Here is a 144179-nt window from a genome sequence, read left to right as displayed (position 1 = left end):
AACCTTGGCTCACTGCATCCTTGACCTCCTGGGCTCAACCAATCCTCCCACTCCAGCCTCCTGAATAGCTGGGACTACAGGAGCATGCCACCACACCTGGCTAATTTTTGTTGGTTTGTTTTTGTTTTTTGAGACGAAATCTCCTTCTGTCGCCCAGGCTGGAGTGCAGTGGCACGATCTCGGCTCACTGCAACCTCCACCTCCCGAGTTCAAGCGATTCCCCTACCTCAGCCTCCAGGGTAGCTGAGATTACAGGCGCCCGCCTCCACCACGCCCAGCTAATTTTTGTATTTTCACTAGAGGCAGGGTTTCACCATGTTGGCCAGGCTGGTCTCGATTTCCTGACCTCGGGTGATCTGCCCACCTCGGCCTCCCAAAGTGCTGGATTACAGGCATGAGCCACCATGCCTGGCGTTTTTTATATTTTTTGTAGAGACGGGGTTTCTGCATGTTGCCCAGGCTGGGCTCGAACTCCTGGCCCCAAGTGATCCTTCCACTTCAGCCTCCCGGAGTGCTGGGATTACAGGCGTGAGCCCCTGCGCCCGGCCATCATGTTGTTTCAACTTGCACCTCTCTGATTACTGGGAGGTCTGGAATATTTTCCTATGTGTTTATTAAATAGTTCTTTCTGAATAGCCTGCCGGTGTCCTTTCCCAGTTTTCTATTTGTCTGTTGATCTTCATAAAAAAGACAAGACTCCTCTGTATATTAAGAATATTACCTTTGTCCATCAGAAGTCATTGGTATTTTTCCATTTGGACATCTGCCTCTTTATTGCATTCATGGGCTCTTTTGATACATAAATCTATCAAACTTTTCTATTAGGTTTATTCCTTGCTTGTACACACAGAAAGTTCCTCTCCTCCTTATATACTGACCAATATTTCCTTCCAGCACTGATACACACACACAAACATCAAAATTATTGATCATTATAACTTTTTTTTTAAAAATGATCTTGACTATTGTTGTGTGTTGGTTTTTCAAGACAAATTTTAAAATGGTTTTGCTACTCGTTTGTAAAAACCTATTGGGATTTACATTGGATTTGCTTTAATTTGGGGGAGAATCAGTATCTTCATAATCTTCCCATCCAAGAATATGGTTTGTCTCTCCATTTACTTTAAGCTTTATGGTCCGTAGTAAAGCTTTGTGCCTTTCTTTAGGTAGATTATTAATTTCTTCCTAGGAATTCTGTATTTGTAGTTGCTGCGAAGGGAACGTTTTTGTAGCCAGCCTTCTTCCTGGGGACGCCTCGCGGGCCGGGCCTCTCTTCCCGCGGTTGGGGGAACCTGCAGAGGGCAAGAGGCATGTTCGGGGACCGCAGGCCTGGAGGTGGTGGCGCCCAGCTCAGGGCCTTTGAGGCCTCTGGGAGTCCCTGCCGGGCCTCGCTAGGGGCGAAAACCCCTAGAGAAACTGGGTTCCGGCGGCGCCCCCTTGTGGCAGTCTGCAGGGCCGCGCTTCTGCTACTGTTCCGTTCCACCCCGACCTCCCCTCCTCCGCTTTCCTTCCCGGCTGCAAGTTTGAGTCACCGCCCAGAAGGAAGGCAAATGATTTTTAACCACTTTAGACTCAGAAAAAGACAAATACAGTTTGGAAGATTAATATGAAAAAGTCACCTGAGGCCAGGCGCGGTGGCTCAGCACTCTGGGAGGTAATCCCAGCACTTTGGGAGGCTGAGGCGGGCGGATCACTTGAGGTCAGCAGTTCGAGACCAGCCTGGCCAACATGGTGAAACCCCGTCTCCACGAAAAATACAAAAAGTAGCCGGGTGTGGTGGCGCATGCCTGTAATCCCCGCTACTCAGGAGGCTGTGGTGAGAGGATCACTTGAACCTGGGAGGCGGAGGTTGCAATGAGCTGAGATCTCACCACTGCACTCCAGCCTGGGTGGCAAAGTAAGACCCTGTCTCAAAAAAAAAAAAAAAAAAAAAAAAAAAAAAAAAAAAAAAAGAAAGAAAGAAAGAAAAAAGAAAAAGGAAAAAAAAGTCACCTGAAAGTCAAATCTACTCTTAAAAGTGCAGCAGCGTCTTATTCATTCATTCAACGCCTATTGATTGAGCGAGGTGTCTCATGCACCAGGCCTTGGGGTTTCAGACCTGAACCAAGACAGACAAGGGCCCTACTATTCCCTTTCATCTATGCTCTAGTGAAAGGAGACAGGCAATAAGCAAGTAAGTAAGTGTGATTATTTCCAAGAGTAAGTGCTTTGAAGAAAATAAAACAGTGATGTAAGCAGAATGAAGGGTGGGGGGTGGCCAGCATTGGCTAGGGTATTCAGGGTGGGCTTTTCTGGGGAGGCATCGCTGAAGTGATGAGCTGATGAACAGGAGTCAGCCGGGGCAAGATGGGTCAACTAGAGATCACCCACTCTTGTCAAATTCAGAGTCTATTTGTTGTAGAAGTGGAAATTCAATCAGGAAAAATCGTAGCATGTGCCAGGTTGCCTTGTCTGTTCTTTCACATTCATGTTTCACAACGCAGTTGTGTTTCACCCACAAGATTAAAGTTCAGGTTCGTCCACAGGGATAAGGGTATTTGGTTTCTCCTAGCAGTTTGTACTTGTTTAGGGAGTGTGGACCTCTTTGGCCTGGGTATGGGAGGCATTTCTTTTTAGGACTTGAGCTGTCTTTTGGGCTATGCTTAAGGACATAAGGACATAAGGACATAAGGACATAAGGACATAAGGACACTTAAGGACATTTTTTCCTCTGTCAATAAAAAAGTGTAAGTCTAGGAATTGGTGACAGTTTAATGGGCTAAATTGTACCCTATCCTCAATTCATATGTTGAAGTCTTAATCTCCAATACCTTAGAATGGGACTGTATTTGGAGATAGGGTCTTTAAAGAGGTAATTAAATTAAAATGAGGTCATTAGAGTGGGTCCTAATCCAGTGCTGGCCACCCCCCTCCCTTCATTCCTTTTACATCACTGTCCTTATAAGAAGAGGAGATTCGGACACAGACACACACAAAAGGGGGACCATGGGACCCTTTGGGAGAAGATGGCATCTACAAGCCAGGGAGAGAGGCCTCTGGAGAAACCAACCCTGCAGCCCACCTCTGGAGGCTGGGCTGGAGATACAGATTTGGGATTCAGCTTACAGGGAATTGAAAGTCATGAGGCTGAACGAGGCCACTTGGGAATAACCCATAGAAGGAGCAGTCAAAGGCCAGCATGAAGCCTTGGGGCTTGCACACATTTAGAGGTTGAGCAGAAGACGAGAAGAAACCAGCATGGAGATGAGGAGGCCTTCTTCTATCAGGAATGTGTGGTGCACAGAAGCCAAGAGAGGATGATGCTGTAACAGGGGAGGTGTTGTCAACTGTGTTACATGCTGCAGAGAAGCAGGGTGAGATGAGGACAGAGACTGGAATTCTTGGGTGACCGCCTGGCAGCCACGGGGAGAGGTCTGCAGGGACGGTGCCACTCTCCACTGCAAACTGATCACCTTGTGAGATTCCCTAGTATCAGTCAGTCCCTGGTCATCGGGATTCCCGCTCAAGAAATGGGGAATGTTTCTGGGTGTCTGTCTAGACAGCCCCCCAACTGTCAATGCCAGTAGACGTATCCAGAGACCAAAGTACATTGTTAAGGTATTTTCTGTCTTTGAATAGCTAAATTATCTTCTTAGACATGAATGGGAAGGTATAAAACACAATTAAAGATTGGGATGGGGGCCTATGAGCAAACCTTACCTATAGTCTTTCCAGGATGAAGGTAAATACAGAAGGAATAAGTAGATAAAGGTATGCCTGGATGGTCAGATGGCTGGCTGGATAGAGTTTCACAACCTTGGGACCATTGATATTTTAGGCCGAAGAACTCTTGTTGTATGGGCTGTCCTCTGCATTAGTAACATCCCTGGTCTCTAACTACTGGATGCCAGAAGCACCCTGCCCCCCACCACCAATTGTGATAACTAAGAATATCTATCTCTAGGCATTGCTGGAAGTTCCTTGCAAAATTGCCCCTGGTTGATAGATGTTTGAATGGCCACATGGATGGCTGAATGGATGGATGGATGGATGGATGGATGGATGGATGGATGGATGGATAGATGGATGGATGGATGGATGGATGGATGGATGGATGGATAGATGGATGAGGATGACAAGGGCAATAGAAACTAGAGATCCTCCAAGGGAAGGAGGAGGAAACCTTGGATTTCTGTATTCTACCAATACAGTCTGCTTAGCCACTGGGGACCCTCTGCTCTTGGCAGTTCTTCAGTGCTAAACCTTTACATATTAATTGACTTGGTTACTTAGAAAGGAGATTGGACAGGGACAGGTATCTGGAAAGGAGGGTTGAGGAGTCCAGAATTATTAGTGGGTGGGAACAGCGTAGGCACAGAAAATCTACTCATGCTTTCCTCTCAGCAGCTAGGACAGAACTGTTGTGAACGAAGTCTACCAGGAAATGGACTTAAGATGATTTGGTTTCCCAGCATAAAACAGGGCGGACATGGTGAGGAAGGTGGTTCCCCTGAGGTATCTATAGTTATTCATATATCTAAATCTATGTCATCTTGGAAGATAGAGATCTAGAACTATATTAAAAGCAACAGCCACTAACATGTATTGAGTATTTACTACTTTCAATACAGGCATAGTGCTAAGCCCTTTATGTCCATTACTTAATTTCTCCCATCTCTATGAGGTAGTTATTACTATCATTACTATTGTCCCCATTTTATAGACCTGGAAACTGAGGCATTGAAGGTATTTAATTTTTGCAAAGTCACGAAGCTGCTAAGCGGTAGAACCAGGATTTGAACCCAAGCAGGCCACCTCCAGAATCTGTTCTGCCTACCATCAGCATCTTTACTGATTTGTCTGTTCTGCTGTCTATATTCTCAACCTCATCTCCTTTAGCGACTTGGAGCCTTTAAAACAGCAATGCCTGTTACTGATTGCTAGGGGTTCAGCCTAGGTCCTGTTGCTTGCCACACAGAAAGCCAGTCACTGAGACAATGAGTATGGCCAGGGAAAATGGCTTTATTACAGGTGACATCAGCTGGAGGGATGGGAGGGAAGCCTCAAATATGTCTTTCCCTCGCCAACTAAAGTTAGGGGTTTATATTATAGCAGGGGAAGGAAAACAGGTGGGGCAAGGAAGAAGAGTTGCTCAGCAGGCAGCAGCAGGTGGTTAGACGAGGGGTCTCGTGCCTGTCTCATAACCACGTGCAGGAGAACAGGAGTTAGGAAGGGGCGAGGAAGAGGAGCTGGTCAACAGGCAGCAGGTGTGACTCACTGTACAAATGGAAGTTTCTCAAGCTTTGTTCTACGGGCATCTGGCTTGTTGGAAAATTGAGCCTGTCTTTCCTCTGTTACTTCTGCCATAATGGCCTCCTTCTCTTCATGAATGACTGGGTCAGGGGTCTCTTACTGGACCCTGGGGGGAGCAGCTGCTGCTGAACTCTTACTTTATGATATGATGTTCCATTCCATCACATTGCTTATTGTTTTCTCATCTTTCTTCCTTTCTGCACGTAGAGATCCCAGTGACAGCAACCTTGTCTTCGTTATCTTCATACACCCAGTGGTTGTTACAATGCCTAACTCAACAAACAGTTGTTCAGTAACTAATAGGAGGTTATCGTGCTTTATCATCTTTAGTGCTTACTAAATTCAGTTGAATAAAACAGGTAGATACAGCAAGATTTATACGGCAAGTATAAAAATACTTCCAAGTGTTTGACATACTGTTTCTCTTAATTTGAACATATCCCTTATGTAAAGGTACCACTTTAATCACGGTTTTACAGACAAGGAAACTGATGTACAAAAGGTTAAGGTGGCTGGGCAAAGTGGCTCACACCTGTAATCCCAGTACTTTGGGAGGCTGAGGCAGGTGGATCACCCGAGGTCAGGAGTTTGAGCCAACATGGCGAAACCCCATCTCTACTAAAAATACAAAAACTAGCGGGGCATGGTGGCACACACCTGTAATCCCAGCTACTCGGGAGGCTGAGGCATGAGAATCGCTTGAACCCAGGAGGTGGAGGTTGTGTTGAGCTGAGATCATGCCACTGCACTCTAGCTTGGGTGACAGAGTGATACTGTGTCTCAAACACATACACACACACACACACACACACACACATGGTTAAGGTACTTGCTCGAGATTACACATTTAGTATATCAGGCTGTCTGAATGCATAGCCTGGAGCTCTTACTGTGTAGGTGAGGGCTGTGGGAAAGGAGCTGTGGAGGACAATTAGAATGAAGGGAGGTAGAAAGTTGGGCAGAGATGACTGGGCATGGTGGCTCATGCCTGTAATCCCAGCACTTTGGGAGGCCGAGGTGGGCAGATCACCTGAGGTAGGGAGTTCAAGACCAGCCTGACCAAAATGGAGAAACCCCATCTCTACTAAAAATTTTTTTAAAAATTATATATATTTAGCTGAGCGTGGTGGCACATGCCTGTAATCCCAGCTACTCGGGAGGCTGAGGCAGAAGAATCGCTTGAACCTGGGAGGTGGAGGTTGTGGTGAGCTGAGATCCCGCCATTGCACTCTAGCCTGGGCAACAAGAAAACTCCCTCTAAAAGAAAAAGGAAAGAAAGAAAGAAAGAAAGAAAGAAAGAAAGAAAGAAAGAAAGAAAGAAAGAAAGAAAGAAAGAAAGAAAGAAAGAAAGAAAGAAAGAAAGAAAGAAAGTTGGGCAGAGATAACTAAAATCCAAATATGGATAAATCTTTAAAGACAGCTTTAAAAGATAGTTAGATTTTTTTCAATAAAGATCAGAAATAGCCCAGTGCAGTGGCTCACACCTGTAACCCCAGCACTTTGGGAGGCTGAGGCAGGAGAATCGCTTGAGCCCAGGAGTTCGACACCAGCCTGTACCACAGAGCGAGACCCCATCTCTAAATATAATTTTAAAAATTAGCTGGGCATGGTGATGCCCGCCTGTAGTCCCAGCTACTCAGGAGGCTGAGGCAGGAGGACGGCTTGAGCCCAGGAAGTTGAGGCTGCAGTGAGCTATGATTGCACTACAGCACTCTGGCCTGGGTGACAGAACGAGACCCTGTCTCAAAGAATAAAATAATAATGATAATTTGTGTAGTATGAGTCTGTCAAATTTAGCTGGGTGTCCTGTGTTTAACATGGCAGCCCTGCCTGGTGGTTCTCTTGGCCTTGGCCAAATGCCCATTTGGAACATCAGGGTTGCAGGCATATTCTTGAACGCATTAACATTCTTCTCCAATAATTTTTACTAAAGTATAATTTTTCTTAAGTTTCTAAGGCTTTTTTTTTTTTTTTTCATCCAACAGAGCTCTCAGCCCATTATCGTGGGTTTTTTCTCTCACAGGAAATAGGCTAGCTTGAGTAATAGCTTATGATTCTTCTGCATTTTTCTGACAGAATTTGGGCTTGTACTTTATAAGTCTCCAGCATGCTTGATCTTGCCATCTGCTTCGGAAATAGTATCCTCTATCATTAAAGGGCAAATTCTCTCTAAATTGGCTATTTGATGCACATTGATTTCTTTTTCTTGATGCAATTCAGGAAGGACTTGGAGTTCCTGCTGGAGCTGTTGCCTCCCCTTTCTGTGTTTGCCTGACTTCAGTGAGGCTGTCTCAGTTTGTAGACTTTAAATATGAGGGCATCGATCATTTCATCTCCTTCAGCTAATTTAGCGTACATTTGATTTCTTTTAAGGTGTTTTAGCTGGGCTCAGTGGCTTATTGCCATAATCCCAACACTTCGGGAGGCTGAGGCAAGTGGATTACTTGAGCCCAGGAGTTGGAGACCAGCATGGGCAAGCTAAAAAGACCCTGTCTATACAAAAAATACAAAATTAGCTGGGTGTCGTGGTGTGCACCTGTAGTTCCAGCTACTTGGGAGGCTGAGGTGGGAGGATTGCTTGAGCCCAAGAGGTCCAAGCTGCAGTGAGCCATGTTTGTAGCACTGCACTGCAGCCAGGGCGACCCTGTCTCAAAAAAAAAAAAATTAATTAATTAAAAAAATAAAGTATTTTATAAGAATTCTTTGAGTTGTATTCACTTCTTCAAAACTCCTTTTGAATAATCTAGGAGCCGTTGGTTTTCGAATGCAGTTGTTCTACCCAGTTCTGAGCTCCCACCATCCATGCTGCCTTCTCCCAAGAAGGCCATCCAATCACTCCTCTTTAAGCAAGTGGCCACTTAGAGGCTTGATCTGATCTCCTTTAGAGTTTTCTATATTTCATTCTGCTTAATATGCTCACTCACTCCTCCTTCTCTTCTCTGGTTTCTTGCGAAAGCAGCCTCATGCACCCCTGAAGACCACCATGGTCATCCAGGCCATGCTTCATGCTGTCTAAAGGTACTCTGTTTCCTTTGATGTATTTTGAAGGCTGTTTTGGTTGCAGATACTTGATACCGGATATATTTGGTGCATCTTCTAAAGACCGAACGTTTCTTGCAATGCCAGCCGTCAACTCAACTTGTTCTGAATGTTTAGATTTCTCTTTATGTCCTCTTTTAAAAGCCTCTATTTTAAGCCCAAATAAAGAGTTGGCAGTTTCCAACTCTTGATTAATAGCCTCCAGTTTTTATATTTCCATGTGGTTGAGTTTCCAAAAATGTGATGTTTTCCCCCAGAAGGATAGAAATGTCAGTGGCCAATCTGTCTCTACTTGCATAAAGTAGGCTCTCAACTAAACTCTGACTATGACCAAAACCGCCCTCTTGCCCAACAGTCCTTGGGGAGCTGGGCCTGGTCCTGAGCATTGCTCCCACCACCTGGCATGGGATCTCTAGGACCAGTATGACATAGAGCATCATGGCCATAACAGACCCTACATGGCCCTGATGCCACCGTGAAATCCCTCAGGTTGTCAGGACCCTGCCAGCTACAACAAACTGAGGAAATCACAAAGACTGAACCAAACCAGCCTTGGCAACCAGGGCAGACTCCAGTGGAGATGGGGCAGGGGACAAGTTAGTGGATCTGGTTAAAGTTCTTTCTTCTCGTGAATAAACTTTTCATTCTGAGGCCCTGAAGGCGTCATCTTGTCCATAAAAAGTTACACAAAACTCCTGATGCTCAGTCCCTCCTTGGTCTGGGTCTGGCCACCCTTGAATGTGTGTAGGGAGGGGTTCAGGAGAGGTTACCGGGGGTCCTACAATGAGGTTTGGCTTACTTCACTAACTTCATCTTTAAACTCTGAAAGTAAGTGGGATTTTTTGTCCTAATAGTATAACTGCCCAAGGGGTTCACCTTGCTTGCTGCCTAGACAGAGCCAATTTATCAAGACAGGGAATTGCAGTAGAGAAAGGGTAATTCACATAGAGCTGGCTGTGCAGGAGACCAGAGTTTTATCATCTCAAATCAGTCTCCCCCAGCACTGGGGAGCAGAGATTTTAAGGACAACTTGGTGGGTGGGGGGAAGCCAGTGAGCCAGGAGTGCTGATTGGTCAGAGATGAAATCATAGGGAGTCGGAGCTGTCTTCTTGCATGGAGTCTGTTCCTAGGTGGGGGCTGCAAGATCAGATGAGTCAGTTTATCATTCTGGGTGGGAGCAGCTGATCCATCAAGTGCAGGGTCTGCAAAATATCTCAAGCACTGATCTTTGGAGCAGTTTCGGGAGGGACAGAATCTTGTGGCCTCCAGCTGCATAACTCCTAAACCATAATTTCTAATCTCGTGGCTAATGTTAGTCCTACAAGGCAATTTCGTCCCCAGGGAAGAAGGAGGTCTGCTTTGGGAAAAGGCTGTTATCGTCCTTGTTTTAAGCTATAAACTATAAGTGAAGTTTCTCTCAAAGTTAGTTCAGCCTACGCCCAGGAATGAACAAGGATAGCTTGGAGGTTAGAAGTAAGATGAAGTCTATGAAGTTAGATCTCTTTCACTGTCTCAGTTATAATTTTGCAAAGGTGGTTTCAATCGTTCAGGAAATGAGCCGGCCAACATGAGCAAAGAAGGCATGACATTCAGCTCTTCTTATAGGAGTGAAGTGTTTGATGAGTCAGAAGCCCTTAGAAGGTATTAGATGCTGGATGGAATGTGTGGCAAGAGGTTTGGGCCACCTGAACACTTCTGCAATGTAGAATCTGGTCCCTGGGCTATGGGGGAGCCCAGCCTTATCTAGCTTAATGAGCAGCTGGGTGTTGATGATGAGGCTGCAGGTCAGCTGGAGGTTGGCTGATTTGGCCTGGGCATGGCTGGGAAGTTTGCTGACCTCAGTTGAGCTCACTCCAGTGTCTCAGGGTCAGCTGAAGGTTGGCTGAGCTTGACAGTCCTCTGCCTGACTTGCTCATATGTCTCAGGGGCTGCTGGGGGTTGACCAATTCTGAGATTGAACTGTGGGGACACTGGTGATCTTGGCTGGGCACACTCATGTGTCTCAGGGTTGGCTGTCTGTCTGTTGACGTAGGCTGGGCTTAGTGGGGTGCTCAGCTCTGCCCCACGTGTGTCTTTCCTTGGAGACGCCAGCGATTGTTTTGATGACCGTTTCCTTTCTCTTCCTGAAGTCATCCTTGTCAGGAAGGCTGTAGGTTTCCACAACCAGGATCTAGAATAGGAGCAGGTGTAGTCATCCATTGCTTATTTTGTTTCTACGGCTCGCTTCACCTCACCAGCCACTGAATAATAGAAAATGTATGGAAAAAATCTCAAGTCTGGTAGGGCCCCATTTAGTGTGGACGGTGCATGCTTGGCAGAGCTGATGGAGCTAGCTTTCGACCTCTGTAGGGTTTTCATGAAAGAATAAGCCAGAATCCATGTTGTATGGATGCACCAAGTTATTTCTCCTATGGCCTTGTTCAAAGGCCATGAGCTTTTAATTCTTGGTCTGGAAGAACAGCTGCAACCAAGAGCTCCAGAATCTCAGTCAACCTGGCATTTTGGTCTTCATCTCTCCTTTCCACCTCTGAGAGCCACTGGCCCTCCTGCTCCTTGGGGACTTCCATGACCGACTTCCTTGGGCTGGGCAGTGGCAGCAAAATGTAGGGGGGTATCCAGAGGAAGCTGCTGTCTTCACTGGATTTTGTCTGCTTATTCCATCAATGATAGAGAAAGCCATGTTTCATTGATAGATTGCTGCATAGCAAACCACCCCAAAACTTCATGGCTTAAAACAATTGATTATTCCCCATGAGTCTGTGAGTCCACTGGGTCATTCGGCTTGCTGAGGTCTCAGCTGGTATCATTTAAACGGCTGCAACCATCCAGAAGCTCAGCTACTGCTAGCTTCACTTACATGTTGGGGCCTTGGCTTGGATGCATCAGTTCTAGTCCCTGTGGATTCTCTGTCTCCATGTGATCTCCCAATTCTCAATAGTCTAGTCCAAGGTATTCTCCATGGAAACTGGCTTCCAAAAGAGTGAAAGAGAATCTTCCAGCCTCTTAAGGGCCAGGCTGGAACTGGCCCAGAATCATTTCTGCTACATTCTGTTAGTCAAAGCAAGTCATAAGGACCATGCTGATTTAAAGAGCAGGAAAATACAGCCGGGTGTGGTGGCTCATACCTGTAATCCCAACACTTTGGGAGGCCAAGACGGGTGGATCACTTGAGGTCAGGAGCTCGAGACCACCCTGGCCAATGTAGTGAAACCCCATCTCTACTGAAAATACAGAAATTAGCCAAGTGTGGTGGCACATGCCTGTAGTCCCAGCTACTCAGGAGGCTGAGGCAGGAGAGTCGCTTGAACCCAGGAGGCAGAGGTTGCAGTGAACCAAGATCACACCACTGCACTCCAGTCTGGGCGACAGAGCAAGACTCTGTCTCAAAAACAAATAATAATAAAAATAGGTTAAATAAATAAAGAGTAGGAAAATAACTCTTGTTGGGAGGTGTAGTGCGTGATGGGATGATGGTGGCATTGCTGGTGGCCATCTTTGGAGACAACGTGACAATGATTACAGAGTCATCTATTTCTCTGTTGAGTTCTGTCAATTTTTGTTTCATGTATTTTCAAACTGTCATTAGATACAGACACATTTAGGGTTGTTATCTTCTTGATAAATTGACTTGATTATCATTAAGAACTATCTCTCTTTATCTTTGGTAATGCCTCTTGCCTCAAAGTCTATTGATATTAATATGGTTAGGCCAGCTTTCTTGTGATTAGTGTTTGCATGTTTTTCTTAATCCTTGTACTTTTTATCTTTGTATCTGTATCTTTATATTTAAAGTACATCTTTTGTAAACAGTATGTAGTCGGGGCTTGTTTTTTATTCAGTTCAACAAGTGTTTTTTGTTTTTTCCTCTTGTTTTTGCTGTCATCTTAACAGTTTTTGTCTTTTAAATGGAGTGGTTACCCTGTTTACATTTAACGTAAGTATTGATATGGTTGAGTTTTAAGTCCATCATTTTGCTATTTGTTTTCAATTTATCCTATCTGTTATTTGTTTGTGGCTTCTGATTTTCTGTCTTGTTGAGGATTGACCAGGTACGTTGCGATATTTTATCTTATCTCCTCTGCTGGTTTTTCAGATACATATTTTTGTTTCCTTTTATTTGATTTTTTAAAAGTGGTTGCTTCAGGCAGTCAATAAAGCATGTATCCTTAATTTATCACAATTAAACCACTTCTGTATAATACAAGAACCTTACATTAGTATAATTAGTCCTCTGTTGTCTTTGATCTATCTGTGTCATAGACTTTGTTTCACATTTGTTATAAACTCCGTAATATATTTTTGCCTTTTAAAGCAATGAAGAAAAGAGATAAAATCGTCTTTTATATTTACCCATAGATTTGAATTTCTGGCTCTCTTTATGCCTTCCTGTTTTCATCTGGATCTTTTCTCTTCAGCTAATGAGCTCCCTGCAACATCTCTTGTCTGGTGAGTCTACAGGCTATGAGGTTATAGTTATTATGAATAACACTGCTCTGAACATTCAGGTGGTGATTCTACCACCTCAGCCTCCCAAATACCTGGGACTATAGACATGCACTACCATGCCTTGCTAATGTTTTGTATTTTTAGCAGAGACAGGGTTTCGCCATGTTGCCCAGGCTGGTCTCAAACTCCTAGGCTCAAACGATCCATCTGCTTCGGCCTCCCAACATGCTGGGATTACAGGAATGGGCCACCGTGTCTAGCCTGGAAATTATTCTTTATTTCCATATTATAATGATATTTTACCACTACTTTGTGCTAAGAAAAATGCATTAGCAATTATTACTTTATTTATCAATAGATTATATTTATTCAATAAAAAGATACAAACTTTTTTTTTTTTAACAATAAAGTGTTTCTAAACTTTAAGATAGCTGGGGCCAGGCACGGTGGCTCATGCCTGTAATCCCAGCACTTCGGGAGGCCGAGGCGGGCAGATCACTTGAGATCAGGAGTTTGAGACCAGCCTGGCCAACATATAATGAAACCCTGTCTCTACTAAAAATATAAAAATTAGCCGGGCATGGTGGCGCACACCTGTAGTCCCAGCTACCTGGGAGACTGAGGCAGGATAATCACTTGAACCTGGGAGGCAAAGGTTGCAGCGAGCCGAGATGGCGCCACTGTGCTCCAGCCTGGGTGACAGAGCGAGACTCTGTCTCAAAAAAAAAAAAAAAAAAAAAAGATAACTGGATAGAAATAAAACATTGTCAATTTTTTTTTGGTTAAATTATACTTTTTTCATCATTTTGGTTAACTGCTACTTTTTCATTATTTTGGTTAATTGCTAATTTTTTCAATTCAATAATTTTTAGTAAATTTATGGAATTCAGCAACTATCTTTATAATCTGGTGTTTGTTAGGACATTTTAGTCACCCCAAAGTGTTCCCTCATGTCCATTTGGAATTAGTTTCTGCCCCATCCTCAGCCCTAAACAACCACAGATCTGCTTTCTGTTCTCATAAACTTGGCACAGTTCATGTAAATGGGATCATATAATAGGAAGTCTTTTGTGCCTGCATTCTTTCGGCTGGCATAATGCTTTTCCGGTTCACCCACGTTGTAGTGTGGACCAGTAGTCTCTTCTTTTCAATTGTTGAATGGTATTCCACCATATGAATCTATCAGGCTTTGTTTTACAGTAGCCTGTTGGACATTGGATAGTTTTAAGGTTATAGTTATTATGAATAACACTGCTCTGAACATTCAGATACTGGCTCTGTGTGGCATAAGTTTTCACTTTTCTTGGGAAGATTCCTTAGAATGAAATTGCTAAGTCATACGGTAAGGTTTTTTTGGGTTTTTTGTTTTGGCTTTTTTTTTTTTTGAGACAGAGTCTTACTCTGTCACCAGGCTGGAGTGCAGTGGTAAGATCTCGGCTCACTGCAGCCTCCACCTCCCAGGTTCAAGCGATTCTCCTGCCTCAGCCTCCTGAGTAGCTGGGACTACAGGTGTGCACCACCATGCCCAGCTGATTTTTTTTTTTGTATTTTTAGTAGAGATGGGGTTTCACCATGTTGGCCAGGCTGGTCTTGAACTCCTGACCTGTGAGCCGCCTGCCTCGGCCTCCCAAAGTGCTGGGATTACAGGCGTGAGCCACCACACTCAGTGCTATTATTATCATTGATAGTAAATCTATATATTATAGACATAACACTACAGCTATACTTATTGCTTTATACAAACTTATGTCTTTTGGAAGTTAAAAGAAGAAATAAAAGCAAAACATGCTTATCTGTTATATGAATGTATATATGTATGATTTCTAGTACTATTTACTTGGATTTACCCTGTGGATTCAGCTTAACCTCTGGTGTCCTCTCCTTTCACCCTAAAGGACTTTCTCTAGTATTTCTTTTGAGTCAGACCAACTAGCAATCAAGTCTCTCGGTCTTCATTTATCTGAAAATATCTTTATTCAGCCTTCATTTCTAAAGTGCGGTTTTGCTGGATATAGAATAGTTGATTGACAGTTTTTTCCTTAGCACTCAAAATATGCCATTCCACTGCCTTCTGGCTTCTATAGTTGCAGATGAGAGAAGCCAGCCAGTAATTGTATTATTGTTCCTCTGACGGATGGGTCGTTTTTCTCTTGCTGCTTTCAAGATTTCCTCTGTTAAAAGAAAAACTTTGGCCGAATTCAATTGAAAGGAATTGAATTGAATAATGAATGATTCATGAATTGAGCAGCCCCCAGAGTCACAGCAGATTCAGAGACTCCAGGGGTATCTCGTGGTCAGAACAAATTTATAGACCCAAAAAAAAGTAAAGTGACATACAGAAATCGGAAGTGAGGTACAGAAACAACTGCAGCTCAGCATTTGCCTTATTTCAACACAATCCGAACACGCAGCCCTGTATGAGTGGTTGAAGTAGGGCCATTGGGATTGGCCAAGACTCAGCTATTGTTACAGGTGCATACTCCTAAGTTAGGTTTTCAATCTTGTCTACCTGTTAAGTTAGGTTGCAGTTCATCCACAAGGACTCAAACATGGAAGCACGGAGTCCTTCTCAGGCCATAGTTAGTTTGCTTTAACAATTCTTGGTATGGCCAGCACGGTTGCTCACGCCTGTAATCCCAGCACTTTGGGAGGCTGAGGCGGGCAGAACACGAGGTCAAGAGTTCAAGACCAGCCTGGCCAACGTGGTGAAACCCCGTCTCTACTAAAAATACAAAAATTAGTTGGGTGTGGTGGCACGCGCCTGTAATCCCAGCTACTTGTGAAGCCAAGGCAGAAGAATCGCTTAAACCTGGGAGGCGGAGGTTGCAACGAGCCAAGATCGTGCCATTGCATTCCAGCCTGGGCAACAAGAGCAAAACTCCATCTCCAAAACAACAACAACAACAACTCTTGGTAGGTTCAACATATTTGAGGACCTACCATGTGGATCTCTTTGCATTGATCGTACTTGGGGTTCGTTGAGTTTCTTGGATGTGTGGGATAATGTTATTTCACGTACAATCATATTGTTGATGGTAAGTCTTTCCCTCCATCTGGTGCAGGGATGGATCTTTCAGATTCCTTCTAGGACAAGATGAGTTTGACTGGGCTGCAGCTTTAATCAGATGCATTATCTATGGGGAGCGTAGTCCCCAGTCTCCTGAGCCACTGCCTTTTGATCTTATAGACAGGGAGCTGATTGTCTTCAATTTCAGTTATTTTTGGTTCACCTTTGGATTCAAGGCTGGCAGAGCCCCAGGATCCAATCACTGCAAGAATGTTTCAGATTACACAGTTTCTATCTAGTTATCATCCTCTGTCCTATTGCTGTTTTCTTAGCAAAACTCAGAGGAGGATATTTCTGGCCAAGTGACCTGTTCTTGTGTTTGAGGCTCATCCAGACTCCAGTCTGTCCCACAACCCTGTTTTCCAAGATCTGACTGATTTCCCCTAAAAGTCACTCCATCCTCAGCAGGACTGCTCTCACCCAGAGGAGGCATCACCTCCAGGTATGGAAGCTGCCTCAGCTTCCCATTCACCGACAACAGACTCAGAATGCTCCGGAATTTACTTCTTCCAGATTCCTTGTTGCTACCACTTTTTGCTAGCTTCATAAGAAGCAAGTTGTTTCTTATTTTGCTTGTTTTCTTCTTGTCACCACAAGACTGAAGTCTCTTGTGACCTAAATCCTAGCTGGAAGCAGAGGCCAAATCGGGAGTGCTTTCTTGGGTGCCCTGAACTTCAGGGTGACTGCTCTTGAAATCACCATTACAAAATTATCACTGAGACACGGAAAGAGATCCGACCTGACCAACTCCATCTTGCTTCTAACCTCCAAGCTGTCCTTGTTCATTCCTGGGTGTAGGTGGAACTAACTTTGGGAGGAACTTAGTTTATAGTTTATAGTTTAAAACCAAGATGGTAACAGCCCTTTCCCAACAAACGCCTTTCTTGCCTGGGGACTAGACTGCCAAAAGAATAGAAATTATGGTTTAGGAGTTATGTAGCTGGAGGCTACAAGATTCTGACCCTCCCCAAATCGCTCCTGGGGATAACATCACTATTGTGAAACCTAAGATCAGTGCTAGAGCTATCTTGCAGACCCTGCACCTGATGGATCAGCTGGCACCACACAGGATAAGCTGGCTCATCTGATCTTGTGGCCACCATCCAGGAACTGACTCAGGGCAAGAGGATGGCTTCGACTCCCCATGATTTCATCTCCTACCCAACCAATCAACACTCTCGACTCACTAACTCCCCACCCACCACATTATCCTTAGAAACTCTGATCCCAGAATGCTCGGGGATACTGATTTGAGTAATAATAAAACTCTGGCTTTGGGTGAATTTACTCTTTCTCTGTTGCAATTCCCCTGTCTTGGTAAATCGGCTCTCTCTAGGCAGTGGACAGAGTGAACCCATTGGGCTCTTACCCACTGTGCTTCACTGTCCTGGCAGTCCTGACCTCACTATGTGAGGGCGGAAGGACCGAGACACAGCCACACTCAGCACCCCTGGGCTGGTAGCAGGGTTCAGCAGGCACTAGCTGTAACAGTGGCTACAAAGCACGGTGGCACAAGCAGGGAAGGTACCAGGATGTTTCTAGCACTGTAAATGCCAGTGAGTGGCTGTGCTTTCATCCATCAAACAGGGTGATGAGTCAAGGCAAGCAGTGTCCTGAAGGTCATGTTACACATGTGACACCCAGTGGTTTTTCCAAGCAAGCATGTGTTAAGCCAGGCACTCTCCAAGGTTCTCACAAACCCTGGCTTATTTAGTGCTCACAGAAGGCCTAGGAGGTAGCTCTTACTCTCTCCCGCCTGCACAGAGACAAGGAAAGCAGGCTGGGGAGAGGGGGAAGCACATGTCCTGCCATTGCACTTGGCTTCAATGCCTGCATGAACTTGACATTTCATCTCTCACATTTTCAAAATGTAGTAATATTTAAATTGACAGGTTCTTTCACTGAGACAGTCTTAAAGCTTTGTCCTTCACAACTGCAGGTCTGGGTCAAAGACCCAACTCTTACATGAGGAATAAAGGATTTGCTGTCTTCCTGGCCTCAGTGACATTCCCATGTATGTCAGGGAGAAACCATCCGTGGTGTCCATAGGGATAGCCACTCGCCCAGGCTTCCTCCCTCGCACCTAGGGTGGTCTCAGGGACCCTTTCCTCAGGAACTGTGACTGGATGCAGGTGACAGAAGCCATGTGGCAGTGGCATGGGGTTCTCCTCACTTCACAAACGCTCCCAAGTGGTGAGTCCAAGCCTGGGCTGGGCTGTGTCCAGGTTGGTACCAAGCCTCTAGGACGCTTTCACCTGCACTCAGCAACCCCAGAGCCCAGCAGTTGTCCTCCTGGTCCTGTCTCCATGCCTGGCTGGTGGTGGTCTGGGGCGGACTGAGCAGGGTGACACCATGTGTATTGCTTCTTCCCTTCACTCTCTCCGGGGGGGGCGGCGCCACCAGTCCCTGTACTGGTGTCCCTTAGAGTCGCCCAGTGAAGTGGGAGGAGTGCGTTCTCATCACCACCTCTCTGGGCACCAGGCTCAGCCAGTAGCTGCCTCTTGCAGAAGCACCTCCCATTCTTTCCAGGGCTCAAGGAGTGCCTCCCTTTGCGATGCACCCCAAGGCAGGAAGACCTGAGTCCTGCACTCAGTGAGGGAGACAGAGGCTGCCACCGCCATAGGAACAGAACAGCTTTCAGGCAGAGGGACCCCCAAACATCACCTAGGGACTCTTGAGTGTCCACTTTCCAGGCTGAGGCCCTGCGGAGGGGACAGGCCCTAGGGGCAGCAAGGACAGGCCCTCTGACTGGCAGACAGGGCCTCAAGTCCTGCACAGGCCTTGGACACAGCAGGGACAGGCTCTGGGGCAGCAAGGGACAGGCTCTCACGGCCGGGCCGCAGGGACAGGACCTGAGGGCAGCAGGGACAGGCTCTGAGGCCGCAGGGACAGGCCCCCTTGGGAGGTCTGAGGAGGGCTGGGCCACAGTCTTGGCCGTGGGCAGGCGCCTGCTCTCAGGACTCCCCAGGGACCCCTGGTTGCTTTCCCAGGCTCCAAGACCGCAGCCCTGGGGCGCCCCCGCCTGGCTCCCGGAGAGTCCGAGGCTCTGGGCCGCTGGGGGTCTCCTTTGGGTAGGGACAGCCTGGGGCGGTCGCGGGCCGTAAGGAAAGGGCGGCCTCCTCCCCAGCCGCCGGGGCCCTCTGCAGGGACGCGGCCCAGTGAAAGCCGCAGACCTGGGAGCCCGGGCCCGCCGCTGCGCTGGGCTGAGCCCTGGGTGGGGCCGTGGGTGAAAGGCGCCCTACGCCGTCTTCCAACCTGGCCACGCCCTACCTCGGGGTGCGGGGACGCGTGGACAGGCCGCGGGGATGCAGGCGAAGCCCACAGCCCAGGCTCCACGCGGGTGACCATCGGCGTGGCCTCGGTGAGCTCCGCGGGACCTGGCAACCCAGCGACGCCGCCGTCCGTCCGGGCGCGCCCGGGAGAGGCCCACTTCGGCCCGGGCACACCTCGGGGCTGCGCGCCCCGGCCCCGTTACCCTCCAGGAGCGCGCGCTTGGCCCTTCTCCACCCCAGCGGCTGGGGTCGCCCGCCCCGCAGGGCGCCTCCCGGTGTGGTCCCTACGGCAGCCCCATCTGGAGTCTCGGGCCCCACCCTAGACCGCCGGACCCCCGATGGGTGGCGTGGACCCTGCAGTTTGAGAAGCCTGCTCCGAGCCTGGCCCTGGGCCCAGCAGGGAGGAACGTTCCGGTTCTAACCTGTCAGGGGACAGTGGCAAATCGCCAATCTGCGGTCCTGTGACTGCTGATCAGAGCAGATGGGATTCCGGGACCCTTGGCACTGCTCCTCGGGCCCCAACAACGTGCTCTGGAGGTTCTGGAGGAAGCCATGCATTTGGAAGAGGGCGCAGAGGGCTGCACTAATGAAAAGAGATGTCGGCTGGGCGAGGTGGCTCACGCCTGTACTCCCAGCACTTTGGGAGGCCGAGGAGGGGCGGATCACCTGAGGCAGGGAGTTCGAGACCAGCCTGGCCAACATGGAGAAACCCCATCTCTACTAAAAATACAAAATTTAGCCGGGCGTGGTGATGTACGCCTGAAATCCCAGCTACTCGGGAGGCTGAGGCAGGAGTGAACCCAGGAGGCGGATGTTGCGGTGAGCTGAGATCCCGCCATTGCACTCCAGCCTGGGCAACAAGAGCGAAACTCAGTCTCAAAAAGAAAAGAAAGAACAGAACAGAACAGAACAGAACAGAAAAGAAAAGAAAAGAAGGAAGAAAGAAAACAAAAAGGAAGGAAAAGAGATGTTGCAGCCATCTCTCTGCTACCTACTGCTGTGTGGTCTTGGCTTAATCTCTCTGTGCCTCTGTTTCCTCCTCTGCAAAATCAGAATAGAGTACTTGTGCTTCTGAGTGTCCTGAGGACTGAGTGAATTATCCCTCGCGAAGCCTTGGTAATCACTCACCAAGCATTAATGAAGATTTTTGACTGTTAATGAAGAACTTGAATGAATGGGGAATGTGCTGTCATGGGTGCTTTAGGAAGATGTAGTTGGATTTCTCAGATGAATAAGGACAAGGTTAGCAAAGATTTACCTATCAGTTACCAGAACACTTAAATGAAATCTGTACGTATTCTGCATGGTTTCCTCAGAAAATTGCATTTCTGTTTCCTAAGAAGGGAAACGAGCTTTCTTGTAATTTTAGAAGGCTTGCTCTAATAGTTTCAAGGATGTTTGACTTGCAACCTTGAAACTAGAGTGTTTTAAGGCAGAACATGATTTGCTTTCGATTGGATGGGGGAGGAGCCCAGATAAGGGTGATTCTCACATTGCTGGCTTAAAAAACCAGGAGGCAGTGGCACCCTGAGCTTTGGGGTCCTGATGGGTGGGCCTCCATCTAGTTCTGTTTTGGACACAGTGCAGGTGAGATTGTTGTTGACATCTGTGTGCTGTGGCCACTGGGCAGTTGGTGTATTAGTCTGTTCTCATGCTGCTAATAAAGACATACCTGAGACTGGGTAATTTATAAAGGAAAAGAGATTTAGTGGACTCACAGATCCACATGGCTGGGGAGGCCTCACAATCATGGCCAAAGGCAAAAGGCATGTCTTACATGGTGGCAGACAAGAGAGAACTTGTGTAAGGGAACTCCCTTTTATAAAACCATCAGATCTTGTGAGACTTACTCACTATAGGAGAATAGCATGGGAAAGACCCACCCTCATGATTCAATTACCCCCCACTGGGTCTCTCTCACAACATGTGGGAATTATGGGAGCTACAATTCAAGATGAGATTTGGGTGAGGACATAGTCAAACCATAACAGTTGGGAAGTGAATTCTGGAGAAGGTGCCGCGTGTGCTGCTGCATCCCCAGATGGCCCTGAAACCCCCGTGCCCTTGTACTTGGTAGCATGAGCAGGGTGTATATCATCGCCCCCACCCCAGCCATTTTTTCCCACCTTTTCATTATGAAACATTTCAAGCATACAGAGAATTGAAAGAATTTTACAGGAAAAAAAAATATAATGGAAAAGAGCAAATCTTCATGAAGAAAAATTGTAAATAATTTATGTAGGTACTCCATTCTCAGGAAGGTGGAGGATACCTCCCTACTTGGTAGGTGTGGGCTGCGTAGAGTGACTTCCTTCCTTACAGAACTGAAAGAGGGAAAATAAAAAGTAATTGTGGAGAAACCTGACCAACATAACCTCAGCCGGGCGATCAAGGTCAACATCAACAGGGAGAAGTCATGTCCATAGCGTGTACCCTTGATATGACGTGATAAAAACAGCACTTTAGGCCGGGTGCGGTGTATCACGCCTATAATCCCAGCACTTTGGGAAACTGAGGCGGGTGGATCGCTTGAGCTCAAGAGTTTGAGACCAGCCTGGGCAACATGGCGAAATCCTGTCTCTACCAAAAGTACAAATAAGCCTGGAGTGGTAGCACGTGTCTGTGGTCCCAGCTATTCAAGAGGCTGAGGTGGGAGGATTGCTTGAGCCTGGGAGGCGGAGGTTGCAGTGCGCTGAGATCACACCACTGCACTGCAGCCTTGGTGACAGAGTGAGGCCCCATCTCAAAAAAAAAAAAAAAAAAAAAAGCACTTTATCTGTATGGTCTTCCTCCCAAACCCCATAATCTTATCCTAATCATGAGAAAAACAGCAGACAAATCCGAGTCGAGGGAGATTCCACAAATACCTGACCAGTACTTTTGAAAACTGTCAGCAAAAACCAAAGTCTGAGAAACTCTCAACTAAATAGAACGTAGGACCTGGATGGGATCTGGGAACAGGAAAAGGACATCAGGGAAAACATAAGGAGCTCAGAATAAAGTATGGACTCTACCTAATAATAGTGTATCCATATTGGTTCCTTAATTTTAACAAATATACCACAGTCCTGTGAGATGTTAATAACAGGGAAGATGGGGTGCAGAGTATATGGGATCTTTCTGTGTCATCTTTGCAACGTTTTCTGTAAATCTAAAACTCTTCCAAAAACTGAAGTTTATTAGCAACCAAAACAACCATATACCTACCACCTAAACTCTACCTTTCACATGTTACTCTCACACATCTGTCCCGCCCTGTGTCACTCTTTTCTTCTTCTTTTTTTTTTTTCTTTTTTCTTTTTTTTGAGATGAAGTTTTGCTTTTGTTTCCCAGGCCGGAGTGCAAAGGCACAATCCCAGCTCACTGCAACCTCTGCCTCCCAGGTTTAAGCGTATCTCCTGCCTCAGCCCCCCAAGTAGCTGGGATTACAGGCATGCGCCACCACGCTCGGCTAATTTTTTGTATTTTTAGTAGAGACGGGGTTTCTCCATGTTGGTCAGGCTGGTCTTGAACTCCCGATCTCAGGTGATATGCCCGCCTCACCTGCCCAAAGTGCTGGCATTACAGGCTTGAACCACTGCGCCCGGCCTCTGTCATTCTTTTCATAACCCCCTTAGACTACCGCTGCCTTTTTGCTCAAAACGGCATCCAGGAAGCTCAGGGCAGTTGGGTTCACGACATCCCAGGGTCTCTGTTGTTGCCCAGATTTGCCCTAGGAATGCTCCATTCCCTCCAGCTAGCTCAGTGCCTGCTAAAAACAAGGAGCTCTACTGCCACCCAGTGGACTTTTAAAAAAATGAAAGCAAGTTGACTGCAGGAAAAGCTGAAGGGGACCCGGCAAGGCAGAGGGGCCGCTTCAGGTGTCTTTGAGCTGCTTCAGCACCATTAGGTGGGCTCTGCCTCCACACAGACCCTCGCCCTCTCTCCACTGTCCCCATCCAAATTCTTATCTCAACCAGGACGTTTCATAAAATTCTGGCACCAATTCCCAATTGTGCAATCATTTTGTTGGGCTAGACTATACCTTTCAAGTCTTTTTTTTTTTTTTAAGGGGGCAAAACGTGAGAAAATCTGGAGTTTTCCAGTTTTGCTAGCACGTTTATGACCATGAAGAACTATCTGGGAGCAGATGGTGTGTCTTATCCGGCTGCTTTTGAAAGGATACAAGTCAGGGGGCATTGGCTGACTGGGGAACAGCAAGCCTATGTCGAGGGTCTCAGAACAGCTTCTTCAGGCAGCAGGAGCTGTGGTCAAGAGTGGCTCTGCTGAGCTGGGCTTCTCCCTACCTGGTGTCAGGCTTTGATGCATACTTGGGGACCAGCCTCTCTTAAATATTGAGGCGAGAGACAAGAAGGATGCTTCCAGAAGGGCAGGCAGCCCTGTGTGCTGTCCCCCTGGCCTCCTCTTTCAGGAGACAGGCCTCTCACCTGGCTGACCACGGGAATGGCTGTGAGTTAGAAGAAACAAAACGAGCATGTCTTCGTTTGGGTTACCCCAGAAGCACACCCTCAGATAAGGGTTCCAATGTTGGTTATTATTTTGGACACGATTCCAGGAGACACTACAGAGTGGGATGTGAGCTTGGGATGGAAATAATCTGACGAAAGGTTTCTAACAAGTTGGTTAATGCAGTGGGTGTCAGAGCTCAGCCCTGCTTCGGGCGCTGGAAGGCAGGAGTGCAGCTGTCCCAGCTGGGGGCCAAGGACACTGGGGTATTTATCCACCAGCCATTGTCATCTTCATCAGCTAAGGGCTGCTTCTGGGGACAGTCACTCCTTTATTTGGGGCCAGAGGAGAGCGCTGAGGCAGGGTCACAGGTATTCATAATAAGCAGAAGCGAGTGTCAAGGACAGGGTGTGGGGCCCTGACAGGGCCCTCTTAGTGTTTAGATGACACAGGTTGGCACCCAACCCTACCTCATGCCCCGGATCTTCAAAGGAGCGAGATCCCAGAAACCAGCAGGTCCTCAATGTCTTAGATTGAGCCCAGGACCACACAGAGATTCAGCTAATCGTGAAAAGGTGCTCCTTGGATTAGGAGGGGACTTGGTGCAGAGGGACCCTCACTTCCTTTTTCTCCACACAGGTGAGGACTTAGTTAAGATGATGGGGATATATGCAAAGGTCCCCATGAATGTGTGTAAGCAGTGTTTCCGGGGAGGGGTATTTGTTCCCTGGGACTGGTTTAGGCTAGAGGGGACTTGAGGTCTTCAAGCTGCAGCCCATGGGGAAGAAGGAGGGAGTCACCAGTGGTGCAATCTTGCCTGGAAACTTCCTCTGGGCAGAAGCCTCTCCAGCTGGCCTGCGGCTCTTCCTGCCTTTGCACGCCCGTTGCATTTCAAAGAAACAAGACTCAGCTACCAAAACTTAGAGCTAGACCACGCGGTTTCCACGGAACACCAAGATTTAGGTGATAATCAATTATTACCAAGGGAAAGGGGTTCTTATGAGCTAAAGCTCATCTGTAAAACCTGTCAAATCTTGTGCAGAATGTTGAAAAAATGTCAATCTTTCCCAGAAATCTCTGGGGTCTTACTACTGAAGTGCTACCTAGAAAAAATAAAAAAAGTTTTAACAAATTGCAAAGGATGAAGTCCTCTGCATAGCAACCAGGGGGTCACCGTCCTTGGAGATTTAGCTCCAGGTGAACGGGCCATCAGGTGGAACCTGCCCCACCTGCCAGCCACAGTGGGGACGGGCACTTGGCTGCCAGTTCTCAGACATGAGCAAGGTACACTGTAAGGGCACACACAGCATGAAGCCCTAATACAGCTGTGCAGTGACACAGCCTTGTGCAACCACCACCATCCTCTTCAGTGTGAATGCTGGCGGCAGGATTCCTGGAGGTTCAAAAGCTTAAGGTCCTTATTAGGCACTTCTTGGGTCTTCAGTGCTTGGTGGCAAAGGTGTGTTGGTTGACCGCAAGCGGACTGTCAGCGGGTGAAAGCGTACGGTATTAGTAGTGAAAAGCTCCAGTGGGTCTTTCTGCAGGACTGAGATTGCTGAGTGGGGAGAATCTTACCGTCCTTCATGTCTTCTGGAAACCAGCTGGTCAGTGAGGACACAGCCATGGCCAGGGAGAAGACTCCTGACACATCCCAGAGCACCTGAAGGGCGGTGTGTCCTGGGCCGCCCGCCCAGGACACACTTTGGCTCATCGGCAGGTGGGCTTTCTTCGTGACCTCGAGCGGCTCTAGCCTCCAGCATGAACAATGTATTGGATACTGACTGCAGCCTCAGAGCACTCCCCGATCAGGACCTTGCTGGAGCCTAACCAGGAAGGCTGCGTGAGAACTGCACTACTCCTGAACTGCCTGAAGCGCAATGTTCTGGGGCTTCCTTGGCAAGGGGAGGAGGGCATTTGATTGGTGATTGTGGTAGGAAGTGGAATTTGAGCTGAAGCATGAATCCAGTCCTCAGCCTGGTGATCCTTGGAAGTGGCCAAGTCACAAGTTATGACTTAATGGGCCCTTGTCACCTTTGGGGAACTACAACATACAAGTAGACCAAACTACTTAGCAGAAATAACAAATAGGACACTGTTACTTAGATGAAGTGTTTTTGGCAAGAGCATGTCCCTTGCCTTCACTCCAGAGAATAAAGATTTCATTTACGGACAGGGGTTAAAGTTGAGGGCAGGGTTGTACACTACGGATTACGAGCCACCCTGGCAGACAGACGAGGGACATTCTTTACAGTGCCAGAGTTCTTGTTCCTGCTTCCATTGTCCCCTCGCCTTCATGATCATTTCACATCAGTAACCTGTGAATACTCCAGGTCGAGTGTTCTAGTTTAGCCTTGCAGTGTTGATAACAGCGGGACACAGAATCAAAGAGAGGATCCACTCCTCAAAACGTTAGGGTCTAAGAAACGGTGCCATTAAAGGGTATAATTTTACTCAGGAAGGGTAAGGAAAACATGAGCATGAAGGTGGTTGGGGGGCGGGGGCGGCGGCGGAGTGAAGCCCCTGAACAGGGAAAAAGGCAGACAGGAATGGGTGTTGACTGTCCCTCCGCTTTCAGTTGGTGACAAAATTCGGGCTTGTGTGTCTCCTGATGAAGCTGTTCACAGTAACACAAATGCAACTGTCTACAATACATCATAAAGACAGACAATGCTGTTTCTTCAAAATTTTATTTTAATTTAAATTACAGGGCCAGCCAGATATTCTGATAAGAAATTCACTTTTCCTTAGGAGAAAGAAAATGCTTTCATGGCATTGTTAACAAATGTATACATCTCCACTTTTTTAAGGGTTAAAAATCACATTAAGTAACTGCCTTATGTAAAATTAAACCTTTATAACACAAAAAGAAACCACTTCCAGTATAATAGTCTTGGTAATATGAATATATTAAACGATCATAACTTCAAATGCAACATTTCAACCTTAAATGTTTTCACATTGTTTTGCTTAAAAACAAAACCCAAGAAGTCTGAACTACCTTCAGATTCCAATGCAAGAGTAACACATTAATGTTGTCTCTGACACACTGCACCCCTCACTGTCTTCCACCTAAAAGGCTACAACATCATTGCCAAAGTGGAAGCTGTTTTACTGTGTAAGTTCTACGAATGAGCTTGGCAAGAAGGCATTTCTTCCACTTGGTGTCGCCATGTTTTTACACTAGCTCCACACACAGCACCACACCACAAAAGCCAGGACACCGCATCACGGCCACGTCTGCCCTCCTAATCATCTAAGAGATTTTCTTTCCGAGGAGACTAGATTGCCTTATTTCACAGATTCTGGTAAAGACAGTCTCAGGAAACGCCAATTATGATGCAGACTGCCATTTTAATAAAAATAAAATATATCTGTATTTTCTGGAGCTATTTTCCTAACTGATGTTCTTGAAGGTTTTAAAACCTGCTGAAACAGCAATTGGGAGGCCCATTTTACTGGCCAATATATAATTCCATTAGTAAGAGAGGCTAGCAAAGAATAATCATATCAATTTCTTCAGCTGCAGCCATGCTGAATTTGAACTGGCAAACTCTGATTTGTAAGTTGTTAGTTGTGATCTTCGTATCACTAAAATGAACAGATACCATTCTAATAACTTTACATAGATATAGTCTAGAAGACATTGTTCTGCCATGGTCACAGTAACAAAAAAGTGGTGCAAAATCAGTTACTTTATAAATACTGATAATTTGCAGCATTAAGGAACAGGACATAAAAAAAATAAATTTCCCCATAGGACACCTATGACTAGGAAGTCTTCTTTTCCTAAGAGAAGCCAAAGTTTTAATTATTCAGTTCACAACTATTGTACTGGATTACTTAGTCTAAGAAAGAAAAGGTGCTCTACAGAGGTTTCCCACACACACAAAGAATCAGCATTAATTTAGCATAATCTCTATCATTCACAGATCTGGCGGATTCATTAACTCATTTTAAATGAATAAGGCCAATAGGATGCAGGAAGGTGTGGCTGACTGAGCTCCAGGGCTGTATCGCAGCTTACTGATGGCACCCCATTAGGTAACTGAATACAAAGGATTGGTTTACTTTTTTTTTCTTTTAATGCTGTGATACTTAAATGTTAAATCAGCATTTTCATGTGATCTGAAGTATTTCAATTACATATGAGCATTCATTGTTTTTTTGCAAAAACTCAGTATTAGGTAATAGTTACATACTACTACAATGACATTCCTCTGCTGTACAAATTAAACCATTTAAAAGAAATGAGCATTCTAAGAATTATATACAAAAGAAACCTGTAAGCAGTGTTGAAATGAAATGCAAGGTGTCATTGCTAGCTCTACTTTTTAAAATATCTTCGAAAAGTAAAATTAACAAATACCCTTCAACATATCCAGGTTTACAAGTCTCAAGAAAATCAAATGTCAAAAAATTCTAGAAAGCTGTGAAAAGCATATATACATTTTCCTTATGATCTTATGAGGCTTCTTTACACTTTTGAGAAGTTGCTAAGTTTCAGTATCAATTTATTCGCATGTCAACTTTATCTGCCCCCAAACTCCCATTTTGGATACAGTTCCCCTCTGATTTCAGATAAAGCTCTGCGTCATTTTCCTTCAGCGAAGGGGTACGATCTGACGCAGGGATGCCAGGTGTGCACTTGCCACACTGCACTCAGATCGCCAACAAAGATGGGTGCAAACACATAGGTCTAATCTGGTATCAATGCCCTCTTTCCTAAACCACACTCTCATCCATACATTTGCCTTCATGAACCCAGCCATGTTCAGAACTCCCGTAGTACTTCGAATTCTGAAATGACACAAAGATCAAGAGAAAGCCCACATGTGCCCTAGTGTGCAAGCAGCAGCAGCTACGATTTCCAACCTGGACTGAAAAACAAAAGGGTAAAATGAAAAACCGTTCACTTAACAGCAGATTAGCAGTAATGTTCCTCATGAATCAGTAAGAGTGCCTGATGCTGAATAGCTAACAGCAAACGCTGAATTTGGATTTAACATAGATGTTTATTGGAGATTAAGCTTCTTGCTGAGCTGGTCTCTTCAAATCCCTGATCTGTTTAACTAAATAGGTCTTCTCGTCGTTAAACTGCTCATCCTCCGTCCTGTCATTCTGAAACTTGCTGAGGAACTCTATGAGTTTGGTCTGGTTCTTGAGAAGGATGTCTAGGATGGGCTGTGTCTTGTTAGGATTGGCTACAAACACCTGCATGGGGAGAAATGCACATGAGGCATAGAGAAAGAAGAAAACGCAGCCACAGCGCAGGAAAGCACAGAGCTACGCTCTCCTGGGGTGGCGCTGAGGTCAGGGTCGTTAGGTTTTGCTGCAGAAGACCTTATTTTACAACTGAGAGAAATAATTACATGTTTTAACACTAATACGACTGATAAACTCATTCTGCCAGCCCTGCAACACAGTGTGCAGTATTAAATACAGACTCTGATTTTAGAATAAAACGGGCAGAAATTATTTCTCCGCACAAGAGGTCAGACTGGATTTTAAGAATGACACCTCCACAGCAAGCATTAAGAAATGCTTTTGTTTTGCAGTTAATAATCTTCTAGGCCAAAGATAAATGACACTCCTCTATAAATAAACTTTCTTGTTCCCAAATCCAAATAGTAACCCCTGTTTCCAGGTCTACCTTTCTGTTTAAAAGTCATAGCACACAAATATGAAAAGTGACTGAATTTAATTAAGTCACCTGGATTACCAAAGTGAGGCTAATAATTTCCGTCATTTGCAAATGAAAGACGACGATCAATTCTAGTGGACAGTGTCACTGGTGGTTCTATACTCTACCTTAAAAACGTGAAAGGCCTCAAACTGGATGTTGCGACTTTTGTCTCGCAGCAGGTTCATCATTAATTTGAGGTTCTCAGGTTTACTGATGTATTTTGTCATAATTGTGAAGTTGTGTCTATCTAGTAGTAGTTCACCGAGAAGCTGAGAAGACATTTAAATAATTACTCTTACATTGTTATTAAAATTTAAGGAAAAATCAAAGTTTAAAAAAATAATTTATTTCATAATCATCATTAAGTATAGCATATTAGTAGGCACTCAAAAGACTGAAGAACTGAACTGAATTACAAACTAAAAGCTACCAAGGGCCTTCTCTCTGCCACCTGAATGCCTTCCTACCTTTCCCTGAGGAGATGAAATCTACAGGAGGCCTGACGCTGCTCTCTGCAGAGGATGTTCAAGATGTCCCCTCAGCCCTGAGCTGGAGACTCTCAGAGCCTCCCCTTTAAGCGTGCATTTGTGTTAGAAACTATTCAGAAAATGGTCAAAAGCTATTGATTATTCCTGTTAACTAACCACAAACCTTAGCTTAATTTAAAATAACTATTTTAAAATTTTATTTAGCGGGACTTTCCAGGATGAAGGGTTTTGTGTCCCAAGTTTTCCATACATGAACCCTGCACTTGCCACAGGTACCATTTTATCACAGCTAATTCAGAAAGGTTTACACAAGTGAGTATTTTTCTGCTCCTTCTTAAGTCTCCTGAAGATGATCCAGGGTTTTCTTACCGACCCTCATTATCACTAGTTATACCAATTACGCTGAAAAACATCTGTTTACTTCAGGGTTTACTAATTTCTGGAAAGTTGGTTGTATCATGTAAACTCACAACTTTTAAACTGTCATTGCTTACTCTTTCCTAAAACCAGCAGTCACTTCTTCAGGTTGTCAACATGCCAACAACCTGGCCAAAGCTGAGTGTGCAGAGCCAGCAGTGGGGCTGCCCAAGCTGCGGACCTTGTGGGCAGAGGCAGAGCAGTGAAGAGCTTGGTCCCTGGTGCCAGCCTGCCTGGGTTCCAATCCTGGCTCCCTACTTCTTGTGAGCTCTGTAATCTTGAGCACATTTTATTGAACTCCTCTGTGCCTCGGTTCCATCATCTGTACAATGAGGGTGGGCAACAGTGCCTCTATCTCAGGAGAGTGCAGTGAGAAACGAGCGTCAGTATGGGCAAAGCACCCATCAGGCCTGCATCTGCAGAGATGTGACTGAGGGCTAAGGGAAGAAAAAGGTGGGAACAGCGCCGCTGTGTTTTTGCTTTAATTGCTTTTGTTGCTTCCTTTCTGGGTTTCTGGCTATGTTCTATATACTTGAAGTTTCCAGATAACTGATCTCTGGATAAGTAACTTGTCATTATATTAAATAAAAAATAAGCTGATGTGCAAGAAAACAAATCTATTTTACTTAGGCTTTATAAGGAACTCATAGGAAGAACTCAAAAGATTAGGTTTCATATCCATGTGAATCACAAAATCTATTCTTACGGTGAGAAGCAACCAGCATCTACTCTTACAAAGACTGAAAAGTCAGGATTACGTGATTTATAGTTTTCGTGTTCTTTTTCTATCACAGAAACCAAAGAAAATCTGAAGGAAGATGACTTCAAACACGTAATTCTTTTATTTTTTGAGATAGTCTCACTCTGTCACGCAGGCTGGAGTGCAGTGGCACAATCTTGGCTCACTGCAACCTCCACCTCCCAAGCTCTAGTGATTCTCGTGCCTCAGTCTCCCAAGTAGCTGGGAATACAGGCTTGTGCCACCACAACTGGCTAATTAATTTTTGGGGGTATTTTTAGTAGAGACAGGGTTTCACCATGTTGGCCAGGCTGGTCTCGAACTCCTGACCTCCATCCATCCACCTGCCTCGGCCTCCCAAAGTGCTGGGATTACAGGCGTGAGCTACCGTACTCCGCCCAAAGATGTAATTCTTTACTAAAAAACTTGGAGTCTTGCATAGGGAATATAAATTTGCTGGCAACATAAATATGGGAATAAATAAATGCCAATGTGGCTACAAAAAAGAGAGTATTAATTAAAATCCATCTTTAAAGTATGGCTGGTGCTGAAGCTGCTCCATGTGTTCATGGGGCACTCACTGGCCCACCGCTAACATCAACTGCAGGAACCAGCGACTTGCTTTTACATTCATTCCTAGGGGCTTGGAAATGGCGGTCTCAGCCTTTTATGTTGGTAATTCTGAATGGCAGAAGGGTCTTGAAGGCCGTTCTCCTTACTTATCCAAACAGCCCAAGAATCCAACATTTGGTCAAAGTTTATGGATTTGCCAATAATCTCCCCAATACCCCCGCTTCCTCCCACAACGGCCTTAGAAGCTACTAACCAAGGCTATCCTGTCTGGCCTTTGTGGCCTTAGAAGATACTGACTCCAGTGAACTGTGCGCATCTGTGTAACCGCTGGCAAGAGCAGTACACCTCAGCCCTTTTGAGAATCACAGAGCAGGAGAGGCCCCAGAAACCTCCACTCTCTCACACTGATGTCCAGGGAAGAGAAACTCCTCCCACAGCTGCCAAGAAGTTCTGTCCACCCCCTAAAGATAGCAAATGATCCTCTAGCCAGGGGAGGCGGGGAAAAGAATCATTAGGGATCCCTAACACTAGATGAAGAGGATGGCTGGGCCCAAGCAACAGCAATGAATGGAAAGCAAGGGGCCTGGCTGGACGGTGCCCATTCCCCAGCTGTGGCTGTCACAGATGCCCTGCTGTAGGAATTACAGCCTTACACGGAAAGAAGGAATATGCTGGTCTGAAAGAAAGTGCTGATTGAAAATGCGGATGCTGGAGTGTTCCTATCAAAGGACACAAAGTATTCCAGATGCTCCTGGGGTCCTTTAGTCTTTCCACAGAAAGGTAAGGTCTTCAAGGGAGACTTCCCCACGGTAGGAAGGGGATGACTGGATAGAGTCTTGGTCATTATTGGTCCAGACACGTATGAGGGGAAGAACTCTGGGCAGAGTCAAATTTTAAATGGACCTGGCAAAAAACTGAATGGAATTATGATTTTTCCCCTCAAATCCTTTGTGATTTCATCTCCAGTTCCTGTCGGGACTGCTTACTGACAGAATGGAGGGTATGCACTTATTAACTGCTGTAAGAATTTTCTTCAGCAGGGGTCAGCAAACTATCAAGGGCCAAACAGTGAATATTTTAGACTTTGCAGGCCATAGGGTCTCTGGGGCATCTATTTAATTCTGTTGCTGAAGCTCAAAATAGCCACAGACAATATGTAAATAAATAAGCATGTCTTTATTCCAGGCTGGATTTAGCCCATGGATTGTAGTTCGCCAACCCTTGGTCTAGAATTTAAATCTTAAATTTAACATTCTAAACTCGCAAAGGATATACTACTTTGATACAAAGCAGCCAAGCCTGTCTGTGGTCCACAGCCTCACATGCACATCGCCTCCCTCCACCCTCACACACCTGCCTGTGCCACCCAGGCCACGGCCCAGGAGCACAGCACCTGGGTGCCTTCATCTAGCTGGTATGACTACGGCCCAAAATCTCAAAGAAGGCACTGCTAGGAGATGAAGTCTTCTTCAAACTCCTGTTTATTCCCTTTCCGTGTCTCCACCTTACTCGGAAGCTGGAAGGTACTCCACATGGATCACTGTCCAACTCCATCCCTTTCCTCGGCAAAGGTATTTATTTCCCCCAAAGGTCTATGACCCATCCTGCATATCTCCCTTTCCCCACAGCCACATTTCAAACACAAGGTGCAGAGAAATAAGCTATATAAAATGGTATGTCATACCTTCAGTGACTGTCTTTTTGTCACGTAATTTTCTGAATGAAGTAACTTCTCATATTCACTGAAAAACTAAGATAAGAAAACATGTATCAGGGTTATTGCAAGAAAAAAAAAGACTGGTAGGTAACATTGTAAATTAGCTTAAGGACACACTTCTCACACCATGAAGGCCAACAGCTGCCCTGGCTCCCCTGCCATTCTCTTTCACGTCTTCCTCTGACATGTTTGCTCTAAGACCCTCAGGTGACCCCACCAATCCCCTCCATGAAGAGGGCTCCTGGTACTGAGCCCCTTCCCAGTTCCAGCCAGGCCCGCAGAGAGAGCTGAAATCCAGGCCTCTCTGTCACCCCAAGCTCCCTATGCACAAAACCTAACTTCCTTACCCCTCACACTTCTGCTTGTTGAGTCTGCTCTCATATCTTGATGTCAGATTGAAAAAGTTGTATTTTATATAAACAAGAACTCAATTTGTTTAAAGCACAACCATAAACAGAAAAGTTACCTGCTCTTTCAATGTATCAGGCAGAGAGAGAAAATAATTCAGAACAGAAATTAAGGGAGGAGAAATTCAGCATTGTGTTAACCAGGGCAACACTGAAGGTGGGGCTTAGGCTCAGACCCGGTGGATGGGAGGGATTTCACTCAGAAATGGAGGGGAGAACAGATTCCGGGCAGATAAAAAAGGAAGGGCATAGCATGAATGAAGCCCTGGGGAGAACAAAATGCCGCAAATTTAACTGACAGGTCCACTAGATCTTCAAAACAGCGGTCACTGGCAAGAGTGGCACTGCTGGCATGGTAAGGGCTAGAAGCCCATTAAAGCAGAGAGTTAGAAAACCAAAATGACGGGAACTCAGGGGCCAAGGCTATCCTTCAAAAAACATAGTAGACAAGGCCAGCTAGCCTTAAGATTTTATTTTTTGCCTGTCTGTTTAAACCACATATAGGTTTAAAACATTCTAAAAGTCTGCAGCACTAGTATGACTGTTGGATCTTGGTGCTTTCCTGAGACTTTCCTTTGGTCATGGCGAGTGCCAGGGGATGCCTGCTTTGTCATCTGTCCAAGAGAGAACTACTGGTGTCCATGCTTTATGATGGGTCCTTATTAGCCATATACCTGTGGTCTAGAGCAGGAGATAGCAAACTATGGCCTGCTGCCTGTTTGTGGAAAGTTTTTCTGGAACACATCCATGCTCATTTGTTTACTGAACATGAATTCATTGAAAAGTTTATGTATTATTTGCAGCTGCTTTCACAGAACAATAGACAGGAGATCAACAGAGACCACATGGCTTACAAAGCCTCAAAAATTTGCTTTCTGGCCTTCTTGGTTTAGAGCTAACACAGAATTATACATTATTTCTTTTGCCTACCTCTTGGCAGAGGTGAGCTGGGCATCTATTTAGTAAGTATTTGAGTTAGATTTCTCTCTTTTCAGAAACAGCTGTTAACTCTACCTTCTCAAATGATGATCAAACTGATGACCAAAACAACTGGACCTGCTTTTAATCAGTAACAAAATAGACACATCTCAAGTTCTTGATAGAAAATGCAAGTTGATTTTCTGCTGCATCTTTGGATAAGTTTGGTTGCAAAAAATTTTTCATGGAGAACTGCCTGAAGAGTATGTATGTGGCCCCTGTTTCCTTCAGATTATGTTAGTTTTTTTTTTCTCTGAATTAGGACAGACAAAGGATAAGTAACAAATCTAGATACCTGTCCTCCCACCCACTTCTGGGCTCCTCAAAGACTTGCTTTCAGGGAACTGCATCGGAGTTGAGCATTTTCTTTACTGCAGTGCCATGGCAATGACAGTCCACTACATGACACTGTAACTTGACTCTCCTTTAAGAATGCCAAGGAGAGAAATCTGTTTCAGGTCCCAGTGCTAGGAAAGCTATGTTTCTTTTGAGCAGCCAGTATATATTTTACTCTACAAATACTGTCATCTTTTAATTGCTTTTCTTTCTACGCTTTGGTTATTAGAAAGCTCAGAGCCAAATTGCACCAGAATTTAGAGCATGCATTTTGGTGTAATAACCTCACCTGTGGCTTTGAATTACCCACATCCCCCACGGTTTCTCCCTCTGTAAGATCTGATTGCTTTCTATATATTTATAAATTGCCTCACATACATTTTTCTAAAATCCTGCTAACTGATGTCATCTATTAACAACATGTAGGAAGCTATTTTACTGCAAGATTAAATAGATTTCACTGTAGCAAATGTCTTGGAAATTAGCTGGTCTGTGTCTCTGGTAGGCCTTAAATTACTAGTATGTTGAAAAATCTTTGTGGTGATGATAAATGAGCTAACGTTTACTAAATGCTTCCTGTGTTCCAGACACTATGCCATGCATGTCACATATGCATTCTTATCTAATCCTCATGATGATCCCAGTAGACAGGTACTATGAAGAACCTTCTTCAGGGTGGAAGACCCTGAAGGCACAGAGGGTGCAGGAAGGCAGTTGCTGAAGTCTTATTAGCCCATGGTAGGGCTGAGACTTGCAGCCAGAATCCAGGCAGTCCAAGGCTCAAGTCCATGCTTCTGTCTACTGTAAAAACACCCTGATGATGACAGGGCTGCCATTTTAAAGCAATGAACATACAAGAAGAAACACACCCATATCGAAATATACATGAGCTGAAATAAAAATAAAGGACCAGCAATTTTTAAGCCATTTATGAGGCTACTTATGAAGGACTTGTGTGATCAGTGTTGTGTTATGTTCTTACTGGGAGTGGAGGGCAGGGGAAAAAGACAGGAAAAAAAAAAAAAAAAAAACAAAAGAATGAGAAAGCATAGATTTTTGCCTCTAAGAATCTCATAATGTATTTGAACAGCAAAGTGAATAATGAAGTATTAATAATACTTAGGATTTCAAAAATTTAAACTAGTAGAAAAATTAAAATCTAAACCAAATCTTGCAGGATAGACAGGAATTTTAAGTGGACTGTCATTCTTCCAACCTCTCTAAGGGCACCTATCAGAATCTTCAGCGATGTGTAGTTAAACCAGTACATCACAACAGTGCTTGTGGGTATTGCGGAAGATCCTCCCAAGGCTGACAGAACTGGCAGTAGCGGAAGACATCATTTCACACGGCAGCCCTAGAGGCAGTTGTGGGGGTCTAGGGAAATCAAGCTATCAAGCACTCTGGAAATCATTGACAAATCTCTGGAGGACACTATTACCAGGAACATCTGACATTGACTCAGTGCTGGAAGGGACCTTACCGACAAGCTAGTCCAATGTCCTCATTTTACAATAAGGACGGACTTCTAAGTCCCCAAGCGGTTAACTGCCTTGGCCATGGCCACAAAGGAGTGAGCAGTAGAGCAGGAGCAGAGCCGGGCTCCCGTCCCCTCTGGCCAGTGCTGCTCTCATCCTATCAGCTGCTGCCTCCCTTTCTCTCTATTTGTATGCAGCAGAAATGTGGGGCAACTGATGGAAAAGGAAGGAAAAGTTAAAAAGTCAGATAATGTTCCCACTATCTTTACTATCATTTTAGCAGCAAAATGCTTTCTTTTCCTCTTTTAAAGCAATAAAAGCTTCAAAGGGCAGTATGTCAATCAAAAATATCTACTTCTGACCAAGTAATATTCTATAAGCTGTTTAAGAAGAGAAATAACTACAGCACCATTTATAAACATTACATATGCAAAATAAATATTCTAGTACAAAAACCTAATTTAAGTCTTTCTGGTAACAAGTTACAATTTATTATTTAAAAATAATATTTCATATACTTACTCTATCATAATGCTGTTCCAAAAATTCTGCACTGAGCAATTTATGTCTTGTAAGTAAATCCTAAAAAAAGAAAGTTTACAGTTGTTTTCCAAGTTTTCAAGAAAGAGAATCCTAAAACATTCCACACCATTTTATCTAATAAAAACTATTGTTAAAAATCACCATACTTAACATTTCAGCATGAATTGTATTAAAAACGTTGATTCTATAAAAGCAAAATAAAATCATTAATTATTTGGAACTGCAATTTTAGTGATTATGATGAGTCATCATGGATCTATAGCTCTTAGAAGGAAAAAATGATAAAGGCAATGGAAATATACGCTAAAGAAAAAGAATAAGGAATTGTAGTTAAATTAAAGTTAACACTCCCCAAGTGGGCTGGTTATTTAAAAACAAACACACAAAAACAAAGCTAACAGTAGTGGTCAAGTATCAAACAATTCCACGCCCACCTAGCGCTCCTAGTGGAGAAAGAGGAAATTTCTTTTATTAGAAAAAGGATTAGAGGCTCTATTTTCTTCCTCCTAAGTTCAATCACATTCAGGTTCATAGCTAATGCAAATTTTTCAGAGGCAGAATGTGTTTTAGGTAAGCAGAATGTTGGCATGATAATGTAGAATTAACAATGACTGTGAACCTCCAGTCTGATTTTGTATTACCATGAAATAGAACCTATGCCTCACTCTACAGCTTTCCCAAGGAACAATCATTCAGAAATACTTACTATGTGCCAGGTAAAATTCTAGGTGCTAGGGCTTCAAAGACAAAAAGATATGATCCCTGCCTTCCAGGACCTAGACGTTAACAAAGGACTAGCCTTGGTCTCACTGGGTAGGAAAGAGAATGGGAACGAGTGACAGCAGGAAGGCCTGGCTAGTAGCTGGTAAACTAATGGATCAAGGTCCTTCATACCACTGCTACAGATAGTGTCAATCATCGCCTTTCTCCCAACCAACTTTCCTAGTTTTCGTTCCTGTTTATGTTTGAAGGTTGCCCAAGTTACTACAAAGAACTAGTGTTTCCTGAAGTATGCTGAAATGAAACATTGGTTCTGAGAAATGCTTTTAAGAATGCCCCATGGTCAAGCAAACGAGGGAAGTGCCATAGCTCACTCCAGATGTCAGGTCCCAGACTCCACAGGGAGCTCTTTTGTCACCTACTTTCTGTGAAAGTCCTTCCCGAAAGGGCCTCTGTACAGGCTTTCCCCACTGCCTGGTAACCTAATGTTCATTCTTCGGCCCTCGATTCCTCTTGATTGGTCACCAGCACAAAAGCACCAGACATAGCTGTGACTTTACACTGGTTGTGGGATTATTTGATTCAAGTCTCTCTTATACTACACTGTAAGTTCCGTAAATATCAGGATCATGTCTATTTTTATTAATCTTTGAATCTCCAGCACCTATGCAGTGCCCAGCGCATAGTAAGAGCTTAATATTTAATAAATCAACGAATGAACCAATGAAATCAGGGAACATGTCTGGAAAAACATCACATTCAGCAATCTTCAAAGTATGCTTTTGAGAAGGTTTCTAACCCCACCCCAAATATTTACAGTTGCTCAAACTGCTGGATAGGGTATGTGTTATATTTCCTGATTATAACAGGGATGCCCAGGAAGGACCTACCCAATTTTTCCCAAATTCTCCTTGAGGATTCAACAGGACATATTAGAAAACGTGGAGTTTATTCTGAGTACCCTTGAGTTTGGCAGGAAGTGCTACAACGTTTCCCCTCCAGGTGAAGGAGAAGAGGAAAGTGGTAAGAGAATTTCTGTTATCTTCCTACTGTGGTCCATGGGGTCACAGATGCAAAGGAGAGAGGAACATGAGGAGAATGTATCAAGTACGGACAGCACCATTTAACATACTATTGTGGTGTGTTTATGGCTGGTGTCCTGCTTGTGGAGGTGCCACAAGGCAATGCCTGTCTGTAGGGTTCACTGCTGAATCTCCCACACCTAAAGAATAGTGCACCTGGCTGAGGTGGGTGGATCACCTGAGGTCAGGAGTTCGACACCAGCCTAACATGGTGAAACCCCATCTCTACTAAATACAAAAACATAGTTGGGTGTGGTGGCGCATGCCTGCAATCCCAGCTACTCAGGAGGCTGAGGCAGGAAAATCGCTCAAACCCAGGAGGCAGAAGCTGCAGTGAGCCGAGATCGCACCCCTGCAGTCCAGCCTGGGCAACAAGAGTGAAACTTTCATCTCAAATAACATAACATAACATAACATAACATAACATAACATAACATAACATATAACGTAACATAAGTGCCTGGCACAGAGCAGGCACTGACAATCTTGGTGAATAACAAATGAGTATGTTAACTTAGGAATTCATGTGTCAGGATCCCTGTCAGACAGTGTTGCTTCTACCTTTTTGCGACTAAATCGTTCTGGAGGCCAGTGTGAGGAAGTATAGCAGAAGGAACCTGCTGCTCACTGTTCTGTCATAACATAATGAAGGGAATGCCAAGCAGGAGGGTCCTGAGAGACACTGGCTCTCAACTGGGGTTGGATTCTTAGAAACAAGTAGGAAGACAGTATCTACTTTATAAAGCAAAGGCCCTCTAGGTGTTAACATGTTGCACAACAGATTTTTACTGAAAGTTTGAGTGAAGCGAGTATTCACTCTGCAAGGTATTTCAAAAGGAGCCAGAGGCTCACAGATGGGCCATGCAAAGGGGGACCTCTAACATCTTCCCATATAGGGGAGATTCTATGTGTTATCATCTGGAAACTCAGGAAACTGCTGCCAACCAGAAATCAAATCTCAATGGCTTTGGGGTAGGAGAGATTGAAAGGGGGCACTCAGAGTCTGCCCAAGGAGCAGTTGGACCCAGTACATAACAGGATGAAAACCCTTTGTTAAAAAGGGTCATTCAAAGGCCTGGGGAGGGGGTTGGGGGGGGTAAAACACTAGTAGGAAAAGAGCAACTGTTAACAGCCAGCACAGAGAAAAAGGTGAATACTAAGCTGGGAAAAGGAGGAGATGAGGACAATCAGCAGTGCCTCTATCTACCGACAGATAAGGAACCTTAGCCTAGTGACTGCAGCCAAAAACTTTGGACGGCTCAAACTGGTGTGAGTGTGGGTGGGAGGGGCTGCGTGTAGACCAACAGAATAGAACATAATGGGCAAAGGGCATGCAGACCTGCAAAGTTTAAGGTGCATGTGACCCCAGAACAGCAGAGTTGCAAGGTCAGTCAGCAGAGGTGAGAATAAAAGGATTCCTGATCTTCCATCTATCTGAATTCCAGTCTATGGCAGGCCCTTGTATAATGGAAGAAAGACTAGGGATCATTTCCCAAGTCCAGCAGACTGAGCAGCCAACTTTTAGGGTGGGCTGAATTTAAAAGCTTCCTAAAAGCTTGAGTTTGGGCCGAAACATCATGTGACTAAGACAGCCCTGGGATCCCTGAAGAAATCCTGCTAACCCAGGGGGCTTATTTTCACATTCATCTTGGCAAACCATTTGGCCCCATTTCCTACTTGATGTTTGATTATGTCTAAGGACAAGGAACTCAATTCTCCCAGTTGTGTGGTTCACCTCTGGAGCTCTTACAGTGAGAAAGTTCTTCCTGTGCTAGGGTCAGACCTATCCCCAAGTACTTTCCAGGAACCATCAGAGCCGACAGATGCATGTTTTGTCCATTTTCTATGGGACCCCACTTCAAATACAAGTAGCGCTCTCATGGCAGGTCCCTACCGAGTCTTCTCTTCTCCAGGCTAAATACGTCCAGTTCCTGTTATTAACCACTCCTCGAATGACAGGGTTCTGAGTCTCCCTCACCAACTACTGTCTTCTGAAAGTCATCTATTTGTCTATGTGCCTCTTAAAGTGTAGCGCCTGGAATGGAACACATTTATGTGTTGTTACCTGATAAGCTCATAGCAAAGTGAGACTATCAGTTAGCTCCTTAGGTTACATACTACCTGGTCACATGGAGCTCTGGGGGATGCATTACCATACTGCTTAATTGTATTGGAGGTATTCAAAATTGTTTACTCAAAGTGGGCTCTGGTAGCCTGCCTGCCTGGGTCCAAAGTCTGACTTCCCCATTTATTGTCTGATTTCAGTCAAAATCTCTAGGCTTCACTTTCCTCATCTGTAAAGTCAGTAATAACAACACTTCCTTCCTAGGGTTGAGTATGATATGAAATTATCTACATTCTAGTAATTATTATACGAGTATCTCATTTCCTATTAATTATTGTTATTCCTCCATCCCATATTTTATACAGTTGAGTCCTCCAGTGGAAGACCTCAGTTACTGCATTTAACTTCATCCTGCTATATTCTGATCTCTCTAACCTTTCTAAGTTTTGGGGTCCTCTGTTATCTGCTCTCCTTACCTTCATGGCTAACATCTACACATTTGATAATTATGCCGTGTCACCCTTTATTTCAGTCACTAATAAAAACGTTCAGCTGGGTGGGGAAAGCCCCGTGGAAATTCACTAGAAGTTTCTCTGCAGGGTGACGGCAATTTACTTGCAAGTAGTGTATGGATATAACATACAACTGGTTGTGAATCACTATACCGAAACTCCATCTAGCTCAGCCTTTTTACTGTTTCTATGAAAACAGATTTGTAGAATTATACAACATCTAGCATATCCTTTATTGTGATGAAGGAGTAATTCTAACAGCTAATGTTTATTGCACAGACACTGTGTGAAGGTAACAACTGATATGGTCATGTTATTACCTGCATCTTAACAGATGAAGAGACTGGAGGTTAAATCAGCAGCAGAGCTGGTGTGAACGCAGGCAGCCATGCTCTTTTACTCCCCCAATCCACCAGTACCTATGAGATCAATATGACTGAACTTCCTCTTAGTGAATCCACGATGGCTGTGGGTACAGTTTCCAAAATGCTCAGAAGCCATCTTTTTTTCTTTTTTTTTTTTGATTATACTTTAAGTTCTAGGGTACATGTGCACAACTCGCAGGTTTGTTACATATGTATACATGTGTCGTGTTGATTTGCTGCACCCATTAACTCATCATTTACGTTAGGTATTTCTCCTAATGCCCCACCCCACGACAGGCCCTGGTGTGTGATGTTCCCCGCCCTGTGTCCAAGGGTTCTCATTGTTCAATTTGCACCTGTGAGTGAGAACATGTGGTGTTTGGTTTTCTGTCCTTGCAATAATTTGCTCAGAATGATGGTTTCAAGCTTCATGCATGTCACTACAAAGGACACGAACGCATCCTTTTTTATGGCTGCATAGTATTCCACGGTGTATATGTGCCATATTTTCTTAATCCAGTCTATCATTGATGGACATTTGGGTTGGTTCCAAGCCTTTGCTATTGTGAATAGTGCCACAAGAAACATACGTGTGCATGTGTCTTTATAGTAGCATGATTTATAATCCCTTGGGTATATACCCAGTAATGGGATCACTGGGTCAAATGGTACTTCTATTTCTAGAGCCTTGAGGAATCGCCACACTGTCTTCCACAATGGCTGAACTAGTTTACACTCCCACCAACAGTGTAAAAGTGTTCCTATTTCGCCACATCCTCTCCAGCACCTGTGGTTTCCTGACTTTTTAATGACTGCCTTTCTAACTGGTATGAGATGGTATCTCATTGTGGTTTTGGTTTGCATTTCTCTGATGACCAGAGATGAGCATTTTTTCATGTGTCTGTTGGGTCCCAGAATCGCTGGGACACATTTATCATTTGCCCACTTTTTGAAAGTGGGCAATTCATATCATTTGCCCACTTTTTGATGGGGTTGTTTGATTTTTTTCTTGTAAATGTGTTTAAGTTCTTTGTAGATTCTGGATATTAGCCTTTTGTCAAATGGATAGATTGCAAACATTTTCTCCCATTCTGTAGGTTGCCTGTTCACTCTGATGGTAGTTTCTTTTCCTGTGCAGAAGCTCTTTAGTTTAGATCCCATTTGTCTATTTTGGCTTTTGTTGCCATTGCTTTTGGTGTTTTAGTCATGAAGTCCTTGCCCATGCCTATGTCCTGAATGGTATTGCCTAGGTTGTCTTCTAGGGTTTTTATGGTTTTAGGTCTAACATTTAAGTCTTAATCCATCTTGAATTAATTTTTGTATGAGGTGTAAGGAAGCGATCCAGTTTCCGCTTTCTACACATGGCTAGCCAGTTTTCCCAGCACCATTTATTAAATAGGGAATCCTTTCCCCCATTTCTTGTTTTTGTCAGGTTTGTCAAAGATCAGATGGTTGTAGGTGTGTGGTAGTATTTGAGGCCTCTGCTCTGTTCCATTGGTCTATATCTCTGTTTTGGTATCAGTGCCATGCTGTTTTGGTTACTGCAGCCTTGTAGTATAGTTTGAAGTCAGGTAGCATGATGCCCCCAACTTTGTTCTTTGTGCTTAGGATTGTCTTGGCAATGCAGGCTCTTTTTTGGTTCCATATGAACTTTAAAGTAGTTTTTTCCAATTCTGTGAAGAAAGTCATTGGCAGCTTCATGGGGATGGCACTGAATCGATAAATTACCTTGGGCAGTATGGCCATTTTCATGATATTGATTTTTCCTATCCATGAGCATGGAATGTTCTTCCCTTTGTGTCCTCTTTTATTTGACTGAGCAGTGGTTTGTAGTTCTCCTTAAAGAGGTCCTTCACATCCCTTTAAGTTGGATTCTTAGGTATTTTATTCTCTTTGTATCAATTGTAAATGGGAGTTCCATTGGCTGTTTGTCTGTCACTGGTGTATAAGAATGCTTGTGATTTCTGCACATTGATTTTGTATCCTGAGACTCTGCTGAAGTTGCTTATCAGCTTAAGGAGATTTTGGGCTGCGATGATGGGGTTTTCTAAATATGTCATCTGCAAACAGGGACAATTTGACTTCCTCTTTTCCTAACTGAATATCCTTTATTTCTTTCTCTTGCCTGACTGCCCTGGCCAGAACTTCCAACACTATGTCGAACAGGAGTGGTGAGACAGAGCATCCCTGTCTTGTGCCACTTTTCAAAGGAAATGCTTCCAGTTTTTGCCCATTCAGTATGATACTGGCTGTGGGTTTGTCATAAATAGCTCTTATTATTTTGAGATACATTCCATCAATACCTAGTTTATTGAGAGTTTTTAGCATGAAAAGCTGCTGAATTTTGTCAAAGGTCTTTTCTGCATCTATTGAGATAATCATGTGTTTTTTGTCTTTGGTTCTGTTTATGTGATGGATTACATTTATTGATTTGTGTATGTTGAACCAGCCTTGCATCCCAGGGATGAAGCCAACTCGATCTTGGTGGATAAGCTTTTTGATGTGCTGCTGGATTCAGTTTGCCAGTATTTCATTGAGAATTTTCGCATCAATGTTCACGAGGGATATTGGTTTAAATTCTCTTTTTGTTGTCTCTCTACCAGGCTTTGTTATCAGGTGGCCTCATAAAATGAGTTAGGGAAGATTCCCTCTTTTTCTATTGATAGGACAGTTTCAGAAGGAAGGGTATCAGCTCCTCTTTGTACCTCTGGTAAAATTTGGCTGTGAATCCGTCTGGTCCTGAACTTTTTTGGTTGATAGGCTATTAATTATTGCCTCACTTTCAGAGCCTGTTATTGGTCTATTCAGTGATTCAACTTCTTCCTGGTTTAGTCTTGGGAGGGTGTATGTGTCCAGGAATTTATCCATTTCTTCTAGATTTTCTAGTTTATTTGTGTAGAGGTGTTTATAGTATTCTCTGATGGTAGTTTGTATTTCTGTGGGATCAGTGGGTGATCTCCCTTTTATCATTTTTTATTGTGTTTATTTGATTCTTCTCTCTTTTCTTCTTTATTAGTCTTGCTAGCGGTCTATCCATTTTGTTGATCTTTTCAAAAAACCAGCTCCCTGGATTCACTGGTTTTTTGAAGGGTTTTCTGTGTCTCTATCTCCTTCAGTGCTGCTCTGATCTTAGTTATGTCTTGCCTTCTGCTAGCTTTTGAATGTGTTTACTCTTGCTTCTTTAGTTCTTTTAATTGTGATGTTACAGTGTCAATTTTAGATCTTTCCTGCTTTCTCTTGTGGGCATTTAGTGCTATAAATTTCCCTCTACACACTGCTTTAAATGTGTCCCAGCGATTCTGGTACCGTTGTGTCTTTGTTCTCATTGGTTTCAAAGAACATCTTTATTTCTGCCTTCATTTCATTATTTACCCAGCAGTCACTCAGGATCAGGTTGTTCAGTTTCCATGTAGTTGTGCGGTTTTGAGTGGCAGAAACCATCTCTTTAGAAATACTTTCTAGAACGTTATACAGGCGCAGTTTGGGGAAGCTACCTTCATTTATTCTAGAACATTGGAAACATATTTTTGGCTTTCTAATGCCCCTCCCCATCTCCTTAATTCCTCAAAAAAGAAAAAAAATTAACAAATATTTGGCCATCTGGTTTACTGAGTATCCATTTATTCAAGCTATGCATTTTGGACATATTTAGAGCATTTTTTTTTAACAGAGTCTCACTCTGTCGCTCAGGGTGGAATGCAGTGGCGTGATCTCGGCTCACTGCAACCTCTGCCTCCTGGGCTCAAGGGATTCTTACGCCTCAGCCTCCTGACTAGCTGAGACTATAGGCACACGCCACCACAACTAATTTTTGTATTTTTAGTAGAGATGGGGTTTCATCATGTTGGCCAGGCTGGTCTTGAACTCCTGACCTCAGGTGATCCACCCACCTCAGCCTCCCAAAGTGCTGGCATTACAGGTGTTAGCCACCGTGCCTGGCCTAGAGCAGTTTTAATTTCCTTTTAAGACTCAGCACCTGTTCCAGAGCTATGGGTGAGCCACATGTATTTGGAAATTTTTGTGTGTAGAGCACATTTTCCGGGAGTGCGCTCTTGCCACATTCTCAAAGGAAAGCATGAACCATAGATCTATTCTCCTTTTCCATTATAAAAATATTCTCTGCAAAGAGGAGACTAGCAGCAAGGCAGGAGAGGAGCAGCTCCGCGTCCCTCCTTGTCAGTGCCTCCGGTGTACAGCTGTGAGGCTGTTCCTGCTGGTCTTCCTTTCTTCCCTGACTGGAATTTCTTTCAGGGAGGAGTAGGAAGGTGACTTTCACCTGTCTGCTAGTTTAGCCACCCTGAGATTACAATAGGAGGTCTGTCCTCTCTCTCATGTGTTGTGTTGGCTGTAGACTCTGCTTAATCTTGTTTCTTGGAGAACCCTCTTCTTGGGGGCCTCTCCTCTCAGCTCCTTCCTTTCCATGCCATCAAGAGCACCTGAGATGCACAGTCCAGGCCGGCTCCCCAGTGCTTTCTCTTCCAGAGCTCACCCTTAGGACACTACCTTGTTTTATGAAGCTTCCTCTTTATCAAGTAGGGGTGACCTGCCTGGCTGCCCAGTCTCCCTCTCTGGCTACCATGACCTGAGAGGGCTGCTTTACCCATAGTGATCCCTCACTGTCATTTTCTCCTTGGTGAGAATTATCAAAAGAAGTAGCTCTAACTGAAATGAAATTATCAGCCAGGCCAGACAAGACTCACTGCAAATCCCATTTCCAGCACGTAGTCAGAACATCTCTCTCACCTCTGAGCCACCTTTGCCATCTGTGCCAGAAGCATGTCATTCACATCCTGACAGGGTCAGGCGTCTTGCTGCATTCTCCCACACCACTGCTGCTCAATCCTCTTTCCTCACTTTCATGTGCCCAGAGTGCTGCCGCCCTCAGGCTCCTGGCTGTCCTTCCACACAGGGGTCTCTCTGCTTGACACCTGGTGCTGCTACACTGCCCTTCATGGTGGGTCTGCTGCTTCTGAATGAGGCATAACCTTCCACTGATGTATTATAAGCATGAGTCCTAGCCCACCAACTGTGGTGACACCTAAGACATCATATTGACCACTCTATGTTATAATCTCAAATTCATTTTGTTTTGCTTTGTACACTTACATACAAGTATCTGGGGCCTCACCTGAGACTTTTGATTCCCTCTTTTAAGAGTTTTGGGAAATAAATTCCTGGGGGCCTCTCACACTATCACCTGATTCTCATTCAATAAATCCCTGGGGGCCTCTCATACTATGACCTGATTCTCATTCAAGGTAAAACCCTAATGATCAATGATCAGGTCCCCAGGTTTCATCCTATCTTTAGGGCATTCATTCACTGAGGTGGGACATATTTCACCCAGAGACCAAAGTGTGTTCTCATTATTTCAGGGGCTCTTCAAAATCATGAAACTGAACCCTCCAAGAAAGGTGGCCACTTCTCACTGTGATAGTGTTCATGGTTTCTGAGCATGGTTGTCTGCATATCAGTATGCTAAATACTGGTGTGTGTGTGTGTGTGTGTGTATTCTTTGGTGTATGTATATATATATACACACGCATATATATATATATGTATTTTTGTTGTTGTTGTTTTCGAGACGGAGTTTCACTGTTGTTGCTCAGGCAGGAGTGTAATGGCGTGATTCTTGGCTCACCACAACCTCCGCCTCCAAGTGATTCCGCCTCCACTTGAAACCTCTGCCTTTCAAGTGATTCTCCTGCCTCAGCCTCCCGAGTAGCTGGGATTATAGACATGCGATACCACGCCCGGCTAATTTTGTCTTTTTAGTATAGACGGGGTTTCTCCATGTTGGTCAGACTGGTCTCGAACTCCCGACCTCAGGTGATCCCCCTGCCTCAGCCTCTTGAAGTGCTGGGATTACAGGCATGACCCACTGCGCCTGGCAAGTACTGGTTTATATTAAAATAGCTCTAAATATTTACTCATAAGGTTAGGCAACTTATATAAGGGAATGTAATCTACAAAGGCTTGCTCTCATTGTAAAAGACTCCTGCTTTATTCATAGATTGTAAACAGCACAGAACCTTGTAACTCAAAACAAGAATCTACACGTTGTACAGTGATATCACATCATGTATGTATTTAATTTATACAAATATACACCAAGGGAGGAAAGGCAGATGGGGGAGCAGGGAAGATACATTATGATGTGAATAGTGTAGGTGATTCTGTCCACGTACTACATTTAATAGACATGATCCAGTGTGAGCAAGAGATGGGAGAGGTGAATCCACTGTTTCCTCAGGCCTATTTACAATGTATCTCTGTCCTGAATGTGGTCCTAATATTTCATGAAGTGTATATTCCAAATTAACATAAACCTGAACAGAAGCCAACTACTTCATCTGGTGCTTAACCAAAGAAACTGCTACACAATGTTTCAACACAGGAGAAAACCTGGTTGTTACACATGCTGTACAGTACATCATACTTAATTATAATTTAACAGCAAAGTAAAATGTTGACCACACAGGACTTTTGTCTTTTAGATATATTTTAGAATCTAACTTTTCCACCCTTTTAAAGCTGTGACTTTACTGCATATACCTCTTTCACACAGACACATATAAAATGTATCTTTCTCTTCCCACTAGAGGGCAGCCACGTGTAGATTTAGGAGGGCAACGAAGGTTTAGAAAAATAGCACACCTGTTAATCTGACTTTCAAGCATATTTAGAATTCTACAGTTTTTATGTTACCTTGAATGTGGCAAATGCATCTGAAGCTATGTCAAATGTTGACATTTCGACATATCTGAAGAAATCATAAAACTGTTCCGACCACAAAATGATTTTTGCAAGTGGTTCATGTCTGATGCATTCTCTTAACATTATTCCACAATTTAGAGCTATTTCTGGAGATTCATACCTGCAAAAACAAAAAACCAAACAAATAAAAAAAACAAACAAATATGATTGCTCTTTCAAAACTCCAACACTGAACAGTTCAAACTTTTAGGGCAGAAAGTTTTCGGACATGTATCCTAACTAAATGACCATCGCAGATTACAGAAGGTATTTCTGTAGAGCATGTGCTCAGGTAAACTGATTCCAGAGTGCAAACACACACTAGTTGGTGATGACCACCTTAAACCAAAGAAAAATAGCCATACGAGTGACTGTGTGACTAAAGGTTCATTATTTAAGCTGAAAGATTTCAAGAGAGGTATTTCGGGTCATACCATAACTCTATACAGGGGTTAGCTTTTACAGATGGTGCTCTTGACACTCAGAAAAACCAAAAGCTAAATCAAAACACAGAAGACAAACTATTTCCCCAAATTCAGAGTCTCTAAATAGGTCTATAAATATATAGAATTTATACCTTGTTGTTTTAATTCAATACTTAAGATAGTACTTGGAGTCTCTCAGCCACATGTAAACACCACCAAGCTGATAAGCCTCCTCCTGAGGACTTCACTAAGGGTCCCCATCAGAGAGCCCAGGGGCGACGAAGCAGGCGGCCCCCCCTCGTCAGCTCTCCACACATAGCCTTCCCTATGCTCATCCCCATGTCTCTGGCTTCTCCTCCCCTGCCATTAGAGAGACACCTCTCAGCCAAGCAAGAGGCATTTCCCCTTCGGATGTGCACAAGCCCTCTGACTGGCCTCTTCCGCCCCCTCCAACACATCGCTCTCTTCTACTTCCTCTCAAGCTGCATGCACTGGCTTTCTTTCCACCTCACATTCTCCTCTAGTTTCTTGTAGTCATATTCCATTTCCCAACACACTAGCGAAATAAATAACGGGCCAGCAAAGATTCCCTCTTGGCTAAATAGAGTCTTCTACTCAAGTGTCCTGACAGGCTGTAAAAAACCAAATGAAAATAAAACATTTCACGGTTCTCTCCTTTCTATCTCTCTGACTGTTCCTATTTCTTGCCTGGCTGAGGTCTTTACCTGTATCCCACAACCTGCTAATGAAAGCCCATACAATCTCATGGCTCCCACCACGACTACTAACCCCACCTCCATGTCTACTCCTGAATTAGGCACTTTCTGTTGCCTGTGGACAACTTCCGTTAAAGCGCTACCATAAACTCAACGTGTCTCAAATCAAATCTCATCCCCCTCCATAAAATCACCCCCATCCCGCTTGCTTCCTCATTTCTATAATTTGGCATCATTATTTTGTTTCAGTCATCCAGTTCTAAACCAGGTTTAACAGAAATTTCCATGTTCTGTATCTGTGCTGTTCATTATGGAGAGATTGGCCATATACAGCTACTGACCACCTGAAATTTGTCTAGTGTGACTGTGGGGTTGAATCGTAAATATTATTTAATTTCAATTAATTACATGTGGTTAGAAGCTACTATATTGGACAGCCCAGTTCTAAACCTTTCCTTCTTTACTCCAAATCTTCCCACCTTCAATGTTAGGCTTTGAAAGCCTTCAAAGGCTTTAAAAAATGTTTCTCTGATTATCTTAGTTTCATTTGCTTTTATCCATTCCCACTGCTACATTTATTCATACCCGGACAATTGCAAATGCTTCCTAGCCAGCATCTTTGTTCAAGCTCTGTCATAATAAATCTACCCAACACACAAGTGTATCAACAGCATTTCCAGCTTGGGAGCTTAAAATGATTTCTTCTAGCTAATCAAATAAACACAAACTTCTGGACTTAACTGTCCAGTCTTCCCCTCATTAGATCTCCTGTTATAGCACAATGTCACCTCCCACCCTGCCATACAACTTTCAAATTTTCTCCTTACTGCTGCCAATCATGTTATGTTCATTCCTGCCCCTATACCTTTGTTCCCAGTCATATGCCATTAGGATGCCTTCTCTCTCTTTTCTGCCTATGTAAATTCTAAACTAGTAGGAACTCCCATCTTAAGTCCTATCCTTTTATCAATCCTTGCCTTATTAACTCAAACCACATTTTATCCTCTGAAATCCTGTAGTACTCATTTGTTATCTAGTAGTGGTGTCCTCTTACACATCATAGATCCTCAACAAGATAAAACCACACTCCTTGGCATCAGTGGAGGCATGCAGCTAGAATGCTGACTGGCTCTTACTTGATGGAAATATCTGCTCACAAAATGGCTGATCATACAATTCATCTTTGCTGAACTTTAGTAGGCAGGAAGGACAAGGGTAAGACAGTTTGGTACAACAAGTTGAGCAGGTTTTGATGGAGGCTTGTCAAGCTTGTCTAAATGATTAAACCATAAACAAGTACAAGGCAAACAGTTATGCTGTATAACCTGTGAGCACTAAAGTGAACAGCATATTAACATGTAAACTGCCAGTAAAAAAAATCGCCTCCAAATGCAGTCTAACACCAGCAATAAGACTTCAAATGCATGCTAATATTAGCAACATGGCCCCCCAAATAAACATCTACCATAGAAGTACTTACAGCCTAAGAAGATAATCACACTGTATGGAAGCAGTTTAAATTAATCAACAAAGGTACAAAAATCTTAAAATGCAGTTCACAGTGCTCCTTGAAGAAATGGCTGTTTCCAGGTCTGGCAGGACTCATACAAAATGAGCAAGATGGTCATCCTACGCCAGAAAGCAAGGAAGCTATCACAGACTGATGGGGTCTTGCCAAAAGAACGCAGAAGCCAACTTGAAGGAGCTCCCAAGGGCCAAAGATGGGGCAATTTGGACACAAGAAAGTAATGACTGGAATCGACTGAGACATATCAAATGTAATTTTTAAAAAGACAAAAACTTGAGTGTATAATGATCCTTAAAACAACTCAATACTTATCTAAGGAAGTGGCCAGGTCACCAACTGATTATACTAAAAAATAATACCTGATTATACTAAAAAATGAGACTATTTTGGGATAACTAAGTCATCAAGGAGGAAAGGTTCTTCTTTATAAAAACAATTTAATTATATGAAGAAGAAATAACAGAATCAGGAAACTGCCATTCTGAATCTAGGCAATGATTCTCAATGGAAACTAAAACCAGGAGGCGAAAGGTCAATGAGAATTCTGTAATGGGCGGATCACAGACTGAGAACACCTGCATCCACTGGTCAATCCCAACATCACCAGCAGTGGGATAACCAGTGCCACCCAATATGAAGCACATAGCACCATCCATGAACTTCTGTCCCCCTCAAAGTGAATCTGAATCTAATTTAAAAAAAGCCAGATCTAACTATCCACCACTTAAATCAATAGTGGATAGTGGAACATGTTACAGAAGCAACAGGAATGCCAAGTCTAAAATACATGATTTTTCTACAAAACCACCAATCCAGGCTTCAACAAAGAAATGGCATAATATTAACTATTACAGATTAAAAGAGAGCTCAGAGTTACATTAACCAAATTCAGTTTGTGGACCTTGTTTGTAACTTTTTTTTTTTTTGGAGACGAAGTCTTGCTCTGTCACCCAGGCTAAAGCACAGTGTTGCAATCTCGGCTCACCGCAACCTCCACCTCCTGGGTTCAAGCTATTCTTGTGCCTCAGCCTCCCGAGTAGCTGGGATTACAGGTGTGCGCCACCACACCAGGCTAATTTTTGTATTTTTAGTAGAGGTGGGGTTTTCACCATGTTGCCCAGGCTGGTCTCAAATTCCTGGACTCAAGTGATCCACCTGCCTTGGCCTCCCAAATGCTGGTATTACAGGCGTGAGCCACCATGTCCGGCCTGGAAGTAATATGAAATAAACTAACTGTAAAATGCCATTTTTGTGAAAATTGAGGAAATCTGCAAATCAGGCATTCGACATTAGGTTGGCAAATGGTATCGTAACTGTGTTATACTGTGTTTTGTATTGTGTACTAGGGATGCATACTGAGGTGATGTCATGTGTCAGAGGAAAAAGGGGGCAAGGACTAGAGGAACAAGAATGACAGAACTTTAACTGTTGAAGCTGGGTTTAGGGTAGGAACTGGTAAGTGGTTTTTTTTTTTGTTTTTTTTTTGAGACAGAGTCTTGCTCTGTCACCCAGGCTGGGGTGCAGTGGCCGGATCTCAGCTCACTGCAAGCTCCGCCTCCCAGGTTTTAGGCCATTCTCCTGCCTCAGCCTCCCGAGTAGCTGGGACTACAGGCGCCCGCCACCTCGCCCGGCTAGTTTTTTGTATTTTTTAGTAGAGATGGGGTTTCACCGTGTTAGCCAGGATGGTCTCGATCTCCTGACCTCATGATCCGCCCGTCTCGGCCTCCCAAAGTGCTGGGATTACAGGCTTGAGCCACCGCTCCCGGCGGAACTGGTAAGTGTTGTATGTACATTCTTCACAACAAAGGAGGCGCACAGGAGCTTCTGGTGGATCCACCAGTTGCATTCTCCATGGTACTTCCTGGCTGGAAGTGTCCGCTCTGGCCAGCAGAGGTGAGAGCTCTAAACTATAAATTGTATCTCAAAAGTCTTTCTTTACAGGCCATTTAACAATATTCATATCATGCCTCTGATTACTCTGAAGTGAAAAATGTCGGCAGAGTTAACTAATGTATTGATTTTAATAATCCTTGGTTTCTACGGAAAAGGAAATATGGGCTTTAAAAACACACAAAGGCACCTGAAGGCTGCTCTAAGATCACCAAAATTTCACACTACTCACTGCATGTTTATACATACAACTCTGAATTGATACAACAAAAAATCAGATGCCAAAAGTTCTGTATCCCAAAATCTGAAGAAGTAACACAGATGGTTAGAAATAGAAAGAGGGAAACAGAATGCTGGCGTGCAACACAGGCACTGACTCACACTTTGTCTAAACAAGTTTGAACTTGGGGGAAGTGTTAAACCGCAGAGATGTGAATCAGACTGAGGCAAGCTATAAAGCCAGGAGGAGTAGAGCAAGCTGATTCACACCAACAGCCATGCCAGGAACATGCCTGCCCACCAACTTAATAGAACAGACCACCACCAAAGCTGGGACAAACAGATGCACACCATACCCTGGGCTGGCACACAATTCTGGTGTGAAACAGCAGGACATTACCTTGCCAGTCAATGAGGCTCAGGGATGAGGGAGAAGGGCATTTGGTTCTATGGTTCGGTTTTTAGGCTTTTTTTTTTTTTTTGCTTTTAAACTGACAAGACTACCCCCAAACATTAATGCCTGCTTAGACCAGTAGTAATTTCAGGAAGATGCACTGTGAAATACCAAATTATATGGATTAGTAAGTGGACACAGAGAGGTAAAGATCAAAGGGCACTACTTCATAAACATGTACTTTGCTGACTCAACAAAGTAAAGCTGTAGATAATCCATGCTCCATTTAAGAGGCAGCTTTTACTGCCTTATGGCGTGCATATTATGTCCAAAGGAGATGTCTTTCAATATATAACTTAACTGATACTTCAATGAAATCCAACTTTTTTAAGTCCTAGAGAACAGAAATAAGACCACAGAGAATTACTATTTTTTCCTTCAGTCATGCTGGATTTGTGAATTTAAAAGCTCAGAATTCACCTAATTTTAAACTCCCACCTGTAGGGCATTTTCAAATTCAATTTTGCTCACAGGTTGGATTTCAAGGAGGGAGAGGTGTTCAAAATCTATGAAAAAATAATCTTAACTACAGAGAAAATGCCTCCCACATTCAGCATCCTGTTTTTTTTCCCAAGGCAACCTTTCCTTTATGTTCAACTGAGAATACAAATTTTATTACATTGTACATACCCTTTCAATAACATGAACAAAATATTCTGTTGGGTGCAGATGTATTCAACAGTAGGAGTTCTTGTACCAATTTGTCTTCTGAGAATATTGTTGAAAATTTGAGCCACGTCTTTTTTGCCCTATTAGGAATACAATCATTAACATATTGTCCTGACTAAACATCAAAATGCCCATTCACCCTCCCAAATGAACTCGAATAAGGCCATTGTACTTATTGTTACGACTGAGTATCTGACTTTAACACATTCATAGACATTAAATTATCTCTTCATTTGTAATTCTATATTCTAAGTTTACTAGTGTACTATTTTTAACATGAACAATGTGTTGACAAAAACAACAATGGGTTGACTATATTCCACATATAATTTCAACGATTTCTAAGTCTCAGGATCATGCTGACTCTGATATGAGAAACAAAACCCTGCAATATGTTAACAATCTAAGGGATCTGAATTCCACCCAAATGGAACAAGCAGCTACAAATAAGATGCTTACATTGGGAACACTATATGTGCTTTCCTTTTATAGTGATGGAAGGAGAGGAAAATATACTCTGCCACTACATTAAAAATGGAAGAATTCTGTATGAAACTGGGCTTTAATGGAAAGTAGACCTATCTTCTAATTAAATGAGGCCTATTTAGGGAAGACTTTATATAGATTAACAATGAAGGTACTAAGAATCACATGATACAGTAGTTCAGAGATCAGAACTTCATTACACTACTGTACAAAACAGATGGATCCTTCCAGTGAATCTTACAATCAGAAAGCTGCACAAGAAATCAACAAATGGAGAACTGGACTCCAAGCAGCATTTCTGAACAGTCACTTGTTACAAGGCTAACAAGCCCACAGGAGAGTGAGTGAAATGCTAGCTTTCCAGGATATATCTAAAGCCAAACAGAGAGATAATCCTGGGCCCTGCACTAGCTCAGAAGCAGTAAAGGCAACCTCTAAGAACCAGCCTTTCTTTAAGAACCAGCCTTAAGGGCACAATTTTCTTTTAAGCTGATGTCTTTAAAGTTCCACATAAATATTAAATTCAGTGTCCAGGTCAGGTGGAGGCAGACAAAGGAGAAGGAACCTAGATGTTCCACTACATCCCCAACTTTGCAGAGGAAATAAAAATTGCTGCTGTTGGAATTTGATATATTATTAAAAACAGATGAAATCAGCTATAAAATGGAAACACTGCAGTTCTATCCGCTCTACAGTAGGACAGAAATAAAATTTTACTTTATTATCAGTATTATACTCAACTTATGAACCATACCTTCGCATCCTTTTCCAAAATTTAATCTGACTATATGTCTGTCATTTTCTCCTCTGAAACATGTACCTGTCTTTCAAGCACCTGTACAGACATCCACTCATTCAGGCTGACAAACACTGGGGCTTAAAACAAAGCACACTGATGACAAAGAGCCACGGCGCTTCATTAGCTTCATTACCATATATACATCGCGACTATTCAGATGGTCTCCAGGATCATTATTCTCACTGTTAAATTCACTAAATATTTAACATAGCATGATCCAACTGTATTAACTTGGGCAACAATGTCAAATGCCTACCAGGGCTGGGCAGGAGATGCAAATGGGCCTGAGACAGGAGAAGCAAACCCAGGTGTGGATGCCCTGTGATGCTACTGTGCCCTAGCTGAAGGGTCAAGTAGGACTATATACCCAATATTGCTAGAATCAAATTTTTCAAGAGAAGCCAGAAATTCAGACTGTGTATAAATGTCCTGTCACTTAAATGTTATACTAATTTAAAATTTAAAAGCAGTGCTAAGCAAACAAAACACATATGGTCTCTGGCTGTAATGAATTAACAGGTAACAAAGAGACATAACTGGATAGTTCTCTATGATTGTATTTTCCTCTGAAATTCTAACATTCTATAGTTGTCTTTAGATTGTTTATTCTTTGAAAGTCAAGGGCCAGTGAATTATTAGAGTACTACAGTGCTCTAATGAGCAGTTGTTTTTTAAAACAACCTAAATGAAAGGGCATAATGAGCATCTAAGAAACTACACGTCCAATGTGATGAAACAGGGAAGAATCCTGTCCCAAGCCTGAAACACCCCTAGGTTCCTGCCTTTGCTCTGCTAATCAGGTAGGCAGCCCAGGCATGCTGACAGAGGTCAGTAACCCTGAGTCAGGAGCCCAAGAATAATCTTACAATGTTCCAAAAGAGAGAACGTATGGAGATGAATTATGTGTAGGGTACTGTTTTTTAAAAATAAGAAACTAATTTCTTACCTCAAAGTCAATGAGCTGTAAATCAGCTACCAGGGTGCTAAGGAGCCCACTATTATAGAGTTCTTGAGCAAGTTGAGCTACTGCTTCTGTCTGAGGCTCTTTTTCGTTTGTGCCATACAGAATTTCTTTCATGGCAACCAGATTTTTGGAAACTTCTTCTGTAGCCTAATTTTAGAGAGAGGAGTTGGGGAAGAGGAGAAAAAAAAATTCATTTTAACAAACATATAACACATCAAAATTTGTCAAATCACCTCTCTATATTACAGACCCACGGACCTATGAACAAGAAGCAAAGTGGGCAAGCTCCATCCTCGCCCTCAGGAGCTGGGCGCTATGTATGCATGCACATGGGAACCAACATGCACACTCCACAGGAGCCAGCATGTGCACAACAGACACCCACACACTGAAAACCATGTTTATGTATGGCAGAAACAAAACAGGGAAAAGGTTCACTTCCTCAAGTGGGAGGGAAACATCACCAAAGAGGCAACTGGGCTGATTCCCAAGAATGAAGAGATTCTGTCAAGCAAGTATGGAGAATAAGGAATGGCATGAGCTAGGGATGAGGGAGAAGGGAAAGTACAAGTCCTATCGCAGAAAAGGTGTGGAGGAAATAAGGGAGAGAGCAGAAAATGGCTGAGTGCAAAGCTCAGGTGTTAGTGATAGATTAAAAAGTCACTAAAGACCTTCTACTTCCGCTCAAGAGACAGGAGGGCGAGATTTACCTTTTCCCATGAAAAAGACTAATAAAAATAACTTTTTTTGTTTTTTTGAGACAGGGTCTCGTGCTGTCACCCAGGCCTGGAGTGCAGTGGTGTGATCACAGCTCACTGCAGTCTCAACTTCCTGGATTTACGCAATCCTCCTGCCTCAGCCTCCTGAGTAACTGGGACCACAGGTATGTGCCACCATGCCAGGCCAATTTTTGTATTTTTAGTAGAGATGAGGTTTTGCCATCTTGCTCAGGCTGGTCTCAAACTCCTGGGCTCAAGTGATCTGCCCAACTTGTGCTGGGATTACAGGTGTGAGCCACCGTGCCTGGCCAAAACAATGACTTTCAAACACTGGACTTCAGGCAGTACAGGACAGTGATCCCTGAAAGAAGGAAAACAAATGAGGGGTACTTCATAACTACCCTACTTTTTTGCTAGGCCACAGCACAGGGAGGGGGAAGCCAGTCAGAAGAGGTGGTAGTCTCCATGGGCAGAACTGGCAACCCAGGGAGGCCAAGAAGACTAGAGTTTACAGGGCAGAGAGGAGACAGCTGCCCAGACAGAGCATGGCAGAGCCCTGCAGAGCCCACTCCTGTCTTCAACTGAGTCCTGATAACCACATGTGGGTAAGGAAAGTAGCCAAGGCTAGGAACCAGAACCTTGGAGCTCACATGGGGCTGGAAATAGCTTTTGTTTCCTACCAGCCTAATGGAAAACCTCATATTCACTAGTCATCAAGCAAAGTACTCAGGAGATTTTGCCTCAGTAGGCATACAAAATTAATCCTAGGCCAAACTCTGATCTGGTCCTGCCCAACAAAGCTTAACAGAAATCCTGGAAAGGACCAAAATTGGAAAACACGACTAATAATAACTAATCAACAGAAACAGCTGTGGAAATGGCACAGATGGCAGAATTACTCAACAAGGACATTAAAATAGTTACTACAACCGTATTCAATATATTTAAGAAAAATGTACCATGATAAGTAGAGGAATGAAAGGCATAAAAAACACCTGAAACACTGAGAAATAAAACTACAAGGTCTAAGACAAAAATTATACCAGATGGGATTAACGGCAGATTAGACAGTAGATAATAGGTTAGTAAACACAAACATAGAGCCTAAAATCTATCTAAAATGAAACTTAGGGGAAAGAAGGGACATCTCATTAGTGAGCCAGGGGATAACTTTAAGCAATCTCACAGATGTGTAACTGCAGCCCTCAAAGGAGGTGGAAGGGCAGATAAAATATTTGAAAACATAATGGACGAATGTTTTCCAAATTTAATGAAAACTGAATTCCATAGAGCCAAAACATTAAAAAATCCCAAGCATGAGAAACAGGAAGACAATACCAAGGCATAGAATAATCAAACTGCTTAAATTCAGTGCTAAAGAAAGAATCTTAAAAGTAGCCAGAGGGAAAAAATATTATGGACAAAGAATCAAAGAATGACAACAGACTTCCTGACAGGAATGATGCAAGTCAAAAGATAGTGGAGGAACACTGTTAAAATACTGAAAAACACAACCAAATTGTCATCCTAAAATTTTATACCCCAGCAAAAATATTTTTCAAAAACAAAGGCAGAATAAAGAGTTTTTGAGACATAGAAAACTAGAACTATTTCATCACCAGAGACTTGTACTTTGTGAAATATTTAAGGAAGTTCTACTGGCTGAAGAAAAATGATTCTTCACAAAGGAACGAAAACAATGAAGATAGTAACGTGAGTAAATATTAAACAAAAATTTCCCTTTTATTTAAAAGAGAATTAACTTTTTTTCTTTTTGAATCAGAGTCTTGTTCTGTCAACCAGGCTGGAGTGCAGTGGCGCAATCTCACCTCATTGCAACCTCCGCCTCTCAGGTTCAAGCGATTCTCCTGCTTCAGCCTCCTGAGTAGCTGGGACTACAGGCGCATGCCACCATGCCCAGCTAATTTTTGTATTTTTAGTAAAGACGGGGTATCACCATGTTGGCCAGGATGGTCTCAATCTCATGACCTTGTGATCCACCTGACTCGGCCTCCCAAAGTGCTGGGATTACAGGCGAGAGCCACTGCGTCCAGCGAGAACTGGCTCTTTAAAGCAAAAATAACAATGTATTCTGGGGTTATGTATATGTAGAATAAAAATGGCAACAACAGCTCAAAGAGGTGTAATGGAGGTACATAGGTATACTGTTGTCAGGTTTTTTTTTTTTTTTTTTTTGAGACGGAGTCTTGCTCTGTCGCCCAAGCTGGAGTGCAGTGGCGCGATCTTGGCTCACTGCAAGCTCCGCCTCCCGGGTTCACGCCATTCTCCTGCCCCAGCCTCCCAAGTAGCTGGGACTACAGGCGCCCGCCACCTCGCCCGGCTCATTTTTTGTATTTTTAGTAGAGACAGGGTTTCACCGTGGTCTCGATCTCCTGACCTTGTGATTCGCCTGCCTCGGCCTCCCAAAGTGCTGGGATGAGGTTCTTATAACAACTGAAGCAGTATATTTCCTGAAGATAGACTATAGTAAGTTAAAGGTGTATACTATAAGCCCTAAAGCAACCAGTTTAAAAAAAAAAAAAAACCCAAAAACAAAATAAAAGATTTATAGTTAATAAACCAGCAAAGGAGATCCAAGTAGAGTATTAAAGAGACATAACATAAAGGCTATAAAAACTTATATAAACTGAAGCATTTATGATCAGAAATACACTTCAAGGAGATTACTTTGCACAGATTCACAAAACCTCAACGTTCAACAGTACTTAGAGGATCATATAGTCTCATGGTACTCAGTTATGTAACCTTCTAACCTTCCTACCAAATCACATGACTTTACCTTAAATATTTCCAGTGTCCAGTAATGCAGGATTAGCAGAATTCAGAATCAGATATCTGTTAGACAAATTTATGAGACAAACATTGCTTCATTACACTGTCTGCTGGCCCTGGGTTTATACTGCAGATCAGGCAATATTTTAACTTCTCTTCCACATAAATCTCTTGAGGGCAGCCTGCCTATGTTCCCTAAATTGTCATCTTCTCCAGAAAACCTCCCCTCAGGTTCTTTGATTAGCCTAAGAAAGGCAGAGCTAACATTCAGCCCTATCCAGAACGGTACAATGTGGAAGACACCAGACCACCACTCCTCCATTACAAACGTTAGTGCAGCCCAAGGCTACTTTTTAAGAATTTTTGCAATTATGTTGTATAACTGACTCAGAGAGAGCTTACAGTGAACAAAACGGCTTTGGTTTTCACAGGTACTGCTTGATAAAGACAGGTCTTTCCAAATGTTAGTCTTAAACTGGGGTGAATTACACTGCGATGAAGACTTTAACTTTTCTATTTAATTTAATCTCATCAGCCCATCATTCAAGATTATGGCAGTAACTCTGGATTCTGATGGACATCCAATGTATTAGCTACCCGCTTTCCCACTTGTATCGTATGAAAATCTCATATGCATGTCTCCCATGACCTGCCTCAATCATTGACCAAAATGCTGGAAAGGAATGATGCATGAATAGAGCCCCTCATGTCTCTGAATCATCATGCTCCTTTCAGTAATGATCTACTACAAATCTTGGGGCAGGGTTGCTCAGTCATGTATATATGCAACTATTTCCAAGTCACATTCAAAAGGTTTTTTCTGTCAAATACCTTGATAAAATTAAATTATACTATTTCTTCCCTATTTCCTGACCATAAGAAAATGAAGTTATTTGGTCTGACCTTTTTACTATGCCTACACTAATATCTACTAACTAACTTTTCTAAATGTTTGTAAGCCATCCTCCTAATAATCCCATTATGAAACCATACTCAGTATCAATGCTAAGCCGAGTCTACCTTTTCCAGCCTGCTGTTACTACTTCATTCTCGGGAATGCCTTGGAAATCTCAAATTCAGTAACCCAGAATGTAATTTTTCCGGGCCAAGAGAAAAATCATTTAGCAATAGTAGGTGTTCTCTTACAATCTATCTGCATGCATTGCGTTTTCCACTCCATTTTACTATCTCTATTCTTCAGACAATTCTCTTTGACAGGAAGAATCTGATACCTAATAGGTTTTGTGAATGCATTATCTATTGATTCTACGTCAGTGACCCTAAGTAGGAGGCCTCAGCCTCCTTTGCTTCTCTGGTTAGATCAAAGTTTTAAAGCGCTTAACAATTCTTCATGTACCTCAGTTTATACTTTTCTTTGAAATCATTGTATGATTTTTAAATCTGAATTCAGACCATATTCTATTCTGACAGCAAAAGATGAATAAGAAAGAAGGGAGGTGAATAACTAAAGGGTACAGGTTTGTGAGGTGACAAAATGACCTAAGATTGACTTGTGGTTATGGTTACACATACCTGTGAATAAACTAAAAACCAGTGAATTGTACCCTTCAAATGGGTGAACTATATGGCATGTAAGTTATATCTCAATAAAGCTGTTCCCCCCTATGCCCCACCCCCCCAAAAAAATAAGGAAGGAAGGAGAGAGGCAGGAACACAATTAGAAAGCTATTTACGGCTGGGTGTGGGGGCTCACGCCTGTGATCCTAGCACTCTGGGAGGCTGCAGCAGGTGGATCACTTGAGCCCAGGAGTTTGAGACCAGCCTGGGCAACATGGTGAGACTCCATCTCTTAAAAAAAAAAAAAACAAAAGTTAGTTAGCTGAGTGTATGGTGGCATGCACCTATAGTCTCAGCTACTCAGGAGGCTGAGGCTGAGGTCAGGAGGTTGAGGCTGCAGTGAGCTATCATTGCACCACTGCACTCCAGTCTGGGTGACAGAGCGAGATCCTGTCTCAAAAAAAAAAAAAAAAAAAAAAAAAAGAGGAGAAAGCTATATATTATACTTCTGAGTTGAATGGCATTGTGGACTGTGTATAAAGCCCCATTCCCTTTCAGAAGGAATTCCCTCACCAGCTGATACTGCACCCGCCACCTACATTAATCCTCACCTGCTTTTGGATCTCCCCACCCCCATGCCTTCTTAGGAACTCACCCTGCCTGTTACCTCATCTCCTCCTCACAGAGTCAATCTCCCCTCACCTAATTTCTTCCTATCCGTTTTAAACCTGATTAAGACTCCACTTGACAAAATCAAATAGGTCCTCCTTAGATTCCACAATCACCCGCCGCCCCCCTGCCCCTGCCCAGCACCTCATAATGAAACCTCTCAAAACATTTGCCTGTATTTACTATAGTCCAAGTCTTTTTTTCTTACTCACTCTTGAGCCCAATTCTTTTGGCTAGTTACTGACCTGCATGTCATTAAATACAATTTTGTGTCTTTATTACTGTAAGAAATGGGAAAGTTCTTCTTCAAAGATTATGAAGTCACAATTTCTTACTATAAGATTGCTATCCACTATTAGTGTGTGTGTGTGTGTATATATATGTATTCCAAATCAGCTCTCCTAGCTTGCTCCAGCATGCCTGGACAGAACTAGGCACACCGGAGCCCACAGTGCATGCCATTCCTTATTTGGAGATGCTTCCTTAACTAGCCCTGGGCAACTTCCTTTTCTTTGTTCTGTTCCCCTTACCTAATTAAGAAAGTTTTAAACTAATAGCCAATAGGATAAAGTGTAAAATGTGAGGTCCTATCCCAGCCAAAGGAAACTGGACACAGCAGTAGGGTAAACACGTCAGGTTCTAAGTAACTCTGTCTACTTTGTTTGGTGTGCTCTCGTGGCCAGACAACTATTGAGTAGCACCCTTTCTGCAGAAAGTAAAGCTCTCCTTGTTGAGAGATCATGTGTTCCTGTGTTCTTTTTTTTTTTTTTCCTCGACACCAAAAACTTCATTCCCAACAATTACACCTGAACTTTCCACAGGATTCGGAACTGCTGATTACACTCTCCTCTGAAAACTGTTCTTCGGGTCCTCTGTGACTCACCAACATCCGTATTTTCCCTCCTAACTCTCTGGTTGCTCCTCCTCTGTCTCCTTTTTGCCTCATTCACTTTGGCTAGGCCATTTAAACACGGAATCCCTCAAGGCAGGGTACTAGGGCTTCCTCTTCTTATCCCCTAGACTCTTAAGTGATCTCATCCACACCCACTGCTTTAATTAACAGTTAAATGCAGATGCCTCATAGATTCCTATCTCTAATCCAGTTCTTTTCTCCCAGGCCTTATCAGTACCACTGGGCAGTCTTCTCAAAATGCCTCCACTTGTAATGTCTCAAGGTAGCTCAAATTGAATACATCTAAAATAGAACTCAAGATCTTGCCCTAGTGCCTGATATCCCCCCTTGTTCCCTGTTTCATGTAACGACACCACTGATGAGGTTATTACATTTCAGAAACTCAGGAGTCATCTTCGACTCTCCCCTCTTCTTCACCTTGCCCCAATATCTAACTCATCACCGACTCCCAAATCCATCCACTTATCCCCGTCTACCATCACCACACAAATCAAAGTTCCCCATAACGCTTGCCTACATTAATACATCATGTACTGACTGGTTTCTGTGGATTGTAGGGGGCCTAATGGGGATGCATTCTCCACATCACACCTAGAATTATCTTTTCATAACATAAATATGATTAAGACTTTGCTGTTGCTTAAAATGCTTCAGACATTATTGATGAATGGCTGAACATCAGCATTCCTGATAACAGGGTTATAAAATCCAGATTACAACTGGATGTACAGAAATGTGATGTTATCATACCATAAAGTCAAGGGATTCCTTAAAAATGCTGAATTGAGGCAGACCACAGTGGCTCATGCCTGTAATCCCAGCACTTTGGGAGGCCAAGGCAGGTGGATGGCTTGAGCTTAGGAGTGCGAGACCAGCGTGGAAAACATGGTGAGACCCTATCTCTACTAAAAATACAAAAAATTCGCCGGGCATGGTGGTGCGTGCCTATGGTCCCAGCTACTTGGGAGGCTGAGGTGGGAGGATAGATTGAGCCTGGGGGGTGGGGGTGGGGAGTGGTGCAGAGGTTGCACTGAGCCGAGATGGTGCTATTGCACTCCATCCACTGCCTGGATGGCAGAGCGAGAGCAAGACCCTGTCGCAAAACAAACAAACAAAACAACAACAACAAAAATTGGACAAGAACAGACTTCCCTCTAAGAACGGGCAAAGAAATAAATCACCTGAGTTGTGAAAAAATAACAGCAGTTCAAAGGAAGGAAGCCAGCTAAATAATTACAAGCAGATGTCTTCCTAACAAAGAGTTACAGCAGTGAGCAAGGAAAGAGACTAGCTGAGTGACTCAATGCTGGCCATTTCACTTAATGAGCATATGCCCCGAGCTTGGGTCTCAGTGTGCACGCACAGCTCAGAGTGTGGACATGTTCCCAAGCTGAGCCCAGTGAAAGCCAACTACTGCATCTGGTGCTCCGCTAAAGAAAGAGCAGTCTGGGCCAGGCACGGTGGCTCACGCCTGTAATCCCAACACTTTGGGAGGCCGAGGTGGGGGGATCACGAGGTCAAGAGATGTAGACCATCCTGGCTAACACGGTGAAACCCTGTCTCTACTAAAAAAAAAAAATTAGCCGGGCATGGAGGTGGGCGCCTGTAGTCCCAGCAACTCAGAAGGCTAAGACAGGAGAATGGTGTGAACCTGGGAGGCAGAGCTTGCAGTGAGCTGAGATCACGCCACTGCACTCCAGCCTGGGCGACAGAGTGAGACTCCATCTCAAAAAAAAAAAAAAAAAAAAAAAAAAAGCAATCTGTTTCAATGTTGGAGGAAACACAGTGTTGGAAATCTTGAGTTACACTACGCCCACACTGTTTACTGCTCTATATGGACAATTAAGGGGTTTTCTTTTTTGAGACAGAGTCTCGCTCTGTCCCCCAGGCTGGAATGCAGTGGCGCGATCTCGGCTCACTGCAAGCTCCGCCTCCCGGGTTCACGCCATTCTCCTGCCTCAGCCTCCCGAGTAGCTGGGACTACAGGCGCCTGCCACCATGCCCCGCTAATTTTTTGTATTTTTAGTAGAGACGGGGTTTCACCGTGGTCTCGATCTCCTGACCTTGCGATCCGCCCGCCTCGGCCTCCCAAAGTGCTAGGATTACAGGCGTGAGCCACCACGCCCGGCCCAATTAAGGGGTTTTCAAAGGTAAATTTGGTTGTCATTTGCCTTGTGCTCAATTTACAACGTAACTCCCTATGGTCTCACAGAGAAAATACTTTGGGAGAAGACACACCAAACAGTATTGTCATCTACCTGTGGGGTGGAGTAAGAAGAGTATTTTCACTTGCTCCATTTCAGATTTGTCTGAATATTTTTTCTTATAATTCACATTCTACTTTTATTTAAAAAAAAAAAGATGAGACAAATTACACAGATCAAAATGATCATTATGTTGGTACTCATTGATTGATTTCTTCTTCCATTTCTCTTTTTTCAGCCCTCCCCATGAGACATCCCCCTTCCAACATTTTAAAGATTTATTTCTAACAAATAACCAAATAACCATGGACAATTATAAGCTGATTAAACAAAAAGCTTGAAAAATATATCCAAATACTACCAAAAGATGATCAGAAAATTTTAATAAGTGTTTCACAAGAGAAGGCAATTCAGCAAGTATTTACTAACTGAAGATGCCACACACAGAACAAATAAAACTTGGTTGTGGCCAGGCGTGGTGGTTCAGGTCTGTAATCCCAGCACTTTGAGAGGCCGAGGCGGGCAGATCACCTGAGGTCAGGAGTTCGCGACCAACCTGGCCAACTTGGCAAAACCCCGTCTCTACTAAAAAATACAAAAATTAGGTGGGTGCAGCGGTGTGCGCCTGTAGCCTGTAGCCCCGGCTACTTGGGAGGCTGAATATCTTGAACCTCAGAGGCAGAGGTTGCAGTGAGCCGAGATTGAGCCATTGCACTCCAGCCTGGGTGACAGAGCGAGACTGTGTTTCAAGAAAACAAAACAAAACAAAACAAAAAAACACAAAACCTTGGTTGTTCTTGTTTAGTTTTGACTTGGTTCCCTTCATAGGAGCTCGCATTAGGGACTATGCCTAGGGCCCCATCTCTGGCCTGCAGGCATTATGTCAATATGTTCTCTGCCCTTCTAACCACATCCTTCTAGCATCTCCCACCTCCCCGTCTGTCCCCTCACACCAACTGAGTAACGTATTCACACTTACAGCTCCTCCAAACACTGTATCCTTTTCAAGCTGCTGAATCATCACGTCACCTAATCCACTGACCCCTTAATGACCACATTCCCGGTCCTGCCAAGCCTGCACATTTCAGTGCCACTCATGCTAGCAGTTCAAGGTCTCTTGGCTCTCCTACACACTCTTAAATGTGCTTTATTCAAAACTTTCTCTACTTGAGCTCCCAAATTTCTGAGCACTGTAGAAAAAGTGATGGAACTTGTGCACATTCGGTTAACCAATACACCATGCCATTTGACTTCAAAGCAGCTCAGAAACAATCCTTTAAACCGGGCTGATTTCCAACCAGTAACTCCCAGCAGCACGTATTTCAAGACGGCTCCACTTCCCTCAAGAGCTATTAGTCTCTCTTTACTCCTTTATCTGAACATCTAGCTTCACTCCTCCTGTATTACCATAAGACTTTCTAATTAAAACATTCTCAACTTCTTCACTCCATCTTGATGTATTTCTGCATCTTATCTCGAACTTGTCAACACACTCAGAATCACTTGAGAAACTCAGAAGAGATGCTCAGTTCCCCCAAGATACTTTTTTTTTTTTTTTTTGCGATCAGGCCCAGCTCTGTTGCCCAGGCGGAATGCAGTGGTGCAATTATGTCTCACTGCAGCCTTAACCTCCCAGGCTCAAGTGATCCTCCCACCTCAGCCTCCTGAGTTACTGGGACTATAGGTACGCACCACCATGTCTGGCCAAGTTTGAAATTTTCTGCAGCAATGGGCTCTCACCATGTTGGTCAGGCTGGTCTCAAACTCCTGAGCTTGAGTTATCAGCCCACGTCAGCCTCTGAAAGTGTTGGGATTACAGGCATGAGCCACTACGCCTGGCTCCAAGATACTTATTAATGACAAAAGGAAAAACAGTAATTTTCCAGTAGACACCACCTTAACCAAATGATGTTACTGAACATCATCAGTAATGAGACTACTGACATCACTGCCTCCTGAAACGATACAATGAAAAGGGTACTTCACTTCTGTGGTATTCTTCCAAAGGCATAATCGACACTGAATCATGAAGAAACATCAGCCAAACCTAAATTAAGGGACATTCTACAAAATAGCTGGCTAGTATTTCTCAGAAGTACCAAGGTCATAAAAGTCATAAGAAAGACTGAGGAACTGTTTCAGATTAAAGGAGACCTAGGGAGATGTTACGACTCCTTAAATGTAATGTGTGATCCTGAATTAAGATTTTGGTTCAGAAAAAGGACATGAGTAGGACAACTGATGAAACTTGAAAGAGGCCTGTGCATTAGTTAATATTATTATACCAATGTTATTTTTTGGATTTTGATCACTGCCCTGTGGTTATAAGAGATGTTAACATTTAGGGAGGCTGGGTGAAAGGTACCCTTCCAAACCATTTTGTAAGTCTGGTAAGTTCATCAATAATCTTTATGCCTTTTCTTCACAGGTAAGGGGCATCCTACTTCGTTCCAAGGCTGATGGCTCTCTCTCTGTGCACTACAGAAAGGGCTTCCAAACAAAAAGGAGGTTAGCTTTGACTCATGTACCCCTGTGCAATTGTGCCAGTGTGTGGCCTCATGGAAACCTGTTGGGTCTTACTGGACCATCCAATAATTAAAGGAACTGGACCAGAAGACCCCTGAGACCCATTCCATTTCTTTAAGATCTCAAATTCCAAATAAACGTCTCTTCAATTCTCTCTTGCCCTGTCATCTACATTTCTTCTCTCACCCTGGACATCTCTGTCTCTACTCAAGCTAACATAAAAGCCTGAATGCTCACATTCCTTCTCTCCACTCTAAGAGCTCCTGCATCCAGGAAGACTTTCCTCCCTCGCATGGCTCTCTCCTCCTCTGATGCCTACAGCAGCTGTGACCTTATTTTGGTTGCTGACCTTGTAGTGCTATAATCTCTCACATGTACCTCTCATCTCCCTAACACATTCAAGGGCTTTGGAAAGCACTTATGATGGCAATTTACACATGGAATGACTTGATGATTTTGTTAACTGACTGAATTGTCTGGGAAGTTTCCTCAGTTGAACAAAACACGGATGCTACATTTCTATAGACCACTTAGCATTATATTACTTTTCATGGGCAGACTGCTTTATTAAAAGCAGCCAACTGTTTTATAGATCATGGTCAAGAAGAAAGACGTGAGAGAAAAGCCCCCCTTTACAATAAGCCCATTCACTTGCCTAGAAAGAGATGTGGATCATCCCTTACTGCTGACTCCTCTGGGAGGGAGGTACAGAGTTTTGTTTCAATTCTTAGTTGTTTCTTGTGGCTTCTGAGAAGTGCTTCATCCTGTGTGGCTGTACAGAGCTGCCGTAAGTGGTGGCAGTGTGGAGGCTCCAAAAGAGCACAGCACAGAGGAAAGAGTCTGGGGCTTGGCAGAGCTTCTCAGATCAAGGCTATGAGTTGAGAGGTGAAGTCCCTATGTCCGACGGGGCCAGGCATATTAATTCTAAACTATGGAGCCTGACTTCCACATATGACCAAATGATAACAACTTCATCTTTAATTACATTTAATACATTTTTAAAATTAAAATATTTAAGTGTTAGGATCAACTTCAGTAGTAACCAACATCCCAAAGTTCACACCTAATGCTCACCTCGCTAGTAACAGTATCAGAAACTAAACTCCTTTCCCTCCCAGGGTGAGGACATAGTTAACTATAGTCACGTGCCGCATAACGTCTTGGTCAACAGCAGACCACACAGACAACTGTGGTCCCATAGATATAATACCATATTTTTGCTGTACCTTTTCTATGTTTAGACAAACAAATATTTGCCATTGTGCTCCAACTGCCTACAGTATTCAGTATAGTAACATGCTATACATATTTGTAGCCCAGGAGCAAGAGGCTGGAAGAAATCGCCTAATGATGCAATGTTTTGGAATGTATCCCAGTTAAATAACATGTAACAGGACTTTAAATTTTTAAGGATAGAGTCCATAATAACCTCTTCAAGTAGCACTAACGCTATGAGATTTTTCACTGCCTGCTTTCCCACTGAAAAACAGAACAGGATGGGAAAATAAGCAATTAGTAATCGAAACATTAGTACAAATGGCCTTTTTAGAGATCACCAAAAGCTCAGGAGGTTTCGTATGAACTCTCTTGACTTAAATTCAACATTCCCACGGTACCTATCAGTGCACTATTTTACTGTCACTAGAGGCAACTGCTGATAAAAAGTAGTGATACTGAAGTACAACTTCAGAAGACTTGACAAGAGAGCTCACATACCCATTAGTGCTTCTATGCCATGTCCCTGAAGTACTCAACAGCCCTTACGAACACTCCTCCTCTGGACCCAAGCACTCAGTAGATCCAAACTGGCTTTACATTAGGAAACAAGGTGACAAGAAGGCTACTCCCAGATGAAGGGACAGGACTGTACCTGATGAGATACAAGGCTAGGCTACCCTCTTCACTGTCCCCAATTTTTAGTAGTTAGTAGCAAGACTAACCTCAATATAGAAAGCACACTTAAAGACAAACACAGTAACATGCTGAAGTATATAAATGGCTAAGTCAGACATTAAAAACCTCACAAAAGATTCTATTTCATAGTAATAGTAATAATCTTAAAAGGATAAAATATTCTTCCTTCTTATCAGAGGCAAAGGCTTTTACATACACTGCTGGTAGGAAAATAAATTGGTACAACTTTACTGGACGGCAATTTGGCAAAATGTTACTGAAGAGCTTTAAAAGGTGCAAGGTCTCTGACTCATTTCTGCAACTTCCTGTGATTACACTTTCAGGAATTTACCCTATGGAAACAGACAAGTACACAAAGGTAAGTACATGCAGTGTTACTTACAACAGCAAAGAATCAGAAGTTATCCCACTGAACTAGTTTAATCATGATGTACCCATGAAATGGAAGGCTTTAAAAATAATTCAGGGCCAGGTGTGGTGGCTCACACCTGTAATCCCAGCACTTTGGGAGGTCAAGGTGGTGGATCACTTGAGGTCAGGAGTTCAAGACCAGCCTGGCCTACATGGTGAAACTCCATCTCTACTAAAAATATGAAAATCAGCCAGGTAGCTGTAATCCCAGTTACTTGGGAGGCTGAGGCACAAGAATTGCTTGAACCTGGAAGGCAGAAGTTGCAGTGAGCTGAGATTATGCCACTGCACTCCAGGCTGGGTGACATAGTAAGGCTCTGTATTTAAAAAAAAAAAAAAATGGAGATCTACATTAACATGAAAGGATGTTAAAATTTAAAAAACAAAAAACAAAACAAAACAAAAAACAACCAATAGGTTACAGAGTAGCATGACCCCATACTCATTTACTTATCTGCCCCAAAGAGAGGGAGACAGCAACCTAGAATATGAATGAGAATTCCCACCAAGTTAACAGTAGTCATTTCACCTGGCATTGAATTAAGGATAAATTTTATTTTTTCTTTATAGTCTTGTATTTTCTGCTTTTTTGGGGAATGAACATATATCATTAGAACATGACTTTCTATAGATATAGAAATAAATTAGAATCTATGAAGGAAACAAAGATCTTTCTTGCACACACTCATATACACTTCCCCACTACCCAATGCAGAATTCCAATATACTAGTTAGAATAAAGTAAAACTAAAAAAGTGGATGAAGAGCCGGGCGCGGTGACTCACGCCTGTAATCCCAGCACTTTCAGAGGCCAAGGCAGGTGGATCACAAGGTCAGGTGATCAAGACCATCCTGGCTAATACGGTGAAACCCCGTCTCAACTAAAAATACAAGAAATTAGGTGGGCACAGTGGCGGGCGCCTGTAGTCCCAGCTACTCGGGAGGCAGAGCTTGCAGCGAGCTGAGATTGTGTCACTGCACTCTAGCCCGGGTGACAGAGCGAGACTCCATCTCAAAAAAAAAAAAAAAAAAAAGGGGTGTGTGTGTGTGTGAAGGGAGAGAAAGAGCACCTGGAACCATGACCTACTTGTTTCTCCAGAGCAATGAACTAGTGACACTCATAACCACTTGTGTGGATCTCATGGGAATGATGCTGAGTGGAAGAAAGCCCATCTCAAAAGTTTACACACTATATGATTCTATTTATTTAACATTCCTGAAGTAATAAAATGTATAGACTTGGAGAGCAGATTAGTGGTTGACAGCAGGGGTTAGGAATAGGGGGGATGGGTCTGGCTATAAAGGGGTAGCAATAGAGATGCTGATGAAACAGTTCTCTATCATAAGTGTTAATGTTGGCTACAAAAGTGTGATGCAATTGCATACAGCTATATGCACATCCACACAAATTGTAAAACCGGTGAAATCTGAACAAGCCCTGTGGATTATACCAATGTCAATGTTCTGGTTTTGATACTATATATAGTTACGTGAGGGGTTACCACTGGGGATATGGTGAGAGGTACACGGGTTCTCCTGTACTCATTTCTGCAACTTCCTGCGAATTGATTAATTCCAAAATAAAACAAAGCAAGGCAACATAAGACTTCCATAGCGTAAGACCTCTTGCACTCCCCCCTCAGTATACCCTTAGGTTGTCTATAAGGCCCTTTTCATTCCACCAAAGCTTGTTTCTCTAGTCTTACTTCCTACCATTCCTCTTTATCTCCACCTCTTAAAGTCACACTGAACTTGTCGCTGTTTTCTGAACATGCCATAGTTTAGGTTGTTTCAAATTCTGTTCCCTTTTACACTTTGCCTGCCAAAAACCTTAAAAATCAGCTTAAATGTCACTTCAAACCTGTCATCTCTGTATCTGTCTCTGACAGATGTAGGAACTGCTTTATCCTCTTGGTTCCCACAGAATTTTATCTGCACCCCCAAGTCCTTCTATATTACTTACGTGTGTATTTCCTCTACTAGATTGTATACTCTTTAAGAACGGGGACAAGGTTTGACTCCTATGCCTATCTGCCCACACAGAGAGGCACTAAAATGTCTGTGGATTCAATCAAACTGGGGATCTCTTGCAACAGATACTGATGCAAGTAAAGACAGCAGACGACAACAAAGGCCTCCATGCATGAGGGAAACGTTAATTCCGATGCACACTACTGTTAAGTCATCTTTTTAGAAAGAATTTTGAAGGGATCTGTTTAGCAAAATTTTCCATGCCTGTGTTCATTAGTTTACATAACTGAATTGATTCTAACTTACATAAAACTAGTTATTATTAAGAAATGCCTCAAAGAGGCCAGGTGTGGCGGCTCATGCCTGTAACCCCAGTACTTTGGGAGGCCAAGGTGGGGGGATCACCAGATCAGGAGATCAATACCATCCTGGCCAACATGGTGAAACTCCGTCTCTACTAAAAACAAAAAAATTAGCTGGACATGGCAACGCATGCCTGCAATCCCAGCTACTCAGGAGGCTGAGGCAGGAGAATCATTTGAACCCAGGAGTGGAGGTTGCAATGAGCCGAGATCGCACCACTGCACTCCAGCCTTGCAACAGAGCTAGAGTCTGTCTCCAAAAAAAAAAAAAAAAAAAAAAAAGAAAAGCCTCAAAGAGCTCAGATTTGGGGGGAATGGTGAGGCTTAAATTATTTTTTTTGTTTTTTTGAGTTTCTTTAAACCCAATCTTTAGCAAAAGAATCATTTTAAACAAGAGTCCTCTATTTACCCATTTATATTTACTGCCTGAAATATCATTCATTCTAAAAGAAGAGATTAAATGACCTTGTTGAAAAAAGAAAGTTCTGTATCAAAGTAAATAAAGACCAAGATGTGAAATGGAATCTAAAGGTGAACTGACAGATACCTGTTGGTGCCAAGTATTTGATAATAAGAACAATTCTATTATCACATTAATTCCAGTGATAAATGCTTTCTACCTCCCCCCACCCCCACCTCTTTACTAAAGAAAATGTCTGCGTATTCTTAAGCTGAATGATCACGGACTAAGAAAAGTCTATTAATAACCTTCTGGTGTCCAAGATTACTGTAAACAAGTTTAGTAACCATGAGTCACTGTTAAATGGCCATGCTATGAAGAGGCTACTCCCTTTCCCCCTCTTAAAATATGTCAGCAAACTTACTCCTCTCATGAAATAAGTGAATATAGCTATTCAACCCTGTGAACACAAGCATTCATCGTGAGGAAGGGAACCCACCTATAAGCTAAGTGAGGCAGCCATACCTCCTTTATACAGCATGTGGTGGGCAAAGAGTGTGTAAACAGTCATCACACACACCACATCTGTTTTGTTGTTGGCAGTGAAAGACTAAGTCCCACCCCACCCCTGTCCCCTAGTTACCTAAAAATAAAGACGGTAAGATTAACCGCTTTTTTAAAATGTAAGAAAATTAGTTTTGTATGAATTCTTTAAAAAGAATTAGTCTCCTAAGAGACTAATCTGTTTGTATCACACGTAATTCTTAATGTGGTAACTGTGTACCATATAAAACAAATACAAATACCAACATACAACAAATAAAGGAATAAACACTCGAATGTTATATTTATCATTTTGTCTATGTGATCACAAGAAATGAATGGAAAAAGCCCAGGGATATAATGAATAAAGTGGAAAAAGGCATAACTTTACCACGGATTTGGCAGAGCTAGGTGTGAATTCTGTATGTGACTCGAATATAATGAGTCAAAGTAATGAGCCTAGTAAACAACAGCTTTCTTTATCTGGATCACGAGAAACCGGAACCAATTTTATCTCAAAATAAGATGGGGGACTCTACACAAAGACGCTTTGCAAAGTATGGCGGTATATCGATGTAAGGATGTGTCAAAGGTGCAAAGCTTGAATTGCTTCTAGAACACTTAACTAAGTGGTCACCTAGCCCATGCCAATACCTCTCCAGAAACAAAAAACTTGCTATCTTCTAAAAAAGTCAACTTCCACTTGCTGTTTTTCCTAATATCAAGACAAAGTTGGACTTCCTGTTTTATTTCCACTCATGGGTCTGAATTCTACCTCCTGCCAAAATCAGTTCTAATCCTTTCGTTACGTTATATGGTCTCCCAAATACATTTTACTAAGAGCTACTCCGCCCTACAACATTACTCTGCTCAAATCTTCTCCCTAGGCTGCACCTCACATCTTCAGGTCATTCAACTGTTCCTCACGGTAGAGTTTTGAATTTCTTTTTCGGCCTGGTCACCCCTCTCTCAGCACACTGCAGCTTCTCTAACATCCTCAAGTGTGGACTTGCCCACACAGAGTAGAAGATAATCACTGAATTTCAATAGTGTATTTTAAGTATTGCAATCTAGCCTTCCAATGGGCTTTCTGGGTGCTTTATGGTTTCTAAGCCACATCTGCCCCAGTTGGTACATGAACAGTCTTCTCTTATTCACCACTGAGTTATAAATGACATACAATGAACGCCACATATTTAAAGTACCTAATGTAACACACACATATATATATACACACCCACAAAACCATCAAAATAGTGAACATATCCTTCACCATCAAAACCGAAACCACCAAAAGCTTCTTTACGCCCCTTTGTGGTCCCCTCCCTCTACCCCGCCACCATTCCCCTTCGTATCTTTAACAACTCTAAAGCAACCACTGATCTGCTTTCTGTAATTATGGATTAGCTTTGTTTTCTAGAGTTTTGTGCAAATAGAATCATATACTGCATGCTCTTTATAGTCTGGCTTCTTTTGCTCAACATAATCACTTTGAGATTCAACCATGCTGTTGTGTACAGCAATAGTTTTTTTTTTTTTTTTAAATTGCTGAGTAGTATGCTGTTACATGGATGTACTACAATTTGTTTATCCACACATCTGAGCTATTTACAGATAAGGCCGCTATGAACATTTAGGCAAAAGTATTTTCACAAACATACATTTCTTGTTCTCTTGGGTAAATATTTAAATGGCTAGATCATACAGTTGGTTCGAGTTTGGTTTAAAAAGCTGCCAAACTAGGCCAGGTGCGGGGTCTCATGCCTGTAATCCCAGCACTTTGGGAGGCCGAGGCGGGCAGATCACGAGGTCAGGAGATCGAGACCATCCTGGCTAACACGGTGAAACCCCATCTCTACTAAAAAATGCAAAAAATTAGCCAGGTGTGCTGGCAGGAACCTGCAGTCCCAGCTACTTGGGAGGCTGAGGCAGGAGAATGGTGTGAACCAGGGAGGTGGAGCTTACAGTGAGCTGAGATTGCACCACTGCACTCCAGCCTGGGCAACAGAGTGAGACTTTGCCTCCCACCCCCCAATACACACAACCAAACTATTTTCCAAAGTGGTTGTACCATCTTATATTCCCACCAGCAGTTCCAGCTGCTCTGTATCCTCGCCAACATTTGGTATAGTCAATACTTTCCATTTTAGCCACTCTAACAGCTGTGTAGTGGAATCTCCTTATGGTTTTACTACGCAATTTCCTAATGATTAACATCTGTTCAAGGGCTTATTTGACATCTGCCTATCTCCTTTGGTGAAATGCATATATGAATATCTTGCCCACTCTTAACTGGATTGTTTCTTACTGTTAAATGCTGAAAATTCTTCATATATTCTAGATGCAGTCTTTTATCAGATAAATGCTTTGCAGACTTTCTTCCAGTTTGTGGTTTGCCTTTTTCATTCTTCTAACAGTGTCTTCTGAAGAGCAGGTTTTAATTTTTATGAACTCCAATTTATCAACTTTTTAAATGAATTGTGCTTTGGCATAACATCCAAAAATTATTTGCCTAATCCAAGGTCACAAAGATTTTCTTCTGGCAACTTTATAATTTTAGGTCTTACATTTGCCTATGTGATCCATTTTGACTTAATTTTTAAATATGGTATGAGGTCTGAGTCCTATCTCTCTGCCCTACTAAATAGTTTCAGCAACAATTGCTGAAACAACCTTCTTTCTGCACAACTGCATTTATGCCTTTGTCAAAAATTAATGCTCCACATATGTGTAGGTCTATTTCTGCACTCTGCAATCTGTTCCATTAATATCTGTCTATCTATGCACTGACACCACACTGTTTTAACAACTGTAGCTTTTTAAGTCTTGAAATCAGACAGTGTGAGCCCTCCAACATTGTTTTAATTAGTTACTTTGATTACTCCAGGTCTTTTGCACTTCAATTCAAATTTTAGAACAAACTCTTTGATTTAAAAATCCTGCTGGAATTGCACAGAATCTCTAGATACATCTGGAGAGAAGTGACATTTTAACAATACTGGGTTTTCCAACCCATGAACAACATGAATCTCCCGCTTATTTGGGTCAATTTCTCTTAGTATCTTGCAGGTTTCAGTGTACAACTCTTTCACTTTGTCAGATTTATCCCTATTTCATGTTTTTAATGCTATTCTAAAAGGTATTTAGCATTTCATATTTTTTGATGCTATTCTAAATGCTAGTTTTTCTTTTTTTCCATTCTTTTTTCCCAATTACACCTAATACTCTCGAATACAAAGTATTTTTAAATTTCAATTTTGGACTGTTTATTGCTACTATACAGAAATAAAACTGATTTTTGTATATTGACCTTATAACCTGTGACCTGCTAAACTCACTTACTAGTCTACTAGTTTTGTAGATTCCTTCAGTTTTTCTATGTAGATGATCATGTCATTTACAAATTACAAGTTTTACTGCTTTCTTTCCAATCTGAATGCCTTTAATTTAGTTTTGTTGTCTGATTGCATAGGCTCTAGAACCTCCAAGTACAAAGTTGAATAGTTGTGGTGAAAGTAGATATCCCTGTTGTCTTCTTGATCTCAGAGATAACATGATTTAGCCTTTCACCATACGTATAATGCTAGCTGTAGGATTTTTGCAGATGCCCTTTATCAGCTGAGAAAGTTCCCTTCCCCTATTTCTAGTTTGCTGAGATTTTTTTTTTTTTATCAGGAATAGATGCTGGGTTTTTTCCCCTTTTCATCATCCGACATGTACTTTTTCAATATAGTGAATTATATTGATTAACTTTGTAATGTTATACCAGCTCTGCATTCTAGGAATAAACCCCACTTGGTCTATTATTCAATTTGCTAAAACAGAGAAATTCTGCATATATGTTCGTGAGACATATTAGTCTGTGGGTTTTATTTTATTGTAATACCTTTGTCTGATTTGGCGATATTATAATTCTGACCTCATAGAATGAGTTAAGAATGATTTCTCTTAACTTTTCTGGAAAAGTTTACATAGAAATTGTATTATTTCTTCCTTAAACATTTGGTAGAAATCTCTAACGATGCCATCTGGGCCTAGAGTTTTCACTGTGGTAAGGAAGGGTATTAACTATATAGGGCTATCAGGTTATCTATTTTTTCTTGAGTTAGCTTTGGCAATTTGTATCTTTGGAGTTTGTCCATTTCATCTAAGCTGTTGAGTTTAATGGCATGAAGTTTATTCCCTATTAACTTGTACAATCTGTGGTACTGTCACTACAAGAATCTCTCCCTCGATATAATGGGAAGTTGTGTTTTCTTCCGCCTCGTCAGTCTTAGCTAGAGTTTAAACAATTTTATTGATCTTTTAATTTATTTTTCTATTTAACTGATTTGTTTTGATAGCTGTTTCCTTTTTCCTGCTTACTTTGTATTTAATTTGCTCTTCTTTTTCTAATTTTTAGGGTAGAAACTCAGACATTTCTTCTTTTTAAATATATTTTAACATAGATATTTAGTGCTAGAAATTTCCCTGAGTAAAGCTTAGCAGCATCCCACTAATTCTGAGATGTGTTTTTGCTTTTATTCCACTCCAACTACCTTCTTTTTTTTGAGACAGGGTCTCACTCTGTCAGCCAGGCTGGAGTGCAGTGGTGTGATCTCAGTTCACTGCAGCTTCCACCCCCAGGGCTCAAGTGATCCTGCCACCTCAGCCTCCCGAGTAGCTGGGACTACAGGCGCACACTACCATGCCCAGCTTTTATTTTATTTTATTTTTTAGTAGAGACAGGGTTTTGCCATGTTGGCCAGGCTGGTCTCTAACTCCTGAGCTCAAGTGATTTGCCCGCCTCAGTCTCCCAAATTGCTAGGATTACAGGCATGAGCCACCATGTCCAGCCTCAAACTACTTTCTAATATCTTCTTTGATCCATGAGTTATCTAGAAGAATGATATTTAGCTCCTAAATATTTTGGGATTTTCCAAGGATTTTTCTGTTATTCATTTCTAATTTAATTCTATTGCAGTCTTGGAACATCCATTGTATAACTTTATCCTTTAAAATATACTAAGACCTTTTTATTTGACCCAGAATATGGTCTACCTTGGTAGATCTTCCATGTGAACTTCAAAAGAATGTGTAGGTGTGTTCCACAGTTGTTGAGTGTTCTATAAATGTCAATCAGGTCAAGTTGGTTGACAGTATCATTCTAGTCTACCTAGAAAATCCTTGCTGATTTTCTGCTTGCTTGTTTTATCAATTATTGATAGCAGGGTACTGAAATCTCCAACTATTAATTGTGTATTTGACTATTTCTTGCAGTTCTAACAGGTTTTATTTTGCTTTAATTTGAAACTCTGTTATTAAGTGCATAAATGTTTAGAGTTATTGTATCTGTTGGAACATTTCACCCCTACTTTATCATAAAATGACTTTCTTTACCCCGGTAATATTCTTTACTCTGAAGTCCATTTTGTCTGCTATTAGTAGAGCCACTCCAGCTTTCTTTTGATGAGTATTAACAAAGTTCATGTTTTTCCATTCTTCTTTTAACCTGTTTAAGTTGCTAGCTGTACATTTTTTAATAGGCACCATATAGTAGGGATTCTTTCACCCAATCTGACAATTGCTGTTTTTTAAATGGGTTATTCAGACTATTTATATGTAATGTGATTACTGATACAGTATATCTGAGTCTATCATCTTACTACTTGTTTTCTATACCCCAACTGTTATTTAATTCCCTTCATCTTTTTTCTGCCTTCTTCTAAATTAATCAAGCGTTTTTAATGATTCTACTTTCTTTTTGATGCATGGTCTTTTTTTTTTTTTTTTTTTTTTTAACAAAGAGTATAGAGTCATACTTGTATTTATACTGTGTTTTGTCAATTGGTATCAACCATTCCCTCTAACCATTAACGCTTTTTTGGTGCTTAATTCAGTCACCCATAGAATGTGCTCTTCTCCTCCAATTTTTGTCTTTCACAAACTTGGCTAATTAAACCCTTTAATTCTCTTCATGTAAGTTAATCACAATGAATGTCAGCTTACACTTGAGAACTGTTATCTTATAGATCACCAAAACCCTGCCAACAAGCTCACAGTGATTCAATCATTACATCCATTAGGTATGTTTATTTATCTAATTGGGAAAAATGTCCCCGGATCATCCTTAACTACAGGGAACATGATGAATATAAACCTACACGGACAATACCAGGACCACCAGTAAAGATCTCTTGAGAAAGGACATTTATCTTACTACTTCTGTGGGCAGTAGCACTGAAAAATATAATACAGTAGTCGGCCAACATCACAGAATCCAGAGAGAACATATCTAGCTATGGTACTCTCTCCTCAGTCACAATTTCAATATATAAACTGTTATAACAGTCTTAGCAATATTTAACTAATTCAGATAAGATTAAGAATTCAGAAGAGAACAAGATGACTGTGTTTTGTGTTATTAGTAACCCTGTTTTTTATTCCATTTTCAACAAATACAACTATTTGTTGAGCTCTATCTTTGAAAGGCTGACGGTCTAACATGGGGAAAATAGCATGTATCATTAAGTATAGCGCACAGGAAAACAGAGCAAGATAAGGGGGAAGAGGAATGCCATAGGGTAGGGCTGCATTTTAAATAGAGGGCTGGGTGAAAAATGGCACTTGAGCAAAGACTTGAAAAAGATAGGAGGTAAGCCAAATAGAGCACTAGGCAAAGAACCTTCCAGGCAAAGGAAAAAGCCAAATGCAAAGGTCTACAACAGGTGGGAGTATGACTGGAGTGCATGAGGAAAGGAGACCAATGTGGTGAAGAATATTAGGAGACAAGATCACTAAAGGTCATGGGCCTCACTGTTCAGGGCAGGAGTTGGCATTTATTCTTCTGCAAAGGAACAGACAGTAAATATTTTAGGCTTTGCAGGCCATATAAGGTCTCTGCCTCATATACTTTGCTTTTTTAACCAACTCTGTAAATGTAAAAACCATTCTTAGCTCACGAGATTGATAAAAATAGGTCTTACAAGATTTGCCTGCAGAACTAATTTTAGGCCCCTGTAAGGACTTTGACTTTTACTCTAAGGAATATATTATTTGACTAATGTTTTGAAAGAATCACTATGGTCGTAGGGAAACCAAGGGAGACCAGTGAGACAGTGAGCAGGACACTACAGTAATCCAGGGCAGAGAAAAGGACAGCTCAGGGGAAACAAGGAAAATGGGGAGATGGGATTAGATTCTGGACCTTTTTTTTTTCCCCCCCAGATAAAATGGATAGATCTGGGGAGTGAGAAAGTAGTCGTGGGTGACCCCTTAAGATTTTGACCTGAAAAACTGAAAGGACAGTTCTGCTAATGATGAGCGTGAAGAATGTGAGTGGAATAGGTTTTGAAGTATGCATTTTGCTTCAAAACAGAGTAGAACTTGTATTTGTAAAGTTTCAAAATGATTCTGCTGTGATCTGAATAGAATTGCTTTAAGCATGATTTGGGAAGAAATGGCATTTTAGCTATATTCCATATTTACATCTGATAACAGACCAGGTAATTCTTGTACCTGTGAACAAGGTCCTTGAGCTTTCTTCATACAAGTTCAGAGTATTTCCTGATGAAAATGTTCCTGGACATCTTATACCTTTTTTTTTTTTTTTTTTTTTTTTTGCTGCTATAGTGAAAGAGCTACTTTTTTGTAAAATTACATTTTCTAGATATGGTTGGTGATATGATTGGGGTATCTGTCCCCTCCAAATCTCATGCTGAATGAAATGTAACCCCCAGGCCAGGCATGGCAGCTCATACCTGCAATCCCAGCAATTTGGGAGGCCAATTTGGGTGAAGCTTAAACCCAGGAGTTCAAGGCTAGCCTGGGCAACATTGAGACTCAGTCTCTACAAAAAATAGAAAAATATGCCAAACATGGTGGCACATGCTTGTAGTCCCAGCTACTTGGCAGGCTGAGGACTGACTGAGCCCGGGAGGTGGAGGCTGCAGTAAGCTATGATTGTGCCACCACACTCCAGTCTAAGTGACAGAGTGAGACCCTGTCCCAAGAAAACACATAACCCTAGTGCTGGAGGTAGGGCCTGGTGGGAGGTGTTTGGATCATGGAGGTGGATCCCTCATGAATGGCTTGGTGCCCTCCCCATGGTAATGACAGAGTTCTCGCTGTGAGTTCATGCAAGATCTGGTTGTTTTAAAGACTGTAGCACTTCCTAGCCTCTTTCTCTCTCTCCTAATAAACTCTCATCTTCCCATTAATTATCTTGTATTTTGTAAATGTTTATAAATATCTCTACACTAATTTCCCTCTTTATTTGCAATAGGTGTATTCTTTATTTCTAAACCACGTCTTTATGCATTGATTAGAATTTCCACAACAACGCTGAACAAGTCGCAAGCACCTGGGTTTAAAGTCATCAGATTTTCAGTATGACATCAGTTGTTTTTCACTGTTTTCAATTTAGTGATTCAATTTTCACCTTTCCATTGTTTTCAGGTCTTGGTACCCTCTTCGTCATTTGCCTTAGTACCCTCTTCATCATTTGCATTAGTTGCTACTTCCTTTTGAATCCTGATAAGAAAGTGAACTGGAAATTCCAGGGTTTTTCCCTCCTAAGCTATTTCAGCATAAGTAATTTGCATGGATTGCTCTTCAGAAATGCCTCCTTCCTTTGAACTAAAATTTATTTTTAATAAATTCAAATGTTTGTCTTTGTTTTGTTTATCCTAATAGTGCAAAGTCGATTCTTGTTCAATGCTGGTTTAGGGCAGGAGTTCTCAATCTCGGCACTGTTAACATTTTTGGCTGGATAACCCTTTGTTGTGGGGGGCTATTCATTCCATGTTTAGCAGCATCTCTAGCCTGTACTAAGTAGATGCCAGTAGCAGTATTCCCCTAGTGTTACAACTTGTAATGTCTCCTGACATTACAAGAGTCCCCTTCAGGGCAAAATTGCCCCTGGTTGAAAATCACTCATTTAGTCAAGCAGATGATATGGATTCCATCAGCCACTAAACCTGCCTTCTATCATTGAAGACTCATTTTCAATGTCACCTTCTCAACAAGACTTTCCCTACATAACCGACCTAAATTAGGACATTCTCTCTACCTGCAGCCACTCTCAAATACAGTCTTTTAACTATCATAGTACCTTTCAAAGTGCGGACGCCTGACGTCCTCAAGACCCTTTCAAAGGGTCTGTAAGGTCAAGGCTGTTTTCATATAAGACATGAGCTTCCTCCCTCTGTATTGCTATTTATACTGATGGTGCTGACACCTTGGCATGAACCAAGGCAGTGACACCAAACTATAATGGCAGTTATTGCAGTCTTCATCACCGTGCACTCAGTTAAAAAAATGTCAGTCCAGTGGGAGGCTGAGGTGGGTGGATCACCAGGTCAGGAGATTGAGACCATCCTGGCCAACATGGTGAAACCCTGTCTCTACTAAAAATAAAAAATAAAAAAACTAGCTGAATATGGTGGTGCACGCCTGTAATCCCACCTACTTCGGAGGCTGAGGCAGGAGAATCTCTTGAACCCAGGAGGTGGCGGTTGCAGTGAGCCAAGATTGTGCCACGGCACACCAGCCTGGCAACAGAGCGAGACTCCGTCTCAACAAAGAAACAAAAAAAAAGTCCAAGTTAAGAATGCTCATGAAGCAGTAAAAAATTAATTTTATTAAATCTTGACCTTTGAATATACACACAGTATTTTTAACACTTGAGTTAACAAATGGGATGTACATATAAAGTACTTTTGGCTCCTTATAGAATGACTGGTTATCTTAAAGAAAAGTCCTTGTGTGATTATTTCAACTGTAAGTTCAACTAACTGCTTTTGTTATTGGAAGAAAGACAAATTATTCAGACTTGAATTATTTGGCAGATATTTTCTCTAAAATGAATAAAATGAACCCGTCATTTCAAGGAAAACGACGAACTGTTATTTGTTGCCAAATCTGAATTCTGAATAGATCATGAATAAGCTTGACCACATCCCAATATTCAAGACTCTTCTAATGAGATCAGTGGTGTTTTTTTTTTTTTTTTTTTTGGAGACAGAGTCTCGCTTTGTCGCCCAGGCTGGAGTACAGTGGCACGATTTTGGCTCATTACAAGCTCTGCCTCCTGGGTTCACGCCATTCTCCTGCCTCAGCCTCCCAAGTAGCTGGGACTACAGGGGCCCGCCACCACGCCCGGCTGATTTTTTGTATTTTTAGTAGAGACAAGGTTTCACTGTGTGAGCCAAGATGGTCTCAATCTCCTGACGTCGTGATCCGCCCGCCTCAGCCTCCCAAAGTGCTGGGATTACAGGCGTGAGCCACTGCGCCCGGCTAGATCAGTAGTGTTATTTAAAAATGTTAATCTTAATAATAATCTTAATAATCTGTATAATGTGTCAACATCTGGGAGATCTGTATTATGTCAGTGATCCAACACAGATGCTCTTCATTAACTGATGATGGAGCTACACGCAGATATACCCATCAAAAGTTGAAAATACTGTTAAGTCAAAAGTGCATGTACTACACACCCAATTCACAGAACATCACAGCTTAGCATGGCTTACCTGAAATGTGCTTGGAATACAATAGCCTATCATTGGGCAAAGTCCTCTTACACAAAGCCTATTTTATAATAAAGTGTGGAATAGCTCATGTAATTTATTGAATATTGTTATGAAAGTGAAAAAGAGAATGGTTGTATGGGTACTCAAAGTATGGTTTCTACTGAATGTACACCTATTTTGCAACATTGTAAAGTTGAAAAATCTTAAGTGGGGGACCATTTGTACTTTCTTTTTTTTTTTTGAGACAGAGTCTTACTCTGTCACCCAGGCTGGAGTACAGTGACACGATCTTGGCTCCCTGCAACCTCTGCTTCCCCCGTTCAAGCAATTCTTATGCCTCAGCCTCCTGAGCATCTGGGACTATAGAAGCACGCCACCACGCCCGGCTAATTTTTGTATTTTTAGTAGAGAAGGGGTTTCACTATGTTGATTATGCTAGTCTCGAACTCCTGAACTCCAGCGATCCACTCGACTCGGCCTCCCAAAGTGCTGGGATTACAGGCATGAGCCATCATGCCCAGCCACCATTTGTACCTTCTAAATGACCAAAACATGTTATAAAATCATGTACTGGTAAAAGTTTCTTTCAAAGTACCGAGTATAAAAAGTTCATTCATATAGTTTAATGTTCTGTAACCAATCAAGAAACCACCTATTGTGTGGTATTAAATATGTTACAGTATCTGAAAGGCTATTAAAATACTGCTCTTTTTTCTAACTACACAGCTATGAGACCAGGTTTTCTTTTTCTTTTCTTTTTTTGAGACAGAATCTCACCTGTCATCCATGCTGGAGTGCAGCGGCACCATCTCAGCTCACTGCAACCTCTGCCTCCCAGGTTTAAGAAGTTCCTGTGCCTCAGGCTCTTGAGTAGCTGGGACTACAGGCGTGTGCCACCGTGCCCGGCTAATTTTTGTATTTCTAGTAGAGACAAGGTTTTGCCATGTTGGCCAGGCTGGTCTTGAACTCCTGGCCTCAAGTGATCCACCCATCTCGGCCTCCCAGGTGTTAAAGTTACAGGTGTGAGCCACCAAGTCCAACTTTAGGTATACATTTTCTTTATATGCTTAAAGCAAGATAATGTTTGAGCAGTTTGACTACAAACGTAGCTAAGATAATCCAGCTGTTTTCTATTAAGCCAGACACTGAGATTTTAAAAACTTAAAACAATGCTAATACTTCTCACTAAATTTTTTGTTTTGGACAGTATGGTTATTTTTCATAAAAATACATTATTATAACTTATAATGAGCTTATTACTTTTAAATGTATTAATAAATATTTTTAAGTTTTTCAGTTTTAATTTATAATAGCGTAGCATCAATAGATAACACACCTATACTTACACAAATCACTTGGGTCTTCAATAATTTAAGAGTATAAAGGGGGTCCTGAGACCCAAAAGTTTAAGGAATGTCTCTATCATCACATCAGTACATTCGATTGCTTTTGTGGCACTTGCTGCCAACTGAAATTCTTACTCAGTTATGTTTACTTATTTACTGTTCAGCTTTCCTTAATTAGAACGGAAGCTACGAAAGAGCAGAGACCTTGTCCATCTTATCGAGTATTATATCCCCAGTGACTAAAATCTGACCCAGCATTTAGTAAGTGTTCAGTATGATTCTGATGAATAGAACGAATGTAATGAGTAGACAACATATTTAGTCACAGACAAAAGATGAACCATTTTAAATTTATAGGACATACACATTACCCTTTCATCAATTTGCAGTTTTAGGATAAGGATTAAGGAATAGGCACTGAGGGCAGTTCCAGCAGACATGTATCATGTCTACTCTGTGGGGTCTGCTCTCTCCCGACTGCCTCTAGAGCCTAGTCATGGGTAACACCTCTGCTCTCTGCTGGCTGTAGCTGCCTCCAACTTGTGCAAAGCCCGTAGGCTATCAGGACTGCTGAGTGCTTCCTGAAGTTGAAGATGTCCAGCCATGAGAGGGAGGCCAAGTTATGTGCTATTACCCTCTGAGTGAGTAGATGTTAATGTGGTTCAGTCAAAAGTCCCCTCTAACTTCTTGAGGTCACTTTGTTTCTAGTTTCTGGAGCTAAACTTTTCGTATTTTTATATCCCATTGACTGATAAAATGAGAAATGTACTTGAATCCTGTGCTTACAATACCACTTGCCAGCAGGGCACGGTGGTTCACACCTGTAAACCCAGCACTTTGGGAGGCTGAGGTGGGTGGAACACCTGAGATGAGGAGTTCGAGAACCCCGTCTCTACTAAAACTACAAAAATTAGCCAGACATGGTGGCAGGTACCTGTAGTCCCCAGCTACTCTGGAGGCTGAGACAAGAGAATTGCTTGAACCTGGAGGTAGAGGTTGCAGTGAGTTGAGATCGTGCCAATACACTCCAGCCTGGCCGACAGAGTGAGACTCCATCTCAGAAAACAACAACAACAACAAAAACAACAAAAACAAAAAAGAAAAAACAAAAAACAGTATCACTTACCTTACTCAAGGAAGTTATCTTAGAATCTATATTCTCTTATTATAAATTGTTTCAATTAATCTAGTTTCCTAGTTCAAAGGGCATTAGAAACATTGAACAGAATGAGAAAATGAAAGGAAGCTGGGTAAGCTTAAGATCAGCCAGCAGCACATACCAAAAGGTAATAATAAGCAATAAAGGAAAATACAGACAGAACAGAAATGATAACTCATAGGTACCGAAGCTAGGACCATTTAGAGCAGGAATAATTAGTTGTATACTCCTCCAACTCACCTGAAAGCATCCATTCTACACTGCAAGTATAATCCTTATAACAGAAATCCCAAATCAAATAATGATTATGACATTCTATCTAAGAGGTTAGAACAGATACAAGTGATACAACTACTATGCTGCTTAGTTACCCTGAACTAAGGTACCACCTTAGTTCCAGTACCATTGCACTCCAGCCTGGTATTATTAATGGTATGTCATATTTTTTACTGTTAAGTACTTACATGTGAATAAGTGTAAGAAAATGGCTGCTTATTGGTAGCATATAAATTCAGAGTCAGGAATGATGATGATGCCACAGAACCAGAGATTGTGACATTGGTGGCTGAGAGAGCAACATCTGTGCCTTTTGATACTTCAATGTACACAAACTTCATTTAATGCAAATTTTAAATACTGTACAAAATTACCTTCAGTCTATGTATATAAGGTGTATATAAAACATAAATGAATTTCATACTTAGACATGGGTCCCATCCCCAAGATCTCATTATGTACATGCAAATATTCCTTAAAAAAAAAAAAAATCCAAACTCTGAAACACTTCTGATCCCAAGCATTTTGGGTAAGTGACACTAAACCTCTACAATTTACTCAGAGAAACAAAGACCAGATCACGAAGGTCCTGTGTGTTACAAGAAGAATCTACACTGAAGATGTAAAGTAGAGATGATTTTTAGAAGGTGCAGTAAGAAGGCTACTGCTAAAATCACAAAGAGTATGAACATCTTCTTCTAGAAGGAATGGAAGTCAGAATTGATTCATAAACAATTTAGGGAGTTGAACAAGATTTAGTGAACAATTATGTTTTAGGGAAGAGAGGGCAAGACACAAGTGGGATGAAAGCTGGGTTTTGGACTGGGGTGACTGGGTAGCTGGAGGCACTTGGCACGGATACAGTAAATATAGGAAGAAAACCAGGAGGGGTGTGCTCCCAGGAAGATTGTGGGGGAACCACTGATTTCAAGAATCAGGTAACTGTGGCACTTATATCTCTCAAGTTGCCTGCTTGGCCTTCTTTCAAGTGTACTTTACTTCCTTCTGTTCTTGCTCTAAAACTTTTACAAACAAACAAACCAAGCAGATAACTGATAACTATAATTCTAGCACTTTGGGAGGCAGAGGTGGAAAGACCGCTTGAGGCTAGGTGTTTGAGACTAGCCTGGGCAACATAGCTCAACCCTGTCTCTACAAAAGTAATTAGTAATAATAAATAAATAAGAATCAAACACTTCAAGAATGAAATAAACACAATTTAAATAAACTTGAAAACCTGAGAGAACAGTTAGAAATCTATTTGTTAGATGAAGGTACAGAATTTTAGTATGTTGCAACAGCAGGATATGCTGCTTTTCGATGTTATTTTTAAAATCCAAAATAAACCCAAATTAGGACTTACTGATTTCTCACGTAAGGTGTCTTGCATTTGTTAATTAAGAGATTTCAAATATAAATAAAGCCAAATCCATACCTTTTCTGCTTTTTTATCAGAAATGTCTTGCTTTTCCAGAACAGCCATGCTCTCCTTCAGATTCTTCACAATGTCTGCTGGAGATTTGTGAGACTTTCCGAACGGGAACGGCATGACGGCAGCGGGAGGGGCCTCCGCTGCACTCCACCTGTGCTACCTAGAACACAGCACAAGGTTCATGTGAGCAAACACTGGGATCAATGGAAGACAGACTTTCTAAATCCTAATCTGGGAAGAAAACCCGTGTTTAGGAAAGTCATTTTACATAACTTTCAAAATCAGTAGGAACAGGGAAATCCACAAATATATGCAAGAAATGATAATACACAGATGTCTTAGAATTACAGAACACTGTATTTTTCAAAACACTTTGTTTTTCTTTCCTTCAAATCAACTGCTCTCCTAACCACCCAAATGGGGATGAATACACTGCCTGATGCTACTGAGGTAGAGAGCAGCAGCTCCCACTCACAGGGCAACTGTTACTGCCAGGCCTGATGCTGAGCACTAGAATTCATCATTTCATGAAACCCTTTCTAACAATCTCCTGCTCCTGCTTACTGGTGAAATTTAGCAAGGTTGAGAGTCAGGCTCAAGGTACTAAGTGGTCGAACAAGCTCAGATCTGTCTTGATCCAAAGTATCCTTAATCACTACACTGTACATCAAAATGACAGCTATCTATTTTATAGCTGAGGCAACTGAGGCAAAAACTTAGGTAGTGTGTTTAGCCAAACAGCACTACCAACAGCCTACTATCTAGGTCTCTCCAGACGCTCTTTTCCCGGTGTTCATGCTGCTCCTCCTAAGCACCCAGTGGGTTGCCCCGAATATGACACACACTTCCTTGGCATACCCATCCTCTTATTCAGGCAGTCACAGGGTCTCAGAGCTAGAGAGAAGGCTGGATGGGGGAAAAAATCTCCCATTAAATCTTCTAATCCCCTATGTGACAGTTGTCAACATGTATTTGCCTGGATTTGACCATCTCCTATGAAAGAACTCGCTGGATAAAACCCTGGGGATGATGAACTTCTAGAAGTTCTTAATTTGGGGGGTGTAGTAGAAAACAACATTTCAACCACATAAACCACAGTATTACATCATCCAAAAGGAGGACATGAAACTATTCCAAGAAGGCACTACGAAGAAACAAAGTTAACAAGACAAACAATGGAAGTGACTGGGGAACATGTTGGAAGTTAACCATTTTTCAGTAAAAAAAAAAAAAAAACTAGAAGTTAAACTCATAGGCACTAAACAGGTTCGTATCAGACACCAAAAGATGACACTTTTTAGAAAAACCTTATGGATCATTTAGATCAGTGGTTTTCTAAGTTTCAAAATCCTATATTTAACTGCCCAAGGTGCTCCCCACACACACCCAAGTAAGAAAAGGTGGCTCTCAGACACCCCAACCCTACGGTTTTCCTTCTATATAAACACAAAAATACGTCCATTGCATAGTGTAACACTTCTTTTGAGCTTTGCCTAATATTTCATTTGATGAACAAACTTGCGTGCTTTTCCCTTAAGTTTGAAATAGAGTGACTTACATATTTGTTTATAAAGAATGTTTAAAACATGCAAATGAATGCTAATGTCAAGCCTACAACTAAATCATAAACGAGTATGTTATTTCTCAACATGTTCTGATGTGAACTATTCCGACCCATCTCTAACCCCAAATATTGCCTATCTCACCTTCTGTCACCTTGTAAATACTTTTTTGATAAAATTAAAACCACATTTTCATTAACCAAAGAGAAACAGTTTAATGCATGTCCTTTGTCATAGGTTCTTAAATATCCAAGAATTTTTTTTTTTTTTTTGAGAGTCTCGCTGTGTCATCCAGGTTGGAGTACAGTAGCACAATCTTGGCTCACTGTAACCTCCATCTCCCAGGTTCAAGCGATTTTTGGGCTTCAGCGTTAGCCTCCCAAGTAGCTGGGACTATAGGTGTGAGCCACCAACCCAGCTAATTTTTGTATTTTTAGTAGAGATGGGTTTTCACCATGTTGGCTACACTGGTCTCAACTCCTGGCCTCAAGGTATCCACCCACCTTGGCCTCCCAAAGTGCTGGGATTACAGGTGTGAGCCACCATGCCCAGCCATAAAATCCAAAGATGTTTAAGTCCACTTCTAAATAACTTTTCCATGCCTAAAAGTTTGAACTGATGTTAGGGGAGTCACTCTCAACTAGCTGTCATATGATTGCTCTACAAGCTAGACGGGACAAAAAGCCTGGGTCATTCTTTTCCTTTTCCTGGATCATTACTTTTTCCTTTGGGCAGGGGAGTGGGCGTGGGGGGGGGGGGGGCATGCAGGTTGCTTCTCCATAAACAGTGTATCACACTCACAATATGTCCTCTGAAAATATTCTCTTTCCTATCTGTAACTCTGCAAATAATAGCAGTGATGTGGAGGGTGGGAATGTTCAAACGGTATTTGCAGGAAGTGTTACGATGCTATGCAACAGAGATATTTTCAGCTCTGGCTCAACAGTGAAAGATGTGACTTTCCAGGGTAACAGAGGTTTACAAGTCCTACCACACATCAAAAGTTGGTTATAGCAGAAAGAGTACAGCCACCAAAAAGAACACATATATAAAATATTTCTGTGGGGGCAAGGGGAGGCACGACACAATTATTTCTGTTAATTAATATACCAGGCAGCTAAGATTTTACAGAACATATGAACAAGTAAGACTGTATTCTATAGAAATACAGGCCAGGTGAGGTGGCTCGCACCTGTAATCTCAGCACTTTGGGAGTCTGAGGTGGAGGGACTGCTTGAGGTCAGGAGTTCGAGACCAGCCTAGGCAACATAGCGAGACTCTGTCTCTACAAAAAATTTAAAAATTAGCTGGGCATGGTGGTGCATACGTGTGAGCCCAGCCAGCTAACTAGAAGGCTGAGGTTGGAGCATCACTTGAGCCTAAGAGGTGGTGACCGTACCACTGCACTCCAGCCTGAGTGACAGAGTAAGACCCTAACTTAAATTTAAATAAGAAGGAAAAGAAACACAGTAACAACTACCCAAAAGAAGAAGTGACATTCCTCAGTAGGATCCAAATACATTGGTAAATAAATCATTTTTCATGATTTAGTTTTAAAAATACAGTTAAAGGCCGGGCGTGGTGGTTCACACCTGTAATCCTAGCACTTTGGGAGGACGAGGCCAGCAGATCACGATGTCAGGAGTTCAAGACCACCCTGACCAACATAGTGAAACCCCATCTCTACTAAAAATATAAAAATCAGCTGGGCGTGGTGGCGTGCGCCTGTAATCCCAGCTACTCACGAGGCTGAGGCAGGAGAATCGCTTGAACCGGGAGGGGGAGGTTGCAGTGAGTTGAGATCACGCCACTGCACTCCAGCCTGGGTGACAGAGCAAAACTCTATCTCAAAAATAAATAATAAATAAATAAATAATACAGTTAAAAACTATCCTCTTTAAAGTATGAGTGTAATAATTCTCAAAAATCATGTATGTCCTTAGGCTCATCAACTCTTAATATAATTACCCAAGATTTTGGTAGGCAAAAAACAGGAAATAACACTCCCCAAAACTTCTGCATTACAGAATTTGTTTCTTATGTTCAGGTTTGCTAAGTATCAAGCTTAATTATCTTACACAGTCATGTAGCTGCCTGATAAGGTTTCAGTCAATGACTGACTGCATTACATGACAGTGGTCCCATAAGATTACAATGGAGCTGAAAAGTTCCTATCACTTAGTGCTTTGTGCTACAAATACCTACTGTATTCAACACAGTAACATGCTGTACAGGTTTACAGCCTAGGAGCAACAGGCTATATCACATAGATTACTAGGTAGTTGACTATACCATCTAGGTTTATGTAAGTACTGTACACTCTATGACATTTGCACAACGACGAAACTGCCTGATGCATTTCTCAGAATCCATCCCAGTTGTTAAGTAACACAGGAGTTAATTCCTTCACAGGCTCGTGTGTGACCTTCAGACAATGCTCAAGTGATAGCAAAGGCACCTTTAAGAGTGGACTCCAGTTGGTACTGCTTTATCCCGGGGGGGACGCTGCCTTCCAAAGGGGCCTGGTCCACCATCAAGCCATTTGGAGCGTTCTGTGACCTTGAAGGATGTGAAGCACATGGGCACATGTCTTGAGTTTTGAAACTGACAATCCCTAGAGTATGGAGATGCCCAAGTTGGAAGTAGCAATGGTTCGAGAAGGGTCCCAGCAGTTTAAAGATACATTTCACCATAACAATCCACCTACCTTTCTCATCTCCCCTTTATCATCAGTAATATTTCCTTTAATACATATTTGGAGGAATTTAAGGGAATAACACGAATCCACTGGTTAAGATCTTCAATAATTTTTCACTGCCCTTAGAATAAAATCCAAATTCCATGACAAAAAACCCAAAAGCAAATGTAATAAAAGCAAAGATAAATAGCTGGAGCTTAAAGTGCTTTTGCATGGCAAAAGAACAGTTAGCAGAGTAAATAGACAACCCAGAGTGGGAGAAAATCTTCACAATATACATCTGACAAAGGACTAATACCCAGAATCTACAACAAACTCAAACAAATCAGTAAGAAAAAAATAAACAATCCCATCAAAAAGTGGGCTAAGGACATAAATAGACAATTCTCAAAAGAAGATATACAAATGGCCAATGAACACACAAAAAAATGCTCAGCATCACTAATGATAAGGAAATGCAAACCAAAACCACAATACAATATCACCTCACTCCTGCAAGAATGGCCATAATCAAAAAATCAATAAACAAATACATGTTGGCATGGATGTGGTAATCAGAGAACACCTCTACACTCCTGGTGGGAATGTAAACTAGTACAGCCACTATGGAAAACAATGTGGAGATTCCTTAAAGAACTAAAAGTAGAACTACCACTTAATCCAGCAATCCCACTATTGGGCATCTACCCAGAGGAAAATCATGGAACCAATCCAAATGCCCATCAATCAACGAGTGGATAAAGAAACTGTGGGGTGTGTGTGTGTATGTGTATGCGTATATATATATGATGGACTACTAAGCCATAAACAGGAATGAATTAACAGCATTTGCAGCAATCTAGATGAGACTGGAGACTATTATTCTAAGTGAAGTAACTCAAGAATGGAAAACCAAACATGTTCTCACTGATATGTGGGAGCTAAGCTTTGACAACACAAAGGCATTAGGAATGATACAATGGACTTTGGGGACTTGTGGGGAAGGGGGTGAGGGATAGAAGACTATGAACAGGCCGGATGCGGCGGCTCACGCCTGTAATCCCACCATTTTGGAGGCCAAGGCAGGTGGATCACCTGAGGTCAGGAGTTTGAGACCAGCCTGGCCAACATGGCAAAACCCCGTCTCTACTAAAAATACAAAACTTAGCCGGGCATGGTGGCGCGTGCCTGTAATCCCAGCTACTAGGGGGACTGAGGCAGGAGGATTGCTTGAACCTGGGAGGCATAGGTTGCAGTGAGCTGAAATCATGCCACTGCACTCCAGCCTGAGCAACAGAGTGAGAAGGAGGAGGAGGGGAAGGAGAAGGAGGGGAAGGAGAAGGAGGGGAAAGCGAAGGAGGAGGAGGGGAAGGAGGACGAGGGGGAGGGGAAGGAGGAGGGGGAGGAGGAGGGGGAGGGGAAAGGGAAGGAAGAGGGAAAGGGGAAGAAGGAGGGAAAGGGGAAGAAGGAGGGAAAGGGGAAGAAGAGGAAAGGGAAAAGGAAGAGGAAGAAGAGGAGGAAGAAGACGATGACTACAAATATGGTACAGTCTATACTGCTTGGATGATGGCTGCACCAAAACCTCACAAACCACTTATGTAACCAAATACTACCTGTATCCCAATAACCTATGGGAAAAAAATTTAAAAATAAATAAAATCCAAATTCCTTACCACGGCCCTCTAGGTTTTACCTATCTGCAACTCACAGCACAGCCTCTAGCCTTGATCCTAGAGGTCCAGACACACTGAAGTCCTTTCTGCTCCCCAAACTACTTCTAAGCCAGAGTACCAAATTTGCAAATATAGTAAAATTGCAATTTTAAAATTTAGATGGTTGGTGGGTGTGTGGGTTTTCATTGTTAGTTAACTTTTCTGTATGTTCTATGTTTTTCTTAACATTGCTTTAAAACAGCCTTAACTATGTTTTGGACATAACTGAAGTTCATGAAGAAAATGAACAGAAACAGATTTTTAATTAAAAAATTCATTTGGCTTTCAAATACAATTCTCTTGTCCATTAAATTTTTTTTTGAGATGGAGTCTTGCTCTGTTGCCCAGGATGGAGTGCAGCTGCCCAGGATGGAGTGCAGTGGCGCAATCTCGGCTCACTATAACTTTCACCTACTGGGTTCAAGCAATTCTGCCTCAGTCTCCCCAGTAGCTGGGACAAGAGGCTCGTGCCACCACGCCTGGCTAATTTTTGTATTTAGTAGAGACGGGTTTTCACCATGTTGGCCGGGCTGGTCTAGAACTCCTGATGTCGTGATACACCCACCTCGGCCTCCCAAAGTGCTGGGATTACAGGCGTGAGCCACCGCGCCCGGCCAAAAAATGGTTTATAATAAACCTCAGCAGGATTCTGTGGGCTAAGCCAAAATTATTAATGTGACTGGGACAAAGCCGGACACTGACAGGATTCTAAAGTGGGCTGTGGCAATCCATACCTACTATGGGGATAGGCTTCCTTCTGATGGTAACTATTGGTATATGCTTGAATCCCAAAGTGGTGGTGTCGGGGACTGTTAACATATTACTTTCATATAAAATGAACACTTACGACACTGCAAGCTGAATCCGCATGGACATTTAGCTTCCCCCTTTCGCATTCATGCACTGCTCTCCGCTAATTGTTTTCTTCTCTCTCCCGATGCCCTTTCCTTTCCTGCATCCATCCATCCATCCATCCATTTATTTATTTTCCTTTCTGCATTTAATTCAATGACTCATCTCTACTCCAATATTGTTGTCCTTTAAGGTTCCACTCTTGGCTGTCACCTTACCCTATATTCTCTCTGGGTGATCTCATCTATGGTTTCAACAATCTGAAATCCATTTCCGACCAGACCAATGGCCTACCTTTCCAACTGCTGCTCCTTATAGATGTCCTCCAAATCTCATCTAAGTCCTTCTTCTTTTTCAATGTTCCCCTTCAGAGTGAATGGATCCACTGTTCACCCCATCACTAAACTTGGTTGTCATAGCAAACTCTACTCAACTCTTCCATGTATATTCAGTTCATGATTTCAGTCAATTCTGTTTTCTAAATCTATCTTTACAGACACCAAGGGTAGACTCTCGCCATTCTCCACAAAGGCCAGGAGTTGTCAATAGGGTCAGTATCACCTCTAGGGGATACTGTGGTCTGAATATACCTCAAAATTCATGGGTTGGAAATTTAATTCCCAATGCAAGTGTTGGCAAGTGGAAACTAATGGGAGGTGTTTAGGTCATGAGGACTCTGCCCTCCTGTCACTATAACAAAGGCTTACAGGAGTGGATTGCTCTCTTCTGTCATTGTGAAGACATGGCACTTGTCCCTATTTTGACCTTTTGCCTTTCGTCATGTAAGATGCAGCCCTCCTCAGACTCCAAATGCCAGCACCTTGATCTTGGACTTAGCCTTCAGAACTGTGAGAAATAAATTTCTGTTCTTTACAAATTACCCAGACTCGTGTATTTTGTTACAGCAGCACAAATGGACTAAGACAGAGATGTTGCAGGAGATCTGGTTGTCCGTGCTTGGGACATTTACTGACCATTGAAATTTTTTTTTTTTTGTAAATATGTAACGTTTCACAAGTTTGTGTGTCATCCTTGTGCAGGGGCCATGCTAATCTTCTCTGTATCGTTCCAATTTTAGGGTATGTGCCACCAAAGCGAGCACTGAAATCACTTTTAAAAAGGCATTGCTTTTTAAAAGCACATAAGCAAATCCTTCTGCTAGTTTCCATATCCTTTGAGGTTGGGGGTGTGTGTGGGGGGGTCAGAATATGAAAGTCTTTCCATCTACTCCTGCATCTCAGTCCATCACAGAGAGTTAAAATTCTAGCTTTTAGAAAACAGTTATACTGCTCATTATGCAAAATTCAAACATTACAGGATTACATAAGGTAGAAAGTGAAAGTCACCTGAAAAGCCTGTAAGAGACAGTCATTATTAGTAGTTTGATATATATTCTCCTTTTTATTATTTGCTTTGTATTTGTGGAGGTTTTTGGTACCGAAGTCTACTCTCTTTTCCAAAACAGATGGAGACCAGATGACACTAGAAATGGCCACTTCTATCTTACGAAGAACAAAGACACCAAATCACTGCTCTATTACATTAATATTCTCAAGAATATTTTCAAGAGTACAAAGCAACATCCCAAGAAAGTGCTAGAGAATATACAGGATACCCATTAGGAAAACAAAAGCCCACACCATTAAAGTTAGGCCTGTTGGGTACTGCACATCTTTGGAGATCTGACTGCTTTTGGGTTATGTGACACACTCCTATTCACCTATGTATTGACAAATACTGAAAAGAACTCAAAAGGTCCATAAGCCAGTCAGTAGAACATTCATTCACTCCAATACTGTGTAATTACTATATGCCACAAACTTAAGGCATCAAGAGTGCCTGCTCTCAAGACAACATTCTGGTGTGTATGGATGTGGGCGTATGTGTTTAGAGACAATAATGAAAAGCTGCTGAATGACAACACATTCCTAGACAGCTGAGCTCACAAGACTCTACACTAACATATGTGTTAGATCTGACTCACGAACTTCGTGGTCAAATACAAAAAGCACAAAGAAAAAATCCCACACACCATAAGATAGTTGCCTACAAGGATTATTAAGGTTCTTACGCAGTCATGGAGAGTGAAATGCAGTACATGCATGAACACATTCTTTTTAGACAGCTGGCTCTAAGCCTTAAACCCCTGCTTCCAGTGTTAATGTTACTTAGTTAAAACAGTAACTATTTACAGATACTGTGTTAGATGCTAGACTTACCTATCTGGTAGTACAGAACAATTATTTAAAGCACAGTAGTTAATTACACGGGCTTTAAAGACAGCCTGGGTTCAAATCCTGACTTTGTTATGCCTCAACTAGTTGACTTAGACATTTCTAAGCCCCTTTTTCCTTATCTCTAAAATGGGAAAAGCAATAGCTACTTCACAATATGGTATAAGAATTAAAAAGTGCTTAGCAACTGTATCTGCATATCTATTATATAAACTGGATAGCAATATAAAATGGAATAAAATGAATGACCTTACTGTTCTATTTAAGCCTACATCTAAAAGTCTTGATTTAGCTTTTGGATGAATGGGAAGCAAGCCTTTCTTAGCTGCAACTAAGTTGTGATAACTAAAAATTTTTTAAATAAAAATAAAATTGAGAACTACATACGGAGAAGTAAAAAAAAAAAAAAAAGGTGGTAACTTAGGTTCCATTAAAATAAATCGAGAGTAGCTTTAAGAAGCAGTTGAAATTTGGGGTAATTTATAAAGGAAAGAGATTTATTTAGCTCACAATTCTAGAGGCTGAGAGGTACAAGATCAGGTGGCAGCGTCTGGTCAGCTTCTGGTGAGGGTTTTGTGCTACATCTTAACATGGTGGAGAAGAAGAGGTGGACATATGTGAAGTGACCAAACAGCAGAGGTGGCCTCACTTTATTAAAACCTGCTTTGGCATTAACTAATCCAGTCCCAAAACACTGAGAACTCAATCACGGGAGAAAGGCATTAATTCCTCTTAATGACCGAATCACCTCTTAAAGATATCTCCTCCCAACACTGCCACATTAGGGACCAAGCCTCAGCATAAGTTTTGATGGAAACAAACAACACTGAAACCACAGAAGGCACATATTTGTAGAATATCTGTAGCATGAACTATTATTTATTTTGATCCTGAAAGTAACCGTGGGATTTTCCATTCGTTCATTCCTACAAGAAGTTCTATTATTTCTGTTCTACAGATAAGTAAACTAAGTCTTAAAATTATTGGCTAGTTTGTTCAAGTATCATGAAGCTAGCTAGTAAAGCGAAAAAGCTGGGACTTCAAAGCAGGTTTTTACCAACTCTTATGCAGTGTCTGTCAGGTTGTCCAGTATCTTTCACACTATAATCAATATATTCATATGTATCAGTAACCTTAAAAATGTTTCTAAGCCCGCAATTACACTTCTACGAGTGTATCCTCATAATCTATTACTTCTTTAAGATTTATATACAAAGATGGCCACTGAATAGTTATTTAATACAGTAGGAAAAGGAAAACCAACCAGAATTCTCAGTGAACAGAACTGAACATTCAGAAGTAATTTAAAATCAATGCTTCTGAGGATTTCTATTGACATGAAAAAATGTCTACAACTCCTCTTAAGTGAAAACACTTTGAATATAAGTTTGCATACATATAATTCCATCTTTATATATGCAGAGGGATATGCTAAGAGAAAAAATATCAAAGGTTAATAACGGGTAGTGAGAACATGACTTGATATTTATATTTTTCTTAAGGTTAAGCATTTACAATGTGCATTTTTTTTTCTAATATAAAAGTGTATTTTTTAAAAATCAGCACATGATCATTTCCTACTAAAAGAAACCAAGATTTCATGAAAGAGTAGGAAATACTCAAGATGAGCCAGGGATATGTTACTCCAGAGAGCAAATACTGTACTTATGAGGTCATGCTAAAAAAAGCACAGGAGCTAAGTTGAAAAGTGCTGCAAAGGCCTAAGATGGTAGAATTTGAGCATAAAAAAATAATTACTACAATGCATTAATGTGGAAATCAAGAATTTGCATACATTAAAATATTGTATATTTAATAGTAACATGTATATATAAGAATATATGTAAAACATTAGAGCCCATTACAATTATAATAATACTAGAAATAATTTTCATTGGTTACCTTGGAGGTTGTGAAGGCAACAATGCAATACTCAAAAAAAAGAGGGAGGGATGCACATTTATCCTGCCTTTTTCTGTACAGACTATATTTCAGGATAACCAAATAGATGACAAGGGAAAGTTCTTCATAGGAGATTCATAACTAGTAAGTGTGGAAAGAAAAAAATTACCATTTTGTTATATATATATAATTTTCTTTCTTTCTTTTTGGAAACAGTCTCACTCTACTGCCCAGGCTGGAGCACAGTAGCATGATCTCAGCTCACTGCAAACTCTGTCTCTCAGGTTCAAACGATTCTTGTGCCTCAGCCTCCCTATGTAGCTGGGACTACAAGTGTGTGTCACCATGCCCAGCTAATTTTTGTATTTTTAGTAGAGACGGGGTTTCGCCATGCTGGCCAGGCTGGTCTCGAACTCCTGGCCTCAAGTGATCGACCTGCCTTGGCCTCCCAAAGTGCTGGGATTACAGGTGTGAGCCACCGCACCAAGCCCATTTTGTAATTCTTGATGAAATAATGGAACTAGGCAACAATCACCAATGGCCTTAACCATTAGGTGAAAGGATGATGGGGAATTTCATAGAGGATACACAGGCTAAGTACATGGACAACACTAATCTATTAGGACAACCACACACCAGTGTGACTCATGATACGACACAATAGGAAGTACAAAAAGCATCATCTATTAAAATCTGATTCTCCCCTCCCACCCCAGCCCAACTACAATTCTGAATCAAATCAAGCTTCTAGATCTAGTGGTCAGTCTACAGGCAACAAGAGGAAGGAACAAGTTTAACATCACCACAGGGAAGCAGTAAATTAAACCCAGAAAATGGGACACTTCACAAGACAGACGTTCAGTTTCTCCAAAAAAGCAAACAACGTGAGAAAAAGGAAAAAAAAAAAAAAAAAAAAAAAAAAAGACAGGAGAGACTTAAATAATAAGAGCCTCATATAGTCAAATACAATGCATGGGCCCTCCCTGGATCCTGATTCAAATAAACCAACTGAAAAATAGATACGTTGGCAATCAGAGAAATTATACACTGGGTATGACAATTAAGGAATTACTGTTAATTTTGTTAGGTATTATGATGAAACATAGTAATGTATGTAAAAAATATCCTTATCAATTAGACATACATGTGGGAGTATGAGTGATTTGCGATTTCCTTTAAAATACTTTAGTTCCACCTCTCTGAGAGAACAAAGCAGGGGAGAGATGAAACAGCAAGCAAAGTATTAACTGTTGAAGCTGGAAATTCATTATACTGCAGCCTATATGTATATACTTACATATTTCATAATTTAAAAAATAGTAATTAGGCAAAAGTTTCTATTTGAAGAACTGGTAGGTATCAAATCACTGGAAGGTAAACTGTATCATCCATTGTATTATGCGCAAATTTTCCCCCTTATTTGCCAAGAAGTTCAAAGTTAGATTTATGCCTAACTACAAAATGACCACTGTAATCCATGCTTCAGACATAAACACTACCTTTTCCTTCTACAGGGTCTCAAAGCTTTCTTACTTAACTGTTCCAATCTACATGTGTTTTCATTTTGTCCACTGCAATTCAATTAAACTCACCTTGTTGATGGCAGGTAAGAGGAAGAATATCTATAGAGGACACAGTTCCATGGGCAATGCCATCAACAAGTGGTTCATAGTGCTCCTCTCCCCTTCGCTCCCTGAAGTAATTTTTGGAAACTACAGCAATGCCAATGTGGGTAATCCCTCCTCAGAAATGCCCTCACTCCTCTACTTGTCAAAATGCTGCCCATATCTAGACCACTTTTTCTTTTTCTTTTTGAGACAGAGTCTCACTGTTGCCCACGCTGGAGTGCAGTGACGTGATCTCGGCTCACTGCAACTTCTATCTCCCAGATTTAAGCGATTCTCCTGCATCTGCCTCGGCCTCCCCAAAGTGCTGGGATTACAGGTATGAGCTACCACGCCAGGCCTCTAGACCACTTTCAAACACCAGCTTCTCCATAAAGATCTCCACAGTAAAAGTGTAAGACCCTCCTTATACCTGTAAGATTTTTAAAACCTTGATTATGTGTTGTTATGTTATGTATGTATCACTCCCAATTAATCTGGAAGCCTCTTGATAGCAAAGTTGTATATTAACAGTCATTTTATATTCTTATAACATTTGGCATGCTGCTTTGCATAAGACCCCAGATACATTTGCAGAGTGGGACTGAATAACATTTCTCAAAACAAAAATCACACCAACCAAAAAAAAAAAAAAACCCACAGAAATGATACATAAATAACCAAGAGTTAACTAGAAAAATTTCACCTGAAACCCATGCAGAAAGGAGTTAGAGGCCAGAACCAAGATGCTCTTGGAGGGTAAGTGAGCAGGAAATCTAGCAAAGTGCCTATAATTTCTCTATTGCTACTCCAAAGCTGGACTCACAACCTTTGCTGAGCAACTCTAATTTGTCTGCCTGAATATTGTTTATGCCATGAATATAAACCTGGTAATATTGTGACTAAAGTGTGATGGCTTCATGTAATACCCAAGATGGAATATTTAAAGGCTTGATCTGGGTTCCTAAGAGTGCAACACTATTTATAGAGCCATCCTGCTATGGAGCGTCACAGCTTTTTTGGATTGACTGCTTTTATCAGTGTTAAACTGGAATGAGTAACTGTCTAAGGCATGTTATATACTGTGATGTGCACTCCCTAACCCAATGTCTGTGAACACTTTCCATCCGTGAAACCACCCTGCACCCTTTCTCTAGCTCCCATGGTAACTAATTGCTGTATACCTTTAAAGCCACATAAAAGGCTGGCCGTGACATTACACACTGAATGTAGGTGTCAGGATTCAAGGCAAGTCTTCTGATTCCAGATTCTACTTTTTGTACTTACTTGTTCCGTCATCTTACACATAAATCGAGTATTACAAAAAAAAAAGTAAAACATAAAAATATAATTTTAAACAGTAATCACAAATAAATGTTTGCTGAATGATTTTGTTAAATCCTGACCAAATAGGCATAGGGCAATTTCTAAGATTATGAGTCAATAAATATGAAAAGGGTACCCCTGAATGCCCCTATCCTTAAGAAAAAAAGTTTTTTTTTTTTTTTTTTTTTTTTTTAAAGATTTTGGTCTGGCACAGTGGCTCATGCCTGTAATCCCAGCACTTTGGGGGAGGCCGAAGTAGGCGGATCACAAGGTCAGGAGATCGAGAATATCTTGGCCAACATAGTGAAACCCTGTCTCTACTAAAAATACAAAAATTAGCCAGGTGTGCTGGCATGCACCTGTAGTACCAGCTACTCTGGAGGCTGAGGCAGGAGAATCGCTTGAACCCAGCAGGTTGCAGTGAGCCCAGATGGCACCACTGCACTCCAGCCTGGGCAACAAGAGTGAAACTCTGTCCCACCACCACCACTCCCCGCCAAAAGAAAACAGAAAAAGAAAAAAGAAAAAAATTTTAAAAAGCTTGGCCCATACCCCAGCTTCATCTGCTTTTAAGAGGATTATTGCTCATCATTGATAAAGTTCCTTTTCTATTAAAGTTCCTATTCTATAAAATAATCATTGATAAAGTTCCTTTTCTATTAAATCTCAGATATATGCTGCATAGAGAGTACCTTCCAGTCCCAACCAAGTCTCCGGAGTGCAAGCATAGCTCTGAGGACCATGAGCTTCTCTACATACTCATCGTCCTTTGGGAAAATAGCATCTTAACTAAAACAAGGTTCCTTTAGGCACATGTCTACATTTTTCTCAGAACGCTTAAAAAGATTTTTCAAAGAGTTCAAATTTTTTTAACCTTTCTAGAATAGAGAAGCAAGGGTAAAGGTAGACCATTGTTAGCAAAACATTCTCTATGATCCTAAAGCTAGATATACCTATTACATATGTCAAGTAGACCATTAATTCCATTTTGGTAATCTAAAGTATTAAATAATTCTTGTGCTAACCTATCTTTAATGAATGAATGAATTATAGAATGAGTACTTAATGAAATGGGCTTAGTGAATGTATTGTTTAAAAATACTTACGTTCCTCTTAAAAAAGGCTTTCTGTTAATCCTTAAAAATTTCCTTTATAGTAAACGAGAAATGTCAAATTATGAATGTTTATGAAATATGCTGTAACGGTAAGGTTCATTCTTCATTGGAGCAACAAAATATATTTGCTTAGAGAAAACAGAGGGCTTTGTTTTAGTAGCTCATTTTTTAGAGAAAAATCATTTTACAAAGTAGCAACACCTCTTGCAGAAAGCTATGTATTAATTTTACAAACAGGAACTTCATGTTAAACCTCAAATACTTACTAAGAGACTCATACTACTATTATCAAATTTTACTGTGGTGATTTCAGTGTACCATGCAGTTGTTACAGATTTCAAAAACCAAAGTTATGATAAATACAACAGACTGTTACAAGCTCCCTTACATTCTTTCTGGAACAAGGTAGGACATGTATAAACATCCACTGTAACATCTAAACACAGTTATAGAATACACTTCAAAATATGGTTGGAGGCCAGGTGTGGTGGCTCACGCCTGTAATCCTAGCACTGTGGAAGGCTGAGGCGAGTGGATCACGAGGTCAAAGATCAAGACCAACCTGGCCAACATGGTGAAACCCCATCTCTACTAAAGATACAAAAATTAGCGAGGCATGGTGGTGCGTGCTTGTAGTCCCAGTTACTCAGGAGGCTGCAGGAGGTTTGCTTGAACCTGGGAGGTGGAGGCTGCAGTGAGCCGAGATCATGCCACTGCACTCCAGCCTGGGCGACACAGTAAGACTCTGTCCCCAAAAAACAAAAAGTATATATAATACGGCTGGAAGTTTAACCAAACTGACTACAACTAAGTAGCCCTTTGAAGTTAAGAATGTATCATGGGGCTAGGCACTGCGGCTCATGCCTGTAATCCCAGCACTTTGGGAGGCTAAGGCAGGTGGATCACTTGAGGTCAGGAGTTCCAGATCAGCCTGGTCAAAATGGTGAACCCCGTTTCTACTAAAAATTAAAAAATTAGCCGGGCATGGTGGCAGATGCCTGTAATCCCAGCTACTAGGGAGACTGAGGCAGGAGAATCACTTGAACCCAGGAGGCGAAGTTTGCAGTGAGCTGAGATCGTGCCATTGCACTCCAGCCTAGGTGATAGAGCGAGACTCCGCCTCAAAAAAAAAAAGTATCATGTAGCAGAGCTCTGTGACTTTATTCTTCTAAGTTCTAATAACCATATATATATATACACACACACACACCCCTGATTTTTGCAGACAAAAGGTTTCTTTTTTATATTAATATTTATTTTTTGCCCTAACTTAATACTGGCCCCAATTAGCAGTTTTCAAATGTCTTTTATTGTTTACAAGAAAGGCAGTTTGCTCAGTACTGAAACAAGCTGCCATCAAAGTGAGTACTCTTCTAAATGAGTTTCTTCTAGTTGTGACTAAATGATTATCAAGTTCTAAAGTAGCTTAATAACATCACAAAGAAAAACAAGTTTAAAAATTAAGGTCTACAGCCCTATGTTTAAATTTTCTATATTAATGTAGCTTGACAAAACTTCCAATATTTTTATCAATAACTCCACACAAAACTATCTTTAATAATGTCCTTTAATTATAAAAGTAAATACATATTTTCTTCACACTTGAAACTGTCAGACGAACACAACTCTTTCTAGAGTCAGTAGGGGGTCATCACAGCATTTTTCCAAACGACAGGTTGCTTTGTAACTATTTCAGCAAAAACATTCGTCTTTGGGGGTCTTATTTTTAATGAGTTACTCTATCTGTTCCTTCCTTTCTGTGCAGATGTAGCCAGCCTTACTGTGTCTTAGTGCCAGCCTAGTTGTCTGTGGAAGTCCTATAGAGTGAGAGAAGGGAAAGAAACCGCAACTCCTTGTCTTCCTCTCTACTAACCAGACCCAGGACAGTCACTGAGCTCAAATGCCAGTTTCCTCATCGTTATAAAGCTTGAGGTAATTAGACCTGTCCTGCCCACCTTAGAAAGCTATTCATAAGGACTAGCTAAACAAAGGGCTAACCCGGCCACAAAAAGACCACACAATATTCTGTGCAGTTATGTACACCAGATATGAGAGTAAAATGCAGCCAAGGAAGATTCTGAGTGACTCAGATAAGGCAGCAGCAGTCTGAGAGTCAAAACACAAAGATTCTTAACTCATACCAAAAACTTAGGCCAGTTTACACAGTCATCAAAAGTCCATGATGGCAGCCATTTCTTTGCCAGCTAATCAACACTAGGACCTATTAACCTTTTCAAGCTGCCAGATTAAAAATGCTATCTTCTTGACTTCCTCTTCTTTCCACCCCTCTGATCAATTCTTTAATTTGAATTGCCAATCATTAATGACAATGAACATACTTCCATTTCTATTTTCTTACTGAAATTGTACATCTCTATTGCCCAATTTGGAATCCTTTTCTTATTGACTTGTAGGATATTGAATAATTATGAACATTATCCCTTTGGCTGTTTACATTTTTTTTTTTTTTTTCAAATATGTTCTCCTAGTTTGCCATTTGCATTTCAACTTTGTCACTTAATATAAGAAGTTTTATTTTCTTATAAGATTTACCTGTAAATCTTTTTATTTAGAAATTTTGGGCCGGGCGCAGTGGCTCAAGTAATCCCAGCACTTTGGGAGGCCAAGACGGGCAGATCATGAGGTCAGGAGATCGAGACCATCCTGGCTAACATGGTGAAACCCCGTCTCTACTAAAAAATACAAAAAAACTAGCCGGGCGAGGTGGCGGGCGCCTGTAATCCCAGCTACTCGGGAGGCTGAGGCAGGAGAATGGCGTGAACCCGGGAGGCGGAGCTTGTAGTGAGCTGAGATCTGGCCACTGCACTCCATCCAGCCTGGGCGACAGAGCGAGACTCTGTCTCAAAAAAAAAAAAAAAAAAAAAAAGAAATTTTGGATTTCCTACTAGGTTTGGAACTGCATCCTGAATATGAATCCAAAATTTCATATTTATAGATATCAAACATTTATGGTCAAGCAATGGTATCTTTCTGAAAAAAGCCATTCTAGTAGAGTCTCATTTAATGAATCTCACTATACTATCCAGTTTGAGAAAGGATGGCTGCTTTCATTATGGTACTGCTTAGTTATAGACAAAAAAGTAAATCAAGAAATCACTGTAAGAATTTGTGACTTTTCTCCACTTAGCCAGCAACTAATTAAGTTAATCTGGGGGAGGCAAAACATATTCTTTATATGGTAAGTATATCTAAATACATGTTGAATAAGTATAACATTACATAAACTTATTTAAATTTGATATATTGTTCAAAATTATAGCCTTATGATTTGAAGATATTTTAAGAACTGAATGTATACACATACCTTTTAGAATTAGATTCCAACTCATGATGTGATCAAATTCCCATTCCTAGAGTTGGGCATGGACGCCTGTAATCCCAGCTACTTGGGAGACTGAGGCAGGAGGACTGCTTGAGGCTAGGAATTAGAGACCAGCCTGGGCAAAAAATGAGACTCCATCTTTTAAGGAAAAAGATAAATTCCCATTCCTAGACCTTATCCCAGTCCAAGTCAAGCCAGAGGCAAATATAGAAGTAAACTGACAAAATATCAAATCTGAGCAACCATTTCCATGGGTATCAGGTAGGAATATTCTGAAGTAGACCTGTATCCTTGTGTCTTAAGCATGGTGGCATCCAGAATTGGGATAAAATGAAAGAGATGTCATGAAGAAAGAGCTGAAAGCATTTTCAACAGTCTAATAAGACATGTTAATATGTAATTAACCATCTCAAAACTATCCTGTGAGCTGTCTGGGAACGAGAACCACATATTCACATTGAATCTGCACCACCATTAGCATAGTCAGCAAACCAAATTCCCGTAAAATTTGTCCAGCTGTGGTTTTGTTACAGAGGGAGATAAACCTTGGGGGAATTAACTCAATCGGGGGACCATGTGAATTATTCTCCAGACATTCCTATTTGTCACTGCTCCTCTCAGAGTGTGGTGCTCCAAACTGGATCCCATACTCCCCATATGTTAGCTAACCAGGCAAGACTACCTTTCCATGTATTTCATAAATGTGATCTTAAATTACGTTAAGTTTTAACAGTCACGCCACACAGCTAAAACGCTTTCTACTGAGCAATTTAATTGACCCAAGTCTTTTGTACATGTTGCACAGGAAGCCCCACCTTCATCCATTGTATACTACTGCAGAGGTCCCCAACCCCTGGACTGCGGACTGGTACGGGTCCAGTGGACTGCTAGTAACAGCAGAAGGTGAGCAGTGGGCAAGACAGCATTACTGCCTGAGCTCTGCCTACTGTCAGATCAGCAGCAGCATTGGATCTCATAGGAGTGTGAACCCTATTGTGAACTGCGCATTTGAGGGATCTAGGTTGTCCGCACCTTATGAGAACCTAATGCCTGATGATCTGAGGTGGCACAGTTTTATCCCGAAACCATCCCCCACCCTGCACACCCCACCAGCCCTAGTCCATGGAAAAACTGTCTTCCACGAAACTGTCCCTCGTGCCAAAAAGGTTGGGGTCCGCTGTATTACTGCATTTTGGGACATGCCAGCAGGATTGAACAATTATTCCTATTTAATTCCTTCTGATTTAAACTCAGTATGTAGTATGGCATTTAAATTTTTTTTCCTGGATCTTAATGCTGTTATCCAGTATACATTAGCTTCCCCTACCAGATTCCTGTCAACTACAAATCTGATTAGCAAGTCGCACAAGTTTTCCTTTACTTCCTATTAAAAGTATGAATAGGTCAGGGAAGACAGTACTGGAGTTTTCCAATAAGGCCTCTCATCAATCTGTATGTTGTGTACAGTCATTAAATAACCACAAGGCCACCAGGCCACCTAACTGCATTATAGTATCACTGGTGGCATATAGACTTCTTTGACCTCATGACCCATGATGTACATACATTCATACAAAGAAAACAAGAGCCACCAAATAGCACTTATACTTACTATGTAAAATTATACTGACATTCTTTATTCTATTTTGTTCTATCCTAGCTCCCTACTCCTTCCCTTCCTTGTAAATGCTAGTCATAACCCACTAAGGTGATTTTATAACTCACTGATGAGATTGAACCTGCAGTTAGTAGAAGATTTAAAATCAATTTAAATAGCTCTTTTGTACTAATGATAGCAATCATATTCACAATGCTCAACTTCTCAAATTATGGCAAAGCACAAAGACTTTATCATGATTTAAGACATCAAATTAGAGGCTGGATGTGGGGGCTCATACCTGTAATCCCAGCATTTTGGTAGGCCAAGTTGGGCAGATCACCTGAGGTCGGGAGTTCAAGACCAGCCTGACCAACATGCAGAAACCCGTCTCTACTAAAAATACAAAGTGAGCCGGGTGTAGTGGCGCATGCTTGTAATCCCAGCTACTCGGGAGGCTGAGGCAGGAGAATTGCTTGAACCTGGGAGGTAGAGGGTGTGGTGAGCAGAGATCGCGCTGTTCCATTCCAGCCTGGGCAACAGAGCTAAACTCCATCTCAAAAAAAAAAAAGACTTCAAATTATAGTTTCATATTACAAAGCATTATTTAGAAACATCTGTAATACATGACTGATTTCTATGAATATGTTAGTCTTTTATCAATATAAATCTGCCATCTTTAGTTTTACTTACAATGATTTAGTCACAGATACCCTAAGAAATTAAGAGTTACATTATCATATTTTTAGAACTAGTTTCAGAAAATGGGAACTTTAGCTATTTCTAGACAAATAAGTACTGTATTTTAAAATACAAAAGGTTAATCAATGTCTACATTTTAAAAATATCTATTTTCCTTCTGGTTAAATTTACTCTCACTTGGCTGTATAAACACAGTCCATATGATCACAGGCAAACATCACAGCCTCACCCACGTTTCGGTAAATAAGAAAAGTAAATAGCGAATCCTGCTCTTTTATAAAGATAACTCCTTTAAAAGAATACCTAAACAAATGAGAAAACTTGGAAGTTCAAGTATGGGAAAAAGGCCTTCCACAGAATGACTTTTGTGTCAAAGAACCAAGGAAGATTAGAAATGCTATGGTTCTAAAAAGCCATCCCTGAGAGTGGTGAAATGGTTTTTAGTTTTTCCTTTTAGTCATTCCAATGAATAACTATTTTGAAAAAAAGTTTTATTTGCAAAATTTATAACCTTAAACTTATTTCTACAGCATCAGATATAAACCTGGAAAAATCACTCTCCTTCAAGGTCTAAGCATTGCTATTTCTGTTCTGGCTAAATGCCCACAAAAACACAAACATGCCACAAAACCAGCCTGAGCTGAACCACCATAGTAGGAGATTGGAAGGTTTCTTTTTAAACTGCTCAAAGGCTGCCGTATGGTGGTATTTAGTGTAAACAGACTTTTTCCAGCAGCAGCATTTAGAATCACAGAATGCACAAGTACACAGCCCTGTAGAGGATCACATAGAACATTCTACCCAAGGATAATTTCTGTTGAGAATCTTCCTAACCAATCAACATATTCTTTCCACTCCACTCCTCCACATCAACACACTAACTGGCATATGAAGTCTTGATCCCGATGAGATGATGAGGCTAAACAACACTGAACTTCAGAGCAAGTAACCCAAACCTCATTTGCCAACTGACTGGCATGATCAAATATAAAAGTTCTTGCTTGTGTTTTTGGAGGAAAAAAGTTCCCAATCATACAGTCTAAACTCAGCTCATAAACCAAAAGATGAGAAATGGCAGGAATGATAAGTGGTACATACTCGTTAGGTGTTCCAGGACTTAGAATACAGCTGGGGAGAAAGGCACAAATACAGAAGACTGAAATTCATGGAAGATTAATATGCAGAGACAGGGCACTCTGTGCTGAAGGTCCCAGACTTCAGCAGAGACGTTTCTTGAACTGCATTGCGTAGAATGAAAAATTTGGATAAGGGTCAGAAAATGTTTGACTGGAAGACTTTATGCAACAGTCTGAAGTATGATAAGGCAAGAAAAATGACTTTGTAATTTCGTCAAGCTCTGATGGGTAATGAAGTGAAAAGGCAGGCAGAAGGTGAAAGACCCAAATGCTGTTTACAGAATAACCACATACCTTTTTTTATTGCTCAAAGAACATTCCACACTTTATGGAGTGGTGCTTTCCAGGTAAGTGCTGACATCATAATATAGTCAAACTGGAAAACTTGCTTTTTAATCTCAAAGCAGTATCTAAAATGCACAACAAAAGTATCTTATATCCAAAGGAACATAAACATTTAAGTTTTAGTGAGAGGCCTAAAACCACTCAGGAAGAGCTACAATGGATACATTTACTTACATTAAAAACTTATTTTCCTCTACAAAAATGGGATTTCAGTTTTCCTTTACTATTTCAGAAGAATATTACTAACATAAGTCAACGTGAGGACTAAACAAAATATTTGTGACAGCGCTCTGTAACCTCTAACAGACAGAGATGATCATTTCCGTGCAGGCCTCAAAAATCTTATCCTCTGGATTTTTCTCTCCCCCTAAATGCTGGGGTCATTGTTAACCATATTGCCAATCTCTCAGACTCATAGTGGCTTGAAAAGGAAGTTATATTGTTTAAAATTAGATGTTCTGCAGGTGTCCTAAGAGGGTAGTGGGGAGACAGGGTGAACTTGTTCCATAACAGTGGGAAAACAGCGATCCAGGCACTGAAGTCTTGTCAAACTAAAATGACAGTAGCCATGATTCTGACAGTGGCTTTTAAGCCTTATTCTAAGATCTGGAGCAGGTGAGGGTCTATCTCCTCTTCAGCCCAAACACCTCACTCTTATCAGTTTTATATATTGGGTTTCAGTGTCATCAATTTAAAAATTTTTTTCTAAAAATTACTTTAAAACAGTGTCTATTAAAAATGTCTGCATGTTGGGTGCATAACCAGTTTCTAAGGAAAACACTAACCTGGCCTCCAAGTCAACTTACATAACTAGATTTGAAATCAAGTCCTGGTTAAGTTTTGAAAGGCAGATACTAGTGTTGGTTGTTATTAGAGCCAACTGTTAAAGCCAGAGCAGCTACCAGACACTAACCTTGGACCTCTCTGGTACTCAATTTTAATTAAAAGGTAGGCAGCATGAATAATTATAGAGGGCCACTTCCACAGCTCCAGAGCATCAGAAAAATGATTTAATTAAACTGCACTCTGGCCTAATACTATGTCTTTTATGTCTTGTACTAATATACCTTAAACTTGAACTCAGGTACTTCATTTTTACAGACACTGTTGAGATTTGAGCAATGTCAAATTATTGAGGTTTTTTTGACTCCCCTCCTTCCCTCCTCCTGACTGAGATTTGAGAAGTATATTAAGGACCCAGAGCTCGCATTAATAAAGGATCCACAGGGTCTCAATTACAGAAAATTACGCTTCTCCTAAGTGGTTGGCTTTCTTTTTACCTCATAAACTGTCTTGGATTTGCTCGCTCTTTCTTTGTTCTGGCTACTCAAACTCAAAGCCAAATGTGTAGGCTTCATCCAGCTAGTGTAAAAGACAGGCATTTGATACCAACCTTGCCCTGAGAGTAATTTCGTCTCTCTTTACTTTTCCATTGCTTTTTATCTAATTCCTTGGGGTGAAGTGGAAGATGAGACAGAAGGGGAGAAAAAAAAAAAAAAAAAGAAAAAACGAGAGAAGGAAACATATCCCTAATTTTCTCCATTTCCCTAAAATGGCAGGCAAAGAACATGAAAAAGTCTAATTTTAGCATAAGGGTGTAGCTTTTAACCTTACCACCACAATAAATTTGTTAAATACTGTTAAGATCTAGCATGTCAATATTCTCACTGTGGCAGAAATAGGTAACAACGTGACAGGGACATCCTGTCTGGGAAGAGATTACTACATTAAGTCAAACAGAGAAAATGTGTTAAAGCCATCAACATGTACAATGTGCAGCAAAAAAGGAAACTTACAACATTTTTCTTGAGAGTCAAATACGTTCTATCCATGAGTAACAGCAAACCAGCCCACTCGAACGTGAGAGATGGTCGGCATAACTCTTCCATCTCTGGAAGAGCCCCTATGCAGTCTGTAGTAACTGCTTAGTTCCTGTTGTTCTCCTTTCTGGTAAGTAAAGATGAATAAAAATACTTCCAAGTTTCTTCAACATACTTTTCAAGCCCCTATTACATGCAAGCCATTATAGATATTAAAGTCTAAATGGTCTTTATAGAAAAATATTTTTTTTGTTGTTGGGCATGGTAGCTCATGCCTATAATCTCAGCACTTTGGGAGGCTGAGGCAGGTGGACTGGTTGAGCACAGGAGTTCAAGACCAGCCTGGGCACCACAGTGAGGCCTGGTCTCTACAAAAAAGTTTAAAAATTAGCTGAGTGTGGTGGTGCGCACCTAGGGTTCCAATTACTTGGGAGCCTGGGGTAGGGGGACTGCTTCAGCTGGCAAGGTCAAGGCTGCAGTGAGCCGTGACTGCACCACTGCACTCCAGCCTGGGTGACAGAAGGAGACTCTGTTCCCCCCACAACCCCCCCCAAAAAATTAATTTTTAACCAGGTATACAAACCATTCATAAATTAAAATAATGGCTGAGCTGGGAGCGGTGGCTCATGCCTATAATCCCAGCACTTGGGGAGGCCGAGGCGGGCGGATCACTTGAGGCCAGGAGTTGAAGACCAGCCTGGCTAACATGGTGAAACCCCATCTCTACTAAAAATACAAAAATTAGCCAGGTGTGGTGGCGCATGCCTGTAATCCCAGCTGCTCAGGAAGCTGAGGCAGGGGAACTGCTTGAACCCGGGAGGCAGAGGTTGCAGTGAGCCGAGATTGCACCACTGCACTCCAGCCTGGGTGACACAGCAACAACTCTCTCTCAAAAATAAAAAAATAAATAAAATAATGGCTGAGCTCTACCTGTAAACTGCGATTCCACATTCTACTCCAAACTCTCTAAGGAAATTAAGGAAAACAACAAGGATTCGAAGGGTATCAGGGGAGGTGACCAGCAAAGAGCACAATGTAAATGGAAAACAGGCCGATGAGATAAACCAAATGCTACCCAATCAACAAGTACTGGTCACTTGATGCTTTCCTATGACTCAACAGAAAACACAACCCCACCACCGTTGCCAAATATTGGTGGTTTAGACCAGAAGACTAATAATGCAGAAGAGTGTTCCACCTGGGTGGGGCACATATTCCATTTCCTCCCTCCGCAGTTGAGTGAATATAAGTGCAGTGGCTCCTCAGTCAGGGTGGAATGCCTCTGGGATCCTGTGGGCCAGCCCTTTTAGACTCCCTCAGGCCTTCATGATACCTGCGGCCAAAAGCCCTAAAACAGGGCCTACCTTTAAGACTAACGAGAGATAAAGGGCAAAATAACAGGAACGAAGATGTGGTCTGGGTCAAATAACCAAGAAGTCTACGGAATTTGATTCTGGACGCCTAAACAAATGGGAGGGGAAGACGACAGACTCCACCAATCCTCGGAAAGGTCACAGGGTCATTCTATATCACCCCCAGCACCATTTATTTCTGGCAACTCGCCCACTCACACATACCACTCACATAGCTCCAGTGGGTGGTACTAAGGCCTTACATGACCACACCCCTGCTGGCCTCAACCTAACCGAGAGGTTAGGGAGGGGCAAGCTAGACACCGAACAGGAAGTCAGTCTATCCAAGGGCTGAAGTTCCATGATACATACTTAAGAAATGCAGGTGGCCAGATTTTCTATCAGGTGGAAAAATCTAGTCTGCACAGAGATCATGGGGCGAATAAGCAAGGAAGTGCAGTAGGAAATGGACAGTCTTAAAGGTGCCTGTATTCTTGGTTCCAGCTTTTGAGACCCAGATGCACCTCCTTCCTTTTCCCCAAAATAAAATTTTACTAAATCCCTGTTTTGTTGGAAGAAACATGAGAGTTCCAATTAATACAAAGGGCCACCTCTGAGGGCAGGGGTCAGATCTTTCTTCTCTTCACCTTTTAGAGGGCCAAACTGGCTTAGTGCAGGCTGAGAGTGGCACTGTCTTTTATTCTTCCATATACTCTGCATACCTACTTTTGGGGATGGAGATCTGAAATGTGTCATTAACAGGGGAAGAAACAAAGAAAAAATTAAAGTGTAAAAACAGTATGTCTTATTTTTACAAATTGAGAATAAAGTTCAAGATTATACAAGCAAATGCAAATTAAATGTAATTTTTTCCCCTGGCCATCCTAAACTCAACTCCCAAAACGATCTTGTGAAACTCCTGGTATTTCCCTTGGAAACATTTGCTCTAAAACTTGGAAGGGATATGGAAAATAAAGAATTAAACATTACATAAATATGTAAGTATAGGAATACTGCCACACTGTCTCCTTAAACAGTCCTTTTTTAGAGTTATAAGGCATCCAGTAACGACCATTTAAAATCTGCAACTCCCTAATTGCTCTTTCAGTAGTTCCTGAGAAGCTACTTATGGGAGAGTGAAGGAAGAGAGAATTTGGGCAAAAATAGTGTTTACATTCAGAGTCTCCTTTCAAGCAAAGTCAAATACTTTAGAGCCAGAAGTGCTAACAGCATACAGCTCTCATTGAGAAGGAAGAAAAGTCAAGGCAATCTACTGAAACCCCTTTTCGTTTCAAAGAAGGATGCTACAGCTCCAGAAGCAACACCTGAGAATCAAACTACCTTGGGGGTACATCAGGGGGACACCCTAGGACCTGATACAATAGTCTTGCATCCTTAACAGCAAAAAAATGAGAGGAGGCGGTCAAGAAACAGCTAGTCTTGCAACTGCTGAATGGTAAGATGACAATTTATCATCCAAACCAGGGCAAATTGGAGAATGAAGCGGGGCACAATGAATACATACATCAGGACAACAGGCATAAACGTGTGCTGTCTGACAGTTTTGCTCTTGTTGCCCAAGTTGGAGATCTCGGCTCACTGCAACCTCCACCTCCCGGGTTCAAGCCATTCTCCTGCCTCAGCCTCCTGAATAGCTTGGATTACAGGCACACGCCACCATGCCCGGCTAATTTTTTTGTATTTTAGTGGAAACGGGGTTTCACCACGTTAGCCAGGCGGGTCTCGAACTCCTGACCTCAGGTGATACACCCGCCTCGGCCTCCCAAAGTGCTGGGATTACAGGCATGAGCCACCACACCAGGCACTAAACTCTTATTTTTAACTCTTGATTTGATTCTCTTGGTTTTCCCAGGTTTAAAATTGTGACCATCTGCAAATACTGCTATATTCCACCATTTTTTCCAATAGTTCAATAGTTAAATCTTTTATTTGATGTATTCTTGCACTGGCCAAGATATTATCAAACATCAGTGTTACTGGGCATCCTTGTTTTGTTTTCTGATTTCAAGAGTTCATAAAACAAGAATACCTGTTTAACATTGCTATCCTGGCACATACTGGGACAATATAGCCAGAGGTTAAATACTAGCTGGTGCAAACCTCCCAAGGTTCAAAATCAGGCTCTGTGGCTTATTTGCAACTTATCTTTGAGCAGACTATTTAACCTTTTGGCCTATATTTCATAATGTGTAAAATAAGCATAGTAATCTCAAAGCTGCAGGGATTAACTGAGACCATGTTAGTGCTTAAAACACTTACTTGGCACATAGTAAATACCAGGTTTTATCTTCTTTAACAATTTCATATTTAATTAGTTTTGCTGGTGTTTTACTTAGAATGTTCATTGTTTCTGTAAGTGAAACTGGGGCCAGGTGCAATGGTTCATGCTCGTCATTCTAGCACTTTGGGAGGCCAAGGCAGGAGGATTGCTTGAGCCCAGGAGTTGGAGACCAATCTAGGAGACAAAATGAGACCCCGTCTCCACAAAAAGTTTAAAAAATTATAGCTGGGTGTGGTGGCACATGCCTGTAGTCCTAGCTACTCAGGAGGCCAAGGCAGGAGGATTGTTTAGGCCTAGGGGTTCCGGGCTACAGTAAACTAGGACTGCGCCACTGTACTCCAGAATGGGTGATAAAGCAAAACCCTGTCTCAAAAACACATATAAAAGATAAATTGGGGCAGGGTGCGGTGGCTCACGCCTGTAATCCCAGCACTTTCAACATGGCAAAACACCATTTCTACAAAAATTAGCTGGGAGTGGTGGCTCACCCCTGTAACCCCGGCTACTCGGGAGACTGAGGCTGGAGAATCACTTGAGCTTGGGTGGAAGAGCTGCAGTGAGCAGAAAAAAAAAAAAGATAAATTGGAATACAATTTTCGTCCTTTGTAATGTCTTCTCAGTTGTTCTTATATTTTATATTTGATTAGGTTTTTAAGAGTTTAGGCTAGTTTTTATTTATTTTTACTTTTTGAGACGATGTCTTGTTCTGTCGCCCAGGCTGGAGTGCAGTGGTGTGGTCTCAGCTCACTGCAACCTCCCCCGCCAGGTTCAAGCAATTCTCCTGTCTCAGCCCCCAAGTAGCTGGGACCATAGGCGTGTGCCACCACACCCAGCTAACTTTTGCATTTTTAGTAGAGACTGGGTTTCACCATGTTGGCTAGGCTGGTCTTGAACTCCTGACCCCAGGTGATCTTCCTGCCTCGGCCTCCCAAAGTGCTGGGATTCCAGGCATGAGCCACCGCACCTGGCCTAGGCTAGTTTTGTAACATGAATTTGGTATCTTTTGGTATTCTAGCATCTAGAATAAATCTAGTTTATATTTTTTGAAACTTTTAAAGAGAACATATAATTTCTACACGGGTATATATGTTAGGTATATCATTTATATAAGAGTATATAATTTCTATGCTAACTGGGTCTGGAGTACTCCTTCCCCTATCTGGTTGGGAGGCTACAACCTTTAATATATATTTAATATATGCCATAAGTTAAGGCCAGGCACAGTGGCTTACACCTGTAATCCCAGCACTTGGCCACTTAGGGAGGCCAAGGCGAATGGATCACTGCAGCCCAGTTCTAGACCAGCCTGGGCAACATAGTGAAACCCCATCTCTACAAAAAATACAAAAAAGTTATCTGGGCATGGTGGTGCACACCTGTAGTCCCAGTCACTCAGGAGGCTGAGGTAGGAGGATCACTCAAGCCCAGGTTGAGGCTACAGTGAGCCAAGACTGCGCCACTGCACTCCAGCCTGGGTGATAGAGTGAGACATTGTCGCAAAAAAAAAAAAAAAAAAAAAGAAAAGGAAAAAGAAAAAAAAATATATATATATATACACACACACATGCACACACACACATATAGTTAACAATCTATTCAAGTGCTCTACTTCTTAAATACATACATATTTAAATATTTACATACATTTAAAATATCCCCCACCCCTCCCTTTTAGCTTCCATGAGGAAGGCTTGCCCTCTTCCAATTTATATATATTTAAATATTTACATATATTATTAAATATGGTTAACAATCTATTCAAGTGCTCTACTTCTTAAGACAATTCTGAAAAGCAATCAGTTCCACCTTCATTATTAGCTCTTTCAAAGTTGTGTATGACACACAAATTTAGACCCAGTGTCTATGGTTACTTGGTCACTTTCTTCTGGATATACTCCTGTCTTGTTCCTCTTCCCTCTCTGTATTTCGTATTATTCCTTCCTCTTCTCAATAACAAAAGCCTCCATAAAAGACAGTCTTTTGACCTTTTCAAACATCTGAAGGGCATCAGCATACAATCTCGTATGCTAAGCACACTGATTCCTTCTGTCTTCCTTTCACTATGTTTAAAAAGTTGGGGACCTTCTGTAAGACTAAAAAAGAAAAAACATTCCCTGCCCCTCCCTTTCAGCTTCTGTGGGGAAGGGTTGCCCTCTTTCCATCAACTCAGTTTCCAATCACTATGTGAACAAGACCAAGACTAGCTTCTGAGTAAACGAATAGGTTAGCAACGATCTTCAAGAACAGAAATGGATTATTTTAACAATATAAAAACAGAAAGTATTTACTTTGCTGTGTTTACATACAGGAAGATACTAACAGTTCCTAGTTCCTTCCTGCCTACATGGGAAGGTTAAGGCATAGGGATGCAGGCCACCATACCTGTGACTAATGTGCCATATGAGACTCCCCCAAAGCATATTAGATAGCTATAATGAACACAAGTAAAAGGATCCTATAAAGACATCAAAATGAGGCCAGGCGCAGTGGCTCATGCCTGTAATCCCAGCACTTTGGGAGTCCAAGGTGGGCAGCTCACTTGAGGCCAGGAGTTCAAGACCAGCCTGGCCACCTGTAATCCCAGCTACTCAGGAGGCTGAGGCACGAGAATCACTTAAATCCAGGAGGCAGAGGTTGCAGTGAGCCAAGATCGTGCCACTGCATTCCAGCCCAAGTAACAGAGAGAGACTCTGTCTAAAAAAAAATTAATTAAATTAAAAAGCAAAAACATCAAAATGATTTTAAGTCCTAGAAAAATATTCCAATTTAAACTGTACAATTTAATATTTTCAGATAATCTCAAATATGGAAGAACCATGCATTCTTTCAGGAATCCTATCCTGCCCCATCCTTATCTAAGACATTTAATAGAATCCTACTAAAAAAGGAAATAGTTAATAAATGGATGGTAGCTTCTAGAAATCAACACATAGCTCGGACTCTGGCAATCAACATCAAGTGCAGTCTCATGATTTGTAGATTCCATCTTTTCCTTTTATGGAAAAATCGTACTTTTAACTTTCCTAATTTTCTTGCATGGCTCCATTTCATCACAACTCCTCAAAGATCATTGACAGCAACTCAGTCATGAGAAATGAAAGTTCTCTGTGTCCTGAGACATCAAACATCCTGACCAGGAGACTTGATCTCATCTGTTTCTGTATCAGAAATGTCCTACGTTCCAGGATGATGCTACATTCCAGTATCCTGTGGTAGAGGCAGCATGGTAGGTTGCAAGTTCAAGCTCTGTGACCTGGGTTTCAAATCTAGGACCACTTTCTACATGTATAACTTCAGGCCAATTACATAATTTGCTTGTTTTTCTCCATTACTCACCTAAAAGTATGAGGACAAAATTTGATATTAAAAAGGGCTATTAAAAGATTAAACGAGGTAAACTATTCACAGAGGTCTTAAACAATTTATCAGCAGCTAACATACATGTGCTATGTTAGCAATTATTTATTCTTTTTATTACATTCCTCCTGTTCACACAAGTAGAGAATCTGTATGCCTTTATGTTCTTTTCTTTTTCTTTTTTTTTTTTTTTGGAGACAGTCTCGGTCTGTCACCCAGGCTGGAGTGCAGTGGTGCAATCTCGGCTCACTGCAACCTCCACCTCCCAGGTTCAAGCGATTCTCATGCCTCAGCCTCCCAAGTAGCTGGGATTACAGGTGTGTGTCACCACACTCAGCTAATTTTTGTATTTTTAGTAGAGACAGGGTTTCACCGTTTTGCCCAGGCTGGTCTCAAACTCCTAAAAGCCCCAAGGGATCCACCCACGTCAGCCTCCCAAAGTGCTGGAATTACAGGTGTGAGCCACACCACCAGGCCCTCTATGCTATTTTCATACTGAATTGGTACGTGGTGGTGATGCTGATTGGAACCTCTTATTTCAGCAACTTCAGGTCACACTGAAGACAAACTGGAGTATAAAAGAAACAAACTGAGAAACAATCCATGGCTAGAAAACTCAAATGCCTCAGTAGTGCCATTAATATACGAAGTAGCGAGCTATGTTTAAGACAATGGGAACCCCTGGCCAAACAATGCCTCGAGGGCACGAACAGGGCAGGGCAAGACATACGCTGAGTTCTTTTTCCTCCTACCCTCTAATCTCCTGCCCAGGGCTTCTACTGGCCAGACCCAACCAAAGCCCAATCAGCAGGCAGGGGGTTCTGGGTGCCCCAGTGATAGTGCGGCTCTCCAAGGACAGTGTGGGGTGGGGCACTAAAAGGAGGCGAAGGGTCTGGGAGGTGAGACAACTGGAGGATCAACTCAAAGACAACACACTGCAGGAACGTACAGATGAGGACACACCTGCTGCAGAAGGGGCAGCAGGATTTCAGTGATGTGGCTTTGGAGAGTAAAACTTACTCCCCCAAGAATGTTGAATCAGAGACTTGCTTGTCTTCCTGTTTTTGGGGGAGGTTCAACCTTAAAATTTAAGTGGGGGGGTTCAGGAAGCCCAAAGCAGAAAAATGAAAATAAAGTGTCTAAACCAGAAAGGAAAAAAAAAAAAAAAAAAAGATAATGGGAAATCAGGCTCCAACTATTGTAAATCCCCTGTAAATGTCCCTTTTCTTAGGTCAGGACACAAAACTAAACCCCAAAGGCAATATAATACATTGAGAATGGGCAAACTCACTATACCTGCAGAAACGTGGATAAAACAGGAAACAGTAACTTTTTAATTTTAATGAATTAAAACTACAAGAAAGCTAAATTAATAGGTTACAGGTATCGATATATTTGTATTTAATTACAAGCTTATAAAGAATTAAAAAAAAAGGCTTGAATAGCCGCTAAAGTATTCGTTCTTTTCTTTAACAAAACTAAAAATTAAGAAAGTTAAAAAAGAATAGTTTTAAAACTATACAATAATATACTATAAAGCTTGGCAACCGAGTGTCCACTTGCAACTGATACAAAACAACTTTAAGTGGCTCCTTTTCGCTATTTTTAAAACTTACTATTTCAGAGGGCTGAGATCACAACAAATGATACATCCAACTAGAGATCAAGAGTCTAGCTTTACTTGGAGGTTACTTAAACACTTCCACAGTCTTAAAATACTTTTCAAAGTACGTACAGTACAGCAGAAAGAATTTGAGACTTCAACCATCATAAAAGCTAAAATGTATTGGGCACTTAGAGCACACTAGCAGACACACTATGCATGGCATTCTTACTGAATCCTCACAGCTACTTTATGTATAGGTTCTATTATTGCTCTGTTACAAATGAGAAAGCTGAGGAAGAACAGGCATTAAACACCCTGCCCAACAACACACAACCAGGATTTAAATCCTGAATGGCCAGAGCCCCTCCCATCTCATTTCTACACTGAGCTTTCGTTTTCTCACTTATACAACAGTTTGGGGCTGGGCAAGGTGGCTCATGCCTGTAATCCCAGCATTCTGGGATGCTGGTGCAGGAGGATCGCTTCAGCCCAGGAGTTTAAGGCCAGCCTGGGCAATATAGTGAGATCCCATCTCTACAAAACATTTTTTAAATAGAAAAATGAAAGTTTGTATCGTATATTTTCACTCTAACGTAAGTTTATAAATTCATGTAACCTTGTAGTGTCTCTCAAATTGCACGCTGAATTATTTTCGCAGTCCATAAAAAGCATTAAGAAATAAAACAGAAAATATCAGAATGCATTATATGTAGTAAGACCTAAGTACTGTTTCATGAAATTTCTTTTTCAGTTTTGAGAGTGTGTGTATATGTCTTGGGTCACTGATCAAAAATATAATTTCTCACTGCAGGCTGAAAAAAAAAAAAAAAGGCTTGGAAAGCCACTACAATCTTAGTTGAATTTCAACTGATAAAAAATTATCATCCCAATTAGCAAGTAAATGCTTTGAATGCCATACTAATAAGTATGCAAATCAGAGGGTTTCTCAAACTGTGTTCCAGTAGAACCTTTCTTCAAGATGTTTGTGGGTATTTCCTGGGGGGAGGGGGTGTTCTTTCGACCAAATACACTTGAAGGAAGGAAATACAAGGTGCAGTATTTCTCAACTTGCCAATACACACTACTAAAAACTCTGACAAGCTCTGCAGAAAAACAGTAACACAATCACCATCAAAAATAAACATCTGTTTAACTACGTTTAACCCAGTGTTCTCCCAAGTTAAAATCTCACCCTGGAAGCTCTCCTATAAACAATCTCTCATAAGACTGGCATTCTACAAAACACAATCTGGGAAACACGGCTTTATGTGGAACTTATCTGGGAAAAGGGGATCCTCATAACCTTCAATTATCATAGTATGTAAATCACTTTCAAATAAGCACAAATATAGCTGAAATAAAAAGATAAACAGAAAAAAACTGTATTTTGGTTAAGTATTTCATCTCTGCTAAGCAAATTTTTTTTCTTTTTTCTTGAGATGGAGTTTCCTTGTTGCTCAGGCTGGATCCCGGCTCACTGCAACCTCCACCCCCAGGGCTCAAGCAATTCTCCCGCCTCAGCCTTCTAAGTAGCTGGGATTACAGGCACCTGACACCATGCCAGGCTAATTTTTGTATTTTTAGTAGAGACAGTTTCGCCATGTTGGCCAGGCAGGTCTTGAGCTCCTGACCTTAAGTGATCTGCCCATCTTGGCCTCCCAAAGTGCTGGGATTACAGGCATGAGCCACCATGCTGACTGCCAAAGTTTTCTCATACTCTATCCTGGCTAACATGGTGAAACCCTGACTCTACTAAAAATACAAAAAAATTAGCCGGGTGTGGTGGTGGATGCCTGTAGTCCCAGCTACTCGGCAGACTGAGGCAGGAGAATGGCGTAAACCCGGAAGGTGGAGGTTGCAGTGAGCGGAGATCGCGCCACTGCATTTGAGCCTGGGCGACAGAGCAAGAATCCTTCTCAAAAAAAAAAAAAATGTTTTATCATACTATCACATAGCTGTATCATTTAGTATTTATAGAAAGAACGTATTACTATACTCTGAAAACATGAGGTGGGGAAAAGGGGAGAGGAGATCAATTTTAAGAGGTAAAAAACAAAAAACCTCTATTCAAATAAATGACAATCTAGAGACATGAAACTTATATACATATGAAAAACCTGTAACTCACCAATGCTGAACAGCGATGAAACCATACTGTAACTAGAGAGATGGAAGCCAAAAGAGTATCTACATGGGTCATGTTAACAGCCTGAGTTTCTGTCTCCCTGCTATAGAATTCAAAAGTAAATGAACTGGCTGGCTGATCACATGCCATCAAAGCAGGAAAAAACTTGTTTACCGAGAGCTCCTTGAGGCCCGGTCTTTAGAACACTACCTAGCACAAGGGGCATTAAAAACTGCTTAAGCCTGGTGCGGTGGCATCCCAGCACTTTGGGAGGCGGAGGTGGGCGGATCACAAGGTCAGGAGTTTGAGACCAGCCTGGCCAAGATGATGACACCCTGTCTAAAATTAGCTGTGCATGGTGGTGCACACCTGCAATCCCAGCTACTCGGGAAGTTGAGGTGGGAGAATCACTTGAACCTGGGAGGCGGAGGCTGCAGTGAGCCAAGATCGTGTCATTGTACTCCAGCCTGGGCAACAGAGTGAGACTCCGTCCTGAGCAAAAAAACAAACTACTTGTGGACCAAATAAATAACAGACATTTGAGGAATTATGAATGCTAATGGGTGGTGAATATCACCTTTATGTCTTACCAGTGACAGAATCCCGAGCTGCAAAGAACCCTGTGATCTAAGCCAGGATGCCACCTTTACATAGGTAGGGGATTAATACCAACTACAGCGAAAGCATGTTCTTTACATCCCCAAATTTGATTCTACATTTTTGGTCCTTTCTTTCCCACTCTCACTGCCTTTGGTTAACATCTTTCCTTCCCCTAAAACAAACAGCTCGCAGAACTTTTTTTTTTTTTTGAGACGGAGTCTCACGCTGTGTCACCCAGGCTGGAGTGCAGTGGCGCGATCTCGGCTCACTGCAAGCTCCGCCTCCCAGGTTCACGCCATTCTCCTGCCTCAGCCTCCGAGTAGCTGGGACTACAGGCGCCCGCCACCACGCCCGGCTAGTTTTTTTTTTTTTGTATTTTTAGTAGAGACGGGGTTTCACCATGTTAGCCAGGATGGTCTCGATCTCCTGACCTCGTGATCCACCTGCCTCGGCCTCCCAAAGTGCTGGGATTACAGGCTTGAGCCACCGCACCCGGCCGAGCTCGCAGAACTTTACAACACAGTTGTGACAACGAAACTGATGTGAGGCTTGAGGATTTGTTAATAAATAGCCTGACTTATTAAGCTTGTACTTTACAAACATAAAACATTTAGTTCTACAACTACTTATTCATAAGCACAAAGGTAGAAAATTTGAAAATACACATTTTGATGTTACTCTCTTTACCCTAAGCAGAGAACTTCAGTACTATGAAATAACACTAGGCATCTGACCAACTGGGAGAAAAAAGGCTAAAGCACAGTCACATGCCATGAAGTACTCACACAGACTGTAAGACCACCAGCAAAAGGGGAGGGAACCAGTGCAGGAGAAAAAGGCAAGTCAGAAGCCTACATACAAATCACTGAAAATAAGGGAAAGAGAACTTGAGGGGTTTTCAATCTGGGACCCTTGGTGTAATAATGGGATGACTGAAGCCCAGAGAGATGGAGTTACTTGTCCAGAGTGACAACATAATTAGTCACAGAGTCAGGACCCAGCCCAGAGCTTCTGATTCCCAGGCTTCTGTGTTTCCCACTGTAACACAGGCCTCCCATCTTCTCTACAAGAATAATGTGGAAATTAAATACTATCTACTGGCCTAACTAAACTATAAGCCACTAATCAAATTATGACTATACAACTAAAGCATTTGTAATAAACCATCTCTTTTAGATTATAACATGTGGTTACTGCTTGGAAATCTATTAAAATCCAAATTAGGATCTATTTATAAACCTTCATTCTAAAATACTAATTCAAAACTGCTCAGCAAGGAAAACAAAATGATTTCATATGAGGGAGTCATACCCTATTTCAGGGAGCACATATTTTGAAGTGAGGCAGACCTAAGTTCAAATTCTGGCTCAACTGTGCAATGTCTGTGTTATCCTGGACAAACCCCTCACTTTGGTTTCCCATCAATAATGATGTTGGGAACAATACTACCTAAGAGGTTTGCCCAACATTTAGGGTACCTAAATGGTAATTTGTTCCCCCAAGCTAACTAATTTTTGTTAATTTCCCTTGATTCTTTCCTATTTCAACTTTTAACTTCATACACCCCTCCCAAATGACTTGCCAGCTACATCACAAATATTATGAATATTAGTATATTAAACCTTAAAAAAGAATTATATGACAAAGAGCATTTAATATATTTTGAATACAACCTTTGTAAATGTTAGTGAAAAGATTCAAAAGGAGACATTATTGCATAAAGTATGATACTTAATTCAAGTAAACTGGACAAAGAATGAAGAAAACCGGGCTCCAGATTCAGTCCTGTGGCTAATAGGCCATACAACCCTAGGAAAGAGACTTCACTTTGCAGAAAGCTACACCTGTTACCGCTCACAGTGAACCAAACTCTGCTCTAGTTATGGTGGGCCTCAGTGTTCCCACCTGCAGAAAGAACCATTCTGCCCAGGTTGTCTCTGAAGTTCTAAAGTTTCTCCCACCTGGAAAAGCCTATCCTCGGCATCACACAACTTATGTCTAGGCATCTGATATATGGCAGCACATCAGATGTAGCAACTCATTTAATCGTCCTCCAACCCTCTCAGATATTGTCTATTATTACCATCCAAGGAATTCAAGCTAGACAGAAGGAACTTAAGGTTATAGAGCCCACAGCAGAGGAATGAGGGTTCAAAATCTAGGCAGTCTGGCTGCACCTGTGCTTTTAACCACTAGCTAACACTGCCTCTCCAAATTCTATAAATCTAAGAGTGGGCCTTAACTACAGACATGTAAACAGAAACCTGTTCAAGTATTTCTTCCTAGTGCCTCAATACAGCTGACATATAATCTACTGTGAAGGGAGGCAACAGTGACTAACATGTTAACAGTCCGTACCCTGTAAAGAGCAAGTTACAGTTCATTAGACAAGGTCAAAGTAGGAACTTAATTAAGATAAAGCTACACAATGTATGTTCTGTTTCTCAAACATATTACCAAAATAAAGTGTGTGATTTTTTTAACAGTATCGTACTTTTTTGGTCCTCAACAATTTTTGCTAGATAATGCTCCCAAAGAATAATTACCATATAAAACCAAACTGCCACTAAATAATGGCTAGATTTTCTCCATCTTTGAAAATATGCATATGAACACACACACAAACGAACAAGCAAACACAATCTATAACTTAAAACACTATATTCTGAGTACCAAGACAAAAGCTATTAAAGATCATACAAATAGGTATGCACTGGATATGGTCAACATAAATGGCCAAGGCAGGATTTACCTCCCTCCTTTGGAGCCACTTCACACCCGAATGACCTCTTGCAATTCTCTGCATGCCATTCTCCCTTCCTCTGCAGGCTTGACATCACAGCTGCTATAAACCACAATTCTGCTGTCCCCTCACCCCTTCTGTTTTAAAAGTTAAAAGCACTGTGGGACTGGGAAGCTCAGTGAAACAGAAATGGCACAATGAAGGACTAAAACGCACCCCACCCGCCAAAAATGCAGATGGCAACAAGCTGTTAACCTGATTTCATCACCACCAGTCTATGATCTGCCACCTAGGCCCACAGTAACTCTTCTCATAATCCTTGGAGGGCCTGAGAAACTAGGCAGAACACTGATCATTTTATTCACAGACCGGTCTACTCTACAAATGGTGATGGCAGAAATATTTGCTTCACTTTACTCTGCCCCCATATTCTGGACTGTAGAGATTAGGGGAGTTGAGGACAGTCTCTCTTTCCCACTGCAAGACTCCCTTGCAGGAGAATTTTTTAAAAAGTGGTTGGGATCTGGTCGGAGAGTCAGTAAGAGCACATAATGTAAGAACTCTCACACAGTTCAATTCCTTCTGTAATTAAAGAAGGCTCTAATACAAGTCTTCTCACAATAGCCAAAAGATACTGATGACTAAATCGCTACGCAATTTTAGATTACTTGACTTCATAATAATGCCAGATCTTTACACCTCAGTAATAACAAGTCACAAGTAATTTAACCCAGAGATTCGGAGATTTGATCTTTTTTCACACAATTTTATCACACAACAAAGTGTGTAAAAAAAAGTCTACCAAAGTTTTTCTGTTATCCATATTAATCCACATTCCACAGTCCCATTTCTGTAACATGTAAAGACATTCATAAAACCAAATGCCCAATTAAAAGGAGCAATGAAAAAGAGGAAAATGAATTTTTATTTTTATTATTTTTATTTTATGTATATGTCTTTCAAGATGGGGTATCACTCCGTCACCCAAGCCGGAATGCCATGATCACAGTTCACTGAGGCTGCAAATTCCCGGACTCAGGCAATCCCTCCTGCCTCAGCCTCTTGAGTAGCTAAGACAACAGGCACACACACCACCATGCCCAGCTAATTTTTTCATTTTTGTAGATATGGGGTCTTGCTATGTTGCTCAGGTCAGCCTCCACCTCTTGGGCTCAAGCAATCCTCCCACCTTGGCCTCCCAAAGCATTGAGATTATAGGAGTAAGCTACACCCCTCGCCCTGAACTTTAAAAATAGGGCTGGAAGTCGGTGTGGTGGCTCACGCCTATAATCCCAGTGCTTTGGGAGGCTGGGGCAGGAGGATGGCATAAGACCAGGAGTTCAAGACCAGCCTGGGCAACACAACAAGACTCCATCTCTTTTAATTAAAACATTTTTTAAATTAAAAAATAAAATAGACCTGGAATAGAAACAATGCCAGAAATGTAACCAAAAGACAATACCTAAAACGAAATTCCGTCCCACTATTCAATTTTATTTTGGGGGGGTGGGGTTGGGGAAGTTGGATTTGTGTATTTTCTCATGGCAGATGGCAAAACTGTGAGTGATTAGTCATCAATCTGGAAAAAAGGCTCTTGGGAAAGTATGGCAGTAACTAAAGAAATCTATAATCCCACAAAAGTTGATCAAAACAGAAAACTTTAGTAAATATTCCAAGATAATAAAGACCCTGTGTGGCATACACATTTGCAATATACAAATATTCAAAAAAAATCAAGTTACCAAACCCCATACTTACACTGGACTTTATTAGCAGTTTTTCTATATTAACTTTAGGAAACGTACACAGCCTTACTCAGCATCTCACTTTATACGTGATGAAACAGAAACAGAGATCTTATTAATACACCTTAGAATGCAAAATACATGGGAAAAAACTGACTTAGTACAAGAACCTGAAGTAGAAAATGTTAATGAAGGGAAGTAAGCTGCCTTGAAATTAAAATACAAATATTCAGGCGGGCTTGGACGCTCACACCCGTAATCCGTGCACTTTGGGAGAGGATTACTTGATCCCAGCAGTTCAAGACCAGTCTGGGCAACATGGCAAGATCCGGTCTCTATAAAAATACAAAAATTAGCTGGATGTGATGGTACAAGCTTGTGGTCCCATCTACGGGAGGCTGAAGTTGGAGGATGGCTTGAGCCTAGGAGGTTGAGGTTGCAGTGAGCCGTGTTCGCACCACTGCACTTCAGCCTGAGCAACAGAGAACCTGTCTCAAAAACCAAAACCAAGAAAGCAAATACCACCCATTTGTTATAGTATCAAACCATTTCATGAAATATTCTATGCTGATATCCAGCCTGAATCTTCGTGTTATCATGGTCAAAAAATAGTTACCCTATATGGATGGCCCTAGTGTAGAGACTATTTTTCAGGAGCGAAGTGGGAGGTAGGAAGGGACACTGCATCGCCGTCTGTGGGGGATGGTATACCAGCCATGATCATAATCTTTTGACAGCATCCTTTTAGAAGTCCATTCACTCCTATAGCAGAGATCTGTGTGCTTTCTTCCTCTTCCATACCTCATGACAACACACATGCTGCCAATAAAAACTTTATTCAACAAGCAAGAGGATCCAAGTCTTACAGAGAAAGTAATAAATGTACTTGAAACAAGAAGCTTTTAGAAAAAGTTCTGTCCACACTAGTAGTTATTAAGCGTAACTACTGCATTTCATCTGACGTAAATAATACAACCTTGTCAGGAAAACATAACACGCTTAAAAGATTTCCATTCCTGAGTAAAAATTTTTTATCTAAAGATATTTAATGATAAGAAAAGCTTAGGGATATGTGTGTGTATACATATGCATACAATATATTTCATTATGCAGAGAAAAAATACACAGAAAAAGACTGGAAAGAAAATACGCGAAAATGTTAACAGTAACCAAATCTAAGTGGTAAGATTATAGAAAATGTTATAAAGATTTTCTAGTAATCCCTGAATTTTGCAAGCTTTGACAAAGATCATGTATTATTTTGAAACGTAGAAAATTTTTAAACTGCAAAAAGGTGGCATTTGAATGCTTACAAAACTTAGGCCCTAAGCTGCTTTCACAGATTGTATATTCTAGATTTCAAATACAGCTGCTGATTACTTCCTAGCAATTTGAAGAAACTACAAAATAAAGCTAAACACTTTCACTTCTGGCTCTACTATAAAGATCTCGCAATAAAATAAAAATAAAAACAAAGTTTTACCTTTCTACAAAAAGGTCTACGTCCGGTTTTCTACAGAATATTAGTAACTATTTTTAAAAAATCGTCAATTTGTTCTTTTACACAAATGCCACCTCAAAGAATGTAGGTTTAACTTAGTAATTCCAAAGTACAGACGCCTAATACAAAGTGCAATAAGTTTTTATGCATTTTAGCGAACGCACAAACAGAAACACCTTCTGTGTGCAGATGAGCTTATTTTATATACACCTTTTCATTACCTCTTAAGAGCCTGACATCTAATGAAGCTTTCTGCAAAGGTACTTTGCTTAGCTTGGGCATGGATTTACTTGAATATCTGGGAAGCTGTCAAAATCGATCTGAAACTGCATTATATTCAAGGCACAGAATGTCAACTCCTGACTGGGCCTCCTTCTCTCTTCTTTCACAAGAGCGCCTTTAATATCCCCTAGCCTACATTTCCGGGCTCATGAGTCACTGAGAAATGAGCTCTAAGTTTCTCTCAGAACGCTGCTCAAATAGCTCCTCTACAGCATTCAAGGATCTGGCCCCAAAATACCTCTTTAGCCCCATACCCCCCGCCCCCTGCACCACGCCAACAAACGGAATTATCCATGATTTCCAGGCTTTGTCTTCTCGTTTTTGCTGCCCCTTCCACACATCTCTTCTGCAACCCTCCTCTCCTAAATCCCATCAGGCCTTCAAGACTCTGCTCAGCACCCCCCGCCCAGGACGCCTTCCAGGTTTCTGCTAGGCAGAAGTGATCGGTTCGGTTTTTCCGGGTGCCCTTCCAGCACTCTGTCGTTCTTTCACAGGACTTATCACCTCCTTCCCGGTATCGCAGTTATTTGTGTACTCGTCTTATCTCCCACACCAGAGCCTAAGCTCCTCGGGGGAGGGGACCGGGGCCCGCTTCACCTTTGAATCCCTCCGGCGCGGGTCGACTACGGCGCCTGCACGCAGTCTGCGCTCCGGGTGATTCCACTGAACTCGAGAACGCTCCGACCGCACAATTCCTAACCAGAAATCAGTTAGGCATTTTCCTGAATTGATCACAACGCTGGTATCTGCCTCCCGACAACAGGAAGTTTACCAGGGGCGGGAGCGAGGCGCCGGAGTCCGGGTGCAGCCGGTGACAGTTGACCCGGTCCGCACTTCCCCGCCCTCCCGACTCCGGCCCGGATCACCCCGAGCCGCCAGCCCCGCCTGAGAACCACGGAGGGGGCGGCAGGAGCGCCTGGACCGCAGGCCCCCGGGAGCCCCACGCCGGCGAAGGCAAAGGGAGCGTCTCAGCGAGGGCTGGGGCCGAGCCGGGAGGAGAGGGCAGGCCGGGCCCGGCTGCTCCCGCTGGCTCCGGGGCCCAGCTGGGCCGGGGCCGCCGCCACCCAAGAAAATGGAGGCAACCCCGGGGCCGGTGAGGGCCCGGCGGGACAGGCGGAAGCCGGGCAGCCGCCGCACCACGAGCAGGGCCGGGCCGGGGGTCACTCACGGGGCTGGGCCAGGCGTTCCCTTCTCTGCCTCCGCGTCGTCGCCGTCGCCGTCCTCGGCCGCCGCCGCCTCGGGCTGCTCGTTCGGTCCCCGCGGCGTGGCTCGGACGCTCGGCCCCTCCGTTGTCTTCCGCCCGTTCCTGCTCCCGGCGACGGGCTCCCGCGGCGGCGGCGGCGGCGGCTGCGCGGGCGGACGGCGGCCCAGGGGCTCCCGCGGCTGCCGCCGCGCTGCTGCGTTCACTTGGGTTGCCGCTGCTGCTGTGGGGCCCGGCGCCGCCTTAGTCTTCGTCTGTGCCCCCGCCCCGGCGCCTGAAGGTTCTGTGTCTCCCAGGCCGCGCCGCTCCACGATCCCCTCGCCCAGCCCGCGGCCCGAGCCCGGCTTTGACGTGCGCACTGCGCAGCCGCCGAGGACGCGACGACGGGCGGCGCCGCAACGCCCCCTTCCGCCTTGGGCGCCCCCGAGCGGCTGGCGGACTCAGGGCGCCGCGAGTTGGCGCGAGGCCCGAACGGGAGGGGCCGCAGAGAAAAGCACAAGTCAACCCCCGCAGTTCCTCTTCCTCCGCCGCAGCTTCCAAGGCGGGGCTCATCCCCTTCTGTTCCGCCTGAGCGCTCTTCCAGCGGGAATCGCACGCCCACTTTGAACGACCACTTCCTCAACTCTTCAGGCTTAATTCTGCGAAAGGCCTGGATCCCACTTTGTGCAGACCGATTCTTTCTTGCTTGCGAGGAGCAGATCACTTCATTTTAGCTTCCAGGGGCACACAGCATAGAAAGTGCCGGAACGTTCCAGATTAATGGGAACATTCCTATTTAAATCAGCAACCTGGATTTACATCCTGCTCCACCATTTGCTATCTATGGGCTGTTTCACATCCTTGTGCCTGGATTTCCTCACACGTTAGAAAAAAAAGAGGTATATAATAATATAGTGGTACCAGCCACGGGCTTCTGAGGATGAACGGGACAGTGCATTGCAAAGCTCTGACAATGGAGCCCGGCACATACAAATGCCATATGTGTGTATTTTCGTTTATTTTTAATGTGTAATGAACTAGTTTTTAATGTTTAATGAACTATTTTTTTTAGCGCCTCCTGTACGCCAGGGGGTGGGGCAGTGAGCGAAACAGTCCCTGCTCCTAGCGCAAACAGTTGACAAATAATTGACTAATAAACCTACAGGTATGTATAATACTGGACAGTTAGGCCAGGCGCGGTGGTTCACGCCTGTAATCCCAGCACTTTGAGAGGCCGAGGTGGGCGGATCACGAGGTCAGGAGTTCAAGACCAGCCTGGGCAACACGGTGAAACTCTGTCTCTACTAAAAGTACAAAAAAAAAAAATTAGCCGGACGTGGTGGCGGGTGTCTGTAATCCCAGGTACTTGGGAGGCTGAGGCAGGAGAATCGCTTGAACCCGGGAGGCGAAGGTTGCAGTGAGTCGAGACCGCGCCATTGCAGCGAGACTGTCTCCAAAAAGGAAGCAAAAAAATACTGGACAGTTAAAAAACACCACTGGGTGAGGAGGGGAGAGAAAGCAGGGTATTGTTATTTACAGCGCTCCTTCAGGGAGCAGCTTCCTGGAGAGAGAGTGCCTGCGAGCTTTCTGCATGGAAAGGCAGAGGGAATAGCAGGACCAAGGCCTGAGGCCAGAATGTGCTGGCTCCAGGCCCCAGAGAGGACAGGAGATAAGGAAGGAGTGCGGTCCTACCAACCAAAGTTAGGACTTCCTGTTTTTACTCTCAAGGAGATGGGAAGCAATTTGAAGGGTTTTGAGCAAAGAAAGGACATGGACTGACATTTCAGAAGGATCCCTGTGGTTGTGGTATGAGGACCAGACTGAAAACCCTTTTAGCAGGGGGACCGGTGAGAAGGCTGCTGAAATCAGCCAGCTAAAAGATAAGGCTCGGTTCAGCAATCCCAGCGCTTTGGAAGGCCAAGGTGGGTGGATCACCTGAGGTCAGGAGTTCGAGACCAGCCTGGCCAGTATGGTGAAACTCGTCTCCACTAAAAATACAAAAATAACCCCAGCTACTTGGGAGGGTGAGGCTGGAGAAGTGCTTGAACCCGGGAAGCGGAGGTTGCAGTGAGCCAAGATCGTGCCACTGCACTCCAGCTTGAGTGATAGAAGGAGACTCCCGGCTGGGCGCGGTGGTTCACGCCTGTAATCCCAGCACTTTGGGAGGCCGAGACGGGCGGATCATGAGGTCAGGAGATCGAGACCATCCTGGCTAACACGGTGAAACCCTGTCTCTACTAAAATAAAAAAAAAACATTAGCTGGGCGTGGTGGCGGGTGTCTGTAGTCCCAGATACTCAGGAGGCTGAGGCAGGAGAATAGCGTGAACCCAGGAGGCGGAGCTTGCAGTGAGCCGAGATTGCGCCACTGCACTCCAGCCTGGGTGACAGAGCGAGACTACCTCTCAAAAAAAAAAAAAAAAAGCTCGGTCCAGGGTGGTGGCAGTAGAAGAGTAAAATGGTCACCTCTAGACATATTTAAAAGGTGGCTCACGCCCGTAATCCCAACACTTTGGGAGGCGGAGGTGGGAGGATCATTTGAGGTCAGGAGTTAGAGATCAGCATGCTCAACATGGTGAAACCCTGTCTCTATTAAAAAACACAAAAATTAGCCAGACGTGGTGGCTGGCACCTGTAATCCCAGCTACGTGGGAGGCTGAGACAGGAAAATCGCTTGAACCCCAGGGGCGAAGGGAGGCAAAGGTTGCAGTGAGGGGCAATTGCAGTGAGCCAAGATCGTGCCACTGCACTCCAGACTGGGCAATAGAGTGGTACTCAGCCTCAATAATAAGAATAATAATAAAAGGTGGCTCATACCTGTAATGCCAACACTTTGGGAGACAGAGGCGGAAGGATTACTTGAGGCAAGGAGTTGAAGACCAGTCTGGGCAACATAGACTCCTGTTTCTAGAAAAAAAAAAATTAGCCAGGCGTGGTGGCATATGCCTGTGGTCCCAGCTACTCCAGAGGTTGAGGAGGGAGGATCACTTAAGCCTGGAGAGGCGAGGCTACAGTGAGCTGTGACTGTGCCCCTGTCACTCCAGCCTGGGCCACAGAGTGAGACCCTGACTCAAGTAAATAAATAAATAAATAAAGGGTAAAGCTAAAAGGATTTTCCTGACTTCTAATTTTTTTTTTCTCAAGCAACTGGAAAATACAATTTGGTGATATGGTGAAAATTTAAGCAGAAACAGATGTGAAGGGAGGAACTTGGGAATTTATTTAGGGACATATAAAGTTTGAGCTGCCTGTTGGACATCCAAGTTGGAAGTCGGACTTAAGAGTTCAGAGGAGAAGGCCGGGCGCGGTGGCTCACACCTGTAATCCTAGCACTTTGGGAGGCCAAGGCGGGCGGATCACGAGGTTGGGAGTTGGAGACCAGCCTGACCAACATGGTGAAACCTCGTCTGTACCATCTCTAATAAAAATACAAAAATTAGCCGGGTGCTGCGGCTTGCCTCTGTGGTCCGAGCTACTCCAGAGACTGAGGCAGGAGAATTGCTTGAACCTGGGAGGCAGAGGTTGCAGTGAGCTGAGATCGCGCCACTGCACTCCAGCCTGGGTGACAGAGCGAGACTCGGCTTAAAAAAAAAAGTTCAGGGGAGAAGTCTCTACCAGAGACAGAATTTAGGTAGTTCTCAGAGTAGGCAAAACCTCTGGACTCAGTGAGATCCTTTAGGATGTGAGTGTTAGTACTAAGCCCAGTCCCCCAACAATGACAGGTCATGGAATGATAAGGAACCAGTTCCTGAGGGGGAGGAGCCAGTGTGGTAGGAAGAGATCCAGGAAAATATGGCCAGGCATGGTGGCTCAGGCCTATAATCCCGGCACCTTGAGAAGCGGAGGCAGGCGGATCACTTGAGGCCAGGAGGTCAAGACTAGTCTGGCCAACGTGAAACCCCATCTCTACTAAAAATACAAAAATTAGTGGGGCATGGTGTTGCACGGCTGTAATCCCAGTTATTCAGGAAGGTGAGGCAGGAGAACCGCTTGAACCTGGGAGGTGGAGGTTTCAGTGAGCTGAGTTCATACCACTGCACTCCAGCCTGGGTGACACAGCAAGACTATGTTTAAAAAAAAAAAACGGAAAGAGAGAAAGAGAAGGAAGGAAGGAAAAGAAAAAGAAAAAAAGAAAGAGAAAAGGAGGGGGAGAAAGAAAGAAAAGAGAAGAGAAGAGAAAGAGAAAGGAAATGAGTAAAAAAAAAATCATCTTCTGGGAGATAAGGGACACCTTTCAGTGGGGAGGCTGGATCTCTGCTGCCAAATGTGGCTTATAGTTAAGTAAGGTTACTATTGGTCATTGATCTCAGCTCCACCAAGGCCACTCAGAGGCCACTCCTTGGTTAAGAGCTGTTTTGGTGGCGAGGTAAGCGGCAAGGCCTGATTGGAGTAGTCTTTAGAAAGAATGAGACTAGTCAGGCACGGTGGCTCACGCCTGTATTCCCAACACTTTGGGAGGCCGAGATGGGTGGATCACCTGAGGTCAGGAGTTTGAGACCAGCCTGACCAACATAGAGAAACCCCGTCTCTGCTAAATAAAAAAATTAGCCAGGTGTGGTAGTGCATGCCTGTAATCCCAGCTACTTGGGAGGCTGAGGCAGGAGAATCACTTGAACCTGGGAGGTGGAGGTTGCAGTGAGCCGAGATTGTGCCATTGCACTCCAGCCTGGGCAACAAGAGCGAAACTCTGTCTGAAAAAAAAAAAAAAAAAAAACCCAGGCACGGTGGTTTATGCCTGTAATCCCAGCACTTTGAGAAGCTGAGGCGGGCAGATCACCTGAGGTCGGGAGTTCAAGGCCAGTCTGACCAATGGAGAAACCCCGTCTCTACTAAAAAATACAAAATTAGCCGGGCATGGTGGTGTGCACCTGTAATCCCAGCTACTCGGGAGGCTGAGGCAGGAGAATTGCTTGAACTCTCTAAAAAAAGTTAAAAAAAAAAATCGCCAGGCACAGTGGCTAATGCCTGTAATCCCAGCACTTTGGGAGGCTGAGGTGGGCAGATCACCTGAGGTCAGGAGTTTGAGACCAGTCTGACCAACATGGAGAAACCCTGTCTCCACTAAAAATACAAAATTAGCCATGCGTGGTGGCGCATGCCTGTCATCCCAGCTACTTGGGAAGCTGAGGCAGGAGAATCACTTGAATCCGGGAGATGGAGGTTGCAGTGAGTCAAGATTGCGCCATTGCACTCCAGCCTGGGCAACAAGAGCGAAACTCCATCTCAAAAGCAGGAGGGGAGGGGAGGGGAGGGGAGTCCCTAGAAAGAATGGGGGCTCTAGAAAGAGAGACCATTGGTGTAGAGAACATTTTCATGAAGTTTTGTTTCTTAAATGCTGGTGGGAATGATTCAGTTGTGAGGGAAAATGGGATGATGAGGGTTGGGGGGTGTTTTCTGGAGAGCTGTCCCTGAGTGAGTGAGAAGGGAAAGATGCAGAGTGCACTGGAAGGTCTGGCCTTGAATAGGAGCAAGGCAGGTGAGGTCACGGTACCAGGAGGGCAGGCAGAATGTGGGCAGAGGCAGGGAGCCAGGTAGACGAGGTTCCTGGAACTTGTGGATAGTCCCTTCCGAGGGCTTCGATTTCCTCAGGGAAACAGGAAGAAGTCATTCATTCTCTCAGTGCAGAGAGGGAGGAGGTGTTGGAAGTTCCAGGGGAAAGGAGCAGGTGTAAAGGACCAGTTGGCAGGGTTCTTCCATGTTTTCCAGCAGCCACATTTTGCTGGGAAGGTGGGGAATTCGATTCCACCAGAGTTGTTTTTGCTAGATAATTCCATGGAGGGAGACAGGGGAAAGGAAGGTGAAGGTACCATAAGGAAGTAATAATTATGGTGGACTGTTGAATCCACGCCTGTCCAGGAGGTAGTGAGGAGGGGTTGTGGGCGGTGGGAGGAGAGATGCCCATGGAGAAGTGGCAGGATCAGTGGATGGTTGGAATCAGCACAGTAAGGGAGTGAGCTGGAAAGAAGAACGTGCTGGTTGGAGAGCCAGGTCGCTTGCTCCTGAGATTATGGAAGGAGTGGTTTTCAGGAATGATAAGGCCTGGGGCAACTTCTCGAACTATGTGAATTTATAATGTGCATCTCCAGGGGATCTTGCAGAAATGTAGATAGTGGTTTTAGTGGTCTGGAGTGGACCCCTGATTCTGCATTTTTAACAAGCTGAGATGGGGAGGAGTGGAGGAAGATACTGATTTTTTTGTTTGTTTGTTTGAAATGGAGTCTCTCTCTGTCACCCAAGCTGGAGTACAGTGGTGCGATCTCAGCTCACTGCAACCTCCGCCTCTCGGGTTCAAGCGATTCTCCTCCTTCAGCCTCCCAGGTAGCTGGAATTACAGGCACCTGCCACCACGCCAGGCTAATTTTTGTATCTTTAGTAGAGATGGGGTTTCACCATGTTGGCCAGGCTGATCTCGAACACCTGACCTCAGGTGATCCACCAGCCTCGGCCTCCCAAAGTGCTGGGATTACGGGAGTGAGCCACTGCACCCTGCCAGATACTGACGTTATTCTGATTATTGGCATGATACCAAAACCTCAATAAATGCAACACACACAAAAATAGAAAACTAGACTAACCTTGCTCATGAACCTAGATAGGCAGATAGATGGAAAACCTAACTACAAATTATGAAATATAAGGAAATTGTCAGCATGTTTAAAGTCCATCCCAACCAAGCACAGTTTATCTCAAGCATATTGGACGCTGTTAGAAAAACCAGCCGTTCTCACTGAGAAGGAGGCCCACAGGGGCTGTGGGGCTGGACTCAGAGAGAAATCAGCTGAGGAAACATCTTACCGCCCTGGAAGTGAGGAGGTGCAAGTTTGCTGATGTCCCTCGGTTTCTCTTTGCTAACTGAGAAAGGGTGGAAGGAAGGTGACCAGCCCTCACACATGAGACTGTAAGTGATGTCGAATTTTGAAACTTTGTTAATTAGGACATTTTTTTAATTTTTAAGATGAGAATTCTTTGTAATTGTAGGCCCCAAGAGAGGCTTTTACTGTCCTGACACTCCACAAAAACAAGTGTGGACCCAATTTCCCACAGGAAAAAAAGTGCACGGGGATGGATAATCCCATATACAGGCTTTTAATTGCTTTGCTTTAAGGGTCACAGTCAGATTCCACATTAATGCCTTAACTGGGAGAAACAGCTGAGAATTGTAGCAGCAACACAGTAGACATTTCTGATACACGGGTTTGTAACAAACTCCGAAACCAAACTGGAAGGAATCATGTCATTTGGCCACTTGAATGTACACTGGGAGACATCTTCTAAACCCTTCTATTGGGAAGACCTTTCTATTAAAATACTTCTCTGTAGGCACAACCACTTTCTAGAGAATTCTCCCACGTGTTCATCATGAAACCCTTTTGAACAGAGGCCCTTCGTTCTCTAATGAGGGCCCACAGATCTCAGGGTTATAAGGCAGTGCCATGATTCTCCTTGAGTCAGTGCTGGCTCTCTGTGAACCTTCCATCACTTTCATTTCCCTTCCTCTCCCCCTGCAGCTTGGAGGTAGGATGAAGGCACCTCCCTGCCTTGATCAGATCATCTATGAAAGGACTTTGGAGGCTGACTCACAGCTTCCCTCCCCACCCCACCTGGTGCCTGACCTGACTTCTCCTGGGCAACACAAGTGCCACTCATGCCATCTATGGGGTCATAGTTCCCTTGTATTCTCTGGCCCAGTGACCTTCACTTCCACTCCACTTCAAAAACCACTTGTTTAGCCCCACCCTGGATACTGCGCCAGAAGGACTCTACCTTCGAAGCATGAACTGTAGTTATCTCTTCCTCTTCCCATTGTCCTGCCCTACCCACACCCTCAGACTCACCAAACCTGCTGTAAATCTCAATGAAACGTTGTTTATTCAACAAATACTTATTGAGAGTAAATAATTACTGAGCACAAACAGTGAGAATGAGACATTGAACAATATGTGGTCCTTGCTCTCAGTGAGCTTATAATCCAGGAAAGACGCACAAGAAAATAAGCAACTACAAAAGAGTGAGATAGGAAACATGAATAAGATTTAGACAAGTGAAGATGGGGGTAAATGTTCAAGGAAAATCATGCAAATAACACCAAAAGCATGGTGAACTTAGGGAACTTCATATGAGTAGTTAATTATATAGAGCTTAGAGTTTGAGGAAGGGAATTGGCACCGATAAAGTTGGAGCAATAAGCAAAGGGCCAGTCTTGAAGAGCCATATCATCCATATTAAGGAGATTGGGTTTCAACATGAAGATAGTGGGAGCGGGTTAGGTAGGTGGGCATTGAAACTTTAAGCCATTGAGTGACACACTCAAATGTGTACTATAGATTTGGAAACACCACTCTGATCCTGGTGTATGCTGTGACTGAGAGGAAGGCCAGATTGAAGGCTGTGAGACCAGCAGGGAGCTGTTCTCATTCTGGGAAGGAGTAATGAGGGCTTGAGCTAGGATTGCAACAATGGGCATAGGTAAAAGGGAATCCATTAGAAAAAAAAATATTTAGGGCTGGGTGCAGTGGCTCAAGTAATCCCAGCACTTTGGGAGGCCGAGACGGGCAGATCACGAGGTCAGGAGATCGAGACCATCCTGGCTGACACGGTGAAACCCCGTCTCTACTAAAAAATACAAAAAACTAGCCGGGCGAGGTGGCGGGCGCCTGTAGTCCCAGCTACTTGGGAGGCTGAGGCAGGAGAATGGCGTGAACCCGGGAGGCGGAGCTTGCAGTGAGCTGAGATCCGGCCACTGCACTCCAGCCTGGGTGGCAGAGCGAGACTCCGTCTCAAAAAAAAAAAAAAAAAAAAAAAATATTTAGGAGGTAAGTACTTGGTGTTCTGATAGATGTAGAAGTCTAGGATGTGAGGTCAGGAGTTCGAGACCAACATGGCCAACCAACATGGTGAAACCCCGTCTCTACTAAAAATACAAAAATTTGCTGGGTGTGGTGGCGTGCGCCTGTCATCCCAGCTACTTGGGAGGCTGAGGCAGGAGAATCGGTTGAACCCGGGAGGCAGAGGTTGCAGTGAGCCAAGATCGCACCATTGCACTCCAGCCTGGACAACAGAGTGAGACTCCTTCTCAAAGAAAAAAAAAAGAAGTCAAGGATGAAAACCAGGCTTTGCCAGGCACAGTGGCTCACGCCTGCAATCCCAGCACTTTGGGAGGCTGAGGCAGGTGGATCACCTGAGGTCAGGAGTTTGAGACCAGCCTGATCAACATGGTGAAACCCCGTCTCTACTAAAAATACAAAATTAGCCGTGTGTGGTGGCATGTGCCTGTAATCCCAGCTACTTGGGATGCTGAGGCAGGAGATTCACTTGAATCCAGGAGCCAGAGATTGCAGTGAGCTGAGATCACGCCATTGCACTCCAGCCTGGGCAACAAGAGGGAAACTCCGTCTAAAAAAAATAAAGAAAGAAAAAAAAGAAAACCAGGCCAGGCGCGGTGGCTCATGCCTGTAATCCCAGCACTTTGGGAGACCGAGATGGGCGGATCATGAGGTCAGAAGATAGAGACCATCCAGGCCAACATAGTGAAGCCCTGTCTCTATGAAAAATGCAAAAACTAGTTGGGCGTGGTGGGCACCTGTGGTCCCAGCTACTCAGGAAGCTGAGGCAGGAGAATCACTTGAACTCCGGAGACAGATGTTGCAGTGAGCTGAGATCGCATCACTGCACTCCAGCCTGAAGACAAAGCAAGACTTCATCTCAAAAAAAAAAAAAAAAAAAAAAAAAAAAAAAAAGGAAGCTTCCAGTGATCGTCCTCCCTGCAGAAACACCAAATTGAGCAACTATCCCCACAAAAAAGCACCTTCCTGAGAACCAAAAATCAAGCGAGAGATCGGTCATAGCACCTGGTTTTAACGTCATATCACTGAAAGAGACACTGAAGAGGGTAGGAAAGACAGTTTTGAATTGCTGATATCCCCTATCTCCCATCCCCTGGCAGCAACCATGGGGCACAGAGAGAATCTGTGCTCTTGGATGAGGGAGAGAACAGTGATTGTGAGATTTTGCATTTCCAGCTGTGGTGGCTATGGGGAGAGAACCATCTGCTTGAGGAAAGGAGAGGGAAGAGTAAAGGGGACTTTGGCAACTTAGGTGTTAGCTCAGCCTCAGGGTAGTAGAGCATCAAACAGGCTCTTAGGGTCCCTGATTCCAGGCCATGGTTCTTGGATGGCATTTCTGGACCTACCCTCGACTGGAGGGGAGTCCACTGCCCTGAAATATGAGTCCTAAGCCTGGCAGCATTCACACTAAGCTTATTGAAGAGCCCTTGGGCCTTGAATGAACATTGGCAGTGGCCAGGCAGTACTTACCGTGGGCCACGGTGGAATAGAGCATCAGATAGACTCCTAAGGTTTCCTACTTCAGGCCCTGCCTCCTGGATGGCCTCTCTGGACCTCTTTGGGACCAGGGGGATCTCGCTGTCCTCAAGAGAAGGACATGTGCCTGGCTGTTTTACCACCTGATGATTGTAGAACCCTAGGGCCTTGAGGGAACATAGGTGGTAGCCAGGCAATGGTTACTGTGAGTCTTGGGCATGACCCAGTGCTGTGCAGGCTTCAGGTCTGACCCAGCACAGTGCCAGAGGTGGTGGCCACAGTGGTGCTTTGTGTCATCCCTCTCCCAGTTCCAAGCAGAGAGAGAAAGAGGCTCTGTTTGAAAGAAAGTAAAGGGGCCCAGCACAGTGGCTCACACCTGTGATCCCAGCACTTTGGGAGTCTGAGGAGAGAGGATCACTTGAGCCCAGGAGTTCAAGACCAGCCTGGGCAACATAGCAAAACCCCGTCTCTACAAAACATACAAAAATTAGCCTGGCCTGGTGGCTCATGCTTGTAATCCCAGCTACTTGGGAGGCTGAGGCCTGAGAATCGCTTGAACCCAGGAGGTGGAGGTTGTGGTGAGCCAAGATCACCCCACTGCACTCCAGCCTGGGCAACAGAGTAAGACTCCATCTGGAAAAAAAAAAAAAAAAAAAAAAAGGAGAAAGAAAGAAAGGGAGAAAGAAAAGGAAGAGAATGGCCAGGCGCGGTGGCTCAAGCCTGTAATCCCAGCACTTTGGGAGGCCGAGGCGGGTGGATCACGAGGTCAGGAGATCGAGACTATCCTGGCTAACATGGTGAAACCCCGTCTCTACTAAAAATACAAAAAACTAGCCGGGCGTGGTGGCGGGCACCTGTAGTCTCAGCTACTTGGGAGGCTGAGGCGGGAGAATGGCGTGAACCCAGGAGGCGGAGCTTGCAGTGAGCCGAGATCACACCACTGCACTCCAGCCTGGGAGACACAGCGAGACTTCGTCTCAAAAAAAAAAAAAAAAAAAAAAAAAAAAGAAAAGAAAAGGAAGAGAACAAGATTCTCTGCCTAGTAATTCAGATAATTCTTCCAGATCTATCCAAGACCACCAAGGTGGTACCTCTATGAGCCTACATGAGTTGCAGCATTGCTGGGTTTGGGGTGCCCCTGATACAGACACGGTAACAGTGACCAAAAACTTAGATTGCAACACCCAAGTCCCTTCAAATACCTCGAAATTTTCCCAAAAAGGATGGGTACAAACAAACCCAGACTGCAAAGACTACAATAAATATCTAACTCTTCAATGCCCAGAAACCAGAAAATATCAATAAACATCAAGACCATCCAGGAAAACATCTCATCAAACGAACTAAATAAGACACCAGGGACCAGTCTTGGAGAGACAGAGATATGGGAACTTTCAGACAGACAATTCAAAATAGTTATTTTGAGGAAACTCAATAAAATTCAAGATAACACAGAGAAGGAATTCAGAGTACTATCAGATAAATTTAACAAAGAGATTGCAATCATCAAAAAGAATCAAGCAGAAATTCTGGAATTGAAAAACACAATTGACATGCTGAAGAATACATCAGAGTCTCCTACTAGCAGAATTGATCAAGCAGAAGAAAGAATTAGTGAGCTTGAAGATAGGTGAATTGAAAATAGTCAGAGGAGACAAAAGAGAAAGAATTAAAAAGAATGAAGCATGCTGGCTGGATGCAGTGGGTCACGCCTGTAAACCCAGCACTTTGGGAGGCTGAGGTGGGCGGATCACCTGAGGTCAGGAATTCAAGATCAGCCTGACCAACATGGACAAACCCCGTTTCTACTAAAAATACCAAAAAAAAAAAAAAAAAAAAAAAAAAAAAAAAATTAGGCGTGGTGGTGCATGCCTGTAATCCCAGCTACTTGGGAGGCTGAGGCTGGAGAATCGCTTGAACCCGGGAGGCAGAAGTTGCAATGAACCGAGATCACACCACTGCACTCCAGCCTGGGCAACAAGAGCAAAAACTCCATCTCAAAAAAAAAAAAAAAAAAAATGAAGGATGCCTACAGGATCTAGAAAATAACGACAAAGGACAAATTTAAGAGTTATTGGCCTTAAAGAGGAGGTAGAGAGACAGTTAAAAATGGAAGGTTTATTGAAAAGGATAATAACAGAGCACTTCTCAAATGTAGAGAAAGATATCAATATTCCAGTACAAGATGGTTATGGAACATCAAGCAGATTTAACCCGAATAAGACTACCTCAAAACATTTAATAATAAAACTCCCAAAGGTCAAGGATAAAGAAACGATCCCAAAAGCACCAACAGAAAGAAGACAAATAATATACAATGGAGCTCCAATATGCCTGGCAGCCGACTTTCAAGTCTTCTTTACAGGCCAGGAGAGAGTGGAATGACATATTTAAAGTGCTGAAGGAGGCCGGGCGTGGTGACTCATGCCTGTAATCCCAGCACTTTGGGAGGCTGAGGCAGGCAGATCACTTGAGATCAGGAGTTCAAGACCAGCCTGGTCAACATGGTGAAAACCTGCCTCTACTAAAAATACAAAAATTAGCTGGGCGTGGTGATGCATGCCTGTAGTCCCAACTACAAGGGAAGCTGAGGCAGGAGAATCACTTGAACCTGGGAGGTGGAGGTTGCAGTGGGCTGAGATTGTGCCACTGCACTCCAGCCTGGGTGACAGAGCAAGACTCTATCTCAAAAAAAAAAAAAAAGAAAAAAAAAAGAAAAAAATGGAAATAATATCAAGTTACCTTCTCTGACCATAATGAAATAAAACTAGAAATCGTTAATAATAGGAATTTTGGAAACTATACAAATACATGAAAATTAAACAATATGCTACTGAGTGACCAGTGGGTCAATGAAGCAATTCAGAAGGAAAGTGAAAAATTTATTGAAACGAATGAAAATGG

General features: G+C 42.6%; 1 protein-coding gene and 1 non-coding gene across 11 annotated transcripts; both read right to left on the bottom strand.

The window, feature by feature from the left end:
* Positions 1–26230: 26230 nt before the first annotated feature.
* On the bottom strand, positions 26231–131341 carry CAB39 (calcium binding protein 39). 10 transcript variants are annotated; one of them, XM_077956478.1, is made up of 12 exons: positions 130947–131341; positions 108464–108644; positions 106548–106680; positions 103214–103350; positions 88242–88398; positions 56554–56718; positions 54284–54402; positions 48374–48542; positions 36901–36960; positions 33147–33212; positions 29371–29514; positions 26231–28773 (listed from the first exon to the last, which is right to left on the bottom strand). In XM_077956478.1, the coding sequence occupies exons 5-12, from the start codon at positions 88353–88355 to the stop codon at positions 28585–28587; spliced, it is 1026 nt and encodes a 341-aa protein (XP_077812604.1). In that variant the 5' UTR covers positions 88356–88398; positions 103214–103350; positions 106548–106680; positions 108464–108644; positions 130947–131341; the 3' UTR covers positions 26231–28584.
* Positions 96037–96143, bottom strand: LOC114671682 (U6 spliceosomal RNA). The gene has a single exon (XR_003721699.1). It is a non-coding gene; the product is annotated as a U6 spliceosomal RNA (small nuclear RNA).
* Positions 131342–144179: the final 12838 nt, after the last annotated feature.

This window comes from Macaca mulatta, chromosome 12, assembly GCF_049350105.2.
Source record: "Macaca mulatta isolate MMU2019108-1 chromosome 12, T2T-MMU8v2.0, whole genome shotgun sequence".
Lineage (NCBI taxonomy): Eukaryota > Metazoa > Chordata > Mammalia > Primates > Cercopithecidae > Macaca > Macaca mulatta.
Note: the sequence above shows the minus strand (reverse complement) of the source record. Positions and strands in the feature narration are given on the sequence as shown.

What these genes read in the sequence shown, in the direction of transcription:
- CAB39 (XM_015111248.3), bottom strand. Translation starts at nt 88,355, where the DNA reads ATGCCGTTCCCGTTCGGAAAGTCTCACAAATCTCCAGCAGACATTGTG. An exon ending in TACAGCTCATTGACTTTGAG is followed by an intron (nt 54,403 to 56,553) that starts GTAAGAAATTAG and finishes TATTCCTAATAG; the next exon opens with GGCAAAAAAGACGTGGCTCA. An exon ending in TGGAACAGCATTATGATAGA is followed by an intron (nt 33,213 to 36,900) that starts GTAAGTATATGA and finishes TTCTTATCTTAG; the next exon opens with TTTTTCAGTGAATATGAGAA.